The following is a 114,137-nucleotide window of genomic DNA, read 5'->3' as shown; positions in this document are numbered from 1 at the left end:
TGGAACGAGAAATTGCCCAATGGGCTCACTGATGGACATTGTTCTCAGACCGACCATGCATCAGGGAGCGCTTTACCACTTAACTACATCCTGCCCCTGCAACATGGGCAGTAAGAAATAGCATTCCTAGTGACAACCTTTGCCAGTGATGCCATGTCCTCGGTAATGAGGTCTCCAGTCGCCGAAGCTTATTGAGCGAGGCTTGAGCAACAGTTTCCAGAATCGTTCAATAAGACATCTTCCAGAGGTCTCAGAACCGTTCAGTAGGATGAATATCAAGAGAGGGGCCCGATTCAGCTCAAGTCCATAGAGGACCCACTGGGTTTTTCCCATTCTAACCAGATCCCTCCACTGATATATCCAAGGTTGTTTTTGCAGTCCTGCCTATGGATGTGCATGCATATAAATGATCCCTTACTAATCTGCTAATGAAAAAATATAACGGGTTTCCTCTGAAGACTCGCACTTAATCACTAAACTCATGTCGTCTAGTAGTGTCATTAAATAAAAAGAACCCACGAGACTAATGGCCTTGATAGGACTGGTATGTTCCGCTGCTGTATGAAGTTCATGCTCGGTCTAGCTGTATATAGTTGTGCTTTATCCGGTTGCAGTAGTAGAGTGTTAGCATGAGGTGCAACTGATTGATGAGAGGATGGGAGCCACTCCCATGCCAACCAGGAGTCTCTAAACTGATAATATTCAAGGCTGTGTTGTACACTTTCCTGTCTATGGAAAAGTGCATATAAAATATCTCTTATGCTCTACAGGTATTCAAGATAAACTAGTATCAAGTTGATAGACTGTCATCTTAAATAATCGTGATTTCTTATTCACCAACTCTCTGCAAATATATGATGAAAAGTTAAAGGGTTTAGATACGTAATGTCCATTATATACACTGCTGGAAAGAAATAAAGGAACACATCGTATTGTAGACAAAACTTAATTCACTACTAGCACAATAATGTCTGTATTACATATAGAAGTTTGTTTTGTTTAACGACACCACTAGAGCACATTGATTTATTAATCATCGGCTATTGGATGTCAAACATGGTCATTTCGACAGTCATGGAGATGAAACCCGCTAAATTTTTCCATTAGTAGCGAGGGATCTTTTATATGCACCATCTCACAGACAGGATAGCACATATCACGGCCTTTGATATACCAGTCTTGGTGCACTGGCTAGAGCTAGAAATAGCCCAATAGGCCCACCGATGGGGATCGATCCTAGAGCGACCGTGCATCAAGCGAGCATTTTCCCACTGGGGTACATCCCGACCCGTATTACATACAGAGTTGTAATGAGTGTCTGAATGTCAGTAGTGTTGAACTGACCGCCAGTAACACGGTCGACTTCTGACAAGGGTTGAGGGTTTTAGTCGCAGTCTTTACTTGCCGATAGTATTTGTGTGACATCTCGTATCTTTCCATCAGTATATGTAATGGACAGTACGTATCCAAACCCTTTACATCATTAATAGCTGAAATTTTAAAGCTTTATATTAAAAACCCCCAACTTATTTCTTCTTAATTTCTATTGAAAGTGGTGTAGAATAAATAATTCATATCCTCTTTCCAGGCCTCTTATAATTTCAAATTTGTATAAATCCATTTATGGGTTATTCAAAAACAAATTCAGGTAACCCATTTCATTCTTTGCATAATCTGTTAAACCATGAGAATAGTGTCCTAAAATTGATCTGCAAATGAAAAATGGGTTGGTCAAAATTGATTTGTGGGAGCAATAATATGAATAAAACTCGTTCTCGCAAATTCAGAGGCCTGCTTTCTAAATCTACTTTACAATCTAAATCATCAGTGCAAATGCTCCAAGACTTGTATTAACAAGAGTACCGGTGAGGTACATGATATGCCCATCAGTTTGATAAAAAAAACCCCATAGATATTAATGAATATGTTACGGGTATGATTCAAATTCTAATTATGTGAAATGTTTGCAGTGGTAAACAGTCCTGACTTCTTCAAAGGCTAAAAAGGATTTTCCTATGATCAGAATATAGACAAATTATTTGATTTATTTGTAGTACAGTGACGTAGTAATTGTATGTGACACGCCACCATTCCAAGTTGTTTGATGGTCCTGTATGCAAGATATGGTCCGGACAAGGATTTACTGTTATGTGCAGTAGCCAGTGAAAAATAGGTCACAGTGACCTAGTACTAGTACGCGACACACCACCTTCCCAAGTTGTTCCTACATGTGAGGTTTGATGGTCCTGTTTACATCTGTATGCAAGATATGGTCTGGTTAAGAAAAAGTTAACAGACAGACGGACGGATGTATGAACAACGCCATACCACAATACGACCCATCATGGACGGGTGTATAAAAAAACAAAGGCAGTTTGTGTGCGTGTGTGTGTGTGTATCTTTAGTCAAGCAGCCACCTCTAAGCAACACCTGTTTACAGAGACCATCTTTCTATTCTCCCAAATTATCTACTTTAGTGCCTTTGCCTATATATATATATATATATATATATATATATATATATATATAATATATATATATATATATATGTATGTATATATAATATATATATCACTGTTTCACTTTAATAAGGTGAAAAAACCAACAAAAAAACTGATGACAACAACACACTTTATTTACTAAAGTATATTTCATAAAAATAAAGAATGAAATCCATCCATATTGTTTAAACCACTAAATCTTTCTTGCATCAAATTAATTATGGATATGTTTTCCTCTCATAAAAATCGAACAGTTGTCTGCATTTACCAGATGCAAGCTAATCCTTTGTACTGCTAGCATCTTGAAATGTTTCGTGCACATCTGCTCGACTGGCGAGCTGCAAAGCTGTTTTGCCAGATTTGTCCACACAATCTTTGTTTGCACCAAACCGCAACAGAATCTTCACACATTCGGCATGTTGACCACTGCTGGCAAAATGGAGAGCTGGAAATAATCACAAAACAAATAACAATTACCACCCAACTGATCGATTCACTGCAAACCTATTTTATTGTGCAAAGAACAAAAGAATTGGGCACAAGTTTGACAACTTACGAGACCCTCTACTGACCCAACTGAGGGTACTGTACATTGAATTCAACAACACAATGTAAATTTGACATGTACATCTTAATTATCTTCCTTTTTCGATTTTATCGTTCTGGGTCCTGTTCCAAGAAATTATAGTACCAGTAGTATTATGAAAAACAGTTTCGTCTTTTTTAGCTCACTGATAACCTTCACATTAAAACTGGAGATAACCCATAACCCATATACATGTATTATTAATTTGGCCATTATTACTTTAGAAGCAACTGGTGAAGTTGATTGCCGATATCCTACAATACCAGCGGATACATCAAGATGTTCTGAAATGTTAGTACAGATTTTAAATAGAGGGGTACTCAACACTATAATTGTGGTTGCTTTATGAAATGGTGGTAAAGCCCACATGTGCCAGCTCTGATACTATCCATAAATCACTATAGTAACTGAAACTTCAATACTTTCATAGAACGAATGTACAAATCTACACGGCAGTAAGATTTGTGTGTTGAAAAATCGTAAATATATTTGTTAAGTAATGATTGTCGTTCTACTAAAAAATAAAGTATTCTGATGGCTAAGCTGCCATATCAACTTATTCTCAACATTTTGAAGAAAAAAAAAAATATAAATCAAGAACTAGATCACTAGATGTGTACACGGTTTCTTGAATGGTTTTGGAGTTGTTCTCTAGAAATAGCAAATTTGGGTATATGGTTTAACCGTTTCATCATCATGAATACGTGTATGGGCATTCTGGTTATTTGTTTCCATGATAACAGAAACAAGTATTGCAACTGAAAAGTCCCTCATAACAAAAGACACCAATAGATTAATATGTGTGCCGTGTTTCATGAAATTATCTTGAACGGTTTTGGAGTGCTTTTTAATATCCCCTCTAAATCACGTTGTCGGGGATAAAAATATGAGAGGTTCCCATTTTGTCTAGCTGGAACACCAAAATGAATGAGGCAGAAATTCAGCTTTGCCCATTACAATTTTTACCCTCACATTTGTATGCTAAGATTCACTGCTTATCTGTAAGCAGTCCTAGTGTTACTTAATGTAAGTTGAAAAGTCATCTTTGTTGCATGCTAAAATTGTAAGGACACGGCTACATAATTTTTCCTATATTTGAAAACATAGCTGAGGCTGACCATTAACACACATTTTGCTTTAGAGTCTCACAGACTAGATAGGAATCCAGGCATGTCAAAATAATCTGGCAATTGGTGCCTTTTATCTGTTATTATAATTTGTTCACCGACTTTGTTTTGGAGTAAAACGATCTGAATACATTACAGCCAATATTACTCTGAAACCTAATGAATGTATGAATTATGAATGTATGATTAAATATTTTTTTTTTTTTTTTTTCAAAACTTATTACAAGGCATGGCCAGAGAACTTATTACACAGCTCTAAGTGTAAAAACCACTTTTTCAGGCCACCATATTTAAAAAAAACCTTTTAGATTTAATATTATATTAAATACTCCACTATGATAATTATGATATGAAGTAAAGTTGTTAGTTATATAGTATTCAGTTAGCATATTATGCTGAATCCTCTTGTCTAAACCGGCCTCGGTGGCGTCGTGGTTAGGCCATCGGTCTACAGACTGGTAGGTACTGGGTTCGGATCCCAGTCGAGGCATGGGATTTTTAATCCAGATGCAGACTCCAAACCCTGAGTGAGTGCTCCGCAAGGCTCAATGGGTAGGTGTAAACCACTTGCGTGACCAGTGATCCATAACTGGTTCAACAAAGGCCATGGTTTGTGCTATCCTGCCTGTGGGAAGCACAAATAAAAGATCCCTTGCTGCTAATCGGAAAGAGTAGCCCATGTAGTGGCGACAGCGGGTTTCCGCTCAAAATCTGTGTGGTCCTTAACCATATAACTGTAAATAAAATGTGTTGAGTGCGTCATTAAATAAAACATTTCTTTCTTCTTTTTTTTCCCTCTTGTCTAACTGACCTGTTCTCCCAGAACTATCTTGTAGATCAATATCTGCTTCAAGAGATAATAAGTGCTGAATCATATCCACCTGCCCTTGCTGTGTAAAAGAACAGAATATGGTATGGAACTTGAAACAAGGTTGTAAATATTGCATGGAAATTTCAATCCGTTTACTGAAATGTAATACATTTATGTATAACTGTTTTGTAATAACAGTCACTCTGGTAACAAAAATGTAAACCAGGTTCTGTGAATTAAAACAAACAAAAACACACCACCACATTACAAATTATTTAAATCAAATAAGATAGAACCAAGAACTATATATGATATGATGTTAAATACTTGATATGTAAAAAAACCCAAGAAAACCCCCAGGTTAACACGGATACGGATATTAGCAGCATGCATGGAAATAAAATGTCATAAATGCAACTGCCACACAAAAAGTCAAACTAGTAAATTAAAACACTGACGTAAATTAGCAAGGCTAGCTCTGGCATTCACCAAATTCGCCAATTGTGAATATCAAAACACAACTGGTGAATTTTATTTTAATATGCAAAATACTTCTATGAAATAATGGATATTTTGTTAGAAAATAACTGGGTTTCTGCAATTTTTGAATTTGATAATTTTAATTTTGATAATTTAAATTTAATTTTTTAATTTGGCAAAATGTTCTGCTGACCCAAAGCTAGCGTTAATTAGTAAATTCTGTCAAGATGATATCAACATACATGTATACAAGGAAAGATGATCAAATATTTAACTAGTCCTCTAAAAATGGATCTTTTAACAATAGTTATAAATTAATTATACTTTGTGACATGAGAAAAATAAAGCAGGAAAAATGTAAAGCAAAAGGATGTTTGCAAGTTATGTCGTCCTCAGAAGATACACATTTCATTTTATTTCAACTTATTTTCGTGCTTATATCCAATTAAGGTTCAAGCACGCTGTCCTGGGCAAACACCTCAACTATCTGGGCTGTCTGTCCAGGACAGTAGGTTAGTTGTTAGTTGGTGACTGGTTAGTGAGAAAGAAGAGGGTGTAGTGGCCTTACACCTACCCATTGAGCCCTTAAGAACTCACTCTGGGTTGGAGCCGGTACCGGGCTGTGAACCCTGTACCTACCAGCCTGTAGTCTGATGGCGTAACCACGATGCCACTGAGGACAGTGAAGATACACATGTAACTTCAATCAAATACATTTTCTGTTGCAGCAGTATTGAAATCAGTATTAAAATGGTATTTGTACGTTGACTAGTATACCAAAATTATTTCCCTCGATTCGATTAGTTAAAGAACATTACCTTGATGTTAACATCAGGTCATATACACAAGTGCTACTACTCAACACAAGTTAAGGGTCATAAATATATTTTATATGCAAGTGCATTTCATCATGGGCAGCTGTTGTTGTAAGTTTTTAATTTTCACTCAACATATGGTTAACATGTTAGGTTGGTACAAGTTTAAAATTCAGTATGCCTCATAACAAACATGACACGACGAAAGGCGCAAAGCTCTTGTCTGGCTCCAGGATGGAAATTCACAAACAAATGTTGCACTTTGGTTAACATTAAGCAATTGTGCAACATTTCTTTGGGAAATTCTATTTTTGAATCAAATTGTCAAACTAAAGTCTCTCTGTGACATAATATACAGGTCAGGGTCCTAATTCACAAAGGTCTCTTAGGCTCTGCTAGACAATAAAGCATTGTCTTTTAGCATTGCACTACGAGATCGCAAAGTTGCGAGAGTTTAGTGAATGAGGCCCCAGTCCAATAGTTTAACATATTTCCTATGTTAAATAATCAATATTTTTATTACTGTAAATTAATAATTAATACTGACAAATTACACTTTCCTATCACACTTCAGAGTTGGAAAACTCAGTAGTACTACCAACAGCAAAACGTCCATATAAAACATATTAACGTTATTCTTCCCACAGCATGTTTTTGCCGTGGTCATGTTATTAACTATCAGCACTTATTGTATACAGCTGCAATACCTTTGCTGCGACATGTAGAGGTGTATACAGTGTAGAACAGGTCGCCTGGTTGATGTCGACTCCCAGCTCGGAGACGAGGTAGGTCACGGATGAGATTTTTCCCGCTTGTGCAGCCATGTGGATCGGAGCATAGAACAAGTTATCACAGGTAAACACACTAGCCTAGAAAGAATTTAAAAAACAAGTTTGTTTGTTTTGTTTAACGACACCACCAGAGCACATTGATTACTTTATTGGATGTCAAACATTTGGAAATTCTGACTCCAAGTCATCAGAGGAAACCTGTTACATTTTTCTTAATACAGCAAGGATACAGACTGGATAGCACATACCAAAGCCTTTGATTTACCAGTCGTGGTGCACTGGCTGGAATGAGAAATAGCCCAGTGGGCCCACTGGTGGGGATCGATCCCAAACCGACCATGCTTTAAGCGAGTACTGATTTAACATGGATAAACAGATACGGGTACAATAAAATATATTGAAGACAAAAAAAAAAAAAAAAGGCATATCGATCATACAAAATATTACATTACTTGTTTGTACCATATTTCCCCCAAGTATTCTCCAAAGAAATGTTTTGTTTATGTAAACTGTAATTTGGTATAATAATAAAACTAACTATAGAAATGATCTTATGAACAATGATCCGACCTGTTTACTAGTGATGAGAGTTCTGGCAATGTCCACATGTCCAGCTTGGATGGCGTCCATCAGAGGAGTTGTGCCGCAGCAGTCCTTCATGTCTTTAGCATAGTTAGAAGTCGACAGCATAAACTCTACCACATCACTGTGACCATGTAAGGCTGAAATAGATTTTCACTTGAACCAAAGGTAAAGTTTGTTTTGTTGGACGACACCACTAGAGCATACCGATTTATTAATCATCGGCTATTGGATGTCAAACGTAATTTTGATATATAGTCTTGAAGAGGAAACCTGCTACATTTTTTCCATTAGTAGCAAGGGATCTTTTATATGCATTATCCCACAGACATGATAGCACATACCATAACCTTTGATGTACCAGTCGTGGTGCACTGGCTGGAACGAGAAATAGCCCAATGGGTCCACCACAGGGATCGATCCCAGATCAACTGCACATCAGGTGATTGCTTTACTACTTGACTATGCCCCCCCCCCCCCCACTTGAACCAAACACTATGTACTATTTGCAGACTGATATACATGTAGTGCAAGACTCGAAATATCAAGTAAAATATGGCCTGCTGTTGTTTTCAAAATAGCAGGCCAACAAATATGCCCTGCTACAAAAATGCATGGCCTGCTGGAAATAAGACAGCTTGTTGTTTGTGACAGTATGTGAAAAATTAGGACCTCTTGAGATGTATTTTTGAGCTTTATGGAATTAAACTATAACAAAATCTTGAGCTAATTAGCAGATTTGATAATTGTACGTGAATCTGTCTCTTGAAAAATGACCTGTGATTTTTTGGTAGTTTTAGCAGGTGAATTTATATATCTGAAAAACGAACTTCTTTTTGCAGGCCGCTATTTCGAGCCATGTAGTGTGACAAAAACACCAATACTAAAATAATAAATCATTACCAACATTTAACATTAATGAGATTATGTTTTTAAGAGAAAACCAATTATTGCATGGAATTCTACCAATTTACAAGACAGGACTGGTGTTTGTATACCAGCTATGAACAAAAAAGGAAAGAAATGTTTTATTTAATGGTGCACTCAACACATTTTATTATTTATATAGTTAAGGACCACACAGATATTGAGAGAGGAAACCCGCAGTCGCCACTTCATGAGCTACACTTTTCAATTAGCAGCAAGGAATCTTTTATATGCACCATCCCACAGACAGGGTAGTACATACCATGGTCTTTGACATACCAGTTGTGGTGCACTGGTTGGAACGAGAAATAGCCCAATGGGCCCACCGATGGGGATCGATCCCAGACTGACCGCACATCGAGTGAGCACTTTACCACTGGGCTACATCCCACCCCTACTAGCTATGAAGCACTAGTCTATGTAAACAAGTGTCTGTGTCTTCACCCTCCACTAAGCCTAGTGCAGTGCAGCAAACTGGTAATAGAACACAATCGTGACACCCACCAGCCTTGACATTACCACTACATCATCAAATACGATTATTGTAATAAAGTTAATCCTAGTATCATCTATGGGTCCATATATGCAAAAAAAAAGAAAGAAAGAAGCAAATACAGCCATGTATATTTATTAAATATACTAATTTATTACTATTAGACCACATAACAGAGACTGGCAGAAGAAATAAATGCACCGATTAATAAAGGTCATGCAAAAGTAATGGGTGGGGGGGGGGGGGGGGGGGGGGGGGGACCAACCTGGCAAAGATAAAGTGAAACTGCTCAAAACTGGAATTCTCTAAAACAAAATTGACAATTTTTATTTCCAAATCTTAAATATCAGTACAGAACAGAACCTCTCTAAACTGGATACTCAATAAATTAAACCATACTTTTTAGTTGGTCCTGCAGGTGCCCGGTTTAGAGGGGTTTCACCGTATATTTAAATTTTTGGAATTCTAGTTACACTGTATTCTTCTGTCATCAGGGCTGAATGCTGTGAGGAATTGCTGATATAAATAAAGATAAGGAAATGACTAGATACAAGAAGGTTGGCAGACATCTTGTGTTACCTGCTGTATGTAGTGCAGTACGGCCATTATTGCTGACTGTGTCCCACAGTTTGCCATCGTGCTCCAGCAGAGTTTTCAAAATGGCTAAATGGCCCTCCCTGCAAAAATATACATGATATCAATTTTTAAGTCCTATATTCTACAGACCTACACTACTGCACGTTTCGTCAACTCCCTTGCCTTTGTTTGCCCTAACACAGTGTCACGTGCCCATATAAGATCAAATCCAAACAGTTACCACAGAGTTGCAGAGAATGGTTTAGACAGAGTTTTAATCACAATAAATTAACGGTAGCTGGACAGGACTTTAAAAACTGTGCTGGTTTACACAGAAATCCGGTTTAGACAAGAGTTCACTTAACATTTATGTACTGTACCTGGATGCTATATGAAAACTATTCCATCCATCTTTATTTTTCAGTGCAGAATTGGCTCCTGCATCTAACAACAACTGTACGATTTCAGCATTTGACTTGGTACATGCTAACATCAGCGGTGTCCTGTAAAACATTATTAACATAGTAAACTGTTATATATAGAGTATTTGACTGAAATGTAAAAAAACCCCATTTTAACATAAAATATTAACTCACTACATACAATCATTGACTTATCTTAACAGTTATCAGTAAGAGGTTTTACTATGCATTTTCCAGACAGTACATACCACATCCGTTGTATACCATTCGGGAAGCACTAGTTTGAATGGGTCACCCCAAATAGGTCAATCCACCACAAACCAAAAATGTTTATGATTAATATTATTGAAACATTTTAGCAGTCCTCTGAAAACTGCACCAATGATTATTTCATTGATTTGTGCATTGTCTAGTTTTTTGTAAACTATATTTTGTTTGAGCACTAAATTTAAGACATACTTTACATGGTTGTTATGGGTTATGCAAAATTTCTATTTTAAGAGGCCTGTTTTAGGTTCTAGGGAACACAAGTTTAAAGTTAATTAATGGAAATATTAGTACTATTATAAAATGTCATATTATAGGTACTGTATATGATTAGGCATGTACAATTTAAATAACCAGCCCTCAACCCCAGCATACAATTCTAGTGTCGTAATAGTGTCTGGTTAATTCATTAATTAATTGATTATACTTGGCCAATTTCTCCAATTTCACAAATAAACTTTATTTTGAATGCATATCGTTTACTTTAAAATGCATGTCCAGGGTTCACGCTTATGAAAAAGTTGAATTACCATTTGGGCAGCCTGAGTACTCTGCCATTTAGTGAACTATAGGACAGTGATAGCTCTTTAGCATCAGACTACTTGGGCTATTAAATTGATACAATCTTGTCAGAAGGACTTTCATTTGGCGCTGTCATCTATGTAACTTAGAATAGAAAATTATAGAAATTATAGAAAATGGTTTATAGCCAAAATTTTAGCCACTTGCAAATTTTATTAGCCATATTTTGTAAAAATTAGCCAATGGCTAATTTGGCTACTAATAGCGCAAGCCCTGCTAAGCCAAAATGTATTTTTGCTTTCACTTAGATCTGCCAAGATTCGATCCCAACAATCTTGGCTTGTGTGTCCTTTGTACTAACCATATTACACCACAGAAACTAAATGAACTGAACTGGTTATTTAGCAATTTTGTGGATAGATGCTCATGCATTTTGATGGAATGAACTGAATGCTAATAAACCATTTTAAAGGAATGTATTGAAACAGTATTGAAGATGTTCGATCCAGGTTTCATTTATTTCATACTACAGTGTATTTACAAATATTTAATAAATAAATATATATGGGTCATTCTGTGTCAAATCACCCAAAATACCAGATATTTTAAACCCGACCATCTCAGATTTTTATGAAACTTGGTATACTTGTTGATTGGGATCCCACAGCACCAAATTCAAAATTTTAGGCCAATCAGACTGAGTTTCCTCATGTAAAAAAGATCCATTATTTCACTGACGGTTGCTGGACAGTATAAAAATAAGAACAATTTTATTAACCATGGCAAAAGTGTCTGTGATGGAATTGGGGGTACGGTGAAGAGGTTGCTGACAAAGGCCAGTTTGCAGCGTCCCTACACAAGAGTCACAGACCCAATCCTGACCAGTGAGGCTATCATGGACTTCTGCATCAAGAGTATTCCAGGTATTCACTTTTTCAACATCACACCAGAACACATAGCAAAGCATGAGTTGGAACTACAAGGGAGGTTTCAAGTGGCTAAAACGGTCAAGGGAACACAGCAATTTCACCGGTTAGTTCTAGTGTCTAAGTCAAAGATGCATGCTTACAAGCCAAGAAGCAAAACTATGTCTGTTGTCTGTATGACAATGAGGCATGGGTTGGGCTAGTTGAGGACATTTGAGAAGAGCATGGAGACTTCTTCATTTGTTTCATGCACCCTCATGGACCTTCTAAGTTATTTCACTGGCCAAATGAAGAAGACACTTGTTGGATTTGTGAAGGGGACATCTTCTGTGTCATTGATACACCTTCTATTGCATCTTCTCGATGGATGTACTCTCCAGTGTTCGAGATTAAATTTTTTGGCCAGTATCCCAGTTGGATACTAACATTTCAAAATCTGGTATCCCACCTGAGAATTTAGTATTATGTGGCATCCCGGTGGGATACTGGGTTCTTGAAATCTGGTATCCAAAATTAAATTCTGGTATGCCAGGGATATCGGGATACCGTTAATCTCGAACACTGCTCTCGGAGTAAAAAGGATGATGCTAGAATTGCAAGACTATGGGGGAAGTGGATGACCGAATGATTCTGTGACTGCTGAACTGATGAGAAGGCAATGAAGGAAGTAGTTTGATATCATATGATCATAGCATGTAGGCCTACAATGTATTACTCGGTGTTCAAGAGAGATGATGATTCCTAGCATCAGGAATTGGTCATTCAGGTTTACTTCAGTATAGGTAATCAGACATTAATGGCATAAAAGGTGTTATTTTCATGGACATGCAATTTTTGAATGTGTATTGCTGCTAAACAAAGAATATTACAACTCTGAAACTATTATGTTTTAGTTAACATGTGGGAGATTAAATTTCAAGAAAGGTCATATCAAGGTCACATGATCCACAAGGTCATAACAAAGGTCAAAAAGTCAATGTACCCCAACATTCTTCTATCTGAACAATAATGGCAGATTTGGAATCCTTTTCAAAATGCCTTTCCAACAATACCAATTTTATGAAGATTCGCCCAGTAGTTCTTGAGATATAAGGGTTCAAAGGTTGGCGGCATGCCCATTTTGGCCGAAAATCTCAAAATATGTGGGGCCGTATCTCCCACACCACTGGTTCAATTGGCCTACAATTTCGGATTTGGTGCTGTGGGATCCCAATCACACATGTATACCAAGTTTCATAAAAATCTGAGACTGTCAGGTTTAACCCATTGGGTGATTTGACACAGAATGATCCATATGCCAATCTAATTAAAATTAGCTCCACTATTACATGTGGATCTAACACCAGCCAGTTGGAGGTCATGTCCACCAATCAAAACTGTACTTGCAGAATCCTGCCAGTGATTTAAAAATAATTTGAAAACATTCCGAATTATCCTGAGGGTATACGACATGTTTCGTGTGAATTACGAATGCCTTAAAATATGTTTTATTTTATAAAATAAATAATTTGTAATGTAAAACTGAAGACTGATTTAGTTGGGGGTTTTTTTATAAATAAATAAATAATTTTTAATGTAAAATTGAAGACTGATAACCCATCCCGTACGTATTGGTATGGTTCGCTGTACTGCGGCCACTAAAATAGACTCGCCCGATATTTTTAGAATTTGTATGCTCCCAAATAACGTTATAAAAGGCGAAGTGTGATTGGTCAATATTTAAATTATTATTTACAGACGAACTGTTACCTGGACATTGGGGACTACGCAGTGTTGTTAGTTTTAAATCACTGGCAGGATTCTGCAAGTAAGGTTTTGATTGGTGGACATGAGCTCCAACTGGCTGGTGTTAGATCCACATGTAATAGTGGAGCTAATTTTAATTAGATTGATCCATATGCCTAAGCAAATTTATTAATAAGTATGTTTTTGCATGCAATTCAAGGTATGATCTAAGAAAACATTAATAGGCCTAAACATTTTATTCATTATTAGTCCAAAGGGACATAGAAAGTGTTGTTCTTTCTACATCTGAATATAGTTACATACCCTATATATAGCTAGTATTCAAAACTTATAGGCACCATATGTTTCAACCGTTTCTCAGTCGAAATAGTACAACAAATGAACACAGAAACCAAAAATGTATGACCTACCATACTCACTACATCCTGATTGAAGTACTTGCATCATTAACAAAATAAATCTTCCAACGAAAACATAAAAAATTTACCAGCCATTTTAAATTTGCTAAATAGAGGGAAGCAACTTGCCCTGCACATTAAGAAAAGTATTGACTGCACTAGTTCATTATGTAACTTTTGAGACGGCCAATTTAAGGCTACAAAACATGGTCTGACAACACGATCCCAACACACTAACCAATCTCCTCTTTTCAAGCAGTTGACATCGATGTCTGTCTTAAGCAAACATTTCAACACATTGACATGACCAGCTTGGGCACAATCATGTAATGGTCTTTTGCCTTCAAAATTGGTTATTTCCACATTTCCTCCGCGTTCTAAACATAAATGTAATAATGTCAGGTGACCATGTCTGGCACACAGATGGAGAACAGTGTCTCCCGATTTGTTGTGATGTATAAATGCATCTGGTACACAACTAATACAATGTTTAAAGTAATCTTCATCTCCACACCGTGCAGCTTTAAAAATGTTTACAATGTGGTCCATATATGTTATATTGATAGAGTTATTTCCCCTGAGCGAGTGTAAGCAGCCGTTTTCAGTTTTGGAAGTGTTCAATGGAAATTAATCAACAATTTAACCAATCTGATTAAAATTAGCTCTACTGATCTCACCAGTAGATCTAACAGCATTGCGTGGACTCCCATGTCCAGGTGACAATTTAAATATCGACCAATTTAACAATTACACTTCGCCTTTTATAGCGTAATTCGGGATCGTACAAATTCTAAAAATATCGGGCGAGAAGTGCAATGATTGGATTGTATACTAGTATATAAACAGATTTTATGGCTATACCATCTTGGGTTTTTTTCCGTCTTGAAACGAATTTTATATTCTTCGTAATTCACCCGAATCATTTCGTATACCCTCGGCATAATCCCAAATGTTTTCAAATTCTTTTCAAATCACCGCCACTGGCATGATTTTGCAAGTAAGGTTTTGATTGGTCGAATGAAAGGGTAGCTGGACATGAGCGCCAATGCCAATGGGCTGCTGTTAGATCCACGTGTAATAGTGGAGCTAATTTTAATTAGATTGCAATTTAACTTATTTTAAGAAAACAAGATTAATCATGTAATGGCAAAGGGACAAAATAAATTTAAGGCTCCAAGACGTGTGAGCAAACAGTCTAGCACAGACTCCAATACACAGGTAGGTGAGAACCAGGCGACGTTCTGTGAATCGCAAGAAAAAAGTTTATCCAACTTTCCTGTTCCAACTGAAAGTAGATCGGGTGTTTTTGACCAAACTGAGAGTCAAGATGTTGATAAAACATCAGATTTAGACAGTGCTGATGCTAGTTTAAATTGGAAGTGTTTTTGGCAAAGAAAGCGTAAAATTCACGTTGATGTCTCAGAATGTTTGAATTTTTCTCAAAGTGAAACCGGAAGTAAGGTTTTAACAAATCCACACCAAGTAAAAAAGAGCAGTAAGGATTGCAACAGAGGACTGCATCCCAGAAGTAGGACTAAGAGGTTAAAAAAAACACAGTCACATGGCTTGGACACTGGTACAAAAAGTTTGACAGTTCCATCACAAGTTTGTAATACAGCTTCATGCACATCTTCATCATACTTGTCAGGACCAAGTCCATCAAAGTCACTTGAAACCACACCATCAAAGACATCATTCAAGAGTCCAAGGATAAAGTACCATGGCAAACGATTTGTGCCTCAGAAAAACACTTTATCAAAATACTTTACTGTTCAAAAAATAGACGTGCATTCTTGTATCATAAATGACAAAAGTGGAAGTGAAAAAAGTGAAGTCGAGGTAAAAAGTTCTATGATAGATGATCCATCGAGTAGTAAGTTAAAAGACTCGTCATCATCAGGCACATCATACAGAACTACTTCAAAGATGTATTCCCCAATTAAGAAGCTCACTGATATAGTTTACATATGTGATTCATCTTCAGACTCTTCCTCATCGGTACCACATACAGGATCATCACATTCAAAGACACATCCCGTAAGATCATTGTTTACAAGCCAACAACAAGATTCTCAGCAGTTCAAATGTTTAAAAGTGGAGTACTCAAGTATTGCATGTGCTTCTTGTGAATCGGATCATTCGAAAACATTTGGGCTGCTTGGTGATGCTCTAGACAGTGAAAACCACAACTGTCCTTCAGCATGTTCAAGCAGAACAAACTCCACAAGTTTTGAACATCTTCCTCTTGAAGTTGTTGAACTCATATTTTGTCAGCTTCCAGTGCTTGATCTATGCTTAAATTGCAACAGAGTTTGTACACAGTGGAATGAGAAAATATCCGATCCAAAGGTGAGGGATTTAATTCTTTTAATTCATTTTTGTTTTGTAGTACTTACTTACATGTTGCACTTCTCTGTGAAATATATTTAATAGAAAATGCATGTCAATTAAGTAAGTACTACAAATTATAAAACATGTAGATGGTCAAATCTGTAATACTACTAGCACATCCAGCAACTGCTATTCTGCTGTTTGCTACCAGTAGAGCTGATCAGAAACCCCCACCCATCTCCAATTTGCTCTTTGTTCCAACAGTACATGTATGCATACACGTACAAGTATTTCTTTGCTGCATGTACACACACACACACACATGTATATATAAAATTCTATCTATTTTTTAAAGGCTCAGACCCTAGTTTCAACATGTGAAAATGGACACTAAGTATATAGTTAATCTACAAACCTGCAACACACATTTGGATAAGCTTATAACAGAGAGAAGCTAAAGTCTGTGATGTTTAATCAGGCCGAAAAATATTTTTTACTTGTTTCCTATTACATGCTGGAAAAATATAGGGTAGGTAGGTAGGAAAAACATTTTATTTTGGAAAATAATTTTATTTATGGATATTAAATAAAGGTGTTGACTACCGGTATCCAAAATAACCTCTGCATGTATAGAAATGCATTATGCAAACCAACAATACCATTCATCACAGTGTTTTCCCTAGAAATGAAGTAAGGCATGGTAAAGTGACATTTTGGGGGCATATTTTATGTGCAGTTTTAAATGTAAGGGCTTTTTTTTCCATTATACAATTTTCAAAAGAACAAAAACCTTATGGCCATTTTATTTTCTATATCTATTTCATAACTTAATTAAAAAAAGGAAATATGTAGTACTATCCACATAGGTGTGTTTAAAGACTTCTTTTTACATGGGCAACTTATAAATTTAAAAGACAAGACATTTTGATTTTGAGGGCAACATGCATGGTGCTAACCTATCTGTGGGAGAGTACATGTATACAAAAGACCCCTTGCTGTTTAATAACAGGCAGAAGGTTTACTCTCATACTTAACACATAACTTCTGTACTGGTCCAGGACAGACTTGGTTGAACCTTAATTGGATAGAAACCAGTAAATAAGTTATAACAATTTCTTTTAATGAAAATTGAAAAGAAGGGTTCTATATTTATCTGTCCAACAATAACATTTAAAATTTTTTTTATGAATATTATCTTTCCTAGTGTATCTAAGAAATGGTAGACTTACCAATTTTATAATTTGCAATGTTAGTTTTATTCTGTATGCATCCAGTATTAAAGTACACACTTCGAGGTGAAGTCAATGCCAGGTGACGCCACACGAAAATAGGGTCCTACGTGAAAAAGGAAACCAGTCTAGCAAGTCGTTTTCGTACACAATTAAAAATAAACAAATAACATCAAAATACAGCGTATTCAACTTTCATTAATTATGAAACGAAATAAAAATAAGTAGAAACTGATGTGTAGATAGAAATTTTGTTTTATTTCTTGTTTGTTGTACCATAGGCTTAATATACGTAGGTAAGGTGTGTACGTGTTTTAAGTTTTTTCGTGACTAACATTAATTCAGACCAACTTCAAAATGGGAGTAAAATTATTATTTTGTATTAATATTTTTTTTAGAAGTGATAATAATTGTAGAGTACAATGTGTGAATTTACATAAAACTTTATTATGACTTTAGTTAAATAAATTATTGTCAATGGCTTGGGTACCAGACATTTCCTCTCCAAGCCAGTTCGCCCCCAACTATTTGTCGGTTCGCCCCACCCCCAATATTAATGTTAGGCAGTAAAGATGACATTGATTAATATACATGGGTATCGCATGACCTATTTTACCTACAAACATGTTTCTTTTTTTTTTTTTTTTTTTTTTCCTTATCGATATTTTAAAAGGATACACCAAAACCCCCAGGATTTTTTTGTTGGGGATGAACATGTTTGAGGTGGGGGGAGGAGGGGATGCAAATTTTATTATCAGTCTTCAAACTTACCTGGATGCTGTGAATGCCTTTTAAGTTAAAATTTATTTTTGCTTTATGACACCACTAGAGCACATTGATCAATTAATCAGCTATTGGATGTCAACCATTTGGTAATTGCCAGTTTTCCATTAGCAGCATTGTTACTAAGTGTACACTTCTCATGGGGTTTTATATACCAGTCATGGGTCACAGTTTGGGACAATATACAACATTCACACCACTAATAACTATACTTTAATGTTTTTATAAAACATTTTGTCACCTTTCCTTCTCTCCATTTAATAAATAAAATGTTCCACTTAAATTGGAATACAGATTGCAGTAGTGAAACAATATGGGCCAATTCATAGGCGTACGGGTTGGGGGGGTGGCTGTAGCCCCCCCCACCCCCCCACCCCCCATTGTGTGATAATTTATCTATTCGGGCAAATATTGTCTGGTCATCCAGGCAAGATGGTCTTGACGTCACATGTCATTCGGGCAAGTTCAGTTCAGCCCCCCCTAAAAAAATATGTAGTAAACTGAGATGTCTTGTTAAGAAAACGATACCCAGGGCTTTAGATTGCAACTAAGGTATTAAATGCTGTGCCCAAAATAAACATACCAAATTAAATACAAACATGCCAACCTCAAAAGAGTTTACTTCAAAACATCTGAAATATTTTGCTTAAATTAGATTAAAATAACTTTAATGCAATATAACCCTTCAGCAGCAGAAAACTATATATATATATTGTGCCCAAATTAGTGAGATCTAAAGTCCTAAGTACCAGTGCCACTAATGCAACAGCTGTGAAGGGTGAACTATTTTTAGATGAATTCTATTTAGTCATCAACATATTTTTTTTTTTTTTTTTTTTACATCTGTCACCATGTTATGTTATATTTAAACAGTACACAACAGAAAAAAAAAGTCGACAAGCAATCCATAGTTTTGCAGTGTATTTATCCCCAGCAATAACTATCCAAGTCTTCCATCTGCTCACCCCTCCCTCTCTCTCTTTCCTTCTTCTTTATCTCCCTCTCCCAGATCAAAGCCAATTAATGTCAATGAATTTGTGTGTGTGGGGAGGGGGGGGGGGGGTATGAACCCAGGTGTATGTAAACCGAAAGCATTTATAAATGTCTAAAAATATAAAACCAACAACATGCAAAGCATCATAATTTAAAAATATAAATCCCAATTATGTAAAACAACCCCCCCCCCCCAAAAAAAAAAACGTTCAAGCAAGCACTTCACTTTCTCTGTTGCAGAACATTGGAAATGTATATTTTTATATTATAGAAAGTTGGGTATCTACATGATTTTCATTCATGACACATCCTTACAATATATATCAGGGGACAATATTTCGAAATCTGAGGGAACCGGAAGTTGGTTCACGTGGTTTTTACCTAGGTAACCAATTGTTCGGTTACGTGAATTATATTTGCGTAACCCGTGGGTTACCTGATCGGTTACCTCAAAATTACGTTGAAATTATACTTTAAATACATAGTTTTTAGCTGAAACATAAAGATAAAACAAATACAAAAGAAAACATTTAAAAAAAAAAAAAAAAAAAAATGTCTTTAATGCTTTCTGAAGTTAACAATATTATAAAAGAACTGAATATCAGCCTCAGTACTGAAACAAAATACAGAGGTGTAGCCAGAAATTTTCTTAGCATTGTGCACGCCAAAGGCGTGCCCGAGCGGGGATATTCGGGGGGGGGGGGGGGGGGGGGGGGGGCTGTGAACATTTTGAAAATCAGGACGCCTGTAGATGCAATCTGAGCCTTTTCAGAGGCCTTTTTTTTTTCTTTTTTTTTTGTAATCTGTTTTTCGAGTCAATTTTAAGAGGATATTTTATAGAACAATTACAGACAGCCCCGGCCTATTCCCCGATTTTGTTTTTGCTTTACGCACATGCGTACTGTGCATAATGGGCGCTACGCCTTTAAAATATATACATGATCATTTGGAGGGATTCCTTTTTGCGTTGGCTATGCTACTTTCACTTTATCGATGGTACTTCTATACTACAGTGACGTTCCAAATGTTTGTTTTTTAAAGCTCATTATGCGATGTTAGGATTTTTCAATTTTTGTGACACTTTTGGATTCCTGTTTACATTAAAACTGTTTTTAACATTATTATGCAAAATTATAGCCAGTCCAGTATTATATACTACCTTTCAGAGATAAAATAGAAGTAAATAATTTAGCTATCCCTAGCGGTCTGAGCACATTTCTTTAAAACTTTTTTAAAAGTTTAGACTGGTCGCAAGTTACAACTGTTGCAATATAATGTTCTTTAGTGGTTTGCTACGTACTAGTAGTAGTATGTCTGGATGGATAAACTTCCTGTAATCGTGAAGTTTGCAAGTTTTAATTTCTGAAAGTTTACAGGCCATGACGTAACCAATTTACGGTTCGCGTAAATTTAATTTTGCGTAACCGACACACGAACAGAACGGCGGTTCGCGTGAAATATTGTGCCCTGTATATTAATTACCATTGTAAGGCAATGTTTCGAGAATCTCCAACCATGACATTGTCTGTTTAATCTGGGGCAATTAAAACAAATGAAAAAAAATTAACTATCCAGAACCCAATTTCATGTAGGCTTTACTCATACAAATAACATGTGAAATGTTACTGAATAACAGTCTAGGTGGAAAACCCCTGTTTCATATTAATTTTATTACCATTATTTCATGGCTTATACTGGATGACAACTTTCAGTGGACTATTTTTAGTCATTCAAAGCATAACAAAAATTCCACTACCCAATGTTCCAAGTACAGTCTGATATTCACTTGTATCTCACAACTTCAACATCTGACACATTGACACATTACTTTTTTTTTTTACTAAGGAACAATCATCATCAAACATAAAAAACTTTGTTTCATCATCTGAATACGAATCTGGCACTTTTGTTATTGTTTCCATTTTGTAGTCTGCTTGTCCTGTCCCAACAAGACAATAAATCAGGTTCTATCCATAAAAACAAGCATGGAATGGCTTCTAGCTTTAGTCTTTAAGGAACCGTACTAGTTCTGTACCTGAAATGCAAAATTCAATTATAATACAAGTGTATTCATGTAGCTAAGCTTAATATGTTTTGCACTTATTTTTAAATCAACAAATAGGAAATAACAGGAATGTCTGTTTAAAGAGCCTCCGCAGATACTTTAGTACTTAGTATTTGACATACATGTATGGTATTTTTGGCACTTGGACTAGTGAGAAAAGAAACTTGCAGCTTTTACACAGCCAAACATCTATCAAATATACACAAAATAATATTAAAATAATATTTGGATGGAAGGGGGTGTTATTGGGTTATTGTTCCTTTTCTTTCCTTATTTATAAATCTTTAAAAAATGCGAAATGACTCGGGTAAACTGGTAACAAGGGCAAAACAACATTATAAAAGATGTTATAAAAATATAACATTATAATTTATATAGTATAATACTATTACTGGAATCAGTATAAAGATGCCGGGAGGAGGTGGGGGGATGATTCTGTGCAAACAAATATAATACATGTATATCCTACCAGTAATTTGAACCCCCCCCCCCCCCCACACACACACACACAATAACACCCCCACTATCCAAATATTATTTTAATTTTTTTATTATTATATGCATGGTACACATGTATGTAAGGTTATATGGTTAAGGACAACACAGATAATGAGAGAGGAAACAGAAAGAAAGAAGTGTTTTATTTAACGATGCACTCAACACATTTTATTTACGGTTATATGGCGTCAGATATATGGTTAAGAACCACACAGATTTTTAGAGGAAACCCGCTGTCTCCACTACATGGGCTACTCTTCCGATTAGCAGCAAGGGATCTTTTATTTGCGCTTCCCACAGGCAGGATAGCACAAACCATGGCCTTTGTTGAACCAGTTATGGCAGTAAACTCCATCAGTATCGGTAAACATTCCCTCCCCTAGTTTATCAGAAGGTCACTAAATTTCTACAAAGCCAGTTTGTAGCTGGAGTAAATCATTAAATATAATTATTATTATTATTAATCGGAACACCTCGCTACGCTAGATATAGAGTAAATCGGAAAAGATCGCATATATTCGTGAAAACAATTTTCCGACTCTTAAATTCGCCCGATATCTCACGAAAGTTACCGCACTTCAATTTGAAGGGAAGTAACTCCATCAATCAATGGTTAGAAGAAAACATTTCGTGGCTAACGGGTCGCCAATAAAACTAAATTTGCGACAGTAAAACCACCGATATACGTCCGCAAATCGGAAAACTCAGTAGGGTTATCCCCTAAATGACACCAAATGAGTGCTTGTGATAGTTTTGGAATGTTTTCGTGGAAATTAATCGTTGTTATATTAAAAAAACATTTTTGGATATACAAAAAAAGTTTTAAGGTCGGCAGGTTCAAATTAGGGTCGGTCGGGTAACCGGAAACAAACAATATTTTATGATACGCCTCATGGAAATACCTCTAAAAATAACTAGAGATTGTTTCAATAACCATTACGTGCGTTTTTAGAATTATGAAAAATGCAGTTTGCGGTATTGCAAAAACCTGGATGACCAGAAGCACTAAATAATAAAATGTAATTACATCTAATTTAAATTGTCAAAAAGCAAGCTCTTTAATAGTGAAAAATATGCGGTAGTGTTTAAAAACTAGGGTCTGTCACTTTAACAGTAATTAACATTTAAAAAAATGCATATCAACCAAGTTACTACTTAAACACATACCTGTGCATGTAGAAGTAGAATGTAGAGTTTCGTTACAATGATCACCTTTTTTTTTTTCAATTAACCAGAATTTGTTTTTTTCAAATGACAGACTTCAAGAGACTTCTACAATGATTGTATACACATATAACTACCTGTGAGCATTTTATACTGTTGTTATCTCAATGTTGAAGTCAACGAACAAAATGGCCCAATATTTGAGATAACTGTGGACTGAGTTGAAATTAGCCTTTTGATAAAAATGATGTCGTGGAACCATTTCCCGATTTCCTGGGATAATGAGTTTACAGAGATCGAGATAATGAGGTCTGACTGTATAGATCTTTTTAATTTATAATGTCCATATATTGTGGGAGTGGACTTTTTTTCTGTATTTTGAATACTGCTTTTAGGATTTTGTTTAAGGACAGGACAGGACTAGTATTGATATTGTTATTAGTATCTTGTGTTTACATACATTTCACATTTATATATTTATTTATAAACACTGGATCTGTTACATAAAGTTATTGTATTAGCTGTATAATTATGAATTTAAAAAAAAAGTTAAATAAAATTATTATTATTATTTTTCTATACTGTATGTTTACCATTTTTGAAATAAGCACAGATTGTCCATTTGTCCAGACAAAAAAAATGTATCTCAATGGAGAAGTGAAAATGTTCAATGCAGTTGCATTTAGAGCAACCAAAAACATTGTCTCCTTGCACTTGAATAAATCAAACCATTTATTCAGACAAGTGAAAAGATTGGCTGACAAATAGATTTCTAATATATACTTGTCTGGAGGACTAGTAATCATTTCTACTTATTCCTACCGCTGTGTACATGATGTATACAAATTTACTAAATATTTTATTTTAGAAATAATTATACATTAATTTTCATATAATTACAGTGCTAGCTCTAGGTGAGAAAAATATTTTGCCAAATTGTCTATAAAAATTGCAGAAATCAACAGTTATTTAAAAAAAAGAGTCAATTATTACATGAATTTTTTCGTGAGTGCCAGAGCTAGCCGTGAATTATGTACATTGACATGTTGCATTTGTTCTATTTTCAGTTTATTCCTTGGAAGAAACTCTACCACAGGTTGAGGAAAAACCACGGAGACAGTTTTAGTGTGGTTGTTGCACTGATGACAAAGAGAGATTTAAATCTGCCTTCGAAATCATTGCTAGGATTAATCAGGTTTGTTCACATTAAGTTTAAGAAACCTATTCTGCATATTGTTGTTCCCAATCAAATATATGTGTAGGTACACTGTGCATCGTGTACATAGTGTTCAGTAAGCAGTCCCATAACCCAGTCAAACTGAACGTATCGTCTTACTTGAAAGAGTCTTATAAGTACATTTGTACATGTGTACCTAGTTTATGACCCTCTAATGTATATATACATACATGTGTATACAGGGGTGCAGAAATGGAAAATATTTCACTAGCCCGCCAGACCAAAACCAACTAAAATTTACTAGTCTGCCAGAATTTCTAGTATTCCGCCAGCCTATATATATGTAGATATAGATATAGCTATAGATATAGAGATATAGAGAGAGATAGAGATAGAGATAGAGATAGAGATAGAGATATATAGATATTATATATATATATCTCTATGTCTACTGTATCTATCTATTTATCTATCTATCTATCTATCTATCTATCTATCTATATACATGTATCTATCTATATACATGTATACATATATACATATATACATATATATATATTACAAAATTTGAAATATATTATTAAAGACACTTGGTAAGTGATCAACATCATGTGACAAACAAACAAAATCAAACCCCAAACCTTGATTGACAAATCAATAAATTAAAAAACTTTTTGGTAAAGAATAACTTTTTCACATTTATAAGCTACCAGACCTGAATTATTCTTGAATATCTTACAGCAATGTAGGCTATAAGAAAAAAATTATGAGTATAAGTCAAGGTGTTGATATGACTAGCCCTATGGTGTGCAAAATATTGGGGGTTTTTAAATCCATAGGATACTATATACTAAAAACTACTAAATTCCATTCATATGATGTTGTTTATTGACAATGCAGGAAGTGACTTAGAAATATGCATATATGCACATGCACATGCACACACAGACAGACACACACACACACACACACACACATGCACACATACGCCACATGCACACACTCTCACACACACTCATTCGCTCACTCATGCTCACATACACATGCACACACACACACTCATTCACACGCATGCACACAAACACTCATTCACACACATTCACACACACACATACACACATGCATACACACACTCATTCACACACACACACATGCATGCACACAGACACATTCACACACAGACGCACACACTCATTCACACACACTCATTCACACACACACACAGACACACACACTCATTCACACACTCATTCACACACGCACACACATCATCTTATATGTTTTAACTATGGATCTTTAATTCAAAGAGGGATGCTATATACCACACTATACAGTTTATAATACTGAAATTCCATGTTATATAATTATACAGTTCTTACGTTTCAGGTTTATGTTGGATTTTAAACCTGTCACAGCAAACAACATGACAGAATGTCTGGCAAAACACGACAAGTACAAATGGGCTTGCACTTTGATAGAAGAGAGGGTGGAAGATTGCATCAAGAATAAGGTTGTACTTACAGACCAGGACCCATATTCACAAAAAGGTGTAAATTTACGTCTACGACTAGCACTTACGTGTGCCGTAGATTTACGTTTACGTGCAAGAAGCACCTTATTCTCAAAGATGGTCGTAAATGTAAACGTAACTTAGTTGGACGTAAATCTACGATTTAACATTCTCACTGGAGTAATTAATAAAAACACATTAGAAACGATGGCTACCGGGTAAATAACAAATGCGCAAAACGCAATTTTGTTTGTCTTCTGCTAACAATAACATTGCGAACAGTTAACCATGGCATTTTGGTATTGGTGGGGATCCACGTTTTGGTACGAACTTGAGGACATTTCTTAAAAAGGAAAAGATAACTCAGGAGAAATTGGCCAAGTCGAAAACATCCGTTCGATCACGAACAAAAATATGTTCAATCCGTGGGCGTTCGCCATAGCAAACTGCTTCATTTATTGGAAATGCTGCTAGTTTCCGTAAATAATAGTAAATAACGGCGATCGTGCTTGATTTATTATATGTACACAACTTACGTGCAGCGTTAGTTGCAACCTGAGGCACTCTTATATTTACGTCCAACTTTACACGTAACTTACATTTTCGTTGTTTCGTGAATAGCTCTTCAGTCGTAGATTTACGTTTATGTGTAAAACTAGGCTTACGATATTTTGTGAATATGGGTCCAGTTCTTTTGTAGTTTAAAGGGTTCAAACACATGAGTATTCAGTGACAGGTTAATCATTAGGAATGTAATTTTTTTTTTTTTTAATGTTACTGACAGCCAAAGAGTTGGAGGATTTAAAAAGTTTTTTTTTTTTTTAAATAATTGCATATAATTTACAATAATGCTTTCATTTCATATAAATCCCTGTCAGTGGACCCATTGGGCTATTTCTCGTTCCTGCCAGTGCACAACTGGTATATCAAAGGCCGTGGTATGTGCTATCCTGTCAGTGGGATGGTGCATATAAAAGATCCCTTGCTCGTTGAAAACTAGCGGTTTTCCTCTCTATGACTGTGTCAAAATGACCACATGTTTCACATCCAATAGCCGATGATTAATAAAATCAATGTGCTCTAGTGGTGTTGTTTTTAAACAGCTGATTTTGTTGAAATTTGAATAGCTAATATTGTATTTAAATGAAATTTTATAAACTGATCACAAACTTGGCACGAAAACATAAATTACATGTATTTCACAATATTCAGTTATTTATTGTTTTTAAATACATGTATGACCTTGATTTTAATTTCATTGATACAAAAAATACTTAAATGTTTCTTTATTTTTTTTAAATGGCAGACATTAGAAAATGTACTTATATCTCTGTACAAATGTGGGCCACCCAATTTGTCATCAGGACTAATTAAAAAATGATAATCTTGTGAACTTGTATACCGGAATATCTTTGATTTGAAAAAAATATTAAATTCAGATGGCTGAACTGTTGATGCAGTTTTGTGCGATTATCAAAGAGTCATTAAAAAGTGCACATTTTAATTTGATATATGTTTATCAGATAGGTAGTAAACTACAGTGAAACCCCTCTAAACCGGACACCCTTGGACCAAGACAAATGTCCAGTTTCAAGAGGGATCCAGTTTAGAGAGGTTAAATTCTGTCCTGGTTTTTTGAAAGGGACTCTGTAAAACGTCCGGTTTTGAGGGAATTCCGATTTACAGAGGGTCCGGTCTTGAGAGGTTTTACTGTATTGTGTAAGTTGTGTTTGTTTTTCAGACCCCGAACCCCTGGTGTATCATAGCGTCTCTAGTGATCACGTCGAGCTGTGTAGCTGATGTCAGTAGTATTCTGTCCTGTCTGACGGTGCCGCTGTCCCAGTGTACCACTCTGGAAGTCTTGGAGTGTCTGTACTGCCTGGCAACCATGCTTTATGGAATGCATCTGAAACACGGGCCAAATGTTTGGACTGGGTATAATGTTCAGTTTCTGTTTCGTCTTTCTTAATTACAGCACTGGTTACTGTAACTGTTTTTGGATTGCATTGTACTTTAGTTATGTGCATGCAAGATTTACAGAACACTCACCTCAGAATGCTTGGGCCCAAAGATTGAACACCCCCGGCAGACTGTTTGGGCTTTTCCCCCATCTCAACCAGTGCATCATGACTGGTATATTAAAGAGTGTGGTATATGTCGTCCTGTTTGTGTGTAAGTTCATATAAAATGAGATTCATGCAGATCGTGGAAGTCGTGGATATAAGCAGATTTCATTTTCAGTGCCTGGAAAGTCATGGAGTTGGGTCATGGAAGGGTATGCCAAATAAAAACTGGTTCAATGTTATTGTTTTCCTATTTAAAATAGCACAGGAAATGATCTGCAATTTATATCAGCAGATTAGAATATATTATTAAATAATCGTGCAAAACCCTCAGAAGATGCCTTTGCAAAATCAAAAGATTTTGTTAATAACAAAATTTCTTACATACATGCACCTATTCAATCTACACATAAATTTATCTTGTATCACATACATACATGTATGTGCGATCTGGACCGGAACTTATAAATGGATAATTTCCTTTTTATTACTGGAGTTCGCGCCTTTTTATTATTTACAAATTACATGACATTGTATTTGAAACATTAAACAAGATTGCCACAGAGTATTATTCTTAATGTTAAGTAAATCCATGAAAGGAGGATTGATTAATAGATTTAGGAAAGTGTAGTAATGACGTTAAATTAAAAACTGTTTTTGTAAAAAATAAAAGAAGGCATGTAATAAATACAGAACTTCACATACATTATTTTTGCTTCCTGTTTATTGTACTTGTTTATTTTGTATGTCAAGTTCTGTATATATATATATATGTATATGGACTCTGTAAAATATCTGTCATGGAAAAATATACCAGGTTTTGTTTGAAATATGTGTGTCAAAATTATCAGTTTGATTAATTAATCAATGTACTATAGTGATGATACAAGCACAAAAAACAAACTAACTTTTAGCAATACAAAAGTACAGTTAAGTACAGTCTACAGTGTACATGGCTATTTCGTATTTATCAATTCAACATTTCCTGCCATTCTGAGGACAGAGTTATTAAAGACACATATGTAACACCACCCTATGAATAAATATTACTTCATGTACATCAAATGTACATGTATATAACTGAACATTTCTTCATTTGATATTTTTCTTTGTATACACTAGACCGGCCTCGGTGGCGTCGTGGCAGGCCATCGGTCTACAGGCTGGTAGGTACTGCGTTCGGATCCCAGTCGAGACATGGGATTTTTAATCCAGATACCGACTCCAAACCATGAGTGAGTGCTCCGCAAGGCTCAATGGGTAGGGGTAAACCACTTGCACCGACCAGTGATCCATAACTGGTTCAACAAAGGCCATGGTTTGTGCTATCCTGCCTGTGGGAAGCACAAATAAAAGATCCCTTGCTGTTAATCGGAAGAGTAGCCCACGTAGTGGCGACAGCGGGTTTCCTCTCAAAATCTGTGTGGTCCTTAACCATGTCTGACGCCATATAACCGTAAATAAAATGTGTTGAGTGCGTCGTTAAATAAAACACTTCTTTCTTTCTTTCTTGTATACACTAGTGTTTTAACTTTGATTGATATAATTGTTTCCTTTAGGATGCATTACCGGGTATTCTATGCACTCTACCTGTATGAAAATGCTTCTGTGTCAACCCATGGGATGTTACAGGAAACAATGACCAGTACATCAGGACAGCAGTCCATTGTCAGATACAGGTAATAACCATAATACAGTCACAGCAGTGTATTGAAATAATTACAGATACAGGGTTCATAAAGGTAAAGTTACCATGGGAAGCATTTGTGAGTTATGCAAAAACATTTCAGGTAACTAATTTCTTTTTATGTAACCTGTTATGACTAATGATGTTCTAAGTAATGTCTGAATAAAACTGAGTGTCTTAAAACTAGTCATACAAAGACACCTTTTTTCAATTTTATTTTAATTTTAAATCAATAAAATTTACAACAGAGGGCCTGTAAAATATAGAATAAAAGCTATGTCATCTAACTAGTTAAACACTTGAACCCTGAGAAAATAACAGTACTGCTGTTAAGATTATTTTGAAGGTAATGATAAGTTTGATATTTATTTAAATAGTTCCTAAGGCTTGTACTATTTACATTTTCAGTGGGCACATAGGAAACTGATAGCAAATTATTATTCTTTTGTTAATTTGACTCACCTAGATGAAGAACTGTTTTATATAAACGTACATTAAAAATCAAAAGAAATTGAAAAGTTATAGTTTCAAACTTTTCTTTCTACAAACTTGAATAATGTGACTTAGTTTCTGTATTTTTTAAAATTATTATTTTCATACCTGGAGTAACTGTTAAATTGAATTGATCATTGCAGTGAAAAGGATGTAGCCATACGTATGACCCACGAGCAGATGAGAATTGTCAAGTGTGACCTAAACCCAGGAGATGTGGTCAAGATCGTTGCTTTTGCTGGTAGACGTACTTTAAAACATTTCATAATTCCAGGGCTTCTAGATTATGGTAGCCCCACTCCACATGGCTACTGATATTCAATTTTGGGCTACTAAATAACTACTATTGCCATGCCCGACGGCTAGTGTATTTTTATTTGTCAAATGTTGCAGTTAAATATCTATTTGGTAAATATGAATATCCTGCCCCCACCGCCCCCCTCCCCCCAATGTTAGTGTTTTTAAGCTCTATCTCCCTCTTTATGTGAAATATCTGATTATTACTATTACTTAGTAAAATTGTATTAACTTAAAGTAAAGTAGGGCTAGTGAATTTTCAATTGTGGCTAGTACATTTTTAAAATCACAGATCCCATGGCTAGTGGATTTTATGAAAATTCTAGAAGCCCTGATAACTCAGTGTCTTACATCTTAGGGTTAGAACTTTAATTTTGTTTATTACAGCATCGTTTTATGATGTCTCATTTTACCTGCAATATGTACTTGACAATATTCAAGGGGCCATTTATTACTGATATGAAAAAAAAGATATAAAATTTTAACTTAAGTAACTTAAGGAAAAAGAAAGCAAGCTGTCTAGCAACTTAAATTTGTAATAATATTTGCTAGACTTTTAAAATATAAGTACACATAGATGTGTTCTAATTCTGCTTGTTGCTTTTTTTTTGGTTATTTTTCAGGTACAGGCAAAACATCCACATTAGTGCGATACACACAGATGAGACCGGACAAGAGGTTTTTGCTTCTCGTGTATAACAAGTATGTCTTTATTAGATTTACATACAAATGATCTGGTTGTTCTCTAGAAAAACCTACAGTGTCACATACTTTAATTTTTGCAAAACTCACAACTAAATAAGATCACTGTGTAACATTTAAAAATGATAACCCAGTACATGTTCAAAATATCAGTTTGTGTTTCAGTACAATTAGAATTAGGTTAAATGATATTCAGCATTAATGAATTATCTATTTCCAGGTCTGTTTGTGATCACGCTAAGAAAATGTTCCCTCACAATGTAACTTGCAAGACTGGCCATGGACTTGCATACGGCGTCATGGGTACAAGGTATATTTAACAATACAGTTGCAGGCAGTAATGCATCAGTGTACAATATATAGAAAACCCCCAACATAAAACCATTTTTAAAACATGCCTTGTTTAATTATGTAACCTAAAAAACCATGTAGCAGACCTTTGTACCAACTCATATCTAACCAAAACTCAATCATCTCTCAACATACTTAGTATCTCTAATACTTGGTTGTCCCACCCAATTGTTAAATGAGATGACACAATATTCAAGTGGTTTCTCATTAAACTACGAAACATCTGCTTGATTAAAATAAACATCCAAGAACTGTCGAACATATCAATAAATATGCATATATAAATAAATGATAATTTTTTCAGTGGGCAAATTATTAGATAGGGTTCTGGGCCCGTTTTTTCGAAGGAATCTTAGCTACTATCGAACTTAGTGACTTAAGGTCAACTTTACACTATGGACCTTAAAATTTACAGCTATTTGACGAAGCAATCTTAGCTACTATCGAACTTAGTGACTTACGGTCAACTTTACACTATGTACCTTAAAATTTACAGCTATTTGACGAAGCAATCTTAGCTACTATTGAACTTAGTGACTTAAGGTCAACTTTACACTATGGACCTTAAAATTTACAGCTATTTGATGAAGCAATCTTAGCTACTATCGAACTTAGTGACTTAAGGTCAACTTTACACTATGGACCTTAAAATTTACAGCTATTTGACGAAGCAATCTTAGCTACTATCGAACTTAGTGACTTAAGGTCAACTTTACACTATGGACCTTAAAATTTACAGCTATTTGACGAAGCAATCTTAGCTACTATCGAACTTAGTGACTTACGGTCAACTTTACACTATGTACCTTAAAATTTACAGCTATTTGACGAAGCAATCTTAGCTACTATCGAACTTAGTGACTTAAGGTCAACTTTACACTATGGACCTTAAAATTTACAGCTATTTGACGAAGCAATCTTAGCTACTATCGAACTTAGTGACTTAAGGTCAACTTTACACTATGGACCTTAAAATTTACAGCTATTTGACGAAGCAATCTTCGGGTGATTGTCAACCCAAACTTACTACAATTGCAGTCTTAACTAAGGTTAAAATCTTAGATCGACGACAGTCATTCTTCACACCTTTGTTTTGGCTTCGTACACAATAAATATAACATACTCAGTGGTAATTTGTTTATGATATATTTGACAAAAGGTACTTTTCATATCTTTCATCTTTTGTTTAAGATTATGAAAAATAAAAACAACCTGAAAGTAAACTGCATTGTCTGCTCTCGGAATTATTTTGACGGGTCAAGGTTAATAGACTAGTTTTCATTTTAATGTGGCGTAACATTGTAATAAAAAAGCTAATTTGGAATTTAAATGACATCGGTATTCCAATGATGTCACTTGCCATCTTCTTACAATTTAACAATAAACTGGGTGCATGGCGTTTCTGTTTTAATAATGCTGGATTAATCGCAGTGCAAAATTGCTATTGAATTTTCATTTTCATTTAACATTACTAATGCACCTGACAGTTTTTTGAAGAGAATCTTGTAATTAAAAAAATTGTAGTATTTTCGAAATATAGATTTGAAGTGAAATTACAATATGTACGTGAGCAGAATTGTCTTCCTATTGTCATTACAAGCACATGTATCTTTCATTTGTAATTTTTACTTCCTAAAAAGACTCAGTAATCACATGAATCCCTTTGATAACAAACTTCAGGCAATCTAACTGAAGGCTACAGTTATTAGAATTTTGGAAGACTCAGTTTGTTTCATGATTTCTTAATGTAATGTAACATAATATTGATTTTGAGGTATGCTTCCAAGTTGAACAGAGGTGCTCTAAAGGTGTATGACGTCACACAGATTCTGCCACTGAGAAAAGGAGATAATATGTATGTGAGGGCCAAGTTTGTCATTGACACACTGAACAACTTCTTGGTGTCGGACACTTTTAACATCTCCACTGTGCACGTTCCTGACTGGAGACAGAACGATGATGGCGTGAAGGTGCCTGTGGAACACGCGGCCAAAGTGGTAATTAGTGGCAAAAGTTTGTTTAAAGGGTGTTTTGTTTAACAACACCACTAGAGCACATTGATAATATTAATTGGATGTCAAACATTTGGTAATTTTGACATATAGTCTTAGAGAGGAAACCCGCTACATTTTTTAACATATAGCAAGGGATCTTTTATATGCACTATCCCACAGACAGGATAGCACATACCATAGTCTTTGATATACCAATCATGGTGCACAGACTGGAAGGAGAAATAGGCCAATGGGTCCACCTACGGGGATCGATCCTAGACCGACCGCGTATCAGGCGAGTACTGTACCACTGGGCTACGCCCCGCCCCAGTATGATTAGAGAGCATAGTCCTTTTTAATTTCAACTAATGATTTAAAACAATACTGTTATCTTTTATTAGCTAGCTAACTTTTCACAGTCACTTTTATAAATATAGAACATTAAAAACAGTGAAACACATATACAATTTTCAAAATATTACAACATGCATCTGGTGGAATGTTTGCTTTGGGCCTGTGCTTTTGAAACGTTTACAAGTCCAGACTTCAGGTTCTAACAATGTCTCAAGACTTGAATGTCATGGCAACATCTTAGAGTCTAGACTCCAAACTTTCGAATGTTTTGGGCCTGATGTTTCAGTATTGTACATGAACCTTTTTTGGATACAGGCATATTAATAAAGTTTACTAGTCTTACAGTGTTTACCGATAAATTCCTGACTGTTTATTATGTTTTTGATGCTGGATTATTGTAAAAGATTGATTGATTGATTGATTGATTGTTTGCTATGTCAGCGATATGCGGAGGATGCAGAATACCTGTGGAAGCTAATGCAGGACCTGGATAGGAAGACTGTTGGCATGACCCATGATGGCTATCTCAAACTGTACCAGTTGAGTGAACCACGTGTCCGTGGATACGACATCATTCTCATAGATGAAGCGCAGGATCTGACTCCAGGTATCAAGAGTTTATTTTGTTTAACAACACCACTAGAGCACATTGATTTTTTTTTTTAATCATCGACTGTTGGATGTCAAACATTTGGTAATTTTGACATATAGTCTTAGAGAGGAAACCTGCTACATTTTTCCACGTGCACATTCAGAACAAGCTGTTGTAGCACAGGCTTGTCTTGGGCACAGGTGTCAACTTTCACTGGCATCTCCGTCCAGGACAGGACATGTTTTTCCATTAGTGGCAAGGGATCTTTTATATGCACCATCCCAAAGACAGGATAACACATACCACGGCCTTTGATACACCAGTTGTGGTGCACTGGCGGGAACGAGAAATAGCCCTATGGGCCAACCAACGGGGATCAATCCCAAATCGATTGCGCATTAAGAGAGTGCTTTACCACTGGGCTACGTCCTGCCCCTCCAGGTATCATTGTATAAAAGTAGCTGCTTAATACTGGAAGGTTTATACTATATTAGGTGATGTGGCATAATAACACGAGGCCTCTTAATACAGGTGGCTGCTTTATACAGCTGGCTGCTTAATACTGGAAGGTTTATACTATATTAGGTGATGTAGGATAATAACACGAGGCCTCTTAATACAGGTGGCTGCTTAATACAGCTGGCTGCTTTATACAGCTGGCTGCTTAATACTGGAAGGTTTATACTATATTAGGTGATGTGGCATAATAACACGAGGCCTCTTAATACAGGTGACTGCTTAATACAGGTGGCTGCTTTATACAGCTGGCTGCTTTATACAGCTGGCTGCTTAATACTGGAAGGTTTATACTATATTAGGTGATGTGGGATAATAACACGAGGCCTCTTAATACAGGTGGCTGCTTAATACAGCTGGCTGCTTTATACAGCTGGCTGCTTAATACTGGAAGGTTTATACTATATTAGGTGATGTGGCATAATAACACGAGGCCTCTTAATACAGGTGGCTGCTTAATACAGGTGGCTGTTTTATACAGGTGGCTGCTTAATACAGGTGGCTGCTTTATACAGTCGGCCACCATAGCAGGTTTGACTGTACTCTTATTTTGAACACTGGTGGAAATGTACACGTTACAGTAATTGTTTCCAATGTTATGTACAACAATTTATAGGATATACAATACATGTACTATATTAAATCATTTGACTGTACTCTTATTTTGAACACTGGTGGAAATGTACATGTCACAGTAATTGTTTCCAGTGTTATGTACAACAATTTATAGGGTATACAATACATGTACTATATTAAATCATTTGACTGTACTCTTATTTTGAACACTTGTGGAAATGTACACGTCACAGTAATTGTTTCCAATGTTATGTATAACAATTTACAGGGTATACAATACATGTACTATATTAGATCGTTTGACTGTACTCTCATTTTGAACACTGGTGGAAATCTCCATGGTAATTGTTACGAATGTTATGTACAACAATTTATTCTGCTTTCAGCTGTGATTGACATCCTGATGAACCAGTCCCAGTGTAAAATACTGGTAGGCGACCCCCATCAACAGATTTACTCATTCCGTGGAGCGATTAATGCCATGCAGATGATTACAGCAACACAGGTGTTTTACCTGACACAGGTATTATATTTATACCAACCTTAGTGTTTTATCTGACACAGGTATTATATTTATACCAACCTAACTGTTTTACCTGACACAGGTATTATATTTATATCAACCTAACGGTTTTATCTGACACAGGTATTATATTTATACCAACCTAACTGTTTTATCTGACACAGGTATTATATTTATACCAACCTTAGTGTTTTATCTGACACAGGTATTATATTTATACCAACCTAACTGTTTTACCTGACACAGGTATTATATTTATACCAACCTAACGGTTTTATCTGACACAGGTATTATATTTATACCAACCTAACTGTTTTATCTGACACAGGTATTATATTTATACCAACCTAACTGTTTTATCTGACACAGGTATTATATTTATACCAACACTTGTAAGTGTTTTACCTGACACAGGTATTATATTTATACCAACCTTAGTTTTTTGCCTGACACAGGTATTATATTTATACCAACCTAACTGTTTATCTGACACAGGTGTTATATTTATACTAACCTAACTGTTTTATCTGACACAGGTATTATATTTATACCAACCTAACTGTTTTATCTGACACAGGTATTATATTTATACCAACACTTGTAAGTGTTTTACCTGACACAGGTATTATATTTATACCAACACTTGTAAGTGTTTTATCTGACATGTATTACAGGCCTGAGATTAAGGAACAATTATGGTAACCCAAAAATAGGTTAGCCCAAATCACACTTCAGGTAACCTGTTTTTGGTTTAGGTTACCTGATTACAGGGCTGCCAACCATTACGATTTATGCGGAATCATTACGATTTTCCATCTCTTATTACGCCATTACGCCTGTAATCTGAAAGATTACGGCAAATCCACGTTTTCCTGGGTTTTGTTTTGTTTTTTTGTAATAACCTACCACCCCTATGAATCACATAAATTGGACTCGCCCAACTAGCCGCAAATGCGCACGGACGTTTTTTTTCGCATGCGACGTACCTTGTGAAACGATGCCATTTTGTAAAGATGTAGAAAAAAACGCGAACGATCAGAGCCATATGAACTGTGCAAAGCTCAGGACTACAGCAATGAGTGGCCTGTTTTGAAGGCCAGTTCTGTTAGTAATACTAGTGCATTTTGCATTTTATGTTGTGTTGATTGTTCTGTTGCCCATGGCGGGAAAAATGATTGCCAAAGGCACATCAAAACGAAGAAACACCAGGACATCATTGAGGTCAGCGATAAAACAATTCATAAACAAATATCTGGATATTTTACACAGCAAAAGGGTTTATACGACGGGTCACAATTCACGTGAAAATGATTACTCTTTCCCGTTTTTAAATGTTGGCAGCTATGTGATTACAAAAATGAACAATTTTATGACACAAATTAATGATGTTATATACCAATGTTGCATAATAATCAAACTGAATCAGTTTCAGCATTACAAATTTGTTTACCAGTTAGAAAACAAACTACCGTAATTTCTATTTTTAGGTATTGGAGTATTGGTGGGTATTGTACAGCATTGCATTTTAGTGGGGTCGAAACAACCAGAGTTCGTTACCATGCTTGTGAAAGTTACTTTTTCAATGGGATCTTATAGGACTTGACCCAAGGAACAAATATCTGAAGGTGCCACAAACATTTTACCCGGAATAAGGTCAGTTTTGGTGACCTTAAAAGGTCATAGAGGTCAAATAAGGTAGAAAAACTATATCAGTAATGGATAGTCATACATTGGTGTCAAATGAAAGCTCTCGTCAAATCAAAGAACTTTCATTCAGTGATATAAATTGATAGGGTCAACAACGTGGCCTCTAGGGGTCAATAAAGGTCAATACGAGTTGTTTTTGGTAAAAAAAACAATACCCCAAAAGATGATACTATAATGATCGTGTATGGTGTCAAATGAAAGCTCTCATCAAAACAAAAACACTTACACTTCAGAGTATAAGTGGTGCTATCAACTGTTTGACCCCTATAGGTCATGAAAGGTCATGCAAGGTCAAAAGTCCGAGAACATCAAGCAGGGGCTTTAGGGTGGTCACTTATGGTGTCAAATGAAAGCACTCCTCAAAACAATTTGCTGCTGGTTAAATGTCTTGTGGTTAACTATGTGGCCTCTAGATCACTTTAAGCAGGAACATTTGCACAGTATAGTCAAGATGTTCTGTTTTTGCAAGATGCAGGAGGCGGTACAGGGTTTATGGCAACCATATTTTACTGTCAGTTTGAACACTTCAGTGGCCGTGCCATGCGAGGTCCACCTGGGCGTTAGGTTGTTGTTGGATTCTTGCCAGCCGAAAGAACATGGGTCCTCTTCTGGGAGCACTGGCTGATGACTTGTGTACCTGGCCCCGTGCTTATAAACCTTAAAGTCTAGACTTTAATAAAGTTCAGACTTTAACGTCATGGCAACGCCATTCAAATAGCATTACGTTAAAGTCTGGACTTTATTAAAGTCTACACGTTAAGGTTTATAAGCACGGGCCCAGATTGATGCCTGGTACACAGCTTGTCGAAGGTGAAGCATTGGTGCGTCCTGTGTTGGTGGAATCTGCTGGACGTCTTGACTTCTTTGACAGAAAATGTCCATTCTCAGAACATTGACCTCAGATAGTATGGGGTAGTAAATTCTAAAGTCAAAATTTGAAGACGTCCATTTGGGAAATGATTAACACTATCAATACAAGCATTTTGACACCAGATCTAATGATGTATCTCTTAAATAACCCCCCACCCCTTGAAATACAAAATTCACACCAAAAATGCGTTTTATGGCTATATCGACGTTTGTATGCCCTGATTAATAATGAATAAATACTTTCGTGTGGAATATTTTGTTAACATTTTTATTTAAAATTGAAAACATTCAGTTACAGTTGCATGGAAAGGACTTATGAAGATGTCAGCTTGTCAAGGCTTTGCTGGAATTTCTCATATGCCAGTGTAGTTCGGTCGCTCCTCCTTCCCAGGTGGGACATGAGGGCATCTCCAAACTCCTGCGCAGTCTTCCTCCTCCTCTTCCCACTGGGCAGTGTTATCTGGATTCGGAAGATACGATCGACTTTAAGCAGAAGCGTGGTACTCTCTCTGGCAAACTGAACCTCCAGCATCATCCTCTGCTGTTTTGCGTTGTCGTCCCGGGTTGGATCCGCGAGGAACTTCTCGACTTCACCACTGTCTGTGAAGGGGCCACCACTGGACTTCAATTTGTCCAGCATGTCCAGTCTCTTCCTCTCATTTCTCTGAGCCATCTCCTGCTTCTGCTCGGCTCCCTTCTCAAACTTCTCCTTTGTGAGTTTACTCCAGTTGAGTTCGACATCCCGTTTAGCCTGGGCTGCTGCTCTGAAACCTCTGAAGGAAGGGATTTGTCCAGCCCTCAGCTCCTGGCTCTTCTGTAAGATAATTGACCTGCTGACTGCATTCAATGTGCCTAACTGTCTCAAGTCCACCTTGCCACATTGTCTCTCCATGCAAATGTTGTGCACGGGGGTTTCATCAATGTTACTCGCCTGGTCGCTGACGGGATAGTCCATTGGAAAGGCCTCCTCATCAATACCATAGTCCCTCCTCTGCAGTTTGCAGGTGGAGCAACATTAGGTTGGTCAGCTTCCTCACGTCCTCCATATGCTCCTCAGCTAATTCAGACACAGCGTTCAGGACCTCCTCCTTGTAGTTCTGCTTTACACCAGCGAATAAATCACTGATGGGCTGACCCAAGCCTGTGTGTAGTCCCTTGTAGATCTCCCAGAGCTGAGTATGGGTAGCCCCTTTCTCTATGGTCCTCGCGTAGAAGGGCTCCACCAAGTGCACACCCAGGCAGGCAAACACCACAAGGACCACCTTCAGGTAGGGAAGCTCCATCACTTCTCTGACCAGGCAGGCTAAGCGGTTGTTGATGTGCACATTCTCGCACAGGAATTCTGTCAGGTGGTCAAAGTTGTATATTAGGACTGCTGCTGCCCTGCAGCAAGGGATCTTTTATTTGCGCTTCCCACAGGCAGGATAGCACAAACCATGGCCTTTGTTGAACCAATTATGGATCACTGGTCGATGTAAGTGGTTTACACCTACCCATTGAGCCTTGCGGAGCACTCACTCAGGGTTTGGAGTTGGCATCTGGATTGAAAATCCCATGCCTCGACTGGGATCCAAATCTATTACCTACCAGCCTGTAGACCGATGGCCTAACCACGACACCACCGAAGATATGAAGATAATTAGATACGGGTACAAATACTATGCTGCAACTATAATGCACAGAGAGTATTAATGACCAGTGCTGGATTCAATATATGCTATACCAAATCATTCCAAGGTCCCACCACAGCATTTGTCGCTTTAAAATAAATACCATCCCCCAGTGCATATACAGCAGATTAGTTTTTTGCATGGGGTGGGGGGTTATTTTCATGCTAGATACCAACTTCCTATACAAAATATCTCCCAAATGACCCAATGCATCATCCCTGAAGTGAACACAATCAAATTCCAAAATTTAGTTTTTCTTCACAATTATCACCCCCTACTACTCAGATGTAGTCGATGCGTTGTCATAGAGTCGACACACGAAATCCTCCATGGAAGTGAAATCATCACCTGACAAAACCTGGAAGGGGTACTGCGAGATCTTCACAAATTTTTCTGTAATCTCAGGGTGTTTGTTCCAGGTGTTCCACCAAATACGTTTTCCCTTGCTCTTCAGTCCACTCGTAGTATCACAACCTGACAGGACATGGAACACTGGCAATGCAAAGCAGCGTTCTGGGCCAGTGCTCTGATGGAGTCGATTGATGTGAAGCATTTGCTGATGCTTTCCACCACCGAATGCAATCCACAAGTTTAGGTTTGGATTTATAGAATCGAAACGAGAGAACTGACCCAAGAAGATTATGCATACATCGGTGTCGCCAGTCCTGATGAGAATGGAACTGGCGTTTAGTAGTGCGTCGATTATGTGTACCACTATTCTGGTGTCTGCTTCCTCGTGGTTCGAAGGTTCCATCATTTCATCACCAGGCCTGATATGCACAACCTTGGCACCAGATGTCAAGTATACATCATTGTTGTCGGGATAGGATTGGTTTTTAATTGCCTCACTGGACAGAAACTCAAACAGTTCTTCCTTGTTTGAAGAATCTGCCAGACACACGCCCATGTAGTGACACCAGTTCCTTTTCCTCCTCCTGGAAGGGATTTCCCACTTGAAGAATGGAGTCAGACATATTCTGGTCATGCCTCAAGAAACGCAACTGTGAGGATTTGCCCTCTTCGTGATGTGGACGAAGTTCATCTGTGTCATGATCAATTTCCTGGAAATCATCCACCAGACGGGCTAGAGTTGGGCCGATCAGGACCCATTTTGCCAGTGATGTAGGATCTTCTGTTATTCCGATAATGCCACCTATCCCTTTCACCAGTTTGTTCTGTTCACGGGTGTGATCTATCGCGATGGCAGAGAACTTGTTCATAGTGCGGCTGATGGTCCAGTTTCCATTACCCTCAAACTCTACTAGAACAGAGGATGGCAGTGACTCAAGATCAGTGATGAAGACGGGAAGTCATCTAGAATAGTTGTGGTGGTCCATGGCAAAAAAAATCCCAACCAGTGTCTTCAGTCTCCACGAATAGCCGGAAATGATGCTGCCTGTGAGCTTGTACGAATAGCAGCACTGACTGCTGGTACTTCATGATGAGCATTCAGAATGTGAAAGTTGGGTTCATTTCAGCATTTCTTGACATCCATTCCCCCACAGGTAGGTTCGTATCTGCCGAACTGTATGCATCCTGAAGAACAGTGTTTAGTGCTGCTACAGTGACCTGGTGGGCATACCGAGTCTTCATTGGATCTGCAGCAGTCAGAAATGATGCGGCTGTCCCGGGTGTGGCAATCCCTGATTCTGCTATGTGTTTGCCACAATCTAATTAAAATTAGCTCCACTATTACATGTGGATCTAACACCAGCCAGTTGGAGCTCATGTCCACCAATCAAAACCTTACTTGCAGAATCCTGCCAGTGATTTAAAACTAACAACACTGCGTAGTCCCCAATGTCCAGGTAACATTTCGTCTGTAAATAATAATTTAAATATTGACCAATCACACTTCGCCTTTTATAACGTTATTTGGGAGCATACAAATTCTAAAAATATCGGGCGAGTCTATTTTAGTGTCCGCAGTACAGCGAACCATACCAATACGTACGGGGTGGGTTATCAGTCTTCAATTTTACATTAAAAATTATTTATTTATTTATAAAAAAAAACCCAAACTAAATCAGTCTTCAGTTTTACATTACAAATTATTTATTTTATAAAATAAAACATGTTTTAAGGCATTCGTAATTCACACGAAACATGTCGTATACCCTCAGGATAATTCGTAATGTTTTCAAATTATTTTTAAATCACTGGCAGGATTCTGCAAGTAAGGTTTTGATTGGTGGACATGAGCTCCAACTGGCTGGTGTTAGATCCACATGTAATAGTGGAGCTAATTTTAATTAGATTGGTGTTTGCCACAATGTCATTTCAATGTGTAGACCACCCATCATAATGACAAATTTCTGCTCACCGAGGTAACACAATTTCAACCAAAGAATGAAATTAGTTGACCCTATCATTATACATCCTGGAATAAAAGTGTTTTGCTTTGAGTGTTACGGTTTGATGAGAGCTTTCATTGGACACCATACACGGTCATCATAGCATCATAGTTTGGAGTCCAAAGTTTACCAAAATTACCCCTATTGACCTCTTTATTGACCTCTGGAGGTCACATTGTTGACCCTGTCAATTTACTACCTGGAATAGAAGTGTTTTGGTTTGATAAGAGCTTTCATTTGACACCAACATTGCCTTTTTATGACTATCCGTTATCGATTTAGGTTTTTGCCCTACTTAACCTCTCATGACCTTTCAAGGTTACTGAAACTGGCCTTATTTGGGGGAAATTTTTGTGGCACCTTCAGATTCGTGTTTCTTGGGTCAAAATCTATAGGAATGTGTTAAAAAAGTAACTTTCACAAGTATGGTAACAAACTCAGTTTTTTGTATTGCTCTCGTCCCTACTATTTATTCTATGATTTCCAAGACCACTCTCAAATTTCCTCAGCTATTTTTTCTCTAAAAGCCTTTATTTTCAACAAACATGCACTTACATGTATAGAAACGATGTAAACCACTTTACGCACTGTTATGAGTATTGCTATAACTTTGTAATTTAATCACGTTCATAGATAATTTTAAAAAACAAGTTTTATTCTGCTACAAAATCTTTAATGAATTGCTTTAAAATGACAGTTTAATCATTGGAATTGAAGTTCTGTAACCGGCACCTGAACAGAATAACAGTTCACGAAAAATACTGTGTCTTATGTATTATTATTACACAAACTCCAGTGTCACTATAAGGCGAAATCTGTGTCGCCTTTTAAAAATTGTGACAACTTGCATTTTACACAATTATGGATGAATGGTGAAGAACTTGACGAACACCTATTCATAGATAATAATTAAGTGTTAAGTGTCTGAGAGTTTGAAGCAACACTGGAGCCACAAAATCATGCGACAGGCTCACAGATAGTAATTAAATGAAAAGAGAAAAAGAAATTTTGAGACAATGAATTACAAATGGTTAAATTAGTAGTTTTCAGTTGCATTTTATTTCTGAAGAAGGCGACTTGTGTATCTGACACAGATATTATAACTACACCAACAGAAATGTTTTATTTGACAGATTTACTTTTCTTAATTTAGGTGTAATATAAATTTGAATTTTTTATCTAGAAAAAGAACCGAGTATAGTTAAACCTGTCTTAAGCAGCCACACAAAGGAGTAGTCAAAAGCGACCACTTAAGACAAATGGCTGATGCAACTTTTACAGTCTCTAATTTTTATTTTTATATTTTTTACCTTCTAATTGCTAATTGATGTGTGCTCTAGAGGTTTCTAAAATTCCACAAGTCGCCTTCTTCAGAAATAAAATGCAACTGAAAACTACTAATTTAACCGTTTGTAATTCATTGTCTCAAAATTTCTTTTTCTCTTTTCATTTAATTACTATCTGTGAGCCTGTCGCATGATTTTGTGGCTCCAGTGTTGCTTCAAACTCTCAGACACTTCACACTTAATTATTATCTATGAATAGGTGTTCGTCAATTTTTTCAACATTCATCCGTAATTGTGTAAAATGCAAGTTGTCACGATTTTTAAAAGGCGACACAGATTTCGTTGTATAGTGACTGGCACGGTGAAGTCAATTTGGTCAAGGCGCAGTTTTGGCTAACTTTGCCCACTCGTGTGAGCCCTTTATTCTAGAATTTTATAAATATTGTGAATTATTTGGAAAACATTTTAGTTCTTAAGATTTAATTGCCAGAACGCTTCTTTTGTATAAAGATGTTTGTAACGTAAAGCATCGGTAGTATTATATTAGTATACCGTATACTGTTTAGACAAAATAGACAAACATCTTTATTGTTTCAGTCTTTCCGGTTTGGTCCTGAGATTGCACATGTAGCTGCCAGCTGTCTGGAGGTGTTCAAGAATATCAAACAGAAAACTATCGTTGGACATGGAATATCAGGTGGAGACTACTAGAGAGGACTGTTAAACATTCATCTATTCATGGAAATCCGTTTTTTGCAATTATGATAAGCATAATTTATATAGAGTGTAATATTTTGATCATGAAAGGAGTAAAACGAAATGGAAGTGCATAGGTCAAGGTCCAGCACATCATTTGTAAAGGTTGATCTTAGTATACAAATATTATGCTTGAATTTGTTTAATTGTGTGCATAATGTTTACTTGAATGTATTCAATTGAAAAACAATATTATTAACATTTTATAGTTGATAATATTCATTACAATGACTCAGAAGTGCTATAATATTAATAGATTACTGTGAACTAGAAAGATCAGTTTTATCAGGAATATATCTTTGAGAATATTTATGGGTTTATGATGGGGTTCAGATTTTATTTTTTTGGTACACATTCTCAATGTTTATAGCATGATTATTAACATTTGATCAATAAGCCTATCCCTGTTGACACTGACATTTGAGTCATTAAACTATATTTCAGGCAGTAACCCATATCTGTTGATATTGTGATGTTTTAGAACCTATATCTGTTGATATGGTGATGTCAGAACCTATATCTGTTGACTCTGTGATGTTTCAGTAACCTCTATCTGTTGACACTGATGTTTCAGTAACCTATATCTGTTGACACTGATGTTTCAGACATTAATCTATATCTGTTGACACTGATGTTTCAGGCATTAATCTATATCTGTTGACACTGATGTTTCAGACATTAATCTATATCTGTTGACACTGATGTTTCAGACATTAATCTATATCTGTTGACACTGTTTCAGACATTAATCTATATCTGTTGACACTGATGTTTCAGGCAGTAATCTATATCTGTTGACACTGATGGTTAAGGCAGTAATCTATATCTGTTGACACTAATGGTTAAAGGTAGAGTCAACTCAAACAAGAGCCTTATGTGTTGGAAAGATGCATACCCGGACCACCAACACATACTGACACTTTAACAAATGAAAAACGCGTAATTTTAGAGTTAATAAAAACCCATGATTATTCCTGCTAACTGGGGGCAGCCATTTTGTTTAGTTTTTACGACGTCCGGTGGTATAGCTTGGGGCGAAGTGACGTCAGCTCCGTCCATCTTCACTATGCACAGTGTAAACAAACTTACGACAAGGCGCTTCGCTTTCATCAGCCTGACTTGTAAAACAACACAAATGACTTGATAGTATAATAAACTATTTAACTAAATATATTTCAGGTTACATCAAAAGAACGAAATGAAGTTATAGTAGTTTTCTTTTTTTAAAAATCCAAAGAAAAAATGCATACTATTAGGCCTATTGGTAGGGCACGTTCGAGCAAAAACTACCACTCACGATACCCAAGTGATACTTTTCTTTTTCTCTGGGACTACGTAATTGGTCAGTTTTGTGATTTTAAATGGGAAAGTCTACTTAATCAAGTGTTTTACAGAATTACTTACAGTAATAAAGCAGGGCGGTTGGTAATGTCCATTACGATTTGAAGTGTATCCGTGCTGTTATCACACAATACCCTGTGATCTTCATAAAAGAGACATCTTTTTAATGTGTCTAGACACAGTGTCTGGGGACCGTCTGAATATACACCTGCCAATCAGGAACCACAGAAAGGCCACGGAAAGAAAAGACCAATTAACCAAGAAAACACTGATTATTGTTTCAGTACCTGGGTTAATTTATGTACGAAACATAATACAGTTATTTCATGACAATGGTGGGGGTTTTTGTATTGAAAAATAATATATAATTGGTACTGGCTTACTAGGATGGATATAATTACAGAACATTGCAATGCACCTACAAAAATCAGGTATGTTTTGTTTCTTCAGTTCGAAGACTAATTCCTGACGTGACACGTTAGGTATTATGCAACCACCAGCTCGCCAGAGGGCATATTCACTGGGATGGTACAAAATGGCTGCGCCTATTCTATATAATAGCCGTCACATTTACCCGTTTTATTAATTAACTATACGATTATATTTGTTGATATTAAGCAATAATGTGCATTATATATCGTTGAATATACATACCATGCCAAATGCCTTAATTGTCACCTCCTTTAAGGCAGTAATCTTTATCTGTTGACACTGATGGTTAAGGCAGTAATCTTTATTTCTTGATACTGTGATATATATATCAGACTGTAACCCATATCTGTTGATATTGTGATGTTTCAGAACCTATATCTGTTGATATGGTGATGTCAGAACCTATATCTGTTGACTCTGTGATGTTTCAGTAACCTCTATCTGTTGACACTGATGTTTCAGTAACCTATATCTGTTGACACTGATGTTTCAGACATTAATCTATATCTGTTGACACTGATGTTTCAGGCATTAATCTATATCTGTTGACACTGATGTTTCAGGCATTAATCTATATCTGTTGACACTGATGTTTCAGACATTAATCTATATCTGTTGACACTGATGTTTCAGACATTAATCTATATCTGTTGACACTGTTTCAGACATTAATCTATATCTGTTGACACTGATGTTTCAGACATTAATCTATATCTGTTGACACTGATGTTTCAGGCAGTAATCTATATCTGTTGACACTGATGGTTAAGGCAGTAATCTATATCTGTTGACACTGATGGTTAAGGCAGTAATCTTTATTTCTTGATACTGTGATATATATATCGGACTGTAACCTATATCTGTTGATATTGTGATGTTTCAGAACCTATATCTGTTGATATGGTGATGTCAGAACCTATATCTGTTGACTCTGTGATGTTTCAGTAACCTCTATCTGTTGACACTGATGTTTCAGTAACCTATATCTGTTGACACTGTGATGTTTCAGTAACGTATATCTGTTGACACTGTGATGTTTCAGTAACCTATATCTGTTGACACTGATGTTTCAGTAACCTTTATCTGTTGACACTGATATTTCAGTAACCTATATCTGTTGACACTGTGATGTTTCAGTAACCTATATCTGTTGATATTGTGATGTTTCAGTAACCTATATCTGTTGACACTGTGATGTTTCAGTAACCTATATCTGTTGATATTGTGATGTTTCAGTAACCTTTATCTGTTGACATTGTGATGTTTCAGTAACCTATGTCTGTTGACACTGTGATGTTTCAATAACCTATATCTGTTGACACTGATGTTTCAATAACCTTTATCTGTTGATATTGTGATGTTTCAGTAACCATTATCTGTTGATATTGTGATGTTTCAGTAACCATTATCTGTTGATATTGTGATGTTTCAGTAACCTATATCTGTTGACGCTGATGTTTCAGTAACCTATATCTGTTGATATTGTGATGTTTCAGTAACCTATATCTGTTGACACTGATGTTTCAGTAACCTATATCTGTTGACACTGCGATGTTTCAGTAACCTATATCTGTTGACACTGATGTTTCAGTAACCTATATCTGTTGACATTGTGATGTTTCAGTAACCTATATCTGTTAACACTGTCATGTTTCAGTAACCTATATCTGTTGACACTGATATTTCAGGCTGTGTGTCTGGAGAAAAAGTTGGGCAGATGGTCATTATTTGTAACCTATATCTGTTGACACTGTGATATTTCAGGCTGTGTCTGGAGAGAAAGTTGGGCAGATGGTCATTATTTGTAACCTATATCTGTTGACACTGTGATATTTCAGGCTGTGTCTGGAGAGAAAGTTGGGCAGCTGGCCATTATTTGTAACCTACATGTATATCTGTTGACACTGATGTTTCAGTAACCTATATCTGTTGACACTGATGTTTCAGTAACCTATATCTGTTGACACTGATGTTTCAGTAACCTGTATCTGTTGACACTGATGTTTCAGTAACCTGTATCTGTTGACACTGTCATGTTTCAGTAACCTGTATCTGTTGACACTCATGTTTCAGTAACCTGTATCTGTTGACACTGTCATGTTTCAGTAACCTGTATCTGTTGACACTGATATTTCAGGCTGTGTGTCTGGAGAAAAAGTTGGGCAGATGGTCATTATTTGTAACCTATATCTGTTGACACTGTGATATTTCAGGCTGTGTGTCTGGAGAGAAAGTTGGGCAGCTGGCCATTATTTGTAACCTATGTCTGTTGACACTGATGTTTCAGTAACCTTTATCTGTTGATATTGTGATGTTTCAGTAACCATTATCTGTTGATATTGTGATGTTTCAGTAACCTATATCTGTTGACACTGTGATGTTTCAGTAACCTGTATCTGTTGACACTGTGATATTTCAGGCTGTGTCTGGAGAGAAAGTTGGGCAGCTGGCCATTATTTGTAACCTACATGTATATCTGTTGACACTGATGTTTCAGTAACCTATATCTGTTGACACTGATGTTTCAGTAACCTATATCTGTTGACACTGATGTTTCAGTAACCTGTATCTGTTGACACTGATGTTTCAGTAACCTGTATCTGTTGACACTGTCATGTTTCAGTAACCTGTATCTGTTGACACTCATGTTTCAGTAACCTGTATCTGTTGACACTGTCATGTTTCAGTAACCTGTATCTGTTGACACTGATATTTCAGGCTGTGTGTCTGGAGAAAAAGTTGGGCAGATGGTCATTATTTGTAACCTATATCTGTTGACACTGTGATATTTCAGGCTGTGTGTCTGGAGAGAAAGTTGGGCAGCTGGCCATTATTTGTAACCTATGTCTGTTGACACTGATGTTTCAGTAACCTATATCTGTTGACACTGATGTTTCAGTAACCTATATCTGTTGATATTGTGATGTTTCAGTAACCTATATCTGTTGACACTGTGATGTTTCAGTAACCTGTATCTGTTGACACTGATGTTTCAGTAACCTATATATGTTGACACTGATGTTTCAGTAACCTGTATCTGTTGACACTGTGATGTTTCAGTAACCTATATCTGTTGACACTGTGATGTTTCAGTAACCTGTATCTGTTGACACTGTGATGTTTCAGTAACCTATATCTGTTGACACTGTGATGTTTCAGTAACCTATATCTGTTGACACTGTGATATTTCAGGTTGTGTGTCTGGGGAGAAAGTTGGGCAGATGGCCATTATTTGCCGGTCTAACTTCACCGTGTTCAGCGAGGCTGTCAAGATGTGTTGCTATAGGAAAGAGCCATGTCGAGCTGCCTTTGTTGGCGTGAGTTGCACGTTTATACTCACCCTTGACCAGCTTCCATATTTACAGTAAATCAAATTTCCTTTTGGCATTTTGCCAATTATCACAGATGGCAGATCATAATTGACTGGCAAAAGAAAGATGTTTTAGTTATTTAATGATTTGAGTTTTTAAAATGATTTTGTTTTGCTAATTATTAATTCTAAGCACTGGTCTATTATGAAGTTGTCTCAGTTTTATAATAAATGATTAATTTGTAAAATATAAGTAGTGACAATTTGATTGTACCATTTGCCATGTTTTTTCTGTGTGTTGATGAGATGTTTTCTAACAGATGCATTTTATTTTTATAGCTTTGAAACTGATTGTAGAACTAAAAGGCATTGCAAGCTTTCCCATTGTAATAGTGTAATGTTATTTTTGAGTTGGGAGTGGGTGTAAGGGTAGAAACAAAATAGGATTAAACTTAATTCTGTATTAGTAATGGAACATTTAATCAATTAATGCACATCAAAAACTGTACACCAAACCCGTGAGATTGTTATCTTTATGGGATCTGCAAGTCTTTTATTACATGTTAGTTGACAGTTCTTTTTTTCAGCATTGCAGCAGTGATTAGCTGAATGGTGGAAATAAGCTACTCCATATTAAGTAACAATTCAAGTGTTGATTTTTGCATATTGCACACTGAACAAACTCATGAATGCTGACCACTCACAAGACTAATTTTACTATGATATCACAATGCACAATATACCTGCAGTATTTCATTTAATGTTTGTAATTATGTAACATGCTTTTTTTTTTATAGTTTTAGAATTTTGCATTAAAAATGACAAAGTTTAAATAACATTTCTGAAGATTAAACCTGGTTCAACTCAGCTAGATACAGACTAACAGAACGTTAATAAATAGACTTGATCTCTCATGTCATTAACGATGGATGGACGGGTACTTGACCTACATTTCATTTATTCATTTCAACTTATTTTCGTGCTTATATCCAATTAAGGTTCAAGCACGCTGTCTTGGGCACACACCTCAGCTATCTGGGCTGTCTGTCCAGGACAGCAGGTTAGTTAGTTGGTTAGTGAGAGAAGAGGGTGTAGTGGCCTTACACCTACCCATTGAGCCCGTAAGAACTCGCTCTGGGTTGGAGCTGGTACCGGGCTACAAACTCTGTACCTACCAGCCTGTAGTCCGATGGCTTAACCACTGTGCTACCAAGGCCGGTTCTTGAGATACATCTACATCTTTGGTAATATTTAAGTATTGTCTGTTATTTCTTTTACGTTCATCTGGGCATGAAAAAAAAAATCATCAGCAAACTTGTGTGAATCGGTGAAACTGTTCTCACATAAATTTGTGGATGATTTGTTTTGTTTATACCCAGATGAACGTAAAAGAAATAACAGACAATACTCATAATTAAATTTGAAACATACTTAATACAATAACATTAAAAGTACATATTATACTTTGAATAATTTTTTTTTTTAAAACATTAACGCTCAGTAAGACAAATTACCAATATAAAATGACGTCATCAGATATGACGTTCCCTGACGATGCAAGTTTTACGTTCATCGAGAAATGAACAAACTCCTGTTGCTACGGCTGGACCAATGGGATGACGCTATATTGTAATAAATGCAACAGAAATTTTTACTCATTAAGTAACCTATTTGTAGGGCACAGAAGCATTTGGTTTTGGAATGCTGCACGACATGTACACCCTAATGCTTAGTCCTGAAGATCGAGTCAAAGGTTTGTTTATTTTTCGCACTCATTTGAAAAAAAAACCCAAACTCTTATTTATATATATATATATATATATGTCGTGTTAACCATCATTCTGTTCGTGTGTCAGTTACGTCAGTTTAAATTTGTATGAACTGCCAATCAGTGACGTGGTGAATTTAAAACTTAAATGTTACTGGATCACTATACATTTATTTCCAAAAATAGTTCAGCCTTTTTTCAGACACTTGGTGCCCAGTATTCTAGTTTGTCAATGCAAGTTTTCAAGTAACTGATTACATAATTCATCTCACATGTAGGCATCATTCAAATGATTGAACCTTTTGTTACCTGGGTAAAAATCATTTGAAATAACTTCCAGTTAACTAAAACTTCGAAATAATGTCCCCAGGCTGAAAACCAACACCCAGAGTCTGCATACTAGCTGGTGACAGGATTATTTTTAGTTGCAAGATTTCACTAAGCGGACATGGGGAGGAGGGTCTCTTTTTTTTTTTCAAGACATTTTCTGGTGGAGCATGTCTCGAACCCCCCTATAAACTTCAATCACCAGTCTAGACCCCCACACTAAAATTCCTGCCTGCTAAACAACCAGAGTCCAGTTATAAAACAGATAAGATTTTCATCACTTCTGTCTTACATTTTTAGAATAACACTGAATACATGAATAAAATAATTTTACTTTGGTGTGTTTTGTGTCACATCAACATAATAGTACTGTAGGCAACTGACAGGTAACATTGTCGCATTCAGACAACAGATGGGCAGGACGTAGCCCAGTGGTAAAGCGTTCGCTTGATGCGCAGTCGGTCTAGGATCGATCCCCGTGGGTGAACCCATTGGGCTATTTCTCGTTCCAGCCAGTGCTCCACAACTGGTGTAACAAAGGCCATGGTATGTACTATCCTGTCAGTGGGATGATGCATATAAAGATCCCTTGCTGCTAATTGAAAAGAGTAGCCCATAAAGTGGCGACAGCGGGTTTTCTCTCTCAGTATCTGTGTGGTCCTTAACCATATGTCTGATGTCATATATCCGTAAATAAAATGTGTTCACTGCGTCGTTAAATAAAACATTTCCTTCCTTCCTTCAAACAGCAGAGACAAGAAAAATGTTTCACAGACTGAGTCACCACAATGTTCTTTTGTGCATCTTTGTTATTTACCCCCCCCCCCTCCACACACACACACACACACACACAGCTGAATCCTTACAATTCACTGAAACATTTAATAATTCAAACCGCTCTCGTGAAATCCTGTTTCTCCTTCTAAAGCATATACATATATATCCTGGAAAATTAAAGTATGTAGAGTATTAACAAATCAATCATTTACTTCCCCAATGTATTACTTAACAGCATTTAATATAATACATAATCACTAACATACATGTAGACTGGCAGTTATCTGTTAAAATTCATACAGATATGTGGGTTTTATGTCTTCTCAAAATTGACTGAATTGTGTGAAACCCACATTTTTAATCACCATCTTTGTAAATCCATAAAACAGAATAAATTTGTCATTTTTTAATGTTTATGAATACATAAATCGTCCATTGCCCTGTTTTGGTGAGGGACCTGTTTCAGTAGTTGGTGTCATTCGTGTGCAACAATACGCACATTTAAAAATAATGTTAAAACGAGCAAAGAAAGCAAGATTGAACTTAACCCACTCATAAACATGGCACATTTTTTAATACCTTTTAAAAAAAAATCATTTTCAAAAACTAATTTGAAAGAAAACTTAATTTTAAAAACTATTTTTGTCTGTTATCAACTGTACTACTATCTGGTTATTGAAGTCACATGATTGTCACAGTGTCTGCTGGCAAAACTTTCTTTACAGATATTTGCCAACCCTATTGATACTTATATGTTTTAACATAAATATCTTTTTGAATATCTGTTTATATATTTATTAAACCTCAGAATGCAGCTTATATTTTTTAACCAAACAATTTTACCCATTATAATCATTTATTTGCTCAACTTACAACACAATTGCAATTGTTATATTTGTTTTTCATTTTTTTTTTTATTAACATGAGTTCTCAAAGACTACATTTTTTAATTTGCTTTAAAATATTGAAAATTATTTTTATAAATTATTATAAGTACAGGTTTTGTTGAACAACATATTGTACATGTTTTGATAAAAATCTGTACTTTTTTTTGTGTTGAAAAGTTTTGGCTGTAAGCTATACCACTAAACATTTCACTCACCGAAACATGTGATGTAGTTAACAATATTTACGGCTGATGCATACTACAGCTTTTGATGCATGTGCAGTAATCTTTGCTACATAATGGCTTGTTTATTGCTCATTTGAAACGTAGAAATACTAATAAAAAGGTAGCTATTTGAATAACAACTGTCTGTTTATAAATATTGTTATGCTTTAGAACCGAATGCTTATGCTCACCGAAACTAGTCTCCCTATGATATCTCATGTTTACACAGTGTATTTTATTAGTCTTCTACAGGTCCAAACGGAGGGGACTATAGGTTTCGTCTCTGTACTTCTGTCCATCTGTCTGTCCCACATATATATATATATATTTTTTAGAATGCCTTGAGATATTGAGCTGAAATTTAGCTTATAGCTTTATCATGTACTGTTACAGATCAAGTTTGACTTTCATGGCAATTTAACCATTTTAGATGGAGTTATGGCACTTGAACTTAGGAGATACAAAAAATTCTTAGGTTCAGCAGGGGACATATATTGCTTTAGCAGTACTCTCAGAATGCTTGTTACAATAGTAATTAATTAGTTTTATGTGACATTTCCCACTGTTTCAGAAAATCATACCGTCAGCAATAAATTCATCAAGATGTTCAAGTCGTTCTCGGATCTGGAGCGGTATGCGTCCCGCACGATGGATACCGAGCTGGGTGGGAAGATCCGCATCGTGAGGACGTTCCACAACAACCTGCCCATGTGTCTGAAGAAGATCCGAGAGAAGTGCGTGCACGACATCACCACTGCCGGTACGTCTTCGCCCGCAACCTCTGTCTTCTGCTTCAGGTAGCTGGGTCCATGCTTGTAAAACTTTTAGAGTCCATACTCAATCTCTAATGACGTCACCACATACAATTTGTATGGTGTTGTCATGACATGTTAGGGTCTCCTATTTTAGTGGAGTATCGAGTCTAGACTTTAAAAGTTTTATACGGGGCGAGACGTAGCCCAGTGGTAAAGCGCTCTCTCAATGCACGATCGGTCATCATCGGTGGGCCCATTGGGTTGTTTCTCGTTCCAGCCAGTGCACCATGACTGGTATATCAAAGGCTGTGGTATGTACTACTCTGTCTGTGGTATGGTGCATATCGAATGGTATATATGCTGCTAATCGAAAAGAGTAGCCCATGAAGTGGCGACAGCAGGTTTCCTCTCTCAATATCTGTGTGGTCCATAACCATATGTCTAACATCATATAACCGTAAATAAAATCTGTTGAGTGAGTTGTTAAACAAAACAGTTCTTTCTTTCGCCCACCACTTCTGTCTGCTGCTTCAGGTAGCTGGGTCCGTGCTTGTAAACCTTTTGAAGAGTCCAGACTCAATCTCTAATGACGTCACACGCATTCAATTTGTAGTAGAGTCCAGACTCAATCTCTAATGACGTCACACGCATTCAATTTGTAGTAGAGTCCAGACTCAATCTCTAATGACGTCACACGCATTCAATTTGTAGTAGAGTCCAGACTCAATCTCTAATGACGTCACACGCATTCAATTTGTAGTAGAGTCCAGACTCTCTAATGACGTCACACGCATTCAATTTGTAGTAGAGTCCAGACTCAATCTCTAATGACGTCACACGCATTCAATTTGTAGTAGAGTCCAGACTCTCTAATGACGTCACACGCATTCAATTTGTAGTAGAGTCCAGACTCAATCTCTAATGACGTCACACGCATTCAATTTGTAGTAGAGTCCAGACTCTCTAATGACGTCACACGCATTCAATTTGTAGTAGAGTCCAGACTCAATCTCTAATGACGTCACACCCATTCAATTTGTAGTAGAGTCCAGACTCTCTAATGACGTCACACGCATTCAATTTGTAGTAGAGTCCAGACTCAATCTCTAATGACGTCACACGCATTCAATTTGTAGTAGAGTCCAGACTCAATCTCTAATGACGTCACACGCATTCAATTTGTAGTAGAGTCCAGACTCAATCTCTAATGACGTCACACGCATTCAATTTGTAGTAGAGTCCAGACTCAATCTCTAATGACGTCACACGCATTCAATTTGTAGTAGAGTCCAGACTCTCTAATGACGTCATTCAATTTGTAGTAGAGTCCAGACTCAATCTCTAATGACGTCACACGCATTCAATTTGTAGTAGAGTCCAGACTCTCTAATGACGTCACACGCATTCAATTTGTAGTAGAGTCCAGACTCTCTAATGACGTCACACCCATTCAATTTGTAGTAGAGTCCAGACTCAATCTCTAATGACGTCACACGCATTCAATTTGTAGTAGAGTCTAGACTCTCTAATGACGTCACACGCATTCAATTTGTAGTAGAGTCCAGACTCAATCTCTAATGACGTCACACGCATTCAATTTGTAGTAGAGTCCAGACTCTCTAATGACGTCACACGCATTCAATTTGTAGTAGAGTCCAGACTCAATCTCTAATGACGTCACACGCATTCAATTTGTAGTAGAGTCCAGACTCTCTAATGACGTCACACGCATTCAATTTGTAGTAGAGTCCAGACTCAATCTCTAATGACGTCACACGCATTCAATTTGTAGTAGAGTCCAGACTCTCTAATGACGTCAGACGCATTCAATTTGTAGTAGAGTCCAGACTCAATCTCTAATGACGTCACACCCATTCAATTTGTAGTAGAGTCCAGACTCAATCTCTAATGACGTCACACGCATTCAATTTGTAGTAGAGTCCAGACTCAATCTCTAATGACGTCACACCCATTCAATTTGTAGTAGAGTCCAGACTCAATCTCTAATGACGTCACACCCATTCAATTTGTAGTAGAGTCCAGACTCAATCTCTAATGACGTCACACGCATTCAATTTGTAGTAGAGTCCAGACTCAATCTCTAATGACGTCACACGCATTCAATTTGTAGTAGAGTCCAGACTCAATCTCTAATGACGTCACACGCATTCAATTTGTAGTAGAGTCTAGACTCTAAAAGTTTTATAAGCACCAGGCCTGATAGTGATTAGAGCGAATACAAACTGAATACAATATTTCCGCTACTTCTTATAGCTGACAAGTTATTAGAATGAATACACAATTATTGTCTTTGAATCTGCTACTTCATGTAGTTGATAATATTACTGTGAATTCACACTGAAAAGATGATTTATGATGGCTTAAACACCCAAATCAACCAGATGAATATGTGTACATATTCCTATTTAACGACCAGCCTCGGTGGCGTCGTGGTATGCCATCGGTCTACAGGCTGGTAGGTACTGGGTTCAGATCCCAGTCGAGGCATGGGATTTTTAATCAGATACTGACTTCAAACCCTGATTGAGTGCTCCGCAAGGCTCAATGGTTAGATGTAAACCACTTGCACCGACCAGTGATCCATAACTGGCTCAACAAAGGCCATGGTTTGTGCTATCCTGCCTGTGGGAAGTGCAAATAAAAGATCCCTTGCTGCTAATCGGAAGAGTAGCCCATATAGTGGCGACAGCGGGTTTCCTCTCAAAATCTGTGTAGTCCTTAACCATATGTCTGACGCCATATAACCGTAAATAAAATGTGTTGAGTGCATCGTTAAATAAAACATTCCTTTCTTTTCCTATTTAACGTTTCTTCTTGCATTCATTTCAGTTTATTTTTATGCTTCTTTTCTATTATGTACTTGAATCCTGCCGTGTGTGAACGTACCTCGGCTATGATGATCTGTGTTGTGTGTCCAAGACACAGACTGCATTCATTCTTTTCATCTTATTTCCGTGCTTATATCCAATTATGGTTTAAGCACGCTGTCCTGGGCACACACACCTCGACTATCTGGGCTCTCTGTCCAGGACAGGGGGTTAGTCGTTAATTGTTAGTGGTTAGTGAGAGAGAAGAGGGTGTAGTGGTCTTACACCTACCCATTGAGTCGTTAAAACTCGCTCTGGGTGGGAGCCAGTACCGGGCTGCGAACCCATTACCTACCAGCCTTATGTCCGATGGCTTAACCACGACACCACTGAGGCCGGTCCTGAATCCATTGTGAGCAGTGTACAATGTATGTAAGACACTGAGCTGTGTTCTCTGTGTTGTGTTGTAGACGTGGTGTTCAGCACAGCCCACAAATCTAAAGGACTGGAGTTCTCCACTGTGAGGATTACAGACGACTACATTGCCAGTCCAGTACACGACTTGTCTCTGTCGCAGATATGTGAGTACATGTTCATCTGTCACACACACATTACTTACTTTTCACTAGAACAAATATTGTCATTGAAAAGTTTTTACAATTGACCCAATATGAATCTTTCAACAATTAAAAAAAAAAAAATTAAAAATGAGAGTAAGTTGACATATATGATATTTATTGAGCACAAAACCAAATATTGACTATGCTACAGTCTCACATCTTTGATATTAATCAGGGGTGGGAATTCTCCTTGGATCAGCTGTTTTCCTCTCATGGAACATTGCGTTCCTCACATTTTAATCGTCCTTTCCTCTAAAATGTGTCAGATGGCACAGATTTTAACCTAGGATTTCAAGAATTTCCGGGACCCCTCTAGATTTCCTCTTTTTTTACAGTTCACCAATTCCCACCCCTGATTAATACACCAAACCGTAACTATGGGTTTTCCCTTGTCCCAACCGGTGTTCCACAACTGGTATATCAAAAGCTGTGGGTGCACTGTACTGTCTGGGAAGGTGCATACAAAAGCTCTTTTGCTGCTAATAAAAACAAATAGAGCAGGTTTACTCCGAAGACCATGGGTGAATTTATAAACCATTTTCTTTCTAGTTTTTAGTTAAAGCCATTATGATTATTGTATGTCAGTAAGGGCTAATCGCAGGCCCGCTGATTTGCTGCAAAACGTGATTGATCCTTATGAAATTGTATTGGGTAACTCCCGGGTTTTTTATTATTAAAACGCGATATACGCCAATTAAAAAACCCATTTTTACTGAAAATGAAAAATGGATATATCGTGTTTTGTGCCTGAACTCTTCAGTTGTAAAATCTTTGACATCCAATAGCTTATGATTAATGAATCTTATGCTCTAGTGGTATTGTTAAAAACAGCATTTTTTTTTTTAACCCGCAAAGATCATGGTTACTCTTATTTGAAAAGTAAAAAAACACCTAATTAATTTCAGTCTAAAGTGTTCACACATTTACAAAAATGATACATGGTTTTGGTTTCCAGTTTACATTCTATGACATAGTAGGTAGTGAACAGAACTGAATCTTACACCAGTGAACTCTTATCTCAAGAAAACATATTATAACAAATATTTTAGATTAAATTGTTTTTTTAAATAAAAATGTTACCAATGTGAAGTTCTTATTTACAAATGATTGATTTAAATATGATATTTTCTGAAGTCTACACAAAGCTTTGTTTCTGTTGAACACTTCTATCTGTAGCCCTGATGTAAACTGTTTTGATGTGTAGTATGCTCTTTGTTGACCAGTGACACAGATCCCAGTGGATGAAACAAACTTGCTGTATGTTGCCGTCACCAGAGCAAAGAGATCACTCCAGCTGTCTCCCATGCTGATGCGGGTTTTGGCTAACAATGGGGTTAGTATGTTTTTTACAGTGATATGGTAGAACTGACACAGACTTGCTTATAGTTGACAGCTGTCAACCGGCCTCGGTGGCGCAGTGGTTAAGCTATCGGACTGCAGGCTGGTAGGTACAGGGTTCGCAGCCCGGTACCAGTTCCAGCCCAGAGCGAGTTCTTAAGTGCTCAATGGGTAGGTGTACAGCCACTACATCCTCTTCTCTTTCACTAACCACTAACCAACTAACAACTAACCCACTGTCCTGGACAGACAGCCCAGATAGCTGAAGTGTGTGTGCAGGACAGCGTGCTTGAACCTTAATTGGATATAAGCATGAAAATAAGTTCAGAATGAAATGACAACTTTCAGCTCTTGGTCTTTTCACCTTCAATTCTTTAGAATTAATCATGAACAATACTCGGCAGTTTCACACACTGTCTTGTATACCAGAGGCTGTGGGTGCACTGTACTATCAAAAAGGTGCATATGAAAGCTCTTTTGCTGTTAATAAAAAACATAAAAAATATAGCAGGTTTACTCTGGGCGAATTTAAAAAGCCTGTTTATAACTTACACACGTGTAACTACGTTCATTTACAATGCTTAAACCACCTGTGTTTAGCAAAACGGGCTTCGTAAATGTTTGACAGACACATTCTGCTGGAATCCAGTTAGGACAACACATCTTCTTCTGTTTAATGTCAGCATGATACCAAATTGTGTCAGCAAAAACACAATTTGGTAACTGTTCGGTTTAGGCTTTCAATCACTCAGAATTACTAGCGCTGTAGAGTTGGCAGTGGTAATTGATGCACTGGCATTTGCACATAAATACACAGGGATGTGATTTTTTCAGCTTTTTATCTGATTTCAGCTCTCTTTTTTTTGGTGCAAACATACAGTCATGTATTTTCACACAGTAGATTTGATTTGATCTGAAATGCTGATGGAAGACCCTTTATTTAGGTGTAGTATAAAGGTTTGAGCTTTTTCAGAATCATTTCAGCTCATATTTTATAATGGGTATCACATCCCTGAATACAGCACTGTAAAAAGGTTTATTCCCACTCTAAAAAGGCTTAATTTTACATTACAGTTATTACGGACACAAAAATGTAGCATTATCATGCTATTTAAAACATTTGATAAAAACCCCATGAAATATCCTGTCTGTATCCTTGTATAACATATGCGTTGTGTACTTTAAGCATTGTCAATCACAGTATCTCAATTACTGATTTACATGCAGCACTCCTGTAAGTGATATCTCAGTGCACAAATATCTAGTTGCTATCTTTCCTTCATCCCAATGGTAAAGCGCACACTTGATGAACGGTTGATGTGGGATCGATCCCCGCCGGTGGACCCATTGGGCTATTTCTCGTTCCAGCCAGTGCACCACGACTGATATATCAAAGACCATGGTATGTGTTATCCTGTCTGTGGGATGGTGCATATAAAAGATCCCTTGCTACTAATGGAAAAATGTAGCAGGTTTCCTCTCTAAGACTGTAATATGTAAAAATTACCAAATGCTTGACATCCAATAGCCGATGATTAATAAATCAGTGTGCGCTAGTGGTGTTGTTAAACAAAAAAACTTTAACTTTTCTTCGTCTGGTTAGTTCTATATTCAGTCTTATCAAGTAAATAGTGTTGTTCCTTGTATAAATCCTGTACTGATACAAAGATGGATGTATCTTTGGGTTATAATTTTATATCATTTTTATATTAGTTTTGTTTGCCATTTCAGGAAAAATTTGTGTATCCTGTATTAAGTTCGGCAGTCCAGGATGGCAAGACTCCTTTGAAGTGTTTTGTTACTGATGCCGAGTTTCAGCCCAAGGCACTCACCCTGAGGAAAAACAGCATTACCCTTGTGAGTAATGGCTTCCGGATAAAAGAGTTTGGGAGGGAGTGGTACGCTCAGTGATCCCATTGTTGTTATTTGGGGGTTGGGGGACATGGGAGGGTTCCAAACGGAGACTGGTGTGTGCCAGCATTTCTTTAGGAAAGTGTTTATAAAGATCGGTTGGTGGTGTTTGGTAAAAGTAGGTTATGTGGTGGCAGAAGGTTTCTTTCAGTCTAGATCCAATGTCACAATTATTTGCTGTGTTGGTGTGTTTTGTGCTTGTCACATGTCACATGTGACATCTCCACGGAAAATCACAAACTATAGGAATATATTTTATTGTTTTATTTCATCAGCAAGAAGCAGGCGGTAGTTGACAGGGTTAGGTTGTGATGAAAAATGCTTCAACATTTTTTTCTATTCAGGTTTTTTAATAGTTATTAATTATTATTTTTAAAGGGACAGACCCTAGTTTTTAAACACTAAAGACATATTTTTCACCTAGATCCTAGTTTCAACCCGTAAAAAATGGACACTAAGTTTGGTTAATTTACAAACTTGTAACAAATTTGGATACAACAGAGTGGAACAAGAGTCTGTGATGTTGAAATAACCTTAAAAATAGACTAAAACGCGACTCCATAATCATTACTTCTCAGATGCATGTGCATTTTTTAAAAATATGAAAAATGTATTTTGTGGTATTAGAAACACCAGGATGACCAGAAACACTTTGGTTGTGTAGTAGTGTTGGTATAAAGTGCTCCTACTGGCAGTAGCAAGTGGGAATTTCCCTATTAGCTCAGTTGGTAGAGCACTGGACTCTCGTACTGAGAGTCCATGGTTCGAATCCCCTCAGTGGAGGTTGATTTTTCTGTTACATTTGGAGCCGACGTAGGGACTGGGTGTGTTCTTAACACAAGAATACAATTATAACCCAGTCAGGACCCGTAACAGTTGAACTGCCCGTGGCCCACAGCTCCGGGACGTAGCTTCACTTGAGGGGGGGAGAATGTAGTAGTGTTGGTATAAAGTGCTCCTACTGGCAGTAGCTAGTGGGAATTTCCCTATTAGCTCAGTTGGTAGAGCGCTGGACTCTCAGTACGAGAGTCCATGATTCGAATCCCCTCAGTGGAGGTTGATTTTTCTGTTACCAGTCTACGCCAGGAAAGGCGAGTGATGACTTCCGCTCCCCTCCACACTCGCCTGGAAGGTTTTAGGAGAGTGGCAAACTGATCGCCTTTCACTAAAACATTTAATACATTTTATTTGACACATCAATAGATTGCTCGCCTAGGACAATTTCAGGAGAGTCATCTTCCGCTCGCCTTGAATTTACTCATGGCGAAGACTGGTTACAGTTGTACGGAAATGGATAATCTAAACAATAAAATATATTAAGTAATGTTGGATTTCAGTGATCATAAACGGCTTTAATAGTGAGAAATATGCCTTGGTGTTTAAAACCTAGGGTCTGTCCCTTTAACTGCAGTATTTTCTAAACAAGAAGTGTTATTGCTATCCATTTAATCAGTGTTCATTGGCAGATGAGAGCTGATTGATCTTAAAGCTTAAATGTTAAATGCTGAAGTGTAATTTATGTTACAGGCACGGCGAGAATGTAAAGCAAAGTTTCTAGGGTGTTTGCGGTATGCTCCCCCTTACTATTTTGAAAACTAGATGTCCTGAAATGTAATTTCCTGCATTCTACAAGTAAAAATCATCTCTGCCTTAATCTTTACTACCAATAATATGTTTGATTCAGAATAATTGGGGTGGGGTGGGGGGTGAGAACCCGTAGCTCCACCCCCCTGTTCCGTCGTGCCTGTGTTTATATGTGTTTTTGTTTCTGTTCAGAGTGACAACTCGGTGAGAGATGGAGGTTTGATAAGTCCAGCCATGCTAACTGCTGACAAACACGTGTTCCATGAACTGCTGGGCTGTCAGACGTCGGACCCGCCATCCGCAGACGTTGACGATGACCAAGAGTTCTTTGACGAAGACTTTGCATTTTGAACTGTGCCATCATAAAGAAACTTTAAGCCCAAAACACACCGGGTCTGGGTTTGGAGATATTGGCAAAGACACCATGTCAGGTGTATTAATAGAATCCATCACCGAGGGACAAAAACATTTTGCCTCATCTATACCTCACAACGGTGATTGATTCTTTTTCTTGCCCGTTTAATTACAGTAACAAAACATTAATTTTGTATGCTACATATGGTTTGTTTCTTGTTGAATGATTCGTAACCATTTCACCTACAAACAATGAAACTCATTTAATCATACACTGAAAAATATAGTTCAACTTATGCAACAACATAAAAATTATGTGCATCAACTTAACAATAAATATACAGTTGAAAATACTCCTCAGACCCAGACCCAGACCCAGATCCAGCATGTTTTGGGCCTTAGTCTTCCATTATTCTCGTTCCAACCAGTGCACCACAACTGGTATATCAAAGGCTGTGGTATGTACTACCCTGTCTGTGGGATGGTGCATATAAAAGAACCCTTGCTGCTGATCGAAAAGAGTAGCCCATGAAGTGGCAACAGCGGGTTTCTCTCTCAACATCTGTGTGGTCCTTAACCATATGTCTGATGCCATATAACCGTAAATAAAATGTGTTGAGTGCGTCGTTAACTAAAACATTTCTTTCTTTTCCATTAATTGCTGGCCTTGGAGAACTCTTGACTTGTGCAATATTAGACATTCCTTAAAAGGCATATTGTCACAGACCACTGACCTATTTAATAATGGTCTAACAAAGTATTACCTGAACAAAAATATTTTGATTTGTCCCTAAATGTACTTTATAACTACCATACTCTATTTATTAATGATATTTTGTAAAAATAATTGAATTATGGCAATGGTCCAAAAATTAAAATTGCCGAGAGGGTTGACATGGATTTCACTCCACCATGGTTCAATAGCTAGATTTTGTTTCCAACAATTAATCTAATTTTTTAGTTATTATCCATTTTTAGATAAATAAGGTCCTTAAATCCGTGACAGTATGCCTTTAAGCAAATATACTGTTCCAAATAGGTAGAGGATATTCAAACAGAACACAAAATCATAAAAAATGGGTGTCTGTCAGTGTAACATTTATGCCAATTATGGCCATGGTTTATTCGTGTTGTTACAGCATGTATGTTTTTATTTACATAATTATTTGTGTTTAAATTCAAAGATCCCCTGCTTATTTTGAACAGTATAATTTAGTTTAATTTAACATGACCCACCATTTTAGAAGTGACTGGCATTTTACATATTTTATATTATTGGACTGAAAAGAGAAAAAGAAAATCTTTGCTGAAAAATAAATTATTTGCATGAGTAAATCTGGCTACAGTAAAGAATTTATTATTACAATGGAGGGTTGGGAGGGTGGGGGCATGCACGTATGACACTGTTCCTGCTTTCAAAATCAAAACCAAAACCGAAACTATTTTAGGCATATTTTTCTTTTTATTAATGCTCCCCATCAGCGGGCCCATTGGGCTATTTCTCGCTCCAGTCGGTGCACCATGACTGGTACATCAAAGGCCGTGGTATATGCTATCCTGTCTATGGGATGGTGCATATAAAAGATCCCTTGCTGCTAATCGAAAAGAGTAGCCCATGAAGTGATGACAGCGTGTTTCCTCCCTCAATATCTGTGTGGTCCTTAACCATATGTCTGACGCCATATAACTGTAAATAAAATGTGTTGAGTGCGTCGTTAAATAAAACATTTCCTTTCTTCTTCCTTCTTTTTTATTGACCAGCCTCGGTGGCGTCGTGGTTAGGCCATTGGTCTACAGGCTGGTAGGTACTGGGTTCGGATCCCAGTCGAGGCATGGGATTTTTAATCCAGATACCGACTCCAAACCCTGAGTGAGTGCTCCGCAAGTCTCAATGGGTAGGTGTAAACCACTTTCACCGACCTGTGATCCATAACTGGTTCAACAAAGGCCATGGTTTGTGCTATCCTGCCTGTGGGAAGCGCAAATAAAAGATCCCTTGCTGCTAATCGGAAAGAGTAGCTCATGTAGTGGTGACAGTGGGTTTCCTCTCAAAATCTGTGTGGTCTTTAACCATATGTCTGATGCCATATAACCGTAAATAAAATGCGTTGAGTGCATCGTTAAATAAAACATTTCTTTCTTTCTTTTTTATTGGTGCAAACAGTCATGATTTGTGTTTGACACAAAACGAGCCCATCTACAATTATTAAAAATGTAAATATTGATATTCACTTTACTTTTAAAGAATTGTAAAATATCAACGCATGTATTTACATTTTAATGCCAAATTTGTAATCAATATTTCTTGTATTGAAACTTTTAAAGAAAGTTGACAGTTGTGGATTGGATTGATGTATGTTAATAATGAAAAATAATAATTTAGTACCTTGATACATTATATATATGGTTGTTGTCTGTTTTGTTTTCTTTTAAAAGACCCCGTTGGTGGGCCCTTTGTGCTATTTCCTGTTCCAGCCAGTGCACCATGAGTGGTATATCAAAGGTGCTATCCTGTGTTGGATGGTGCATATAAAAAATCCTGTGCTACAAATGGAAAAATAAAGCGGGTTTCTTCTCTGACTATATGTCAAAATTATGTTTAACATCCAATAGCTGGTTATTAATAAGTCCATCTGCTGTAGTGGTGTTGTTAAACAAAAACAAAACTTTAAACTTTTCTTTTAAAGCAGCACTATCAAGGTTGCATAATGGCAGCCAAATTATTTTGTTTACTAGAAGAAAAACACAAATATATAACAATGTGAGTGACAGGTTAAGTGTGTGTGTGATGTCACAGTTATTTAGTCTTGTTTTTCACTCGTAATTCTTTGAAGGTGAATCTCTGGCTGCTATTTTAGACATAATTTAGTTTGTTTTTACCCAGGATTCTTAAAGGGACATACCCAAGTTTTTAAACACTTAGGGCATATTTTTACTATTATAGCCGTTTTTTGATAACTGAAATCATACTTTACTTAAATTTTATTGTTTAGATTATCCATTTCCGTACATTCGAAGTGTTTTTGATCATCCTGGTGTTTTTAATATCACAAAATGCATTTATTATATTTTTAAAAACGCACGTGCGTCTGAGAAGTAACAGTTGTGGAGTCGAGTTTTGGTCTATTTTTAGAGGGTATTTCACCATTTCAAAGTTACAGACTCATGTTTCACTCAATTGTAACTTTATCCAAACCTGTTACAGGTTTGTAGATTCACTAAACATAGTGTTAATTTTCACGGGCTGAAACTAGGGTATGTCCCTTTAAGGAAAACACCATTTGTGCCAAAAATATCGACCCGGTAACATAAAGCACTTTTAACACTTACGTCAGACTATACCGTACATGGCTTATGTCTGACGTAAGTGTTACGAGCGCTTTGTGTTAACGGGCCTTCGTGATTATGAATGTTTAACGACACCCCAGCATGCAAAACACATCGGCCACCGGGTGTCAAACTATGGAATGCAAACAAAGTGATGATCAACATTAATATAAAAATTCAAGATTTAAATAAAAACACAGTGTAAAGAACTGTGCAAAAATACAAATATCACAGATAGATACTGACTTTTATTCAAAATTTTAATTGTATCTCGAAGAAAAAAAGGGGATTGTGCTGTATTGGCCATTCTCAGAGAATGTTACACCCCTGCACCACGGTGAGGTTACAGCACGCGTAGGGGACCTTCGTGATTACTACATCTTTGCCTATAGCTTCCATGACCAGACCTGCACAGAACTACAAACCACAATAAGTACAATACACTAACAAAATCTAAAAACAATTTTAAAAAAAGAAGAAATTATAATAACAAGAGATATAACCACAATGGGTAATGACGATTCCAAAGCTATATTAAATTAGTTTATTACTCCGACATACATGTACTAATATTTTATTTAATATTGCAGTACCAACCAAACCACACACTTGCATACAGTCTCCTAACCAACTTCTAAATTTAAACGAATTCTGCTTAGAACCTTTTTTAGAAACAACAGTAATGATTTCTAAAAACCCACATATAAAACCTGATATAGCTGCTTTAAAGCGACATTCCCTAGTTTAAATAAACAAAAACCCTGCACGTTCGTCTAGAAAGCAATATTTAATGAGACGAGCTCAAGACGGTATTTCCCTGTTTAATCATCACATACGTTAGCTTCTCTCTGTTATAGCCATATCCAAATGTATTAACTAAACTTAGTGTCCATTTTTACGGTTCACTCCCATAAGACAGACGTCCCATAAGGCAGACATGCCATTTGATAGACAAAACTCTTTATTGGGTTATGTAATGTATCCTGTACATCCCTGACTGCGTTAATGGTATTGCTCCAATCTGCTCAGCAAGCTATGCTGCAGTGCAACAGCAGTCTTAATTAATGAGCTGATTTCATGCAAACAGCAGCGAGAGCTTAATTGTAATCTGGTAAATGCAATTAATAAATGTAAAGATACAGTGCTTGGTGGATTTTCCACTGCAATATCTCCATTCAATTCATTTCACTTCAGATTGACAATGTTTTGTTTTTATATCAATGATTACCGCACAGTTATGACAGTACCTATTTAAAAAAATTGTTATATCTACCAATTCCACACAGGCAACTAGGAGAAGTTAATTGTAATCTGCTAAACAGAATTAACAAATGTAAAGATACTGTGTTTTATGATGTCCGTCTTTTTAGAGTTTAGCAACATCCGTATACAATTCATTTCACTTCAGATAGACATTGTTTGTATATCAATGAGTATTATGTCTCTGACGACCAATGTCTTGTATTTCATTGACCATACATTTAAACCATAGCTAAGCACAGAGATAACATAAAAGTTCTTATATATTAACTGCATGTAGCTACCAAAAACAGTCATTCAATTTTTTAGTCATGGCTGGTCTTAGGATAGAATTTGTTCAATCACAAAAAGGTTCACCACAAGTAATATTGGATGGATTTTTATTTGCAAAGAATCGCACCAGAGGGGAAAGTGTTCACTGGAGATGCGTGACAAAAACGTGTACCGGGAAATGCACCACTGTCGGCGAATTTGTACGGAACACATCGGAACACAACCATCTTCCAAGTGATCCGAATGTTGCTCGGTTTATCAGCATACTACGGAAGCGAGCAAGAGAAGAAACAACACCTATGCAGCAAATATACAATGATGAGGTTGCAAAGCAAGCATTAGAAACTGTTCCTCATTTGCCTTCCTTTCCCAGTATGAGCAGTGCACTGTACAGACAGAGACGAGTTCTGATACCTGCCCTACCACAGACTAGAGCCGATGTCATCCTAGAAGAACCATGGACACAGACAAATGACGGAAGACGCTACCTGTTATTTAGCGATGGAAATGAAGATAACATGCTTGTGTTCTCTACAGATGAGCAAATCGTAGCTCTACAGGCTGCAGAATCCATTTTTATGGACGGAACTTTCTCTTCTTGTCCAGCATTGTGGAACCAATTATACATCATCCATGCTATGGACGGAACCACTATGTATCCCCTTGTGTTTGCTCTTCTTCCCGATAAACAGAGGATAACATACATTAGACTGTTCAGTTTGTTGAAAAATGAAGTTCAACAATTATTAAACCAACCCCTTGCTCCAAGTAAAGTTCAGACTGATTTTGAGATGGCTGCAATCCAGGCAGTTGAGACGGAGTTTCCGCAAGCTGAAGTAAAAGGGTGCTTTTTTCACTTTACACAGGCCATTGGAGGAAAACTCAAGAACTGGGTCTTGCTGTTTTGTACAAAGAAGATCCAGCTGTACAGACATGGATTCGGAGGGCTGCTGGACTACCACTTTTGCCCATTGCACAAGTACAGGATGCATGGTTAGAAGCCATGAATGACGGACCTGATGTTCCACAGGCGGAGGCATTTAATGATTATGTTGTTTTAACATGGGTAGACGATGACTCCAGATTCCCTTTGATTGTATGGAACCATCATCTGACCACTGGCCCAAGAACAAATAATAATCTGGAGGGATTTCATTCCAGAATGAATCGTTCAATCCAAGTTCATCATCCAAACATATACCGATTTGTAGAATTAATCAAAGGAATAGAGACCTCCGAACGTGCTAAATTGAGACAGATAAACTTTGGAGCTGCCCCACCACCAAGAAAGAGAGTGTATAAGCAGAATGAAAATAGAATCGTGAGATTGAAGGCGCAACTAACCCTTGAACAGAAAACGCCCATTCAGTTCTTGGATGCCGTTGGACATCTGTTAAAATTAGTATAAATTGTGGAACAGACAGAAAATTGAATCGTGAGACATGTTAAAATGTGTATCCCGGGTATATGTATGTGTATAAATAAATCTAATTTTATATAATTTTGTTATGTGTTTTGTATTTAATTGTATCCGACTATTCCATTATTTACTACATGTATTATTCAAGGTAAACGGCAAGTAATTAGTAATGGGTCTTGTGTTGTTTTAACGCGTCTGCGTTATGGGACGTCTGTCTTATGGGAGGACACCATTTTTACAGGCTGAAACTAGGTATGCGCCTTTAAGAGTACATAATCTTTGTTTAAGTGATATCAATGGCTGACCACTCGCACGGAACTAGCAGTGGTGATGTGTATTGCCAGAGACAACTTGCCAGCAACCACACATGCAGATTCTATTTAGGTAGTGTTTCATTTTGTTTTACCATAATTATTAACAAATAACATTGCACTTGCTTCATATTTTACATGTTAATAAAGCGGTAAATTCTTATTCCTAGCATATCGATTTTATTTTTGTCACCGTCATAGATTTAAAGATATAAACTGAAAATATGTGCATTTTTTATTTACAAAATCTATCTGAAAAATTTCAAAAATGAAACAGTGTAAATAGACAGTTTATTGCACTCTGAAGAGTATATTACAACAATGAAATGAAATTTTGTCTAACTTGAAAACCTTTTGACTTTTTAAAAATGAGAAAAAAAGAAACCGCCACAGTGGAACTTGACGTAACATTAGAAATCCCAATTTCCACGGAAGCAAGCAGTGGATTAATTCAATATTTGAATACTTTTTTGAAGACAGGCATAGAAACTGACATATAATCAGAAATTCTCGATAGATATACATAACCTATACATTTTATATTTTAACACAATCTATCCCCCTGGTGGGCGTAACTACCTACCAAATTTCAGATGTATGGTCCCAGAACGTTTCATACAAAAGAACGAAACAGACGGCGGAAACTGTTTTAAATACAAAATACTACAAATTTTGCAATACACATAACATATACATATATATATTTTTTAATACAACCAAACCCCCTCCCCACAAGTACCTCCTAAATTTCAAGTAAATCGGCTTAGTACCGTTCTTACACGATGACAAAACAGGCGACAATAATAATAATAATCCCAACAAGAATAATAGCTTCCTGCCAAAGGCTTTGGGAGCCTAAACCGGCCTCGGTGGCACAGTGGTTAAGCCAACGGACTATAGGCTGGTATGTACAGATTTCGCAGCCCGGTACCGACTCCAACCCAGAGCGAGTTCTTAAGGGCTCAATGGGTAGGTGTAATGCCACTACATCCTCATCTCTTTCACTAACCACTAACCAACTGATAACTAACCCACTGTCCTTGACAGACAGCCCAGATAGCTGAGGTGTGTGCCCATGACAGCGTGCTTGAACCGTAATTGGATGTAAGCACGGAAATAAGTTGCAATGAAATGGGAGCCTAATAATACATTGTCTAGAAGCTGATGATAAGCCAAATGATCTGTCGTGGCTCCACGGAGGCCGTGTAGTTAACTGTGTCTGTCCCAAACAGTACCTAAGGAGACCACGAGGCTGGTGATGCAGATCTTCCATGAACAGACGTTCAAGAAGAAGAACCAAGGCTGGAGTGTCTGGCCCATCGCACGCTGTGATCGAGCCAGTGGCAGAATGTGTGGTCCTTAACATAACATAGAGAGTTGCAGTGACTACACCTACACTTTTAACAGAAGAAACCATGACGAGACTGGAAGTGGGGTATAAATACTGGTAAAACATGACTGGTAATTTCACAAACATGACAGATATTTAAATATATGTTTACCACTTGCTCACTTGATGGTGCATTTGTCTTTATTACAAGTGTCCGTACCACAGAGAGAAAACGATAATGCTTGTTTTATGACTAATAGTGGTCATTAGGGTAGATGGATTGGCGACTGTTCCAATTATTCTCCCATTCATATAGTGTGATCTTGTCACTATATCTTAATTCTGCACTGAATACAATAGCGTAATGGCTCCGGTCTCTTTATTATTAATTGGGATGGATGTAGCTCTGTGATAGAGTGCTTGCCTGAGGTATTATGGGTCATAGGATCGACCCCCCCCCCCCTCAGTGGATCAGTGTGTTTTGGGTTTTTCTTCATCTCCACTAAAAGTTTATTTGTTTTGTTTAACGACGCCACCAGAGCACATTGATTTATTTGGTAATTTTGACATAGTCTTAGAGAGGAAACACGCTACATTTTTCAGTTAGTAGCAAGGGACCTTTTATATGCACCATCCCACAGACAGGATAGCACATACCACGGCCTTTGATATGCCAGTCGTGGTGCACTGGCTGGAACGAGAAATAGACCAATGGGCCACCGACGGGGGTCGATCCCAGTCATCTTAACTTGTATCAAAGACAACGATTGTATTTTCCAGTCTAAATCCCTTGCTGCTATACCAGAGTACCATGTTTGATGGAATATTCACCCACTTGTGTTCTAGGCCAAATGAAATAACTACATTTACAAGTTTAGTCATAACTTAAAATGTGCCAAAGTGTCGTAACACAAACATTTCATTCTTTTCATTTTAGTCATCTTTAGATTCCCGGTATGATTTTGTCTCCATCTTTCTTTTATGCGCGGTGGGTCTAGGAACGATCACCGTCGGTGGATCCATTGAGCTTTTTCTCGTTCTAGCCAAATCTCCACGACTAGTATATCAAAGGCCATGATATATGTGCTATTCTGTCTGGGATGGTGCGTATAAAAAAATCCCTTAATACTAATAGAACAATATAGTGGGTTTCCTCTCTGAGACTGTGTCAAAATTACTAAATGTTTGACATCCAACAGCCGATGATTAATAAATCAATGTGCTCTAGTAGTGTCGTTAAACAAAAACAAACAAACTTCTTCCTCTGAGACTATATGTCAGATTACCAAATGTTTGACATCCAAAAGCAGCTGATTAATAAATCAATGTGCTTTAGTGATGTCGTTAAACAAAACAAACTTTAACTTGTCCTTCAGGTATGAGATAACTATTGTTTGGTACTTTTTGTATGTCATCCTTTTGTTTATGGTTTTTGGAGATTAATATCCTGAATTTTCATTTTAAACACGTTATCAATGACCAAGGTTGCCAGATTCAAAAGTAATCGAAATTAAAGTGTTTTTGGAAGTAATATTAATAATTGCCATCCGTATCAACGCCACAGTATAACTAAAGTTTGTCTCGGTTTGTAGAACTTACTTTTATTTAAATCTTCAGAAAATCGTTATATAAAAAATAATGCACACCGTGGATTAAATAAACAAAATGTCTTTGACCCACGACACCAACGATCCCAACAGAAGACGATACAAACAACATACTGATACAAGTATAGCAAATGTCCACTACTACGTTTTCCCACCTCAACCCATTCCTGTGTTTGCTTATGAAGACAGCCCGCCTCGGTGGCGTCGTGGTTAAGCCATTTGACATAAGGCTGGTAGGTACAGGGTTCGCAGCCCGGTACCGACTCACCCAGAGCGAGTTTTAACGACTAAATGGGTAGGTGTAAAGCCACTACACCCTCTTCTCTCTCACTAACCACTAAAAATTAACAAACTAACCTACTGTCCTGGACAGACAACCCAGATAGCTGAGGTGTGTGCCCAGGACAGCGTGCTTAAACCTTAATTGGATATAAACACGAAAATAAGTTGAAATGAAATGAAATAAATCATAAAGAAATCTTGTTCATTGACCGTGGAAACATGTCTTACGTTTTCATCCAAAAAGTATTTTCACAGTGCTGGGAGTGCCTTAAATAATCCAATGTTTAGCAGATAAATACAATTGGTAATAGGGGACATTTAATATCTCGTCTTGGCGTATTTGTGAAAGATTACATTATAAATACATTAATATGTTGGTATACTTTTAAAACAAACCTCTAGCTGCCCGTTTTAAATTATGTACACCTCCCTGAACAAAGCAGGTGTCCTTTTAAATAAAATACTCCCAAATTTTTTTTGCATCTGCTTTGATAAGTATGGAATTGTGCAACTAACCTGTAAAAATTATATTTAAAAAGATTAAACACTAAAATAAAAAATACTAAAAAGTAAATAAAATAAAAATCATTGCACAAAATGTTACAGATTTTTGTTCTCATCTTGTTGCTTGCTCAAAATAACTGCAGGTTTGAATTTCGGGAGACCTTTGCCAAATTGGTGCTGATCAAGGTAATTGTGCGTGAATTGCCGGAGGGAGTGCGGTGTCATTAACCTAAATTAACCTTCATTCAGTCCGGTTAAGATTCGCAGAAATTATTTGGATTTGGACTCTTTTTAGCATTTACTATAATAATTATACTCAGTCAAATAAATTGGCTTTAATTACATCATTCAAGTCCAAGTGGCACAAAACCATAATAAAATATGTCGGTGGCCCCTCCCCAGACCATACGATCATGATCAACATTTGGTTGTGCAATATTCGGATTATTTACACTTCACAAGACGACAAAGACACATTCACATACAGAAATCATTTCTGAATATATAGCAGCGCCAACAGGTAATGCTTTCTATAAATGTTGGTGTCAATATTTTTAACATTAATTTATTGACACCCCATCAAAAAACCCAACAAAAAACCCCGACACCCCCCACACACAATTTTGAAAAACAAAGGATTTTGTTTTTTAATAGTAAAAGTTTTGTTTTGTTTTATTTAACGACGCCGCTAGAGCACATTGATTTTTTATCTTATCATCGGCTATTGGACGTCAAACATATGGTCATTCTGACACTGTTTTTAGAGGAAACCCGCTGTCGCCACATAGGCTACTCTTTTTACGACAGGCAGCAAGGGATCTTTTATTTGCGCTTCCCACAGGCAGGATAGCACAAACCATGGCCTTTGTTGAACCAGTTATGGATCACTGGTCGGTGCAAGTGGTTTACACCTACCCATTGAGCCTTGCGGAGCACTCACTCAGGGTTTGGAGTCGGTATCTCGATTAAAAATCCCATGCCTCGACTGGGATCCGAACCCAGTACCTACCAGCCTGTAGACCGATGGCCTGCCACGACGCCACCGAGGCCGGTTTTTTAATAGTAGGTCTACATGTATTTCATTCAGATCCATAGTAGTTTGACGTATGATTCCCCAATTAGCAGTGTGTACTTGACAAAGATGTGAAGACTTCATACTTGATAAATTAAAAAAAAAAAAAAAACCCACCCAAAAACCCAACCAAAAAAAAAAAAAACCCCACCCCACACACCCTTTTTGGGGATCTTTTAGCACATAACAATTTTCATTTCATGATCAGAATTGGTTTGATCATTCCTGAACTGAAATGTATCAAGTTAAGAGGCATTACGGTAACGATTATTTGAAATGCACACTCATTCAGCAGAGATCCCGGTGCAGTAAGTGGTGCAATTATCATCCATCAAATGTTCATTTCCCCGATGAACCGATCGTTAATTAACACGCGGATTATTCGCCGGCATGTCCTCCGCGAGGCTAATTGAAAGCGACAACAACAAATAATGTCCACGTCATAGGTGATAACGGAGACATTAACGACAGACAGTGAGCATCATCAATCAACGGAACATGGGTCTTCATACACGAACCTCGTGGTGGTTTTACTATCGTATTGTGTTTTTTTTTGTGTGTTTTTTTTAACTATTTATTTCCACCTTTAGTGGGTTCCAGCCAGTGCACCGCGACTGGTACACCAAAGGCCGTGGTATGTGCTGTCCTGTAAATGGGATGGTGCATATAAAAGATCCCTTGCTGCTAATCGAAAAGAGTAGCCCATGAAGTGGCGACAGCGGGTTTCCTCTCTCAATATCTGTGTGGTCCTTAACCATATGTCTGACGCCATATAACCGTAAATAAAATGTGTTGAGTGCATCGATAAATAAAACATTTCCTTCCTTCCTTTAGTGGGTAACAAACCCGCCAAAGGTGGAAGGCATAATACACATGCATTCGAGTTCTGCACATGGCTAAGCCATAATATTTGATTATTTGATTGGGGTGGAGTGAGGGCAACGCATTATTGGTATTATTAAAAGTATGATGGGGGGGGGGGGGGGTGTATCGCCCCGTCTCCCCCCCCCACCACCACCCTAGCTACGCAACTGGTGTCCTGGTTCAGTGACTGGAGTTTTTGAGTGGTTAGTTAATTTACCAAGGTTCGTTTTGTTGGACGGCATCGTTAGAGCACATTGATTTATTTTAATTATGGGCTATTGAATGTCAAACATTTTCGTTCCAGCCAGTGCACCACGACTGGTATATCAAAGGCCGTGGTATGTACTACCCTGTCTGTGGGATGGTTCATATAAAAGATCCCTTGCTGCTAATCGAAAAGAGTAGTCCATGAAGTGGCGACAGCGGGTTTCATCTCTATATCTGTGTGGTCCTTAACCATATGTTTGGCGCCATATAACCGTAAATAAAATGTGTTGAGTGCGTCGTTAAATAAAACATTTCCTTCCTTCCTTCCCACTAGATTTTTCCTAATGCAGCAAGGGAACTTGTATATGCTCTTTCCCACATACCACGATCTTTGACATTTCAGTCGTGGGACACTGACTGTCACAGGGAAAACCCCAATGAAAGAATGGGTCCACGGTGGGGTATCGATCCTACAACCCCAGCACCTCAGACGAATGCTCTACTATACCGACTGAGCCAGATGACAGGGAGAGTAAAATGCGCTGTACTGTAACATTGTACTACCAACTCCATATAACACTACTTAAACAAACACACACAAACTCCTGCCACTTGCCAGGATCTAATGCTTGTGGCATGAACGTTAACGTACTGGGCGTATCAGTAGTGCCACTGTTTGTTTTGTTTAACGACATCACTAGAGCACATTTATTTATTAATCATCGGCTATTGGATGTCAAACATTTGGTAATTTCTACATAGTCTCAGAGAGAAAATTCGCTACATTTTTCCATTAGTTGCAAGGGATCTTTTATATGCACCATTCCACAGACAGGATAGCACGTACCACGGCCTTTGATATACCAGTCTTGGTTAGTGCCACTGAGGCGGGGGGATGGTTGGGTGGATGGGAAGAAGTGTCTGCTCGATAGGCAAAAAAGTAGAGGATCTCGAAAACAAGATGCAATAATAAATAAAGGTTGAATTTATCCAAACTTTAATGTCACTGAAAAGATGGTTATGGCAGGCCCAGTATACCTGCTCTGAAGGTTGTGTGCATGTCTGCCATGTCTGATTCCACATTTGATTGATGACACATTGCTGCCCGACGCCAATAGTGTAGGAGTGAAAACTGGACCAGGCACGGCGGAGCAGAGGTTGGGTATGGGGCTCTAGCGCCCCCCCCCCCCACCCCCCCCACCCCCACACACACCAATAATCCTCAATCAAAAATATTATTGGTAGTAAATCTTAAGGCAGAGATGAATTGTACTTGTAGAATGCAGGACATTACATTTCAGGACATTAGTTTTAAAAATGATACGGGGCAGCATACCCTGGAACCTCCAAGACACTTTGCTTTGAGACCTCGATCTCAGTCAGCCCCTCAATGTCTACTTGCTTCCGCCGTGCCTGTAGAGGAACAGACAATGGTCACATTAAAAATGTTGTGCAGATGAGTCCAAATTCAAGATACACCGACATGCAAATGATATGTATGATCGTATTTAATGTCGGTATAAACGATTTGTGTAGTCTGTTTATAAAGGTTCAGGATGACATTTTGAGAAAGCATTCTCCAAGACTCGCTGCTAGTTTTAACGAGAGTGACTGACATTCGATCATAGTGGACACTACTATTTTAGTACATCACACAACAGCCAGTGTTATAGGCAGTCTGATTTATTTACGGTTGACATTAAAGAGACATACCCTAGTTTTTAAACACTAAGGCATATCTTTGACTATTATAGCCGTTTTTGATAACTGAAATTATACTTTACTTAGATTTTATGGTTTAGATTATCCATTTCCGTACATTCGAAATGTTTTTGGCCATCCTGGTGTTTTTAATATCACAAAATGCATTTCTCATATTTTTAAAAACGCACGGGTGTGTTTGAGAAGTAACAGTTATGGAGTCCAGGTTTAGTCTATTTTTTAGACTGCATTTCACAATTTCAAAAAAGTAGTTTGTTTTATTTAACGACGCCTCTAGAGCACATTAATTTTTAGCTTATCATCGGCTATTGGACGTCAAACATATGGCCATTCGGACATATTTCTTTAGAGGAAACCCACTGCCGCCACATAGGCTACTCTTTCCGATAAGCAGCAAGGGGTCTTTTATATGCACTTTCCCACAGACAGAACAACATATATCACGGCCTTTGATGAACCAATTGTGGACCACTAGCTGGAACGAAAAATAGCCCAAACTGCAAATGGGTCTACTGAGAAGGATCGATCCGATGACCGACCGCTTTACAGCGGACACGCTACCACTTGATCTACATCCCGCTCCCCACAATTTCAAAGTCACAGACCCCGCTCCCCACAATTTCAAAGTCACAGACTCATGTTTCACTCAATTGTAACTTTATCCAAATGTTTTACAGGTTTGTAGGTTCCCTATGCCTATGTTCCCTGAGCTCTATGTTCCTTCAACTAACCCTAACCCTAACCCTGATGGAATATAGAGCTGAGGAACCCTAACCCTGAAGGGACATAGAACTGACCCTACATTTAGTTTAAAACCAAAGTTTTTTGGATTGCCGTTTCCTACATCACAGAAAACCGTTATAGCAAGCCTAATAGTACACCCCCCCCCCCCCCCCCCCCCCCCCCCCCCCCCCCATAAAACCTCAAACAGTGTAAACAGATATCGGTTAAAGGATATTGTCTGGCTATTTGACATTTTGTTTGTCGGTTATATATTGTAATAACTGTCGGATTTATTTCAAACTGTTGGCAAATACAATGAAGATGGATGTTTTTTGTCCAAGTTGTCAGTTGTGCAAATAACTGGAAATGACTATCTGTTCCTGGTGATATTTATTAAAAGCTGTCATGCATATCCGTCTGTCTGTCTAGACTTCCGCGGGTATTCTTATCACGCAGTGTCTCACGTCTTGGGATGCTGGTAAGGGTGGTAGGCAATTGGTACTTGGTTCGTACCTTAGTACTGGTTTCAACTACGTACACCGCTGGAGCAGAACAGTGTACGTCACATGCACCGATCAACACCTCGTCACCAATATATTATATCAGTGTCAATTGTCGCTCTGTGTCTATCCTGTGTCAGTGAAGTGCACGTGAAGTAAAGTACCCCCCCCCCCCCCCCACAGCTAACAAACCTACCACAGGTCGGTCGGTCTCTCTCTCTCTCTCTCTCTCTCTCTCTCTCTCTCTCTCTCTCTCTCTCTCTCTCCTCTCTCTCTCTCTCTCTCTCTCTCTCTCTCTCTCTCTCTCTCTCTTATTTTCTGTCTTGTTGTCAGTGCTTCCTAATGGTTAAGTGTGCTTTTTATGTGACCTGGATTGAAGATAGACGCCAGCATAAATTGGAAAATAGTGCGTTGTAGGAAGAAACGTAACTGGTTGGTATGTTCTAAATGATTAAAGTGACAAACCCAAGGTTTTAAACACAACAGCATATATTTTTCACTATTTGGAGCCGATTTAGATAATTAAAATAAGACATCATTTACAGTTCCATACATCAGTGAACATGACCATGACCAGCGTCGTGTTTAGGCCATCGGTCTACAGGCTGGTAGGTACTGGGTTCGGATCCCAGTCGAGGCAAACCCTGAGTGAGTGCTCCGCAAGGCTCAATAGGTAGGTGTAAACCACTTGCACCGACCAGTGATCCATAACTGGTTCAACAAAGGCCATGGTTTGTGCTATCCTGCCTGTGGCAAGCGCAAATAGAATATCCCTTGTGCCTGTTGTAAAAGAGTAGCCTATGTGGCGACAGCGGGTCTCCTCTAAAAAACAGTGTCATAATGACCATATGTTTGACGTCCAATAGCCGATGATAAGATAAAAAATCAATGTGCTCTAGTGGCGTCGTTAAATAAAACAACTTTTTTTATGATCAGTATTTCTGGTCATCCTGGTGTTTCTAATACCACGAAATGCATTTTCATACTTTTAAAAACGCACGTATTACTGAGAAGTAATGGTTATGGAGCCGAGCTCTATTCTACCGTTCCAGGCACAACTGGAGCAAGTAGATATTTGGGGGGGGGGGGGGGGGAGGGAGGCTGACTGAGATCGAGGACCCAAAGCAAAGTTTTTAGGGGGTTCGGGGGCATGCTCCCCCGCAAACGTTTGAAAACTAGATGTCCTGAAATGCAATTTTCTACATTCTACATTCTACAAGTAAAATTAATATCTACCTTAAGATTTACTACCAATAATGCTTTTTAAGAGGGTATTTCCCCAGTTTCAGACTCTAGCTTCATTTTATCGTAACTTTATCCAAATATGTTAAAGGTTTGTAGAATAACCAAACTTAGGACAAACTCTGCCAATTTAACGATTAAAATCAGGCGACGTATTGTCGACAAGGAATCTCTGCTCACGTTGTATCGGTGGATGGATGGATGGATAGATTGTTTAACGTGCACATTCAGAGCAAGCTGTTGTAGCGCACGCCTGTCATGGGCACAGGTATCAGCCTCTGCCGGTTCCTCTGTCCAGGACAGGAAAGGTGTGTGTGTGTGTGGGGGGGGGGGGTAGAGGAGGGACCGCCTGCACTGGTAGATGCAAGGGAGGTACCAGCAGTCCGATCGTGGTCGGTAACAGGCGGAGGTTGGTATGGTGCTATGGAATTTGAATGTCCCGTAGGATTTAATCTAAAGAAAAAAAAAGGTGCGCATTTTTGATGAAGGAAATTTAGACGCAATTTGGAACGGTCGATCTAATTGAAAAAGGGTTGAGAGCTACGAATAGGTTTGGAATTTAGTGGGCCGAGAGTAGCCCAGTGCTGCTCACGTTGTCGTGGTTGTCTCCTTGTAACATCTGTAAGACACAAGCCACGCCAAGTGTCTCTTGATAAGAACCAGCCCCTCCTCTAAGTATTCAGTGTAAGGCTTAGTTCACTTATCTAGATTGATTGACATTAAATCTTGTCTGTCCATCTCCGATAGAAACAAGTGGTCGATAACACCAGACTTAACCCACATCGGCCGGTGAATTTAATGGAACACATACATCCTGATTATTACAGTTATTTTTTTTTAGACTTAAAATTGTCCATCTGTGTAAACAATTGACTATGGAAATTGAAAGCGAACGGTATTATCTGTAACTGTTCAACAGTACAACTTTGCCTTCGTAATATGTCTGATCATTTGATAATGTTCATATTGGTAATAATATATTGACAAGTGTGTGTGTGTGTGTGTGGGAGGTTGGGTGAGGGGGAGGTTTATTTGTTTTATCACACGAACTGAAAAAAAAAGCTATAAATATTGGCTTGTTATACAAACGTTATCTTATAATATGTCATTTGAAGCAAAATCTTCATAGAATCATTTGTAGAACATCAAATAAATGACATTCTTCGAGAACCTTTTGTCTTAAGTTTTCATAAATGTACGAACTTGACACCCCCACCCAAAGTACTCAAAATGGATAATAAATAAAAATTACATTAATTGTTGGAAACCAAATCTAGCTATCGCATCACCTAACTGAACCACGATGGAGTGAAATCCATGTCATCCCTCTCGGCAATTTTAGTTTTTGAATTATGGACCATTGCCATAATTCACTTATATATACAAAATGTCATTAATAAATAGAGTATGGTGGTTATGAAGATGGTTGAATAAAGTACATTTAGGGACAAATCAATTTATTTTTTGTTCAGGTAATACTTTGTTAGACCATTAAATAGGTCAGTGATCTGTGACAGTATGCCTTTAAGAGGCTGTAAAATCTAGCAAAAAATAAAAAATAAAAAAACGGTGTATTTTGTTTGTTTTTCTACAGCCTACATAGTATTACGATTATAGTTTCGGAGGCGTTGGGGAGGGGGCGTAAAATATTAGTGTCCTAGGGGCGCCAAATACTCAAATACGTCTCTGCCCTGGGCCCGACATTAAATGTATTTTGTCGGAGATTGCATCAGTTGCTGAAGAATCTCAATCGTGTTTTTTTTAGTTCTCTAAAATAAGTCCGGTTTGCTTAATAAACAGGGTAACCCGCGAATAAGTTTATTTGAAGCAATCTCTTCTATAGCCATGAAAACGTCGCTAATAGTTATATTCAAAACTCGAGAACTGGGCAGACGGCAGTTAATACGATTACATCTGTTCTTCATATAATGGAATTTGCTACCAGATGGCGACACTCAATGTCTTCGTCTCGTGGCTGGAAGAACTGGCGCGCCCATCGCGAGACTATTAGCAGTGACAGCTTCGGGTGCTCAAACGCTTCTGGAATTAAGTTAGTTTGCTGTAAAGATGTTTCCAACATATTCTGGTATTCGATTAAAAAATGTCAGTGTGAAATACTTGCTGTGTTTATGCCCAACTGTGGTAATCATGTTAATCGCGGAGTGAATGTGTCCGGAGGTCTATTGTTGACATCCAGGCTAACCTGTATTAAAAGGAACAGGACGGAAGACACTTAAACCTTCCGGTCTTTAATCAAATCACTCTGCCGAGGTTAATCAGAGCAGGTAGTTAAATAACTGTGCGAGACATTGTACTTTTAGTCTGTAACGTTGGGTTCGCGTTATGACTGTGTGAGACATTGTAATATCGGTCTGTAATACTAGGTTAACGTCGTGACTGCGCGAAACATTGTAATATCAGTCTGTAACACTGGTTTTGCGTTGTGACGGTGCGAGACATTGTAATATCGGTCTGTAACACTGGTTTTGCGTTGTGACGGTGCGAGACTTTTAATATCGGTCTGTAATGCTAGGTTCGCGTTGTGACTGTGCGAGACATTGTAATATCGGTCTGTAATGCTAGGTTCGCGTTGTGACTGTGCGAGACATTGTAATATCAGTTTGTAATGCTAGATTCGCGTTGTGACTGTGCGATACATTGTAATATCGACCTGTAATGCTAGGCTCGCCTTGTGACTGTGCGAAACATTGTAATATCGGCCTGTAATGTTAGGTTCGCGTTGTGACGGTGTTTGACATTGTAATATCGGCCTGTAATGCTAGGCTCGCCTTGTGACTGTGCGAGACACTGTAATATCAGTGTTTATTGCTAGGTTCACGTTGTAATGCTATGTAATTACGTCTGTGGCGTCATACAGAGTTTATGGGAACCCGGCTCTACTTTGAAAGCTTAATCGATATTCTCAGCAATAAATGCGATTATTTGACGACAGTTTAAGTTCTAACACTGGAGAACGTGTCCCTCCAAGGGAGTATTGCATACCAAAATCCAATTCACTCATTGACAATTTTAGTGTATTTTTATTTTATAACACCAGTGGGACTTTCATTATAAATTACCCTTCAGACGTCCTCCATAATCAAAGTTTTCTTTATAGAATTAAAGTAAGTCAACAATTACACTGATGGTTAGTTGTTATGCATTTAAGTTTTAATTTGCACAATAATTCTGAGTGAAAATGTGAAGCATCACGTACGTTATAGGTTGTTTTTTTGTTTTGTTTTTTTATTGTTTTTTTGTTTTAAACTGTATTACCCCAGATCACTGGCAATGTCAAGGTTGGGTGTGCCTTGAGTCATCGTCCTTACAAATGTAGGTAATCAATAATAAAATTCGAAACATGCTTTCCTATTATACATTGTATGCACAAATACACATACATAGTAGATACTATTACATTCACACACATACAAATACACCACTTATACCGACCATGATTATATATATATATATAATCATGGTTCTATATATTATATGTTATATACGTTATATATATATATATATATGCTAATATTATATATATAGCTATATAGTTATATTATATATATATATAGTTATATAGTGTATATATATTATATATATATATGATATATTATACCTATATATATATATATGAGTTCGCTATATATATATTATATATCTATCTATATATATATATATATAATAATATAGTTCATATATATAAGTCTCTATAATATCTATCATATATAGTTATATATATATAGATATATATATATCTATATATATATGGATATAATGGTTTATATTATCATAGGTATAGTTATAGTAGTCCATGAGCCAGGACCCAAAATTTGGCCAATTGGTACCACCTGGGGGGTATGAAATGCTCATAGTGATTTGTGACTACATCCCATTTGCCAGGACTAACAGCTTTTTGTGTATATCCACCCGGTTTGTGACCCTACCCCCATTTCCACGACAGTTATATTTTGTTATAGAATTGCAAAAGGGTGACTATTAAAATCATTGTAAAATATTTATCAGGGCATTTAGGAATACAAAACTTGAAGGATTGGGAGTTAATACATTGGAGAATTCAGATATGTTACCAATATTGAAATCCTTTGAGGATTAGGGTCTCATATAACACTTTTTCTGTAACGTTACAAAATACAATTCACACAGTTTTATTTTTAAGTAGAAATTTAACATAAAGTTTAGGCACAGCACCTCAAATATTCTTTTTGAAGGATCTTATTGCAGCAGAAGCTTGTTTTGACATCTAATTAAAATTTACATTCTATATATAAAGTTTTCTTGGAAGCGGTTTTATGTAACGACCCTTTTGATAACCCTACCCCTTTTCCTCAAAAGAATTGTTCAAAACAATTGATAACTAAAATACTAAAAAAATCCATAACAAATCATTATTATTATTAATAACATGGCAAACCTAAATTGCAGGAGTAATCAATGGGATATAAATCTGAAAAATAGAAGCAACAGTGAAATCATTTGAGGTTAGGGTCTCACATAACACTTTTTGCTTTAAATTAGGTAATGCAATTTTTGCTATTTTAGTAATTCCAGTGAAGTTTTAGGATTACACTTTTCAAGGAACCTTTAATGTACTTGAATGTTTGTTGGACTCCCAAGCATTATTTTGGTTCTTCAATATATAAAGCATTTGTTAAGCTATTGCTGATGAAGTTATTAACATGATCATCCATATGGCTTCTTGAATATATTATTTTTTTATATTATATATATTATTAATACAATTTTATTATTTTCTAATATAAACCCATTTAAAGGTTCCTGTTAACTTAAAAATGTACTTTGATCACATATTTTTTGTTACATGGCAGGTGATAAGGGATTATTGTTTAAAAAACCATAGTGTGTGTAAACAAGATTGAGTTCGAAAACAATAAATCAGTTGAAAATGCATACATTGCCTTGATAGATTAAACAATGTCATGATAAAGAATGGTTGCATATTTGCAGATATAAAAAGTTTATGTGCTACATTTACATCACTGTCTCAACCATGGTTGTCACAGGCTCAATTATCAACACTACCAGTATATATAGATGCTATATAGTGTCTTCTTCTGTTTCTATTTTCCAGCCTATATCAACGGCACTTAGTGTCATTGGGTCATACTCTACATTACACCTGGTTGATTCTATGTTGTGTATGTTTTATCAAACAATCCCTACATAGTTACACTTTCGATTCTGCCTTCTTTGCACAGAACAAAGACATATCCTGGCAGGATATTGAAAATTGTATGAGAAGTGAGTTTCTCCCTTCCAATAAGAAAGGGAAGAATTGTGATAAAAATAGGCGAAGTGAACATTTATTGGTACATTTGGTATTGTTTTATCATGTCCCACGTTCATTCGGAAAGGCTTCAAATTAGACGCACGGTTTTGATTCGTGGGTACACTGGCAGTATTACCCCCCAGCGTATACTACCAGTACTATGGAATATAGTCATAATCCCTTTAAACGCTTGGCTTTGGAAACTTTTTGTGATGACACATTGATGTTCTGCTGTATTTTTTTAGCACCAGAATTTAGCCTTAACCCTGTTGTGACCTCTAGAGTCCGGGCATCTTTGTTCACGTTAACTTAGTAGGTTTTAGGAATGCACCCACAAATATTGTTGTCAGACATCTGATAAAAAAAATGTTGCCAACCTGAAAGGCTTCAAATATATCAGGGTGTTTAATTGGAAGTTGAGTTTTGTGCTTAATAAGCAGGGCCGTAGCTAGAATTTTTTGTTTGGGGGTTGGGGTGGGGTGGGTGGTGGGGGGGGGGGGGTGGGTGGGGGTGGGGGGGGTGGGGGGGTGGGGAACTGAGTAGTTAATAGTCTAAAACTCCTTTTCTTTAAGTTTCTATAGTGCTTTCCGAACTTTTTTCGGGGGGGGGGGGGGCAACTAACACCTCTTGCCCCCCTTGCCCCCCTGCTAGCTACGGCCCCTGGATAAGTTGGTGGGGGAGAGGGTGATATATGTCATAGGTATATCAGATTGTCAAAGCCAAAGAGCAACCGCGGAATCACTAACTTAATAGCCCTAAAGTGCAAATTTTTACAGTGTGATATGCTCGTAGAAGAAAGCTCCTACGCAATGCATCTATGTAACTGTGAGGACATCAAAAAAAAATGCTGAAAAAACTCATTTCTGTGGACCAGACATTTGAAATAAATCTTTGAACAGAACTGTTTAACCTAAAGCTGAAAACTTGGCAAACTCTTGTCAAATGTTCATTTAGCACAAGTCATAAAAACCATGCTAGGTCTTTTCTTGGATTGTAGCGATAATTTTTGCCCAAATAGTAAACTGACCAGGCTGGTCTCATAAGAGTTTTAGAGCTTCATAATATACTTGTTATACATCATAACTTTCAAGGACTCAAATAGTTACGTCTTCAGCAATCCTATACCCCTATACCTATGTACAAGCCTTGAAATCACCATCATATGATGCCTATAGCATTAAAAATGATTCCATTCCTAAAATAATAATAATAGCCGTCATTATGCCTTTGCAAAGTGATTGATTCATCAGTGCGGCAATGGTTTGTAAGGGTAGTCTTATTGTGATATGCTCTGGTTCACAATTACAAATATAATCGTCGGCTCTAAACATGATGTATTGATAGTAGGCAGGTATCTTTGAGATGGTTCATACTGAATTCTCTGGTACTCGTACTGAATTCGGTCCAACTTTGCATTTTCCATTTATCTGTGTTTGTTTGCCTTGCTAGACGTCAAATGAGGTTATTTGTTTTCAAGCAACTTTAGCTAAATATTTGGGGTTTTGTTTTATCATTGGTACGATTCATTACCAGTGACTGTGGTCCAACACATGCATCAGAAACATAAAATTTCAAATATTTGCTCCACCAGTGAATGCCAACTCCAGTCTTAACAATGTTGTACAACGCTAGATTCGTCTGTATTAAACTAAATGGTGGTTGAAACATACTGAAGTGCTAACTCGTGGTAGCCTCTAGTTTCAGTAGACATAAAGCTCTATCAATTGTCTAGCAGGGAGTATGACACACCCTATCATGCTAGTTTCAATGTCTGGAATAGCTCAACACAATTATGAAGGTAGTAATGCATTAATGTTAAATTTTAGGAAACGTATACAGCAGAATCACTTACCAATGTATTAATGCAATTAACAAATAGGTAAACTTGAATATAATAAAAATGTGTTGTTTTGATCTTTTAAGTTGTGGAGTCAACAGTATGCCTATTTGGGTGTGGTCAAGTTATGATATGTTAATGTCTTCCATGGACTCTGTATAAAGATACAATTTTAAACAATAATATCTCTTTAGTCATGGTTATATTACAAAGATAATAAATACATTATCAATATGGGTTGTAAATCAACAGCGTAGACTTTTAATCGGTTTTAGTTAATGGCATCTCTCCAACATATAACGTCAAATTCACTTTAAATGCAGGACCTAAGTAGTATTTGACAGCCTAATATAGATGTGTGTGCAATAAGACTCATGAAACAGAACATTTGAGGATGTCGCCCTAAACTTCAAGTGAATTTACTGTTGCGAAATGGTGGAAATTGTATCACATAATGTAAAAACAAAAGTGTTACTTGAGACCCTAACCCTCTAGGGATGACACGATTGCTTCTATTTCTGAAAATCATATTCCACTAACGTGCTTTTCTCTTATTTTTGTCTCGCCCATCCTAATAAATATTTTATGTTTTATTTAGTCACTGTTAACAATTCCATTGAAATATTGCTGTGAGGAAATAGCAGTAGGTTTATAAAATGTGTATTTACACAGCAAATCTTGCAATAAAACTTTATTGACAGGAGGTAAATAATAACTGGATATCCAAATGAGCTTCTGTTAGAATTAGAACATTTAAAGATAATATTTGAGGTGCTGGGCCTAAACTTTATTTTAAATTTCTAGTGAAAAATAAAACTGTGAATTGTATTTTGTAACGTTACAGAAAAAGTGATATATGAGACCCTAATCCTCAAAGGATTTCAATATTGGTAATATATCTGAATTCCCTCCCAATCCTCCAAGTTTTGTATTCCTAAATGCCCTGTCAAATATTTTACAAATCTTTTCATATAGTCACCCTTTAGCAATTCTGTAAAAATATAACTGTCATGGAAATGGGGGTAGGGTCACTAAACGGGTAGACACACACAGAAAGCTGTGAATCCCGCAATGCTATCATAAATTTTCCATCCATAGGGATGTAGGCCTTGACAAAAATCACTATGAGCATTCGTCCCCTCAGATGGTACCGACCGACCCCTCTGGCTCATGGACTAAGTGGGTCTTTCGACAAGAATTACCGTCATGTATCAAAGTGAAATTTACTTTAGGATCAAAATCAAGAATAGCTGGGGGGTTTTGTGACACAAGGTTTGAACTAGCTCTCTCGAGTCACCTCCAGCCCTCTCCTTATTGATATTGATATGTAGTGGAAGGCTAGAGCAAACTCTATGTAATGCTTTGGCAATTGTCGACAACCAAATCGTCGCAAGCTACTTGTGTCTAAAATACAAAGCATTTCCTAAATCTGATGCCACAGACCTTTTGTTTGATTATTCTTGAAACCAGTCATGACATTAAACTTACATGTTGTTAACCAGTACCAATGCTATGTACGAAAGAAAGAAAGAAATGTTTTATTTAACGACGCACTCAACACATTTTATTTACGGTTATATGGCGTCAGACATATGGTTAAGGACCACACAGAGTTTGAGAGAAAACCCGCTGTCGCCACTACATGGGGTACTCTTTCCGATTAGCAGCAAGGGATCTTTTATTTGCGCTTCCCACAGGCAGGATGTCACAAACCATGGCCTTTGTTGAACCAGTTAAGGATCACAGGTCGGTGCAAGTTGTTTACACCTACCCATTGAGCCTTGCGGAGCACTCACTCAGGGTTTGGAGTCGGTATCTGGATTAAAAATCCCATGCCTCGACTGGGATCCGAACCCAGTACCTACCAGCCTGTAGACCGATGGCCTAACCACGACGCCACCGAGGCCGGTGCTAAGTACGAAGACACGCATCTTGCTCTACGTCACCACAAGAAAGTACAGCGAAGGTTCGTTTCGCATAGTGGCGTCGGGTTTCTTCGTGTAGCGTTGGTACTGGTTAACAAGTCATGTCTTGTCATGTTTAATGTCATGACTGAACTCGAGAATAATCAAACTAAAGCTCTGTGGCATCAGAGTTAAGAACACGTGTATTTTAGACACAGTAGCTTGCGACGATTTGGTTGTCGACGATTGCCAAAGCATTCCTCTGGCCTTATCAGCATATCAGGCATGTGGTTTCAATTGTTGAACCATATATGACGAATAAGCACAGGAATTACGGAAATATACGAATCCAAGAAAATACAAGGAATGAACACTGAATGAACATTTTATTTTTAATAAAAAGGACCTTTTCGCTTTGTATCAGAAGAGCTCTATGTACATCTTTTTAAAGCTAAGATAATAATAATAACAAAAAAACTATTACAAAAATGATGTTTGAACCTTGTCAAAATCGACATCGCAAAACAACCACAAAAAGCAAACACACAAACAAACACCCAAAACAACAACAAAAACAACAAACAACAAAACCAATAAAATAATTAAAACCCCCCCCCCCAAAAAAAAAAACCCACAACAACAACCAACAACTCAACAACAAACCCACGCCAACAACAACCCCAACAACAACAAACTAACAACAAGCAAATAAAATACTGTTATATGGATTACAACTAATAGTGTGGGCAGAGTGATGGAAATACATGGTGAAAAGGTTTCAGGCCAGCTCATTTCCCCCGAATATATCGTTTTGGTCCGATTTTGAGATTTTGATCCAACACTAGGGGAGTGAGAGGGCAGTTGCTCCAACCCCGCCAGAAAATCCATTTGGGGGGGGGGGGGGGGGGGCAGTGACATGAGGTGGAATGCCAAGGGAACTTTGGGGGAGGTTTGGAATGAGATCGTAAAAAAACGAAAATTAATATATAATAAAATTATAACTATCGCAAAATTTAGGGGGGCCGGGGGCTTGGCCCACCCCCTAGATCCGCCTCTGTCCCCACGTTTCATATATTTTGCTTTATATTTGCTTTATAATAATGTAAAAGTGTGTAAATATAAAAGTGGCCCCCCCCCCCCCACCCCCCCCCCCCCCCCCCCCCCTCCACCCCCCCCCCCCCCCCCCCCCCCCCCCCCCTCCCCCCCCCCACCCCACCCCCCCCCACCCCCCCCCCCCCCCCCAACCCCCCCCCCCCCCCCCCCCCCCCCCCCCCACCCCCCCCCCCCCCCACCCCCCCCCCCCCCCCCGCCACACCTTTTGGCACCTTCCTACGCCACTGGTACTAAATATAACGAGTAAATTCAAATCAAAGTAAAGTTTGTTTAATTTAACGACGCCACATTGATTTTTTTTATGTTATCATCGGCTATTGGACGTCAAACATATGGTCATTCTGACTGTTTTTTAGAGGAAACCCGCTGTCGCCACATAGGCTACTATTTTACGACAGGCAGCAAGGGATCTTTTATTTGCGCTTTCCACAGGCAGGATAGCACAAACCATGGCCTTTGTTGAACCAGTTATGGATCACTGGTCGGTGCAAATGGTTTACACTTACCCATTGAGCCTTGCGGAGCACTCACTCAGGGTATTTGGATTAAAAATCCCATGCCTCGACTGGGATCCGAACCCAGTACCTACCAGCCTGTAGACCGATGGCCTAACCACGACGCCACCGAGGCCGGTAACTTCAAATCAATGGGTTATTTAAATACTCCAGAGGTCAACCTACTTGTAATCATGAAGGAGAAAATTAAAAAAAACAAAAAAACAAAAAAACAATTGGAATTTTGAATTGTGTTTGGTGAGGAATTATTTCCGTAAACCAGACTATATTAAGCCTCTACAACAATTAACGACCCCCCCCCCCCCCCCCCCCCCCCCCCCACACACACACACCGCCCTCAACCGACTCCGATTGGGCTGCTAATGTTCCCTTGCACCTGTCAGTGCGGGCGGTTCCCTTTCCCACCCACTCCAACCCTTCTCCTGTCCTGGACAGAGGAGCCGGCTTGGGCCGGCACCTGTGCCCACGACAGGCGTGCGCTACAAGAGCTTGCTTTGAATGTGCACGTAAAAGCCTAGGATTCCCATTTGTCAGGTATTCTCTGCACTTTGTTGACGCGATCACCGTGAGAAAATTGTTCATGGTGTATTAACAATGCAGAAGAAACGGAAAAGCTCGACTTACATAAATGTCACGCAGCATGTAATACCACGAAACGAGATTTATATTTCCATGTGTTCACAATGGGAGGTCCTGCCGTTTTATATACAATTCATCATCTAAAATTCACGAAGTAGACGTATTTCCATTTTACAAAAATATCGTATGTTTTGAATGCAGGTTCATTCTCCTATAAATAACTAAGGCTATTTGCATAACAAAATATTAGGATACGAGGCTACTTGAAGGCCATTATAGCTTGTTTCATTAAATCAAGGTTATGATTGTTTTGGAATGTAAAATGTAAAAATGCATGTAACCATTCCATGTACATGCAGTATATTGAATTAATTTTGCCAATACATTATTTATTTAAATTTTGTTTTATAAATTATATATTTACATACAGTGCCTAACACAACTATATGCGAAGCCAGAGGTGGGTGTGGGATTGGGTAGAGGGCCACGCCTCCACCAATCGCCGGTATACAATATTCTGGCCACGTGTGTGTGCAATATGTCACAATGAACATCACCCCAACCCCCCTCACTAAAAGAGAACGCGACCTTCAGCTGAACACTTGCCCGTGCATTAGTAAATAATAAATATTATATATTATTCATGGACATACAACCTGACAGTCATAGTGTATCAACCTATCTTATAGTTACTTTACAGTGTTTTATCCCCAATAGCACCCAATATTTTTGTATGAGTACTTTACATTAAAGGGACATTCCTGAGTTTGTTGCATTGTAAGATGTTTCCGACTAATAAAATATTTCTACGATTAAACTTACATATTAAATATATTTTCTTGTTTAGAATATCAGTGTCTGTGTATTCAATGTGTTTCTGGTCGTCTTAATATTTGTAAGAAGCGCAAACTAGATTTTGTCTTCAAATAATTTCGTACATACGAAAAAAACTTATTTTAGGAAATAGAATTAAATTTAACCTAGTACAAATATTAGAACGACCGAAAACACGTTTAATATACAGCCACTAATATTTTATGCAGAAAAATATATTTGATATATAATTACATTCGTTAAAAAGTCTCTGTTAGTCGATAATATCTTAAAAACTGCAGCAAATTCAGAAATGTCCCTTTAATAAAATAGCAGGCACGGATCCAGAAGTTTTTTTTAAAATAGTGGGGGCCTAAAACCTGTTGTTGCTTTTGAACAGATGGATGGGATAAGTTTTCATTTTTTGTGTATTCTGTAATATATATTGTTTGAAAAAATAGAGGGGACGATATTAATTGTTTTAGAGGGCCGTGTGCAGTTCCAATATGCACTTAAGCCCAGGTGGGCACCTTGTTACGTAATACCTCTGCGCGACGGTCGTCGAGCTTTTCTAATACACACCCAGCCCAGTTGCGGAGGCCATGTGGCCAGTAGTTACGTAATACCTCCGCTAGTTCGGTACGATCGGGGTATATTTGGCGAACTAGGCGACAGTAAGTCTGGCCATCTAAGAGAAAATTGCCGTCATGGTCGCTGTGGAAATATCACTTGTAGGTATTCGGTACCGCGATGTGCCCCAGGCGATATTCGGTTTATGATAAATAGCTAGGGTTTTAGAGATATCGGGGAGAAACATATTGGAAGGCTTCCAGGGAGCGCGTCCGTTTGGACTTGGTAATTATATATTTTCTGCTCTGTTGTATAACCTTGATGTGATTGATGTGACTTTAAATATTTTAATACTGTATTATACCAATATTATTTAGACGGTGCTGCCGGTCATCTGACGCAGTAAACTGTAGGCTCACTGTTCTATATATATAAAGCTTACCAGTCATCCTAGAGGACCTAGGTAAACTGTAGGTTATTGTCTTTATTGTGATAGGTACCAGTATTAAGTCTGTATTACAAGGTTACTGAATGAGTAGTTACGGGTTAATTAAAAATTAACCAGTTAGAAATAGAGTTGTAATTCCTTTATTAATTAAGTTCCCCTGGAAGCGTTTCTCAATTATCACACGTGTGGGTGTTGTGTCACGGTGAAGTGATTAGCATATTGTGTAAACTAGACACCTAGAGATTAACTAATTAAGTGATCAGTTCTGGGTTGTTATTATTTGTTGTTGTTAATTAACTACTGCGGCAGTACATTAGTCAGCGTAGGTTAATACAGATTCCAAAGTGTATTGTGTTTTTGTTGTGTTTTCTAGTGAATTAAACGTGCTATAATAATATATACTTTATATAAGATCTTATCTCTGATCATACCTAGACGAGCCACTAGGGTATAACTGCCCGTTACAGAGAGATCTAATAGATATACAGTTAGGAGAGATATTTTGATAATCGTGTTTCATTCAGTTACGGGTATTATAGGACCCCCGTGACAAAAACATACAGAGATTTTTGTAAAATGGAAGTAAGTCAACTTCGTGCATTTTAGATGATGAATTGTATGTGAAATATGTCAGAGTTTGGATTTGTTTTCACTCGTATGTAAAGAAAACACGTTTAATTCCTACTTAACATTTGCTAAAAACCCCAACAAAAAAACAAACAAACAACAACAAAAAACGTAGGGTCTAACCAATTGAATAGGATTATAATGAGTTTTGTACGTTAACAAACCATGAAACGAAAACTACCCCCCCCAAAAAAAAACCCAAACAAAAACAAAACAACAACAAAAAACCCCACCTCAAACATTTAACACAGAGACAAACACATTTTTTTGGTGTGTTTTTTTGGACATTACAAACATAGATAATGATGAGATGAATGGTGAAGCCACGGTATTTCTATTTCCAACCCTTTTGTTATCCTGGACAGAGAAGCCGGCCAGGGCTGAGACCTGTGCCCAAGACAGGCGTGCGCTACAACAGCTTGCACTAAATGTGTACGTAAAAGCCTTTGACCTGACCTCAGTAGCGACAAGACACATGGCGGCGAGCTGCCTGGAGTAATGGTTGACGCGTGCCGCCTGCTGCTATGAGGAAGGATTCCCATTTGTCAGGTTCTCTCTGCAATTTGTTGAAGAGATCACCGTGAGAAAATTGTTCATGGTGTATTAACAATGCGGAAGAAACGGAAGAACACTACTTATATCAATGTCACGCAGCACGTAATACAACGAGACGAGATTTTTATTTCCATGTGTTCACAATGGGAGGTCGTGCCATTTGCAATATGGCAAAACATGCTTTATTGCAGTCCACATCTGTATGGGTTGAAGGCTACGCATTTTTTTTTCTGTTGAGTTCAAACCATTTTTCTCTTTAAAACATTACTTGAACATTTTTTTTTTTTTTTGTAATATTAAATTTTTATATTTTGAAAATTTGATGGATTACAATTATTTTTCTGCTTTCAGGCAAACCAATTTGTGTCCTTGCACTTCGAAGAATATATCTTTTATTTTGGAGGAAAATGCAGCACAAGTTAATATTTTGAACCTCCCTCCTCCCCGCCACTATGAGATGGTTGGTTCCAAATATATATTATTACATAGATGTTTGGGTTTGGATGTTTTCAATTTATATACATTGCAAAGTCAATGTTACAATGTACACTAAAAGTAGGCCAATGTCATGGAAATGCCGAAGGTGATGGTTATGATGACGGTAATGGATAATCAGTATTCATATCACTATTAAAAAAGAACACATGCTGTTAAAATGTCGCGGGTTCACGTCATTTGCTATACATGACAAGCATCCAGTATTTTTAGTATTCCCGCTTGAATGCTGCTTGGCATCAACTTGACATCTGACGCCGGCATCGGACTCCCACGTGACACCTACGTGACAACCACGTGACTCCTACGTAACGCCCGCACTTCTTTCAATCCTTTATTAAAAAGCGTAAAATCTCGATGAACTAGTGAGTGTCAGGAGTGTAACAATCAACTCCAGATATGATTTTAGGACTTTGTTCTTTAGTACTACTAAATATCATTTCATGTATTTTATTGTAATTAGTAATTACATTCTGATATGCAGTTTCGTTCATAAACAGACATAATTTTCATGTATTGTACTGCAAAAGCGAGGGTTGCAACTGGTGATAAACAAAAATCAATTAAACAAATACTTCGGTGATAATATCTAATATCTTACGTCAATATTAGTGGTATTTGCTATTATTTGTACAAAAATACTATATGAAAATTATAATACAATCTAAAATATAATGATGCTGAAATTGTTACACACCCGACATGGCATTGTATCGGATCTGTGGAACCGTGAAGCAGAAAGATTTGTTTTATGATGACTATCAACCTCAAGCTACCACGTACACTGATGGAATACAGAAACACATAACAGGAAATAAAGTTTGTTTTGTTTAACGACACCACTAGAGCACATTAATTTATTAACCATCAGCTATTGTATGTCGAACATTTGGTAATTTTGACATATAGTCTTAGAGAGGAAACCCGCTACATTTTTTTGTTTTTCCATTAGTGGCAAGGAAACTTTTATATGCACCATCCCACAGACAGGATAGCACATACTACGTTCTTTGATATACCAGTCGTGGTGAACTGGCTGGAACAAGAAATAGGAAATAATACCCAAACAATTTTTTTTTTTAATATTACACTCTTGATATTTGAGGATAGCTGACATTATTAACAACCCCCCTCCCCCTGCCCATTTGAAGTGTCCTTATTAATGACTTTTTTTAGTTCCAGCACATTGTAGTATTGTAGAGAATGAACATGCTGACAGGCTGGCAAAGGAGGGGAGCACAAAGGAACAGCCAAATCATCGAATCTCCTCCAGAGAGACAAAAAACATAATTAAGAGAAAGTTCCGATGCACCCACGCTACAACCAAGGATCCACCATTTTCAGGCTAAGAACCAGTCACTGCGATCTCAGATCCCATATGTAGGTCTACCGCCTGTATCTGGCAGACACTGATGAATGTCCATGTCAAACAGGACCACAGTCCCAGAGCACATCCTGCAATTCTTCCCCCTCTACAATAAAGCCAGGATAAAACACTTGCCGAACGGAGCAACATTGGCTGTCAAGCGTTGGGGTTCCAAAGAAGACTTGACAGAGACAACGTTTTTTATCACCACAACCGGACTCCAAATCTAAAGCATGATCAAAAAATAGCTTGAACGCAGAAGAAGAAGACGACTTTTTTAATCCACAAAATACAGTAAACGGGCAGATTCGCGACCGATCGTCCGACAACATATAATTAGATGTATCAATCACACAAATTTGTATCACACAAAATGTTTCAAACATCAAATTGTTTCTGAGCACCTTTATTAAAAAACCCTGCGCGTGCTGTAACCTCAACGTGGTGTAACATTCTCTTTGAGAATGGCCAATACAGCACAAATTGAAATTTTGAATAAAAGTCCGTATCTGTGATATTAGTATTTTTGCACAGTTCTTTACACTGTTTTTAGTTAAATGTTGAATTTTTATATTGCTGTTGATCATCACTTTATTTGTTCCCATTACCATAGTTTGACACCCAATAGCCGATGTATTTTTCGTGCTGGGGTGTCGTTAAACATTCATTCATTCATAATCACGAAGGCCCGGTAACACAAAGCGCTCGTAACACTTACGTCAGACATACGCCATGTACGGTATACGTCTGACGTAAGTGTTAAAAGTGCTTTATGTTACCGGGTCCAGATATTTTTGGCACAAATGGTGTTTTCCTTAAAGGGACATATCCTAGTTTCAGCCCGTGAAAATTAACACTAAGTTTAGTTAGTGCTGGGGTGTCGTTAAACATTCATTCATTCATTCATTCATTCATTCATTCTTTATAAAAAAAACCCCACCCCAAAACCAATGTCCAGAGGGGTATGTCTTCGAACTATTCCTCACCGCACAGATATCTCGGCTAATTTACATTCAGCAAATCTTGTCCTATGTAGAATTTTGATATCGCCTTGACAAAATTCTGAATGAAAAAACCCCCAACAACCCCAAAACCACCGTAAACATTTTGTTCCGACGGCTATGTAACCAGGTGCCTTTTCTATACACTTTAATGTTGGGCTGGTAGGTACTGGGTTCGGATCCCAGTCGAGGCATGGGATTTTTAATCCAGATACCGACTCCAAACCCTGAGTGAGTGCTCCGCAAGACTCAATGGGTAGGTGTAAACCACTTGCACCGACCAGTGATCCATAACTGGTTCAACAAAGGCCATGGTTTGTGCTATCCTGCCTGTGGGAAGCGCAAATAAAAGATCCCTTGCTGCCTGTCGTAAAAGAGTAGCCTATGTGGCGACAGCGGGTTTCCTCTAAAAACAGTGTCAGAATGACCATATGTTTGACGTCCAATAGCCGATGATACGATAAAAAATCAATGTGCTCTAGTGGCGTCGTTAAATAAAACAAACTTTACTTTACTTTACTGTTGATATGCCAGCACATACTGCGATGTAACATATTTGGTCTGAAAATTCAATAACTGAACACGTTTTAATGTGAAAAAAAAAGGAAGAAAATGTTTTATTTAACGACACACTCAACACATTTCGTTTACGGTGATATGGCGTCGGAGAAAACAAAAGAGCTACATAATGCTACTGTAAACCAAGTTTGAAGGAAACAGATGGATGATTTTCAATGCACAATTAGTTTAAGGGCTATTTCTGAAATGACCCCATGTTAGCGAGGGGTTGGGTACTAGTGTACTGGGTTTTGAAAAGACGATGTAATTGTAAGCATATTGACGCTGCATACAGACATTTTTATTTTTATACATGTAATGCATAATGTCTTCTGTTGTTTGTTCTAAGCGTCAGTAATGGCACTTATGTGTCTGCGTGAATGTGTATGTTTAAGGATGTACATTTTGTCCATACATGTGGGTGTAATGTTCAATAATAATATTTTACGAGTGGTTACTAATGGTTATTTACTATTCATTCAGTGGGTTGTTGAAATTTTAAAGACAGTATTTCTGGATGCGACTAATTTTTCTTGTATGTAGTTAATTGATCTTACGTTCGACGGTAGAGAGCGTGCCATCGATTCACGTCCATGGTCACACTCGTGTGCTGTAAACCTCAGGGTCGAGCTTATCCTCTCCAGTAGGGTGTGGGTGTAATAATCTTAAGGTGCTATAGAGGTGTGGGTGTAGTAATCTTAAAGGTGCTTTAGGGGTGTGAGTCTAAAGGTGCTATAGGGTGTGAGTGTAGTAATCTTAAAGGTGCTATAGGGGCGTGATCATAGTAATCTTAAAGGTGCTATAGGGGTGTGGGTGTAGTAATCTTAACGGTGCTATAGGGGTGTGAGTATAGTAATCTTAAAGGTGCTACAGGGGTGTGGGTGTAGTAATCTCAAAGGTGCTACAGGGGTGTAAGTGTAGTAATCTTAAAGGTTCTATAGGGGCGTGATCATAGTAATCTTAAAGGTGCTATATGGGTGTGGGTGTAGTAATCTTAAAGGCGCTATAGGGGTGTGAGTGTAGTAAACCTAAAGGTGATATAGGGGTGTGGGTGTAGTAATCTTAAAGGTGATATAGGGGCGTGGGTGTAGTAATCTTAAAGATGCTATAGAGGTGTGAGTGTAGTAATCTTAAAGGTGATATAGGGGTGTGGGTGTAGTAATCTTAAAGGTGCTATAGGGGTGTGATTTTAGTAAACTTAAAGGTGCTATAGAGGTGTGGGTGTAGTAATCTTAAAGGTGCTAATAGGGTTGTGGGTGTAATAATCTCATAGGTGCTATAGGGGTGTGAGTGTAGTAGTCTTAAAGATGCTATAGGATAGTGGGTGTAGTAATCTTAAAGGTGATATAGGGGCATGGGTGTAGTAATGTTAAAGGTGATATAGGGGCGTGGGTGTAATAATCTTAAAGGTGATATAGGGGTGTGGGTGTAGTAATCTTAAAGGTGCTATAGGGGTGTGAGTGTAGTAATCTTAAAGATGCTATAGGGGTGTGGGTGTAGTAATCTTAAAGGTGCTATAGGGGTGTGGGTGTAGTAATCTCAAAGGTGCTATAGGGGTGTGAATGTAGTAATCTTAAAGGTGCTATAGGAATGTGATCATAGTAATCTTAAAGGTGCTATAGAGGTGTGGGTATAGTAATCTTAAAGGTGATATAGGGGCGTGGGTATAGTATTCGTAAAGGTGATATTGGGGCGTGGGTGTAATAATCTTAAAGATGCTATAGGGGTGTGAGTGCAGTAATCTTAACGGTGCTATAGGGGTGTGGGTGTAAAGGTGCTATATGGGTGTGAGTGTAGTAAGCTGAAAGGTGCTATAGGGACGTGGGTGTAGTAAACTTAAAGGTGCTATAGGGGTGTGGGTGTAAAGGAGCTATAGGGGTGTAGGTGTAGTAATCTTAAAGGTGATATAGGGGTGTGAGTGTAAAGGTGCTATAGGGGTGTGGGTGTAGTAATCATAAAGGTGCTATAGGGGTGTGGGTGTAAAGGTGCTATAGGGGTGTGGGTGTAGTAATCTTAAAGGTGATATAGGGATGTGAGTGTACAGGTGCTATAGGGTGTAGGAGTAGTAATCTTAAAGGTGATATAAGGGTTTGAATGTAGTAATCTGAAAGGTGCTATAGGGGCGTGGGTGTAGTAATCTTAAAGGTGCTATAGGGGTGTGGGTGTAGTAATATTAAACTGTGCTATAGGGGTGTGGGTGTAAAGGTGCTATAGGGATATGAGTGTAAATGTGATATAGTGGTGTAAATATAGTAATCTTAAAGGTGCTATATGGGTCTGGGTGCAGTAATCTTAAAGATGCTATTGGGGTGTGAGTGTAAAGATGTTATAGGGGTGTGGGTGTAGTAATCTGAAATGTGCTATAGGGGTGTGAATATAGTAATCTGAAAGGTGCTATAGAGGCGTGGGTGTAGTAATCTTAAAGGTGCTATAGGGGTGTTGGTGTAGTAATCTTAAAATGTGCTATAGGGGTGTGGGTGTAAAGGTGCTATAGGGATATGAGTGTAAATGTGATATAGTGGTGTAAATATAGTAATCTTAAAGATGCTATTGGGGTGTGAGTGTAAAGATGTTATAGGGGTGTGGGTGTAGTAATCTGAAATGTGCTATAGTGGTGTGAATATAGTAATCTTAAAGGTGCTTTAGGGGCGTGGGTGTAGTAATCTTAAAAGTGGTTGAGGGGTGTGAGTCTAAAGGTGCTATAGGGTGTGAGTGTAGTAATCTTAAAGGTGCTATAGGGTGTGGGTGTAATAATCTTAAAGGTGATATAGCGGTGTGGGTGTAGTAATCTTAAAGGTGATATAGGGGCGTGGGTGTAGTAATCTTATAGGTGATATAGGGGCATGGGTGTAGTAATCTTAAAGGTGTTATAGGGGCGTGTGTGTAATAATCTTAAAGGTGATATAGGGGTGTGAGTTTAGTAATCTTAAAGATGCTATAGGGGTGTGAGTGTAGTAATGTTAAAGATGCTATAGGGGTGTGGGTGTAGTAATCTTAAAGGTGCTATAGGGGTGTGATTATAGTAATCTTAAAGGTACTATAGAGGTGTGGGTGTAGTACTCTTCAAGGTGCTATAGGGGTGTGGGTGTAGTAATCTCAAAGGTGCTATATGGTGTGAGTGTAGTACTCTTAAAGATGCTATAGGGGCGTAGGTGTAGTAATCTTAAAGGTGATATAGGGGCGTGTGTGTAATAATCTTAAAGGTGATATAGGGGTGTGAGTGTAGTAATCTTAAAGATGCTATAGGGGTGTGAGTGTAGTAATGTTAAAGATGCTATATGGGTGTGGGTGTAGTAATCTTAAAGGTGCTATAGGGGTGTGATTATAGTAATCTTAAAGGTGCTATAGGGGTAATCTTAAAGGTGCTATAGGGGTGTGGGTGTAGTAATCTCAAAGGTGCTATATGGTGTGAGTGTAGTAATCTTAAAGGTGCTTTAGGGGCGTGGGTGTAGTAATCTTAAAGGTGATATAGGGGGTGGGTGTAGTAATCTTAAAGGTGGTTGAGGGGTGTGAGTCAAAAGGTGCTATAGGGTGTGAGTGTAGTAATCTTAAAAGTGCTATAGGGGCGTGATCATAGTAATCTTAAAGGTGCTATAGGGGTGTGGGTGTAGTAATCTTAAAGATGCTATACGGGTGTGAGTGTAGTAATCTTAAAGGTGATATAGGGGTGTGGGGGTAGTAATCTTAAAGGTGCTATAGGGGTGTGGGTGTAGTCATCTTAAAGGTGCTATAGGGGTATGAGTGTAGTAATCTTAAAGGTGATATAGAGGTGTGGGTGTAGTAATCTTAAAGGTGCTATAGGGGTGTGATTATAGTAATCTTAAAGGTGATATAGGGGTGTGGGTGTAGTAATCTTAAAGGTGATATAGGGGTGTTGGTGTAGTAATCTCAAAGGTGCTATAGTGTGTGATTATAGTAATCTGAAAGGTGCTATAGAGGTGTGGGTGTAGTAAACTTAAAGGTGCTATAGGGGTGTGGGTGTAGTAATCTCAAAGGTGCTATATGGGTGTGAGTGTAGTAATCTTAAAAGTGATATAGGGGCGTGGGTGTAGTAATCTTAAAGGTACTTTAGGGGCGTGGGTGTAGTAATCTTAAAGGTGGTTAAGGGGTGTGAGTCTAAAGGTGTTATATGGTGTTAGTGTAGTAATCTTTAAGGTTGTTTATGGGTGTGAGTCTATAGGTGCTATAGGGTGTGAGTGTAGTTATATCAAGGGTGATATAGGGGCGTAATCATAGTAATCTTAAAGGTGCTATATGGGTGTGGGTGTAGTAATCTTAAAGATGCTATACGGGTGTAAGTGTAGTAATAGTTTAGGTGATATAGGGGTGCGAGTGTAGTAATCTTAAAGGTGATATAGGGGCGTGGATGTAGTAATGTTAAAGGTGATATAGGGGTGTGGGTGTGAAGGTGCTATAGGGGCCTGGGTGTAGTAATCTTAAATGTGATATAGGGATGTGAGTGTACAGGTGCTATAGGGTGTAGGTGTATTAATCTTAAAGGTGCTATAGAGGTGTGGGTGTAGTAATCTTAAAGGTGCTATAGGTGTGTGGGTGTAGTAATCTTAAAGGTGCTATAGGGGTGTGAATGTAGTAATCGTAAAGGTGGTGTAGGGCGTCGGTGTAGTAATCTTAAAGCTGATTTAGGGGCGTGGGTATAGTATTCTTAAAGGTGATATAGGGGCGTGGGTGTAATAATCATAAAGATGCTATAGGGGTGTGAGTGCAGTAATCTTAAAGGTACTATAGGGGTGTGGGTGTGAAAGTGCTATAGGGGTGTGAGTGTAGTAATCCTAAAGGTGCTATAGGGGTGTGAGTGTAGTAATCATAAAGGTGCTAAAGGGGTGTTAGTGTAAAGGTATTATAGGGGCGTGCGTGTAGTAATCTTAAAGGTGATATAGGGATGTGAGTGTACAGGTGCTATAGGGTGTAGTTGTATTAATCATAAAGGTGATATAAGGGTGTGAATGTAGTAATCTTAAAGGTGCTATAGGGGCGTGGGTGTAGTAATCTTAAATGTGATATAGAGGCGTGGGTGTAATAATCTTAAAGGTGATATAGGGGCGTGGGTGTAATAATCTTGAAGGTGATATAGGGGTGTGGGTGTAATAATCTTAAAGGTGATATAGGGGTGTGGGTGTAATAATGTTAAAGGTGATATAAGGGCGTGAGTGTAATAATCTTAAAGGTAATATAGGGGCGTGGGTGTAATAATCTTAAAGGAGATATAGGGGAGTGGGTGTAGTAATCTTAAAAGTGATATATGGGGCATGGGTGTAGTAATCTTAAAGGTGTTATAGGGGCGTGTGCGTAATGATTTTAAAGGTGATATAGGGGTGTGAGTGTAGTAGTCTTAAATGAGATATAGGGATGTGAGTGTACAGGTGCTATCTGGTGTAGGTGTAGTAATCTTAAAGGTGATATAAGGGTGTGAATGTAGTAATATTAAAGGTGCTATAGGGGCGTGGGTGTAATAATCTTAAAGGTGATATAGGGGTGTGAGTGTAGTAATCTTAAAGATGCTATAGGGGTGTGAGTGTAGTAATGTTAAAGATGCTATAGGGGTGTGGGTGTAGTAATCTTAACGGTGCTATAGGGGTGTGGGTGTAGTAATCTTAAAGGTGATATAGGGATGTGAGTGTACAGGTGCTATAGGGTGTAGTTGTAGTAATCATAAAGGTGATATAAGGGTGTGAATGTAGTAATCTTAAAGGTGCTATAGGGACGTTGGTGTAGTAATCTCAAAGGTGCTATAGAGGTGTGAGTGTAGTAGTGTTAAAGATGCTATAGAGGCGTGGGTGTAGTAATCTTAAAGGTGATATAGAGGCGTGGGTGTAATAATCTTAAAGGTGATATAGGGGCGTGGGTGTAATAATCTTAAAGGTGATATAGGGGTGTGGGTGTAAGAATCTTAAAGGTGATATAGGGGTGTGGGTGTAATAATCTTAAAGGTGATATAGGGACGTGAGTGTAATACTCTTAAAGGTAATATAGGGGCGTGGGTGTAATAATCTTAAAGGAGATATAGGGGAGTGGGTGTAGTAATCTTAAAGGTGATATATGGGGCATGGTTGTAGTAATCTTAAAGGTGATATAGTGGCGTGGGTGTAATAATCTTAAAGGTGATATAGGGGCGTGGGTGTAGTAATCTTAAAGGTGATATAGGGGCGTGGGTGTAGTAATCTTAAAGGTGATATAGGGGCGTGGGTGTAGTAATCTTAAATGTGATATAAGGACGTGGGTGTAGTAACTTTAAAGGTGATATAGGGGCGTGGGTGTAGTAGTCTTAAAGGAGATATAGGGATGTGAGTGTACAGGTGCTATAGGGTGTAGGTGTAGTAATCTTAAAGGTGATATAAGGGTGTGAATGTAGTAATATTAAAGGTGCTATAGGGGCGTGGGTGTAGTAATCTTAAAGGTGCTATAGAAGTGTGGGTGTAGTAATCTTAAAGGTGCTATAGGGGTGTAGGTGTAGTAATCTTAAAGGTGCTATAGGGGCGTGGGTGTAGTAATCTTAAAGGTGCTATAGGGGTGTGGGTGTAGTAATCTTAAAGGTGATATATGGGTGTGGGTGTAGTAATGTTAAAGGTGCTATAGGGGCGTGGGTGTAGTAATCTTAAAGGTGCTATAGGGGTATGGGTGTAGTAATCTTAAAGGTGATATAGGGGTGTGGGTGTAGTAATCTTAAAATGTGCTATAGGGGTGTGGGTGTCAAGGTGCTATAGGGATATGAGTGTAAATGTGATATAGTGTTGTAAATATAGTAATGTTAAAGGTGATATAGGGGCGTGGGTGTTGTAGTCTTAAAGGAGATATAGGGATCTGAGTGTACAGATGCTATAGGGTGTCGGTGTAGTAATCTTAAAGGTGATATAAGGGTGTGAATGTAGTAATATTAAAGGTGCTATAGGGGCGTGGGTGTAGTAATCTTAAAGGTGCTATAGAGGTGTGGGTGTAGTAATCTTAAAGGTGCTATAGGGGTGTAGGTGTAGTAATCTTAAAGGTGCTATAGGGGCGTGTGTGTAGTAATCTTAAAGGTGCTATAGGGGTGTGGGTGTAGTAATCTTAAAGGTGATATAGGGGTGTGGGTGTAGTAATCTTAAAGGTGCTATAGGGGCGTGGGTGTAGTAATCTTAAAGGTGCTATAGGGGTATGGGTGTAGTAATCTTAAAGGTGATATAGGGGTGTGGGTGTAGTAATCTTAAAATGTGCTATAGGGGTGTGGGTGTCAAGGTGCTATAGGGATATGAGTGTAAATGTGATATAGTGGTGTAAATATAGTAATGTTGAAGGTGCTATATGGGTGTTGGTGCAGTAATCTTAAAGATGGTATAGGGGCGTGGGTGTAGTAATCTTAAAGGTGCTTTAGGGGCGTGGGTGTAGTAATCTTAAAGGTGGTTGAGGGGTGTGGGTGTGAAGGTGCTATAGGGATATGAGTGGAAATGTGATATAGTGGTGTAAATATAGTAATGTTAAAGGTGCTATATGGGTGTGGGTGCAGTAATCTTAAAGATGGTATAGGGGCGTGGGTGTAGTAATCTTAAAGGTGCTTTAGGGGCGTGGGTGTAGTAATCTTAAAGGTGGTTGAGGGGTGTGAGTCTAAAGGTGCTATAGGGTGTTAGTGTAGTAATCTTAAAAGTGCTATAGGGGTGTGGGTGTAGTAATCTTAAAGGTGCTCTAGGGGTGTTATTATAGTAATCTTAAAGGTGCTATAGAAGTGTGGGTGTAGTAATCTTAAAGGTGCTATAGGGGCGTAGGTGTAGTAATGTTAAAGGTGCTATAGGGTGTGATTGTAGTAATCTTAAAGGTGCTATATCACAGATGCATAAACGTCAAACTGATTTTCTAAATCTTTACTTTGAAAAGTAAACTATTCGGACATAATTTAATTGATTTTTTAAATTTTAAATTGTTATTTTCTAAAATGAAAAAACGCTATTCTGGGGGGTAAATAATATTTAATGGACGATCGAAGGAATTGTGCGCGTTCAATTGAAGGGAACACCTCGTAGCGTTATGCCTGGTTATGTTGCCGGCAAGTTCCCTGTCTCTCTGTACAGGACATCTGTCTCTGGTAGTCCTAAATCGATTTTTGAAATAAGAAGGAAAAAAAAGTACCCATCCAAACAAAAAAGGTGGGTTTTGTTTTGTTTTTTTGTTTTGTTTTTGTTGTGTAAACTCTGTATTCTCCACAAATTTCACAATGGGATTACTGGTATTTTTTCCAGTTATGTCCCCACTGGATCTTTGTTTTATACATAAGCGTATCAAGTAGGCCTAGTACAGTGGTCAGTGTTGTGTATTATATTCTGAATTATTTTATGTTTTAAACTTCATGACTTCTAAAGGAACAACCGAATAGCCGATGTATTTTTCGTGCTGGTGTGTCGTTAAACATTCGTTCATTCGTTCATTCATTCATTAATTCATTCGTTCGTTCTTTCGTTCGTTCTTTCGTTCGTTCGTTCGTTCGTTCGTTCGTTCGTTCATTCATTCATTCATTCATTCAGTCGTGTTCTACGGATGATTTAAGGGGCGGGACGTAGCTCAGTGGTAAAGCGCCCGCCTGATGCGCGGTCGGTTTGGGATCGATCCCCGCCGGTGGGCCCATTGGGCTATTTCCGGCCAGTGTACCACGACTGGTATGTCAAATGCCGTGGTATGTACTACCCTGTATGTGGGATGGTGCATATAAAAGATCCCTTGCTGCTAATCGAAAAGAGTAGCCCATGAAGTAGCGACAGCGGGTTTCCTCTATATCTATGTGGTCCTTAACCATATGTCTGACGCCATATAACCGTAAATAAAATGTGTTTAGTGCGTCGTTAAATAAAACATTTCTTTCTTTCTTTCCAATGATTTAAATGTAAAATTACAAAATATAGTAGGGGGCGGACAGCGTATCCACCTGTGTGAAGTCAGTCCTTGAATTCACCCACGTCTATAAAATAGAAACACCCTGAGGCTTCCCTGTTACGGAACTGTTAATAATAATGATAATAGTATTTAATAATAGGACGTGTGTCTACGTTACAGACTGGATAATTATTTAAAATGTTTACACAATAGGAATTCTATTTTTATTATGAATCCACTTAATGGTGACGGCATACAATATCAATACTATTTTTTTTCTGCTAAGATTCCATATTCTAAAACAGTATTTGGTGTGTGTGTGTGTGTGTGTGTGTGTGTGTGTGTGCGCGCGCGTGAGTGTGTGTGTGTGTGGGGGGGGGGGGGGGGGGGGGGGGGAGGTGTCACGTCGACAAGTGTAGACTATATGAAAACCCTAGGTTTACTGTAGGGTTTTATTTCATGCCAACTTATTTTCGTGCTTATATCCAATTAAGCTATCTGGACCGTCTCCAGGACAGTGGGCTGGTTGTTAGTGGTTAGTGAGAGAGAAGAGGGTGTAGTGGTCTTACACCTTCCCACTGAGTCATTAAAACTCGCTTTGAGTGGGAGCTGGTACCGGGCTGCGAACACTGTACCTACCAGCCATATGCCCGATGGCATAACCACGATACCATCGAGGCCTGTAGGGTTTTACCTGGAATGTCAGTTTAAATGTTAGTGTCTTAAATGCAAGGAGATAAAAATTGACTTTCACGTTATCTACAGGCTGACATATAATAGACGTGCCTTCGTGGCGCCACCGAGGATCGCAATAAATTGAATTTTTCCTAAGAGACTCATTAACTACTTCAGTCACTTGTTGTAGGAGTAAATTGCATAGAGCCGAGAGAGTAATATATTGACCTGCATCTCACTTTGTTCATATAAGTAAACATAGGTTAGCGTCTAATGGGATTTGTAGAGGGGGAAGAGAGAGAGAGAGAGAGAGAGAGAGAGAGAGAGAGAGAGAGAGAGAGAGAGAGAGAGAGAGAGAGAGAGAGAGAGAGAGAGAGAGAGCGACAGAGAGATAAAGAAAGAAAGAAAGAGAAAGACAAACAGAGAGAGAGAGAGAGAGAGAGAGAGAGAGAGAGAGAGAGAGAGAGAGAGAGAGAGAGAGAGAAAGAGAGAGCGAGAGCGAGAGAGAGATAAAGAAAGAAAGAAGAGAGAAAGAGACAAACAGAGAGAGAGAGAGAGAGAGAGAGAGAGAGAGAGAGAGAGAGAGAGAGAGAGACCCCCACCCAGCCCATACAATTGTAATGCGCTTTGACTGAGGTGGAGGGTCTTTTTAAACTGTAGTATTGTATAGCGTTGTCCATCCGCCCGTCGATTAACTTTTCTTGTCCTGAGCAGATTTTCCTTATCACTTCACATAGGGTTATCAAACATTGCATGCAAGTACAACAACGGATCTAATAGTGAACAATATGCCGCAGTGTTTACAAACTAGGGTATGTTACTTTAAAGGCTGGTAGGTACAGACTAGAGCTGGGCGGTATACCGTATATACCGTTCGGTATTGGTATTATGTCAATACCGATTTACCGTACCGAGCAAATTTAGAAATACCGAAATTTCGGTATTTGAAAAATATTTCCCGGAAAGCAGTAATAATATATCTGACGAACGCAAAATGGGTTGGTATAAATCAGACGAGAGCCTTGTGTATTTAATTTAATTGTATTTAGATGAAATTAGCGGGTAAGCCCTAACTCAGGCATGCATTTAAAGCCGAGTATACCGAAAATAGCGCTCGATATCGATATCGTGTCAATACCGAATACAAAGAAAGAAAGAAATGTTTTATTTAACGACGCACTCAACACATTTTATTTACGGTTATATGGCGTCAGACATATGGTTAAGGACCACACAGATTTCGAGAGGAAACCCGCTGTCGCCACTACATGGGCTACTCTTTCCGATTAGCAGCAAGGGATCTTTTATTTGCGCTTCCCACAGGCAGGATAGCACAAACCATGGCCTTTGTTGAACCAGTTATGGATCAATGGTCGGTGAAAGTGGTTTACACCTACCCATTGAGCCTTGCGGAGCACTCACTCAGGGTTTGGAGTCGGTATCTGGATTAAAAATCCCATGCCTCGACTGGGATCCGAACCCAGTACCTACCAGCCTGTAGACCGATGGCCTAACCACGACGCCACCGATGCCGGTATACCGAATACCGTACCGATACCGAGGTAACTCACCCCCAAAATTTCAATACCACCCAGCTCTAATACAGACCTCTCTCACTAACAATTAACAACTAACACAACTAACTACCAATCCACTATCCTGGACTGACAATCCAGCTAGCTAATGAGGTGTGTGCCCAGAATAGATAAATGATAAAAGAAAACAAGTGAACTGTATATATGTATTTAAAAATAATTATAAGAAATAATCTCCTTTTATGTTATCTTCAGAAAGGAACTGCTAAATAACTGCATGATTCACACACACACACACACACACACACACACACACACACACACACACACACACACACACACACACACACACGCACGCACACGCACACACACACACAGTGAAACCCTTCTGAACCGGACATCCTTGGGACCAAGACAAATGTCCGGTTTTTAGGGAATTCCGGTTTACTGAGGGTCCGGTCTTGAGACGTTTCACTGTATGTATGTATGTATGTATGTATGTATAAATGTATGTATGTGTATGTGTGTGTATATATATATATATATGACTTCATTAATCAGGCAGCAAATTCTCCAGTGGGTTCTGTGTTATCAGTTGTTGGTCTGGTTACTATAGTATATCCCATTGCATAAATTTCACCTAATTATACGAACCAGCCATACACGTAACACGTGCTTTAATGCGAGTTTTTAATGTCAAACTCCTAACAGGCGTATTGTGTACCTTATCGATACTCTAACTAAACCAATGGTCAGATGTGTAGTCGGTACCTCCGTTCAGTGAAGCCAATTGGTGGTGACTGGCGCTGATAACATTACATCTGACTTTAAGAGAACAGGACAAGATTTATTGACGCAATGTTTAGACTGACAATATGACCTTTAGCTGGAGAACACGGAGAGATATAAGTACATTAAATTCTCTTTCCGTTTTTCACGATATCTGGATATCTGGGCTGGCGTGGTTAGCAGGAGATTTAAAAAAAAAAAAAAAAGAATCTTCCAAAGAGATCAATGACGCCTTGCAATTTCAATCTATTTTAGAGTACTATTTTAATATATTTCCAATAAACTATTTTAGCTGATAAAACTTTGATTAGGTAATATTAATTATTTCCAGATTGGAAAATGTATTAAATGCAAAGAATACGTGGGTGTAATAAAACGTGGATTAAACTGTGATTTGTCACAGGTTATAAAATATTGGTATTTCGAACATCGGAACGTTATTTCCATGCGGCCTAACTTTACATATTATCTTATGACAATAGTTCTTCATAATATATTTAGTGAAAGACAATAGCTGCAGAATTCTTACTTCTTTTTTTTATTACAAGAAGCAACCACTAAGTATTGTGTAAGCTGATTTCAGCGCAAGCGCAGTAAATACGTGTGAGTTGAAAAAGATGTTTAACTTTATTTTGAACCTGCAGGTTGAAAAACGTATCGAACTGGTTTTCACTCGTTAGATAAATGACATCGAAGGGCCGCTCCTGTCTCTATTTCATCTGCTATACAACGTATATTATACAATCAGACTCGGTTTTGAGTGCGTGGCCACGACCACACCTACAAACAACACGTTAACTGAATCGGAATTAGAAATAAAAGAAAACCCCCAAACCATAAACGCATACGAGACCGGGGGTGGGGCGCGGGTGGGGTGGTGTGGCAGGGGCAGCTGCCCCCCTCCAGCCACCCAGTGCTGGAGCAAAACCTCAAATTCGGGGGAAAATTATACAGATATTCGGGCAAAATGTGCTAACCTGAGACCTTTTTACCATGTATTTCCATTATTCTACCCTCAAAATTAGTTGTAAACCATGTAAAAATGCGTAGTGATTCGTTTACAACCCTATATAACTGTTTGGTAGTAATGCTAATATGAATAAATGTTGTTATGCAGCTCCGGGCTTTTTTTTTTTAATTCGGGAAAAAGCCTCTTTTTTTTAGCCCATACGCCTATGCGCAAAACAAACCGCGACCCTACATTTAATTCAAAATGATCCGTTTTAATTAACTGTATTCATTTCACATTGACAAAAAAGGAAACGTTTTATTTAACGACGCACTCAAAACATTTTATTTACGGTTATATGGCGTTAGTTTCACATTGACAAAGTCAGCTTCAATGCGTATATGTAGGTAATAAATAAACATCATTTAACACAATTATGTTCAGGGGTGACTCTTTCCCAATTATTTTGAGGATTGCCAGCATAATTACTCTTTGAGGAGTGAAACATTTAACCCAATTATTATTATTATTACCCCCCCCCCCCCCCAAAAGTAGTCTGTATAATCTATATAAAGTACCGACCTCGGTGGCGTCGTGGCAGGCCATCGGTCTACAGGCTGGTAGGTACTGGGTTCGGATCCCTGTCGAGGCATGGGATTTTTCATCCAGATACCGACTCCAAACCCTGAGTGAGTGCTCCGCAAGGCTCAATGGGTAGGTGTAAACCACTTGAACTGACCAGTGATCCATAACTGGTTCAACAAAGTCCATGGTTTGTGCTATCCTCCCTGTGGGAAGCGCAAATAAAAGATCCCTTACTGCCAATCGGAAGAGTAGCCCATGTAGTGGCGACAGCGGGTTTCCTCTCAAAATCTGTGTGGTCCTTAACCATATGACTGACGCCATATAATCGTAAATAAAATGTGTTGAGTGCGTCGTTAAATAAAACATTCCTTTCTTTCTTTCTATATAAAGTTGGGGCGGGATTAGCTCAGTCGGTCGAGTTCTTACTCGAGGTGCTTGCGTCGCAGGATCGAACCACCTCAGTGGATCCGTTCAACTAATTGGGATTTTTTCTTGTTCCAACCAGTGCACCACAACTGGTCAAAGGTCGTGGTTATGTGCTTTCCTGTCTGTAGGAAAGCGCATATAAAAGATCCCTTGCTGCATTAGAAAATTGTAGCGGGTTTTCTCTGCTGACTACGAGTCAGAATTACCAAATGTTTGACATCCAATAGCCCATGGTTAATTAATCAATGTGCTCTAGTGGTGTCGTTAAACAAAACACATTTCTTCTTTTATCTTAAATTAGCTCTATTAAATCTACGTTAACCTACCTCTAATTTAATCAGCCCGCTTTACTATACAAAATATGTGTCAGTCCGTAGTGATGTTGACCAACAAAAATCAATCCGGACGGCAGAATTTCGACTGCTGCAGACAGACATAAAACATTTCCCCGCCTTTGTTTTTGTTTTGTTTAAGCCATCTGTTTTGATAGTTTGTAATTTGAAAACATAATACAGCAGAGATCAATCAATCTGCCACTCCAGTGCAAGTAAATCCCTTTTAAAGAATAACGTATACCTTACGTTATTGACCTGGCTCAGTACTCGGTGGTGGTCGTGTTCTAGTACTGGATGGTACGTGACAGTAACTGATGGGTTCAGTGTCTGACACACTCATTTCCTGTTCATTTCTCGTACAATATGAGACAACATATACTATATAGCAATCCATCTCGTGGTTTTCACAAAAATAACTAAGCTAATTATTAGCAGTAAATATTGTCTAGCCAAGGAGTGGTGTCATTAAAACACACTATATTTCTGTTGTTATTAAATTACGCCATTTAAGAATATTCCAGCTTTTATGGCCACACAAATAATGCCATTTTTTTCTTTTAAAAACTGTTGATAGGAATTCCTAAAAAACAGAAGAAGTTCAGTTGATTCACACAGTTTTGCGGATGATTTGTTTTGTTCATACCTCGATTAACGTAAAAGAAATAACAGACAGTCCGTAATTTAAAATTTTTTATTTACAGCTATTTCGATTTATGAGCATAAGCGTATGAGACTGAGGGATATTAGCTCGGCCATTTACCTTTCGACCGACCGTTCAAAATTGGGCCAAATTCCCTCAATCAAAATTGCGCACCCTTTTCTCTTTGGCATTTAACTGCTCCATTCAAATTCCATAGCACCACCCCCACCCCCACCCGCCTGCTACCGATTTGATCGGGCTGCTGGTGCTCCCTTGCACCTGCCAGTGCAGGCGGTCCCTCCTCTCCCCTCCCCCCACCTTTGCTGTCATGGACGGAGGAGCCGGCCAAGGCCGGCTCTTGTGCCCACGACAGGCGTGCGCTACAACATCTTGTTCTGAATGTGCACGTAAAAACCCTATGACATGACATAAGACTGGGGGACAAAACCTCAAATTCGGGCAAAAATAATAGAGATATTCGGGGAAAATGTGTTAACCTGAGACCGTTTTAACATGTATTTCCATCAGTCTACCATCAAAATTAGTTGTAATCCATGTAAAAACGCGTAGTGATTTGTTTACAACCCTAATGCCAATATGATTAAATGTTGTTATCCAGATTCAGATATTTTGTTTTAATTCGGGCAAAAACCAGCTTGCCCCCCACCTCCCTACAAAAATGGGAGCCCGTACGCCTACACGTACTATGAAATAACAGGGTTGTTTTTTTTCGTGGTGGTTTAATTTTCGTGCAATTCGTGCAATGAATTTTAAGAGCACAATGGAAATATAGTACACGTATACAATTAATACAGATTTAGATTGCTAACTTTTCGATCGACGAATTTAAGTACCGACTGAAATGTGTTTCTTAGCAAAACCACAACAATTAAAGCCAACGAAAACAAAGGATTTCACAGTATATCGATTTTTATAAAGACATTAAATATCAGCAAATAGAGGTAAGACATACATAATATACTTTAGTATTTCAAAGCAAACTGTCAATCTCTAAACTCAGACTTCTCCTTAAGTAACGGACACTTATAATTTGGCCGAATGATCGTTGGCGTAAAGGTCTATAATTATTGTTCATGTATGCATTAGAACGGCTAATATTGAGGCCTAGTCTATTAAATTCTATTTCTAGTCTTCTAGCTTAATCTTCGGTTATTGATTAATAAGGAACGTTTTCAAGCTTTGCGGTGTGCTTTTGATCTGTAACGACGATAAAGATTCTTTTCTGCAAATGAATATCAAAGCTTTTCGAATCTTTAATGCAAAAATACTTATCTAATAGTATTTGCTTTGCTTCAGACCAGGATTTTTCTTGTAATACTTTTTTTCCTTTTTTTCCCCCCCGTAACAAAGTGATGGAATTGTAACCCCTGATGCTTCGTTACTGTGAGAAAGTGCATATAAACGATTCCTTGTTGCTAATGGAAACAGGTAGCGAGTTTCCTCTCTCTATAGGTCACAATGATCAAATATTTGATATCCAATAACCAATGGTTAATAGCTCAAAGTTCTCTAGTGGGGTCGTTAAAGAAAACAAACTTTAACATCGCAAATCAATATTATTTTCATAGTTTACATGGATATTTAATTTAAACTTTGTCTCAGACAACTGTCAGCGGCAAATTAATGTGTGTGTGTGTGTGTGTGTGTGTGTGTGTGTGTGTGTGTGTGTGTGTATTAACACGGTTTTGTTTAACGACATCGCTAGAGCACATTGAGTATTAATCATCAGCTATTGGATGTCACACATTTGGTTATTTTGAAGTATAGTCTTGGAGAGGAAACCCATCACATTTTTCCATTAGCAGCAAGGGATCTTTTATATGTACTTTCCCCACAGACAGGAAGTGTAAGTATGTATGCTTGTATGCTCTCTACTCTGAGCTACTGTCCTGTCTGTAGAAAACTGTATATAAAAGATCCCTTGTTGTTGTTTTTTTTAGAAGGATTTAAACTGTATCACCAGCTTATTATTTAACACTTTAGCGTAGCCACGATTAAATATATATATATATATATATATATATATA

General features: G+C 37.8%; 2 protein-coding genes across 4 annotated transcripts; one reads left to right on the top strand and one right to left on the bottom strand.

Moving 5' to 3' along the window:
- Positions 1–2,617: 2,617 nt before the first annotated feature.
- LOC121368326 (ankyrin repeat domain-containing protein 16-like) lies at positions 2,618–15,055 on the bottom strand. 3 transcript variants are annotated; one of them, XM_041493008.1, is made up of 7 exons: positions 14,832–15,055; positions 10,070–10,192; positions 9,693–9,790; positions 7,682–7,833; positions 7,028–7,189; positions 5,026–5,104; positions 2,618–2,946 (listed from the first exon to the last, which is right to left on the bottom strand). In XM_041493008.1, exons 1-7 carry the CDS (start codon positions 14,909–14,911, stop codon positions 2,780–2,782), a joined length of 861 nt encoding a protein of 286 aa, XP_041348942.1. In that variant the 5' UTR covers positions 14,912–15,055; the 3' UTR covers positions 2,618–2,779. The 3 variants fall into 3 exon arrangements, with proteins under 3 accessions (XP_041348942.1, XP_041348940.1, XP_041348943.1); XM_041493006.1 differs by lacking the exon at positions 14,832–15,055 and adding an exon at positions 14,209–14,720; XM_041493009.1 differs by lacking the exon at positions 14,832–15,055 and adding an exon at positions 13,983–14,127.
- Positions 14,979–63,504, top strand: LOC121368325 (F-box DNA helicase 1-like). The gene is made up of 19 exons (XM_041493005.1): positions 14,979–16,319; positions 24,101–24,228; positions 25,597–25,720; positions 27,462–27,655; positions 29,343–29,462; positions 30,106–30,203; positions 30,883–30,961; positions 31,182–31,271; positions 33,087–33,309; positions 34,102–34,267; positions 35,731–35,867; positions 44,352–44,451; positions 49,476–49,600; positions 51,271–51,346; positions 54,148–54,336; positions 57,630–57,740; positions 59,003–59,112; positions 60,849–60,974; positions 62,805–63,504. Exons 1-19 carry the CDS (start codon positions 15,114–15,116, stop codon positions 62,961–62,963), a joined length of 3,561 nt encoding a protein of 1,186 aa, XP_041348939.1. The 5' UTR covers positions 14,979–15,113; the 3' UTR covers positions 62,964–63,504.
- The last annotated feature ends 50,633 nt before the right edge of the window (positions 63,505–114,137 follow it).

This window comes from Gigantopelta aegis, chromosome 3, assembly GCF_016097555.1.
Source record: "Gigantopelta aegis isolate Gae_Host chromosome 3, Gae_host_genome, whole genome shotgun sequence".
In the NCBI taxonomy this organism is placed as follows: Eukaryota; Metazoa; Mollusca; class Gastropoda; order Neomphalida; family Peltospiridae; genus Gigantopelta; species Gigantopelta aegis.
The sequence above is the reverse complement of the archived record's forward strand: the minus strand, read 5'-3'. Positions and strand labels throughout refer to the sequence as shown.

Coding starts and splice junctions, on each gene's coding strand:
- LOC121368326 (XM_041493006.1), bottom strand. CDS start 14,519: ATGGACCACATTGTAAACATTTTTAAAGCTGCACGGTGTGGAGATGAA. Junction 9,791..10,069: donor AGTTTTCATATAGCATCCAG/GTACAGTACATA, acceptor ATATTTTTGCAG/GGAGGGCCATTTAGCCATTT. Junction 2,947..5,025: donor AGATAGTTCTGGGAGAACAG/GTCAGTTAGACA, acceptor GATTATTTCCAG/CTCTCCATTTTGCCAGCAGT.
- LOC121368325 (XM_041493005.1), top strand. CDS start 15,114: ATGGCAAAGGGACAAAATAAATTTAAGGCTCCAAGACGTGTGAGCAAA. Junction 34,268..35,730: donor AGCGCAGGATCTGACTCCAG/GTATCAAGAGTT, acceptor TTCTGCTTTCAG/CTGTGATTGACATCCTGATG. Junction 57,741..59,002: donor CTTGTCTCTGTCGCAGATAT/GTGAGTACATGT, acceptor TTTGTTGACCAG/TGACACAGATCCCAGTGGAT.